We start from the raw sequence: 144,179 nt of genomic DNA, 5'->3' as shown, positions 1-144,179 counted from the left end.
AACATAACCACTCTGTTGGATTTAGTTTCAAGTGAGGAATAAAATAAAAGCACACAGGTCGATAAAAGTTATCGATCTACATGTGTCAGGAACATGTTTTGTCTCACTCAACAAGCTTTTCACGACACCTTTTCAAATGCATAACTCATGACTAGTTGAATCACTCATTATCTGTGGACTTGGTTTTGTAAATGAAGTTGAGATGTCTGTTTTCTTTCTGCAATATTCTGTGACAGCATCTCATCTGATATTTAACAAAAAGCACACATCTTCATGGCACTAACAATCATTTTACGTTTATAGACCTAGTGGTCATACAACCATCAAAGACTGGCAGCCGTAGCACGTGCGCATATAATCTGGTGACGATATCACGTGCAAAACAGTAGTAACCATATCACGTGCTAAATGGTAGTAACTATATCACGTGCAAAATAGTAGTAACTATATCACGTGCAAAACAGTAGTAACCATATCACGTGCTAAATAGTAGTAACTATATCACGTGCTAAAGTAGTAATATTCATAGAAAAGTGTAACATAGAATGACTTCAATACTTCGGTAGATAGTCTAACTTCTCTTCTGATGAACATATTATTGTTAATTCATCTTTGAAATCTCCAATGAAATATAACACAATCTGAATACGTCTGAGATTAATAGCCCACCACGGTCGATTTCACGCTATGAAACGTTATATTTCACACCTATTTTAATGAGAGCTAACATGGTTTCGTGACACGCAGTGAAATCAACAGTAGTATTCATGTTTCAGTTGACAGAAATATAACTACTTATACATTTAGGAAATCAGATTTCGTGTAATCGCGATGCTGATCAAACCTGATATACGTTTGTGTGACAATGTGATTGCAGGGCACGCCACTGTTTATAAGATTAACACACTTATTTATCGTCAGATATAGTTACAGCACGAACATCCACCACGAGCACAGTTCATTGTAGAACTATAAGACATCGCTCAGCGATTACGACAAACTGTATGCATAGAAAACAAACATTATAAAGAGCCAAATATACAAACAAATTTTATCTTTTATTTGTAAAACAAAGAGTGAACTATATATACCTGTGATTACACCTGAGCGTACAAAGCCTTTTACATGATATAGATTTTCCTTCCAATTGTCCCTCACCTGGGATCGTTACCTGACCAATGCGGCCCGTCGTGATTAGACGGTAATGTAACGGCACCCCGTGTTTAACGGTAAAGCTAAATGGGTATGAATTACGGGTACATACCAATTTTATGTGTATGTGTGTACCTACGGTGTATATAGAGGGCCAAGCTTTTGTATTTAAGTCTTTTATGGCTGATCTGTTTTGAATAGCGCGTTAACAAAAAGACACGGGAAATAATACCGACTTATCGATACATGCGCAAATTAATGACAAGTGTGTGTGCCGGGGTAACCGGGCAGCGTTGCTAAGGACTACTCGGTGTTTGAGCCTTACGGACTATCCCGTGGTTCCTATACAAGTCCTATGGTGGCCTATGAGGTCTTGTTAGCAAACATTGGAGGAAACCCTATTTCATACACAGGATATTTACAGAAATTTAATTAATTATACGGGTGGTGTTAAAGACGGCAACATGTCACAAGTGATACCTCGCCCGTCCTTTTCGGGTCCGGGGCAAAAAGTCGGTGTTAGCTTACCACAGATTGAACACCCACTTTCCAGGATGGAGAACCCGGAAAATTTAGGAGTACGGGGAGTTTCTAGGGCCGGGGACAGACCCGGGTCCCATCCAAATTTTGGAATGTCTAGTCGCCCTCTAGCCAACGAAAATACGTATCCCACGAGGAAGAGTGTTAGTGCCTTAGGGAGGGAGAGCAGAAGAGGGTCAAGGATGGCCATGTCATATCCCAACTACAACGCCACTGCCATCCCCGAGGGAGTGGAGGTCACCTACGGGGACCCAAACAAGACCAGACTCCCGGTTTTTGGTAAGAACACGATTTCTTAAAAACAGAGTTTTTAAAAATGTTTTTTGTCACAGTGTCAGTGGTATCTACAGGACAGAATATCTATAACAATAAAGAAACTGTGATAATAATTATCTTATATAACGATATTGACAGCTGGGTTTACAGGAATATCTCTATCGCTCAATTAAAACTAGGTAATGTCAATTATAACAACTCAACCCGTCTGTATGTTCAACAAAATCTATGTGCGATTATACAGACAATCCATTCTATATGTACAATCCATGTTATACAGACAATCCATTCTATATGTACAATCCATTTTATACAGAAAATCCATTCTATATGTACAATCCATTTGATACAGACAATCTATTCTATATGTACAATTAATTTTATACAGACAATCTATTCTATATGTACAATCCATTTTATACAGACAATCTATTCTATATGTACAATCCATTTTATACAGACAATCCGTTCTATATGTACAATTCATGTTATACAGACAATCCATTCTATATGTACAATCCATGTTATACAGACAATCTATTCTATATGTACAATCCATTTTATACAGACAATCTATTCTATATGTACAATCCATTTTATACAGACAATCCGTTCTATATGTACAATTCATGTTATACAGACAATCCATTCTATATGTACAATCCATGTTATACAGACAATCCGTTCTATATGTACAATCCATGTTATACAGACAATCTATTCTATATGTACAATTAATTTTATACAGACAATCTATTCTATATGTACAATTCATGTTATACAGACAATCTATTCTATATGTACAATCCATTTTATACAGACAATCCGTTCTATATGTACAATCCATGTTATACAGACAATCCGTTCTATATATACAATCCATTTTATACAGACAATCTATTCTATATGTACAATTCATGTTATACAGACAATCTATTCTATATGTACAATCCATTTTATACAGACAATCCGTTCTATATGTACAATCCATGTTATACAGACAATCCGTTCTATATATACAATCCATTTTATACAGACAATCTATTCTATATGTACAATCCATGTTATACAGACAATCCGTTCTATATGTACAATTCATGTTATACAGACAATATATTCTATATGTACAATTAATTTTATACAGACAATCTATTCTATATGTACAATCCATTTTATACAGACAATCCGTTCTATATGTACAATCCATGTTATACAGACAATCTATTCTATATGTACAATTAATTTTATACAGACAATCTATTCTATATGTACAATTCATGTTATACAGACAATCTATTCTATATGTACAATCCATTTTATACAGACAATCCGTTCTATATGTACAATCCATGTTATACAGACAATCCGTTCTATATATACAATCCATTTTATACAGACAATCTATTCTATATGTACAATTCATGTTATACAGACAATCCGTTCTATATGTACAATTCATGTTATACAGACAATATATTCTATATGTACAATTAATTTTATACAGACAATCTATTCTATATGTACAATCCATTTTATACAGACAATCCGTTCTATATGTACAATTCATGTTATACAGACAATCTATTCTATATGTACAATTAATTTACTTTACAGTTTTCCACATGTACTTACATTTATATCTATGAAATTCTCGCTATGAGTACCAAGTGTTTGGGTGTAACATCCATTTTATACCATTGCCCAAAATAACAACTCAGGCTCAAGCATCGGACTTCACAACCTCAGATGAAGATCCTATGTGTGTAGATCGAACGGGGGAGAGGGGGCGGGGCGTGGGTATTTTGTTCGATCCCCTCCGGGAGAGGGACATTAGGGAGCTGTGACAAGGCCGTCCAGCGCTGTTGTGATTGTGTTTATTCATGGATAGTATGCGATGGACCTCCCCCATGGTGTTCTCTAGGGTAGCCACCAAATACTACAGTCCCTGCCTCAAAATGACTTTGCTGTTCACAATCACGTGTAATAAACCCAATAAAGAGATATCTATATTATCGTCTATGTGTAGACAGACCATCCTCTCAGGCGCATTGTGATGAAATAAACAATCATGTATGACGTTACCGCCGAAAATGGAATCATCATGCAGAAGTTAGTTATTAAACTTGATCGCACTTGTCACAGAAGTAAGTGTATTAATCTCGAACCACTGTCATAGAAGTAAGTTGATGTACAAATGTAGGACCCCTTGTGTCATAGAAGTCAGTTATTAAACTTGCACACTTGTCATAGAAGTTAGTGTATTAATCTCGAACCACTGTCATAGAAGTAAGTTAATGTACAAATGTAGGACCCCTTGTGTCATAGAAGTCAGTTATTAAACTTGCACACTTGTCATAGAAGTTAGTGTATTAATCTCGGACCCCTTGTGTCATAGAAGTAAGTCGTGTATTAATCTCGGACCCTTGTCATAAAAGTACGTCTGTGTAATAATTTCGAACCCACTGTAAACCAACGTCTCTTTTCCAGATATGATTTGTGGTCTAAGAGATTTTATTATGTACTTTTCACACCGCGAAATAAATTGCACCACAATCAAATCTGACCTGCAGCTATTGAAACCAATAAAACGGAGTTTTATTTACCCATGGATTTCACTAGTCTATCAAATGATTCATAGTCCTTCAGTGGTGATACCGTTACCAAGTGCTGGCCGAGGTAATCCCAGAGAGAGTAAGATAGGGCTAGCCTACCAGTGGGGTGGTCTTATAGAAACACTTGTAATAAATCCTTCCGGTTAGAGAGACTTGTATTTGTGTCGTTTAATGTCAAGCTTGGCATATTGTAGGCTTTTCTTACCGGTGTCAAATACAAACATTTCCGATAAGTACACACAAGACCAGTCCAATATTTAGTCATGAGAAAAATATCAATGCTACAGTCAAATATTTGTCCTGATTACCAGTTTACTTTCGCTGAACGGTCAATACCGAGTGCTTTAACTATCCCTAGTAAGCTTGCAGTATATACATATTAAACAGAACTGTCGTAGGAAACAGTAGAATTCTTTGGTGGACAATGATATACATAATTATGTAGTTGTACTAAGTAATGTTTATTTTTAATAATAAATGAAACGGACGAAACACTCCCACAGATTTTCCAATAAATAGTGTTATCATAGTTAAACTGTTTATACCGTCAATTTAATTAAAGAATTCTACAATAAGATTTCATTTGAGATAATCGAACAAGGATACGCTACATAGATTAACACAGGAAGATCATCTGATTTACCACCTGACGTTACTAGACTGGAAACCGTATGTACAGTGACGAGGTAAAACGTTTATATCACAATAAATAAACCGTTGTAAGACGTGGGATTTCTAGTCCAACATCTAGGTCTGGTTATCTGGTGTGCTGATTACCCATATAGACCCTCCTTGTTGGAACATGTATGTATTTGCAATAGAATTAAGATATGCCAATTCAAAATTATTTTCCTTTGTGGGAGTATATGTCGTGAGTATTTACATATTGCTGATACTCAGTTGTACAGAATTATATATATATTCAGTGTACCTAGGGAATTACCTGTCAATTTTATCAGTTTTTTTCCTAAATGGTATTTAATTCGGTCGCATGTCTTCTATGTGTAGACGATCTCGCCTGTATAATTAAATCCTAGCGAAACGTTCACGCCCACTAATTCATATACATTATATATACCTACACAACATTCAAAGACATATAAACCTACAGTCGTTAACTGGGGCCCTTGAGAAGAAATCTTACATTAGAATTAGCAAAAAAATATATTGGCCCTGAAATAAAGAATGGAGACTATATATGTTTGGCCCTAGGTCGAACCGAAGGTCAAGACAATGTCTTAAAATATAAAACGACCTATTTGTTCACCCCATTCCAGTAGACCAGGTCTGGAAATAAACATTATCTCCCCGAACTGTCCACCCCATTTCAGTAAACAAGGTTTGAAAATATACATCATCTCCCCTGACTTTTCACCCCTTTTCAGTAAACAAGGTCTGGAAACATACATCATCTCCCCTGACTATTCACCCCAATCCAGTAGACCAGGTCCGGCAATAAACATTATCTCCCCTAACTGTTCACTCCATTCCAGTAAACAAAGTCTGGCAATAAACATTAACTCCCCTGACTGTCCACTCCATTCCAGTAGACAAGGTCTGGCAATATACATCATCTCCCCTGACTTTTCACCCCATTTCAATAAACAAGGTCTGGAAATATACATTATCTCCCCTGACCATTCACCCCATTTCAATAAACAAGGTCTGGAAAAATACATCATCTCCCCTGACTTTTCACCCCATTTCAATAAACAATGTCTGGAAATATACATTATCTCCCCTGACTATTCACCCCATTTCAATAAACAAGGTCTGGAAATATACATCATCTCCCCTGACTTTTCACCCCATTTCAATAAACAAGGTCTGGAAATATGCATTATCTCCCATGACTATTCACCCCACTCCAGTAGACAAGGTCCGGCACTATCATACGACCTCTTTGACAGTTAACCTCACTGGAGTAAACAAGATCTATTACCGAAAGTTCATTCTTTCCACCGTCTAAATGGATAGGATGTATGACGGTCAAACGTACTGAGAGGTCTGTAATCCTATACAGAGAGGTAAATACTTTTTGTAAGAAAACACTTGTTTCTTTGGAATACTTGTCCCAATATATTGACATAAAAAATGTAGTAAGTACGAAGTTTAAATTCTTTAAAAGTAAAATAAATATATTGGTACGCAGATCGGTTTCGTGTAGAGCCTCATGTTTAATACATACATTAAAATTCATTCAAAAACCACTTTAAAATCGTGCGATAGAAATGAGTTACACAGCGTCAGTCAATATATAATTAGCTGGAGCGTTCACACTGGGAAGTCAATAGTGAGAGAGCTAGGTACCCACAGATCGTGTCAGGACCGGCTTCTATACACAGTGTGTCACAATGGAACATTAATTGAATTTGGACTGAAATTGAAATTGAAATGTTTCAAATTGATAATTTTATTGTGTTACATGTTATAGGTATGTCCCACTAATGACAGCATAAAAGCAGATTTTGCACTATTCTTGAAACGAATTAAAGTCGTATGTAAGACAGATATCTTACTGTGGTTTAAAAAAGATTATAACGATTGTGATGATGTAAACTTTCTCACTCGGTGATTAGGTACGTTTCCCTATCCAGTGTCGATGAAAATTTCTTTGTCCTGTGATTTTGCGGATCTACACTTCCCTCTCCTATAATGATATACACTTCCCTCTCCTGTGACGATCTACACTTCCCTCTCCTGTGACGATGTACACTTCCCTCTCCTGTGACGATGTACATTTCCTTCTGTGACGATCTACACTTCCCTCTCCTATAATGATATACACTTCCCTCTCCTGTGACGATGTACATTTCCTTCTGTGACGATGTACACTTCCCTCTCCTGTGACGATGTACATTTCCTTCTGTGACGATCTACACTTCCTTCTGTTACGATGTACACTTCCCTCTCCTGTGAGGATGTACACTTCCCTCTCCTGTGACGATGTACACTTCCCTCTCCTGTGACGATGTACATTTCCTTCTGTGACGATCTACACTTTCCTCTCCTGTGACGATGTACACTTTCCTCTCCTGTGACGATGTACATTTCCTTCTGTGACGATCTACACTTCCCTCTCCTGTGACGATGTACACTTCCCTCTCCTGTGACGATGTACATTTCCTTCTGTGACGATGTACACTTCCCTCTCCTATAATGATATAAACTTCCCTCTCTTGTGACGATGTACATTTCCTTCTGTGACGATCTACACTTCCCTCTCCTGTGACGATGTACACTTCCCTCTCCTGTGACGATGTACACTTCCCTCTCCTGTGACGATGTACATTTCCTTCTGTGACGATCTACACTTTCCTCTCCTGTGACGATCTACACTTCCCTCTCCTGTGACGATGTACACTTCCCTCTCCTGTGACGATGTACATTTCCTTCTGTGACGATCTACACTTTCCTCTCCTGTGACGATCTACACTTCCCTCTCCTGTGACGATGTACACTTCCCTCTTCTGTGACGATGTACATTTCCTTCTGTGACGATCTACACTTCCTTCTGTGACGATGTACATTTCCTTCTGTGACGATGTACACTTCCCTCCCCTGTGACGATCTACACTTCCTTCTGTGACGATGTACATTTCACTCTCCTGTGACGATCTACACTTCCTTCTTCTGTGACGATGTACATTTCCTGTTCCCGTGATGATGTACATTTCCCCATTTCCTGTTCCCGTGATGATGTACATTTCCTGTTCCCGTGATGATGTACATTTCCTGTTCCCGTGATGATGTACATTTCCCCATTTCCTGTTCCCGTGATGATGTACATTTCCCCATTTCATGCCCCGTGCTGATTTGAATTACTCCGATTCCTTCTCCTGTGACGATGTATAACCTGTGATGGTATGATATCCTACCCAGTGGTGACGTTGTTCCTACGCTGTGACGGTATGATATCCTACCCAGTGGTGACGTTGTTCCTACCCTGTGGTGGTATGATATCCTAGCCAGTGGTGACGTTGTTCCTACCCTGTGATGGTATGATATCCTACCCAGTGGTGACGTTGTTCCTACACTGTGATATTATCGACTTAAACTGTACTTACATAAACAGTTCCCCTATGGAACCCTTCTTCGCACACTCTTTTGTTGACACCCATCTGGTTATGGTGGAGACATAATGCTCACAATCAATATTTTGCCATTCGGACATAACATTAAATGTCATTCTGGTTTTCCATTAATGTCATACAGGATCAAAAACCCTGTCTGTTTGCTGTGACTGATCTGTTTGTAATGTAGCCTGGATACATTATTACACAATTTCTGGTTGGGATGTCTTAAATGTTCAAATACAAGCTTTTCAGATGCATGCACAAACATAAACGTTAAAATTGTGGTGTTTAGACTGCTGAATTCCACATGTCTGTATAGCATTTACTATAATATCAGTGTACAACTTCACACCAATACGTCCAGATTAAATAAAGGTGTTCTTAAAGGATTGATTTAAAATACACTCTTTACGTAAGCATAAGTGAGTGCTGTCCTGATGTCAACATTATAGTGCTATCTCACTGTATTATATACTGATGGAAGCACCAAGCAGGACACCACACCAGGTCACAGTATACTAACGTCGGACAAAGCGTTCGGTACACTACCATACCCCGAGATTCTAGTATATTTCAATTTCGATCTGAAACGACATATCAGTTATCAAAAATGGCCCTACGGAGTGATGTGTATTATAACAACGTTAACCTAATGAACTTATGAAATCACCTAACCAGGATTACCCCCAATATATTGTAGTAAACACATGTGTAAAGCCGGATTAGCCCAGTACACTGGATAATGAACACATAGACTTTGTGAGAAGTTAGCCAGATCGTAGAATAACCCACCCCTGGTGGTACCTGAGCCCAATCACTCGTGTGAAGTTGGATTACTGGAATTACGAACGATAATCACCATAAACACACGACCTTACCGATATTGTTTTCTAATCGACTTTTTATTAATGTTATTCATGTCAGAACGTTGAGATTTAATTAGATTCTTCTTGGGCATTCAATATACAATAGAACTGGTCTGTGGGCTGCGTATGTTTAGTCTTTAAGTAATGGAACCAGAAAATTCAGAACAAATGTAATAAACTGTCTGTGTGCACCAATAATTTGAATAAGTTTTTATACAGTTTACTTAATGGACGTTCTATATAAGAAATTACTCCATGCCTAACTAACCAATCAAAATCGTTATAACAAGCATCTGTCATTGGATGACAATTAACCAATAGAAACTTTTGATACAATTATAATAATATTTTCATATAAAATGATAGACACAGAAGTAAACTTAACGTTGATAGGATCTCTAATAGACAATCGTGTTGTTTGATTACAGGAAGCCGAGCCGACGTAGTGATGAGCAGAATGGGCGCGGAAAGCCGCGTGTCCTCCCGACTTTCGAACGCATCCACACGTGCCAGACTGGAAGTAGACGAGGTCAGTACATGCTTTGTCATTCGTAGAAGGCAAATAAAGAGGCACCGTATGTAACGAAAACTTTCTGAGCGATATATCGTCGTATGTCGCCAGGAGGCGATGACAATGTTGAATTCTGAAGAGTAATGAACCACAGATTAGATGAACGAATTATATACATGTACAATGATCGTCAACTACAAGGTTTCCTGCTAAAATAGAAACATACATCGTATGTATACCAGTGTTGCACGATACATTTATCACGTGGTACACAGCTCATCTATTGTCTAATATTACATGTTTTGATTTCGCAGATAGAGGCAAAACTTAGACAGAAGATGAAAGGAAGTTTCTATGAAGTAAAGAAACGATTCAAAGACATGGATCCGGAACAAAAAGGAAATGTATCAAGGTAAGATATCACAGTAGATCCAATCTCATTGTAACGCGGGACAACCGACAAGCTTGTGTGCATACAAACAGGACAGGTCTCTTCCAGCGGACTGGTCCAGTATCAGCTTGTGTGTGTACAAATAGGACAGGTCTCTTCCAGCAGACTGGTCCAGTATATACTCGTGTGCGTACAAATAGGACAGGTCTCTTCCAGCAGACTGGTCCAGTATATACTCATGTGCTTACAAATAGGACAGGTCTCTTCCTGCAGACTGCTCCAGTATCAACTTGTGTGCGTACAAACAGGACAGGTCTCTTCCTGCAGACTAGTCCAGTATCAACTTGTGCGTGTACAAATAGGACAGGTCTCTTCCAGCAGACTGGTCCAGAATATACTCATGTGCTTACAAATAGGACAGGTCTCTTCCAGCTGACTGGTCCAGTATATACTCGTGTGCGTACAAATAGGACAGGTCTCTTCCTGCAGACTGGCCCAGTATCAACTTGTGTGCGTACAAATAGGACAGGTCTCTTCCTGCAGACTGGTCCAGTATCAGCTTGTGTGCGTACAAATAGGTCAGGCCTCTTCCAGCAGACTGGTCCAGTATATACTCGTGTGCGTACAAATAGGACAGGTCTCTTCCTGCAGACTGGCCCAGTATCAACTTGTGTGCGTACAAATAGGTCAGGCCTCTTCCAGCAGACTGGTCCAGTATATACTCATGTGCTTACAAATAGGACAGGTCTCTTCCAGCTGACTGGTCCAGTATATACTCGTGTGCTTACAAATAGGACAGGTCTCTTCCTGCAGACTGGTCCAGTATCAGTTTGTGTGCTTACAAATAGGACAGGTCTCTTCAAGCAGACTGGTCCAGTATATACTCGTGTGCGTACAAATAGGTCAGGCCTCTTCCAGCAGACTGGTCCAGTATATACTCGTGTGCGTACAAATAGGACAGGTCTCTTCCTGCAGACTGGCCCAGTATCAACTTGTGTGCGTACAAATAGGACAGGTCTCTTCCTGCAGACTGGTCCAGTATCAGCTTGTGTGTGTACAAATAGGACAGGTCTCTTCCAGCAGACTGGTCCAGTATCAACTTGTGTGGGTACAAATAGGACAGGTCTCTTCCAGCAATGCCATTGACATTATCTTTTGTGTCATTCCTGATTTCTCACAAGTTAACATCTTCTCTAACCATTCAGTACTATCCTTGTTATCCATCACTCCCATCATCATCATCATCATCATCATCATCATCATCATCATCATCATCATCATCATCACTACCATCATTATCACACTCTCGTCATCACAACCTTTAACCCCCTTCTCACTGTTATTGTCCTATGTACTAGTCCTAATTGATAATTTTACTTATCTACTTATAGGGAGGCCCTTCACCGAATTCTGGTGACCATCCTAGCCACGGAGATGGGACAATCTGTTTTTAACCGACTGATGGATCGGTTCGGATTCTCTGATCGACAGGTGGTGAATTATACAGAGTTGTTCGCCCATTTCCGTGAGATGCCTGATGATTATCCTCAGTGGATGGACCCGGTCCAGAGGAACTACGCCTCAGACAAAGCCTCCATGACCTCTAACGAGGTGCACGCGCAGCTCAGGGAAAAGGCCAAACAAAGGTGAGTCCAAATGTTACCATAGCCAGACTCATCCTCTCGTGTTACTAATGTAATCACACCCAGACAGGGAAGACTGAGTATCCTCCTGTGTTACTAATGTAATCACACCCAGACAGGGAAGACTGAGTATCCTCCTGTGTTACTAATGTAATCACAGTCAGACAGGGAAGCCCGGGTATCCTCCCGTGTGACGGGATACACCAACTGAAGTAATATTGTGTTTGATGTATCATATTCTGTTACAGGTTCCTTGACATCGCTGACCTTATCCCACAGATCAACCCTGGTGGTTCCGGCCGTATCCTTAAATCAGAATTCAAACAAATGTGTAACAAACTGATGTTCTATATGGAGGATTCCGAATTCGAAAAATTATGGAAAAAGTAAGTACTTTTGGACTTTTAGATATCTTTAGTATGTGGTTTTATTTCTACGTATTGTTATATTTGTCAAAGCATTAAATATATCATAATGAGGATAAGACTTGCTAATACGTGTGATGATGAGTGTCAGTACTGTACAGTTCTACTGACAGTATTGAATAACAAGATAGAAACCCCTTTCACTAGTTACAGAAATTCATTACTATTTCCATGCCAGTATCTGTAATATAAAATTGTATCTGTGTCAGGTATGACCCTAAAAACATGGGAACCATTGGAGCAGAACGGCTTCTGAACAGCCTAGGTATCACCTTCCGAAGCGGAACTCCCAACAAAGCTCGGCCCGTGCTGTCCCCAATACCCGAACCTGCAGGTACGAGTTTCACAGTTATTTTTAACATGCACGTGAAAAATGTTTCAAATTCAAACATCGTTCTTCCGTCTTCGACTTCCAAACGCATCTATGGTATCAATGAAAGGATAATTGGTATTGTTTGTTTTGTTAAATGCGGAAATAAAGTAAAGCTGTGACACCTAATACTTGTGTGAATGTTTACAGGACTTGTTACACAGACATGTTGTAAAGCCTGACCTATATTGTACAGGTTTTTACTTCGTGTTCAATGTTGATGTTTTTTTTGTGAAATAGCCATTAACAGTACTAAGCTTTGACGCTTTGTGTGGAATGAAATATTAAGTTTGTATTCATCATTTCTCAAAAACATCCAGAACGCAAAAAAAGTAAAAAGAAAAAAAACAAAAAGGATAAAATCGAGGACATTCCGGAGCTAGAGGAGTATGGTGGTGAGTTATATAGAACCTGTCCAATCCGACACCTCTACCTACTGACACTGCAGACTTAACCACTCACACACCCGTTTTCTCCAGTTAACAAGTTATGATGTGATTATCACGAATAAAATGAGATACATTCTGTTAGAAGTTTTGTCAAAAATCCTTCCCTGGATGTTACATCTAAATATTATTCTGATCGCTACAAAATGTTGTAAACTACTTTCTTTAGAGATTGGACGTATATTCGGCGTGCTAGAAGGGTAACGTTGTGACGGCTTTTGAAATGAGGAATTATATAAGACAAAAAGTCCAGCTCAGAATGGATAGTTCCCCTGTCTAGGATACCCTTCTCCCTTTCCTGAATTGTCCTACCTAACCAAGAAAGCGGATTCAGTCCCTGCCATATCCAAAATACTTCCCTCCTTACCCTTTAGTCTTCTACCTAGCCCCTAATACAGAATTAGTCACCCCAATACTCCAACCCTACCCAATATTTCTATCCCACATTGTATATCTCCCAAATCCACCATTCTTCCTATATTGTTTCCTTTCTATTCTCTCATCCCAGTCCCTATGCCCAGATAGCCCCAGCCTCCCCCCTCCCCCATTTCCCATCTTCCTATTTGATTTCCCCTCCTTAGCCAGCGAATCAGCCCTCACCGCCGTACCCCAAGTCAACGAAAACTCCTTTCCCTACCACATTTCGCCTACTTGAAAGCAAATCAATTCTTCCCTCCCTATGTCCTGGAACAATCCTCTATCCGTCCTATATTCATCTTCCCACCAAGTGAATCAGTCCCCCCCATGTGAGGAACAGGTCAATTTCCCTCCCTTATCCAGTATACATATCACACTCTTTGTGGTCCATTCAAACCATTCTTTATGCCCATAATGATATTAAATTGTGTTCTTACACAACACCTAATATTTGACACGTTTTCCAAATTCAAAGTCACAGCCAATGAAAAACCATAGAAATAGCAGGCATTACCTGCATCTTGTTACTACGTTGACTTGATAACACATCCAGTTGTTTCATGTTGACTCTCCGTCACTGTCAGATCTATTTGATGGACGTCACTGGTTGTGTTATATAAAGATGTAGACGTGGAGTTTTTCCTTGGCTGTAATCAGTGTGTGTTTGTCCCAGTGTGACTGTAGGCTGAGACTCGGGGTGGACAGGTGTCGATACGTGTGCCCAGTAGACATTTGACGGAAACTGTTTACTGGTGTGCCTTTCTTATATATTCAGGTGTGATGGGTTTTGTTTTTTTTTTTATTTTGTTATATAATCAGTCTTCTCTAACTGAATTCTCTATCTTATCTGCGTCATTTTTATCTTAAGGACATCCTCTCTTCCGAGAAGTCATCCCAAATCTTTCATATTCCCACTCGGAAATTTAACATAAAATGACTACTTTATAACATCCTTTTTATGTGAACTATAGGAGATATTTATAGAATGGAACATAGTGTAATTACATGACCTTCCTTACCGTATGGTTAACACTGCTCTGTCCAGGTCTACCTGTACAGGATCATATCTAGTGTTGTACATGGAAATTTGTAGGCGTTAATTTTTACCTTTTAATGTTAAAATCCAAATTATCCACTGTCAAAATAAATCTTTATTTCATTTAAATGTGTTTCACTTCTCTTTCATAGTGACGTATTTGTTGTGTAACATTTTTCTTCTGTGAATCAAAGAGTAAATTACATTTCTTTACATTTCTTATTTTCTGCTTTTCATACCTCATCAGATCTTTTATCTTTCTGATCAATTTGGTTTCAGTTATGTGGTATTATTTGTGCTATATTTGTTTTATTCAAATGATAGTTTTTAGAAGAATTTATAAGCATGCATGATGACTGAACAAGTAATCCATGGAAGAATTATTTTTTCAATTTATCATTTTTCTTTTCCACTTATCATTTTTCAGACACGTTTGAATCAAAATATTATACGCATAATCAATATTTCACGAATCTAATGAACCCTACCAATGTACTAACACCTCGGTACCTTATGAAAAATAATGCTAATCTTTGTTTATAAATATTCTGTGATTTATTTAAGAAATGAATTGAAAGTGATGTGAACTTTGACAAAAAGGCCATTCCTGTTTACTTCTAACACACTATTAACGTCAACATGGCGTGTAAATTCTGTGCACTATTCTCGATTTCATGAAATATTTCGAAAGCACCACAATCAAAAGAGAGAAAAAAATCTCACTACACGTTGATAAATGATAGAAAGTGAAATGTTGCTGATGCTGCTCCCGCTTAATCACCAAGTTTATGTTGCTAGGCTCCAACTCGAACCGCTCACCACGACGGAAGGAGATAGAGAGGAAACAGTCCTTGGATGTGGAGAGATGGATGAAGAATAAGTTCAGGGAGGGTTGCCACAACATGGTAGAAGCGTTTGAAGCTAAGGACGAGAAAAACTCTGGAGTTGTAAGTAACGTAGTGTAAACATTGTCAAGTTAAACGTCAAAAAGATAGTTATATATAAATCTTTATGTGAACAGATTTCTGGTAAATCTGAATTCTTTACAATCACTTTTTTATGACCATTTTTCTCTCCTTGCCAACCGTCTCTCCCGACAGCCCCATCTCCATGCGAATTTCTTTCGCAGACAATCCCATATCCTTCATAATCACCTTTCGTAACAATCATCTCTCGTTGACAACCTAACTCAATGCCAATGCCTATCTCCTTCAAAGTCATATCTCGTTGCATGACTACACTATTTCTATGACAGTTATCTACCATTAAAACGACCATAACCTTGACAATGAAATTCCTCTTCTATATCCTACGGTCCTTAATGCATCTGCTCTGTTGACACTTGTTTTCAGTAAATGGTTTTATAAAAATGAAATTTCTTTTTCCCCGACAGGTCCTTAATGCATCTGCTCTGTTGACACTTGTTTTCAGTAAATGGTTTTATAAAAATGAAATTTCTTTTTCCCCGACAGGTTGCCTTTGACGATTTCCTGGCTGTACTATCGACCTATGGTTTGACTTTAGAGAAGAAGCTCCTGGCAGCCTTCCTGTCTCGCTGTAGCGTCCGGGCTCGTCCAGAGGGGGTACCCTACAGGGAATTTCTCCATCGTTTCCAGGACCGTTCAGAGACGGGCATGACCCACAACATCCTTACGAACAACAAACACAGGCTAGTCAGACTGTTAGTTTTCATTGTTCCATTACAGAGTCATACACTTGTCTGCCTGATTTGGTGTGACCTATCTCCTTCTGAGTGTACACACCATTTCCTGTAGCACTCGGTGTGTAGCAACTCTGTCATCACCATGACGCCTTCCGTTCATCGCCATGGAGACGCTGTTCTTGTGGATGTGTGGTGCTGCTCATGTAGTGATCTTATAGATACATTAGTTTTATCATTGTTGTTTGATAATGATAGATACAAAATCTTCAGATCGTTTCTAAAGATATATATAAAAAGTAAAAATGCCAAGGAATATAGTAGTCTGGACGAAACAGCAATCGACGTTGCTTGGACTTTGGCAATCAGTCAGTAAATGAGGTTCTGTCTACATCTAGACGTAAACGCTCCTCTTATGTGAAATATACCATTGTATACTTATATATACAAATTCAGTAATGTCCACCAGATATATCAGATAAGATATTGTAACTGTCCCCCTTGACGCCCGAGCAAACAGGTACCTCTGTGAGTAGTACTATCTCCCCTCTACCGTCTTGGTGATGGTGATCTGTGGCCGTGTAGATCTTTCATCCTCTTTGTATGACTAGTAGTTTAGAGACTGCTGATATAAACAGGTGGTTAAATGTTCGCCTGTGTACCTGTAAATATCAAATCGGTCTCCTGTTAATTTCGTATCACCCGTTCATGGAACAGAGGGTTAGTGCTGTTGGATCCAGTGACCATACTCGGGACTAATTGGAATTGAGTGACAGGGGTACTTTGTGTAACGTTTCGTAGCGTAACGTAACGTAGTGTGAAATACTTCTGATATATTTACACTTCACTTTCATTTCTGTATTCATATACCCGGATGTTAATTTCTTCTCTATTACCAAACCTATGTGTTATAACACTAGAATTCTAATGTTTTAACTTGTCTCATGTGTCTCGTACTTACACATATACTGATGACCAGAAAATCTTATATTGACTTCAGTAGTGTGCTGTGATTTTATTAGGTTGTAGAAAACAGGTCAGCTTTTATTTTATTCATAATAAGAAACAAACAGCTGTAAAGAATACTGAAATTATGTAGAATAAAACACCGTTATTATACTCACATAGCTGTAATGTATTGACGTGTTAAAATAATATAATTATGTGCATAGGGATCATATAAAACATGCTGCTGTAGTGTAGAAATACAAAAGTCACAAAGTTATGGCATTGTAACACGTGTTTGTTGTAGGTGTACCTGTTAGAGTTATCACACTATGTTGTATAGCTGGGTTCATCATAATAATACATATAATGACATATAAACAAAACACTGTTAGGGTCTGAAAGTAAAATCAGATGAGTCTGGTTTCATACTGTGACTGAGTTGTTTGGTAATTAAACATTACAAGCTGTACTGTTGAGTTTGATCAAATATCGACAAGTGAGAAGTTTTTGTTAATGAACAATGATACCTGGTTACAGAGTGAACAAGCGACCTGACAGTCCTGGAGCTGGCTCTACCATGAGCAGCATTGAGGTGCAGTTGATGAACATGTTCCAGAGAGACTTCCTCGCATTACTTGGCTCATTCAAGTATGTATAGCCAAGCTACCAACTCGGGAGTTCCTCTTCACAACAAAATACACTAACTTATCATTTATCATGAAAAGACACTGGTTATAGGTTAAAGAAAGAAAGAACCGCCTTGGTAGATGGAAAATATAAATAAAATATTTTTTCTGATGCAATTTTTAACTCATTATTTCTACACAAGCATGTGTAAACTTTACTGTAAAATCATTGAATTTCGTGAAGCTTTTATTTTCGTTGATTTTGCAGATATTTTTAATCTACGAAAATATTTGTTCACGAAATAATAATCGGACAGCAGTTGATACGGAGTTTAGTACATTGGGATTTCGAGCAAGAGTAATTCACGAAATCAAGTGCCAAGGAAAATTCAAATTTCCATACAACCACGAAATTCTAGTCCAACGAAAATATACTGTTATACAGAAGATATTTTCCAATAAATTGTTTACGTGAAAAGACCTCTAACTGGTATTGGTATTGTAGGAGTATAGACAAACTGGGAATGAACGTGATTAGCCAGGAAGAATTCCGTGCAGCCATGGAAAGCAAATTCCAGTTCCACCTCACCGATCCCCAGTTTGAACATTTCGTAGATAAGCTCCCACTGGATGAAGATGGAAATGTCAAATATGCAGATTTCATGCAGCATTTTGACACCAAGTAAGTACCGCTTTGCTTCATTATCGATTTTAGAAATACTTCTATACCTGCACTACTGTTCTATAAGATCATATGCTTTACAAATCTGCTAAAGGTAGAACGAAATTCATTATTTCTGTTTAATAAGAAATATGTCACAAGGTCTCCTTACCGACAAAAGCAGTAATGTTAACTTGTATCTTCCCGTACCCAGGGGTCTTGCACCAAGTTTGTTTGAGAAGACTAACGCCCCAGCAGTAACGACCACGAATGGAGCCACAGCGATGGCACCCCTCGAGGAGGAAATGGAAGTGGACCCTGATCTTGAAATTGACGAGGCCTTGGATAATTTTGGCGTCAATAGACGCACTCCTCAAGAACTCTTTAATAAGATCAAAGATCTACTCAACAGAAGATTCCAAGACGTGGAAAGGGCATTCTATGCACAAGACGAAATAAATTCAAGGCGTTTATCACAAGAAACTTTCTATCAGCTTATGAGAAAGTAAGTTGGTTTGATGAATTTGCGAACATCATGTCGTTTCGAGAAACATGCCACTAAATTGTATACGCCGTCAGGGTTATTAAGAAAAAATGGAATTATTTGAAATATTGGCATAATGACATGGTAAATAGGATTGATGATGTGACACTCGATTCTGCATAATGTGTGTATATAGAGGTTATATTACGAGGGTACAGTAACAAATAATATATCATACACCGGAATTAGAGATATCATCCTCGGCAGTATACCAATTACATAGTCATACATATCAAAATTTGAATTTCAGGTTCGATATTCAACCGGAAATTTCTCGGGGAGAAATCAGAGATCTCTGGAAGACTTTCATAACTAACACGGATAAGACACTAGATTACCACCAGTTTGTCCGCCATTTCGGATTTTCCATGCGTTCAGCTGCTTTCCCCAATGCTAAAGTCAATCCTCCGCGAAAAGGTGATGCGGATTTCATGCTTAGGTCAAGAAAACTTAACTGTGCTGCTGACATGCTCCAAGACAACCTCAGGGCTAAGGTAAATTTTTAGTTAAGGGTAGCATTTCATACGTAATCCGACAGTAAGATCCCTTCCGCTCTTTGATGCGGACCAACAGTCATGATTAATATATGCAGGTAACTGTTATAATTGTTTTGCAATTATAAACTAAAGATAAAAAAGTTTGAAAGCTCAGCTATTAATGAGTCAAAGTCTTTCAATTGCTGATATATAAAGTATTGTCAGATTTAGTTTTATCATTCTACTTTTTATATCGTTAGTGAAAAAATAGATGATGCAATCGAACTAAAAAAAAACTTCCTTATCCTCGTAACGGATAAAGGCGAACCTAAGATTAGTTCACGACAGGGTAACAAACTAACTCTGAAACACGTTGAATGGAAGGAGATACACCGATAAGTAGATACATTAATCCCGTTGTTATGTTACAGGTCGACTACATGTGGGAAGACCTACGAAAGGAGTTTGTGGCGATGGACCCATACGGTACTGGTTTCGTACAAAGGGATGAATTCCGCGAGCTTCTCACAGAGCTCTGTGTCCACCTGAGTGACTACGAGGTCAACATGATATGTAACAAATTTGAGCTCAGGAAAGATGGAAGGTAAGAGATGGTTCTTGTTTGTTGTAGGGTTAGGAACGATGTCACATTTAACTCGTCCGTTTTTCTAGATACAGCTGTGTTTATGTTATTATTTGTGGAGTTATTCTAAGAACGGTATTTAACTATTCCAGGGTGAACTACATAGAGTTCTTGAAGCCGTTCGCTCTGAGAAAGCAAGTGTGGCGCCATGGCAACAACATGTTGTCACTGTTACAACACCCTCAGCCAGAACTGCCCATTACAGATATTGTGGAACCCCCACAGAAGGGACTCCATGGCATTACAGCCAAACTCAGACAAAAGGTGGGTAAATCATTTTCAAACCTGTTTCAACCGGCAATACGTTGGTATACACTGGTAAAGAGTTATTTGCCTGTTCTTATCAATACTTATTGATTGGTACGTCATTCGTTTGCGTGAAAAATTACGTCATTTTCTCGATTTTTTATGACGTAACTCTCACAAGCAAATGACGCAACAATATATACCTGTTCACAAGCGCAGATAACTCTGTATTACAGAAAGACAAATTAACCGAAATCGTAAAAGGTTGACATTTCATCTGATTTCATACTTAAATCAGAATAGTGTACATAACACTTGCAAAATAATAACTTTAGAAGAGTTTAATAATACGGAATATGCTAGAAATAAATAAACCTACATTATACAGGTGTGTTGGTCCATCAAGGTTTGTCTTTACACTGTAGTATAAAAAATACTTAATATATATATAATAGTCGATGAACACTTTATTGTAATCAATGACTGATTTTTTTCTAGTTGGCTGGAGACTGGAAGAACTTGCGTCGTGCCTTCCGAAAACTGGATAAAAGGAATGTTGGTTATCTGTCCCTACCTGAATTCCGTTCCGTACTTAAACTGGCTAATGTGATTCTGGACGAAGATGAAGTATATCATGTCATGACACAATTCGATAACAGCATGTCCGGCAAAATCCCATACGAAAAATTTATAGAGGAAACCTTCAAACCTCAGACAAGCCATAGTGTAAAAAGGTTGTGAACTGACAGCATTACTTCAACTACTATCTGACAATCTTATAAAATTCTGATGTTTCATCTCGAGTTTGCTCAAAATACCTCGTATAGAAATACATCTCTCCTGATACTAGAGGATTCTGTTTGTGTTGATTACTACTGATGAACCAGTTTTTACGTAACTACTTAGAATGAAGATTGACGAAATCTGATATCTGAGACTTTTTTTCTGAGCAATCCTGTACATCAGGAACAGAAAAACGTATGACAATTTTAATTTTGTTTTCCATCAACACGTTTGTCAAGGGAAATAAATCTGGCAGAAAAAAAATGACATCTTTGAAAAAAGTCACAGTAGAACTGTTTTCTTGGTTTCTCTGAACATGTTTCCTGTTATAAGAAAAGCTGCTGCTTGTGAACATATAGACGATGATGTTAAATATTTGTCATGTTAAGGTTTGTTATGTTTGGGTGATATCATTACGCCTTGAAGACTACTATCTCCACTTGACCTGTGAGACTGCCGGGTATAAGTGCGTCTCTATGACGATGACCTATATATATCTATTGTTTTACAATGTGATTTCACCCTTACCTATATTACATGCTATTGTTATATATTTTATTAATATTTAATGACATCATTATTTTACACCTTTATCTGTGATTCTGAATAATTCAACTTTATTGAAAAAATACAGATATATAATTAGTTTTGCACAAATTTATTATGATATTTTTTTTATTTTTACGTGGATCACTGGATCAGTAAATGGATTGTTGTAGTGAGGACGAGGAAACCAGTATTGACGACTGTGATATCTTATTTATGCTGCTGTTGTTGTCAGCATGATTACAGTGTATGTTTTCATTGTGTGTACCTTTTATTATCAGTATTACTCTCGCATAATATATCAGTAAATATTTATGTTTCATTTACCTGTGTAAAACCGTTTGGTAGAAACTACAGTGTAAAAAGGTCAAGATAAAAATAGATTTCTGATGAATTATTCGTGTAATGATAAACATTGTATATAGAACTGCCCATACTGAAGAATGGCTGTGACGCGCTTGTAATTTATTCTGTGTTATTTTACTTTCTGATTTTCATTGTCTTTCTACGCCTGCCTCTGACTGATACAGATAAAATTAACCTGAAAGAAAATGGTGATCTAGTCAAATTCTACATGTTGGAGATGTCAGCCTGTACTTCTACTAAACGGTAGTGTCTAAGCTAGGACTGTATTGGTTTGATATTAAAAAGATTCAAACAAATTCTGCATTTTAGAGATATCAGCCTATACTTCTACTAAACGGTAGTGTCTAAGCTAGGACTGTATTGGTTTGATATTAAACAGATTTAAGTTAATATAAGTAAAATGTTACTCAATACTCGACATGCACACTTCCCTAGAGAACAAGCAATAGCAAGTGCAGTTTCCCTAAGTCGAAACCATCCAACAAACGAGGTTGCTTACCCTACCACGTCACTTCTGGGACATGATAGTGCCTCACCCCTCTCTCCTTATCCATACAATAACCAATCTCGTCTGACGTTTGTGATATTTTCTATTTTGACTAACAAACTTCTGCTCTTATGTATCATGTCATTGTTCTTGAACGAAAAAAATAAAGCTACGTGTGATATTTGTTCGTTTTTTTTTTCATTTAACGTCAAATTCGGGGTTATTCGCAGTCTACGTGAAGATGGTACACATTTACTCGTAGCAATACACTTCACACACGTAAAACAATGTAAATAGACGGACACATATTTACATGAAGGATATCGTCGACAACATACAAGATATTAGCCGTTCCTGGACACCAGGTAATATTCTCGTGGTATACTTTTAATGATAATTAATTACTTGCTTATTCTACGATGCCGTTCGATCTAAAACGTTCTGCAGAGTTCATTAGTATACATCTAATAACTCATTTTTACTTTTTTTTGTGAGAGGGATACGAGATATTATTGTATATCTACATCATTTGGTATTATGAAATGTGTTTTGAGTCCATGAAGAATTTCATCACAATCATTTGTCTTTAGAGAAAATTCCATGTAGTAACGGAAGAAAAGCAGATTGGGTTCAGAAAATGTAAACGCATTTCCTTCCATCCAAATTAAAACGTTCAGCTTCGCACCATTTTAAATGGGGACTAACATGACGCGAAGTATTAAGGAACAAGGTTAAGTAGATCAATAGAAAATAAGGATTGACAAGACAGACATTCAAGCCTTCAAGTCCTTATCTACAACTAAGATTACATATCTAATTCACAATTCCTCACCTGCAGTTTATAGAAACTGTCCATATATTTCGTCTAAATATAGGTCAACCTATATAAGGTCGGGCGGGGTGTTGTGATCGGATTTTGATTCTACAGTATATCTATACAAGTTAAATTCAATCGAACTACCAGATTTAGTCTGTTTTATTTATCGATGAATTTGACCAGATTAACATTGATGTGGACGTATCAATACATCCTTTACAAATTAAGTAAGGGGAGACAACCCTTACAAATGTTTCATGCTAAAAGGAGGAGTGCCAGTTTGGGCCTTCTGGTGGCCATAACGAATACTTTTTATTTTTTTTCTATTCAAAACTTGAGGTCAGGCGGTTAATGACATGACATTAATCTAAGAACAGCTCAAGGCTGTTCAGCTGTTAAAAGGGGGGGGGGGGGGGGGGGGGGGGGGAACGAGGACGAGTGGGGATCAAAATCATAATTATTGCAATAATTATCAAACTGAAATATTTTGTTAAAGTTTTTTTTTTCATGTCATTTGATGATATATTTCAATACCTTCATTAGAAAAAATGACCAAAAATATGCCATTGTTGAAAAGTAGGTCACAGTAATTAAGTGTGAAGTAAGGCTGGACAGATATTGTTTGTCCAACTTTGCGTTACCTTTCACAGATTTCAACTGTTATTTTATTATTTTTGGATGAGAGAGCAACGGTCCGATCAACTCAGAGGCGAATTATAAGAGTTACGTCCCTTCACACAGTGAGTTTCCCAGAGTTAGATTGGGTAGTCTCAATCTTGAGTACTGAGTTGAGATATGTTTTGCCATATCTGTATATATTTGTACTCGAAGCAAATCCAGTAGACCTCGACGTGAAAGAGAAGACGATCTTACTGTAAAAATGTTGAGGATGTCAGTGCATTACCCTAGTCTCTGAACAGCAATGTCAATAGGTTAATTACAGGTAAAAAAAGAATGAGCCGAGTATATAATCTCTGACATCTCAGTGTCAGGCTGTTTCGGGTAGTACTGGTCAGTGTCAGGCTGTTTCGTTCAGTACTGGACAGTACCGGACTGTTTCGGGTAGTACTGAACACTACCAGGCTGTTCCGGGTAGTACTGGTCAGTGTCAGGCTGTTTCGTTCAGTACTGAACACTACCAGGCTGTTTCGGGTAGTACTGGTCAGTGTCAGGCTGTTTCGTTCAGTACTGAACACTACCAAGCTGTTTCGGGTAGTACTGGTCAGTGTCAGGCTGTTTCGTTCAGTACTGAACACTACCAGGCTGTTTCGGGTAGTACTGGTCAGTGTCAGGCTGTTTCGTTCAGTACTGAACACTACCAGGCTGTTCCGGGTAGTACTGGTCAGTGTCAGGCTGTTTCGTTCAGTACTGAACACTACCAGGCTGTTTCGGGTAGTACTGGTCTGTGTCAGGCTGTTTCGTTCAGTACTGAACACTACCAGGCTGTTTCGGGTAGTACTGGTCAGTGTCAGGCTGTTTCGTTCAGTACTGAACACTACCAGGCTGTTTCGGGTAGTACTGGTCAGTGTCAGGCTGTTTCGTTCAGTACTGAACACTACCAGGCTGTTTCGGGTAGTACTGGTCAGTGTCAGGCTGTTTCGTTCAGAACTGAACACTACCAGGCTGTTTCGGGTAGTACTGGTCAGTGTCAGGCTGTTTCGTTCAGTACTGAACACTACCAGGCTGTTCCGGGTAGTACTGGTCAGTGTCAGGCTGTTTCGTTCAGTACTGAACACTACCAGGCTGTTTCGGGTAGTACTGGTCAGTGTCAGGCTGTTTCGTTCAGTACTGAACACTACCAAGCTGTTTCGGGTAGTACTGGTCAGTGTCAGGCTGTTTCGTTCAGTACTGAACACTACCAGGCTGTTTCGGGTAGTACTGGTCAGTGTCAGGCTGTTTCGTTCAGTACTGAACACTACCAGGCTGTTCCGGGTAGTACTGGTCAGTGTCAGGCTGTTTCGTTCAGTACTGAACACTACCAGGCTGTTTCGGGTAGTACTGGTCTGTGTCAGGCTGTTTCGTTCAGTACTGAACACTACCAGGCTGTTTCGGGTAGTACTGGTCAGTGTCAGGCTGTTTCGTTCAGTACTGAACACTACCAGGCTGTTTCGGGTAGTACTGGTCAGTGTCAGGCTGTTTCGTTCAGTACTGAACACTACCAGGCTGTTTCGGGTAGTACTGGTCAGTGTCAGGCTGTTTCGTTCAGTACTGAACACTACCAGGCTGTTTCGGGTAGTACTGGTCAGTGTCAGGCTGTTTCGTTCAGTACTGAACACTACCAGGCTGTTCCGGGTAGTACTGGTCAGTGTCAGGCTGTTTCGTTCAGTACTGAACACTACCAGGCTGTTTCGGGTAGTACTGGTCTGTGTCAGGCTGTTTCGTTCAGTACTGAACACTACCAGGCTGTTTCGGGTAGTACTGGTCAGTGTCAGGCTGTTACGTTCAGTACTGAACAGTACCAGGCTGTTTCGGGTAGTACTGGTCAGTGTCAGGCTGTTACGTTCACTACTGAACAGTACCAGGCTGTTTCGGGCAGTACTGGACAGTACCGGACTGTTTCGTTCAGTACTGGACAGTACCTGGCTGTTTCGGGTAGTACTGGACAGTACCGGACTGTTTCGTTCAGTACTGGACAGTACCGGACTGTTTCGTTCAGTACTGGACAGTACCGGACTGTTTCGGGTAGTACTGGACAGTACGGGGCTGTTTCGGGTAGCACTGGACGGTATCGGGCTGTTTCGGGTAGTACTGGACAGTACCGGGCTGTTTCAGGTAGTACTGAACAGTACCAGATTGTTTCAAGTAGTACTGGACAATACCGGGTTGTTTTGGCTAGTACTGGACAGTACCGGACTGTTTCGGGTAGTACTGGACAGTACCGGGCTGTTTCGGGTAGTACTGGACATTACCTGGCTGTTTCGGGTAGTACTGAACAGTATCGGGCTGTTTCGGGTAGTATTGAACAGTACCGGGCTGTTTCGGGTAGTACTGGACAGTACCGGGCTGTTTCGGGTAGTACTGGACATTACCTGTCTGTTTTTGGTAGTACTGAACAGTACCGGGCTGTTTCGGGTAGTACTGTACAGTACCGGGCTGTTTCGGGTAGTACTGAACAGTACCGGGGCGTTTCGGGTAGTACTGGACAGTACCGGGATGTTTCGGGTAGTACTGAACAGTACCGGGCTGTTTCGGGTAGTACTGGACAGTACCGGGCTGTTTCGGGTAGTACTGGACATTACCTGTCTGTTTCGGGTAGTACTGAACAGTACCGGGCTGTTTCGGGTAGTACTGTACAGTACCGGGCTGTTTCGGGTAGTACTGAACAGTACCGGGGCGTTTCGGGTAGTACTGGACAGTACCGGGATGTTTCGGGTAGTACTGAACAGTACCGGGGCGTTTCGGGTAGTACTGGACAGTACCGAGGTGTTTCGGGTAGTACTGGACATTACCTGGCTGTTTCGGGTAGTACTGAACAGTATCGGACTGTTTCGGGTAGTACTGGACATTAGCGGGCTGTTTCGGGTAGTACTGAACAGTACCGGGGCTGTTTCGGGTAGTACCGGACAGTACCGGGGTGTTTCGGGCAGTACTGGACATTACCTGGCTGTTTCGGGTAGTACTGAACAGTATCGGGCTGTTTCGGGTAGTACTGGACAGCACCGGGGTGTTTCGGGTAGTACTGAACAGTACCGGGGTGTTTCGGGTAGTACTGGACAGTACCGGGGTGTTTCGGGTAGTACTGGACAGTACCGGGGTGTTCCGGGTAGTACCCATTAGTCTGTAAAATGAGTAAATAAAAATGTTAATATCGATAACAGTGTAATAAATGTGAATATTGACATTATTTATCATTAAAGAGACAGAAATTTTCGGCCTTCCATTACTATAGTGAGGCTGTCCATCTACTAAGGTTACGTTTAAACATTGAAATGTGTGATAATTTAAGTCATTTATGACGTAGCTTTACAAGCAACTGTCATACTGCACGAATACCTGCAAAATTCTGTCATTCATGACGACAACAGATGACGCAAGAAGACAATTTAAACTAAAATTAATTATTCATTATCGACAATTCAATCCTCGAAGGAAAAGTATTTGGGCTACTAATAACTATCGTATTTCTAAATGAAGTAGATGTGTGAATGATGTCTGGTTGCTCGGGTACGACAAAAGGAAATTCTTGGTTAACTTAAGTGGGTCTTCTAGTTTATTTACACATGCGCTTGGCATTGTACCAACAGTAAATTCGATCATTCTATGGTTATACTGAGGCCATCATAGTTGACTACAATTGGCAAGGAAAATCCTAATCGACAGAAGTTACTGAAATCGAACTATGTCTGCATCACAAAGATGTTTTATAGAAGTATGTTTAAACACATCAGTGTCCTGCAGCAGATAGATAATGATTTCTCAGTAGATCTCCCAACCTGGCATTTGTTGAGTTTTAACCCTGGAATTGTGTAGAGAAATGTTCACTCAAATGTATTAAACATCATCATCTAAGATAAATGGATGTGTGTTGTAGGGGAGGTAACCCTTACAGAATACGCTGAGCACCTTTGCCTGGACATTGGTCCATTTATTAAAGCACTTCATTAAAGTGCTGCAGATGGTAAAATGGTTTACACTGGAACTACTGTATGTTCCCCCTCCCCTTGTGAGTAACTGTGCAATGATAGAAATCGAACAATTAATTCGGCCTGTAGTGGCATATAGGTTATATCTATTTAACGCAGATCCCTTCAAGAAGAATTGTACAGTTGTGTGTAAAGACGGCAATTAACATTTATCCTATAAACTGTATTACAGAGGGTAAAGCCCTGTTAAGCAAAGTCAATTCATTTTTTCAGGTCAAAATCTTGTTCCTTATTTGTAAATACCTCCATCATTGGTTCTCTGTCTTGTTACGACCACAGTTATTGGTTCTCTGACTTGCTACGTCCACAGTCATTGGTTCTCTGTCTTGTTACGACCACAGTTATTGGTTCTCTGTCTTGCTACGTAAAGAGTCATTGGTTCTCTGTCTTGTTACGACCACAGTCACTGGTTCTCCGTCTTGTTACGTCAACAGCCATTGGTACTCTGTCTTGTTACGTCCACAGTCATTGGTACTCTGTCTTGTTACGACCACATCCACTTGTATTTTGTCTTGTTACATCCACAGTATTGGTTCTCTGTCTTGTTACGTCCACTGCCATTGGTACTTAATATTTGGTCCTACCATCAGAAAGGCAAGGTAATGTTTAAATGTAGCAATATATTAACTGTCGTTTCGTGTTACTATAGGAAGGTACAAGATCTAAGCAGGGGCACGTGAGAAAGGACTTTTTGAATCAAGGCTATCCATTTCTGTTTGATGTGTTATAACCTGGTGTAATCGGTTTATATATTGTAACACTTCCTTGATGTAGTTACTTGTTTCTGAAATGTAAAGCCACATATAAACAGTGTTAAATACATAAACATTTGACAAGAACACAGAACTCGTCATTCAGTCGGAATGCTAAAAACCGTGTATTTTCTTGTCATATTAGTTTTGTTTTAAAACCAGCAACGGGGGAAATAGGTAGCGCATTTACCGGTCACCGGCCCACGAGTGTTATTATACCAGTATAGTTACGATTGGTTCCGCTGTATCGTGACGTCACAATGCCTTGTAGGTCGCTCCATGTGTCAGTTGGCACAGTTACTGGATAGATTGGATTTTCACCTGAATATAACTAGACACCAAATTAATATTGTCCAAAAAGTTGCTTATAAGATAGAACTTTTTATATATAATTATGATTTAAAGATATCAGTCTGGTAAATCTTCGATTAAATCTTCGTTTGTCACTTTCCATAATAAAGGAAACAATTCATTGTTTAAAAGCAACATACTGAAACTGCTGATGTTAGTTACAGACAGTACCAGTACTTACAATGTCGTCCCAGTCCCACCATCGTATCAACATGGAATCATTCAGTTACAGTAAAACAAATTTTATTGGACAATAAATGGCCTGTAGCTTACACTGAAAATAGTATAATTATACAAAGTTCTATATTAGCTACAAGCTGCCACTCTCACCAGGTATGACATGCCTACTGTATCATGTCTGTTTTACCTACTGTATCATGGCTGTTTTACCTACTGTATCATGTCTGTGTTACTTACTGTATCATGTCTGTTTTACCTACTGTATCATGTCTGTGTTACCTACTGTATCATGGCTGTTTTACCTGCTGTATCATGTCTGTGTTACCTACTGCATCATGTCTGTGTTACCTGCTGTATCACGGATGCTTACCTATTGTATCATGGCTGTTTTACCTACTGTATCATGTCTGTGTTACCTACTGCATCATGTCTGTGTTACCTGCTGTAGCATGTCTGTGTTACCTACTTTATCATGTCTGTTTTACCTACAGTATCATGTCTGTGTTACCTGCTGTATCATGTCTGTGTTACCTACAGTATAATGTCTGTGTTACCTGCTGTATCATGTCTGTGTTACCTATTGCATCATATCTGTGTTACCTGCTGTATCATGTCTGTGTTACCTACTGTATCACGGCTGTGTTACCTACTGTATCATGGCTGTTTTACCTGCTGTATCATGTCTGTGTTACCTACAGTATAATGTCTGTGTTACCAGCTGTATCATGTCTGTGTTACCTATTGCATCATATCTGTGTTACCTGCTGTATCATGTCTGTGTTACCTACTGTATCACGGCTGTGTTACCTACTGTATCATGGCTGTTTTACCTACTGTATCATGTCTGTGTTACCTACTGTATCATGGCTGTTTTACCTACTGTATCATGTCTGTGTTACCTAATGTATCATAACTGTTTTACCTACTTTATCATGTCTGTGTTACCTGCTGTATCATGTCTGTGTTACCTACTGCATCATGTCTGTGTTACCTGCTGTATCATGTCTGTGTTACCTGCTGTATCATGTCTGTGTTACCTACTGTATCATGGCTGTTTTACCTACTGTATCATGTCTGTTTTACCTACTGCGTCATGTCTGTGTTACCTACTGTATCATGGCTGTTTTATCTACGGTATAGACTGTTTTACCTACTGTATCATGTCTGTGTTACCTACTGTATCATGTCTGTTGTACATACTGTACCATGTCTGTGTTACCTACTTTATCATGTCTGTGTTACCTGCTGTATCACGGATGCTTACCTATTGTATCATGGCTGTTTTACCTACTGTATCATGTCTGTGTTACCTACTGCATCATGGTTGTTTTACCTACTGTATCATGTCTGTGTTACCTACTGTATTATGACTGTTTACCCTACTGTATCATGTCTGTGTTACCTATGTATCATGTCTGTATCATGGCTGTGTCTGTATCATGTCTGTGTTACCTACTTATCACCTGTCTGTGTTACCTACTGCTGGTCTGTGTTACCTACTGTATCATGTCTGTTGTACATACTGTACCATGTCTGTGTTACCTACTTTATCATGTCTGTGTTACCTACTGTATTATGGCTGTTTACCCTACTGTATCATGTCTGTGTTACCTATTGTATCATGGCTGTTTTACCTACTGTATCATGTCTGTGTTACCTACTGTATTATGGCTGTTTACCCTACTGTATCATGTCTGTGTTACCTACTGTATCATGGCTGTTTTACCTACTGTATCATGTCTGTGTTACCTACTGCATCATGGTTGTTTTACCTACTGTATCATGTCTGTGTTACCTACTGTATCATGTCTGTGTTACCTACTGTATCATGTCTGTGTTACCTACTGCATCATGTCTGTGTTACCTGCTGTATCATTGCTGTTTACCTACCATATCATGTCTGTTTTACCTACTGTATCATGTCTGTGTTACCTGCTGTATCATGACTGTTTTACCTACTGTATCATGACTGTTTTACCTACTGTATCATGTCTGTGTTACCTACTGTATCATGGCTGTTTTACCTGCTGTATCACGGATGTTTACCTACTGTATCATGACTGTGTTACCTACTGTATCATGTCTGTGTTACCTACTGTATCATGTCTGTGTTACCTACAGTATCATGTCTGTGTTACCTGCTGTATCATGTCTGTGTTACCTACTGTATCATGGCTGTTTTACCTACTGTATCATGTCTGTTTTACCTACTATATCATGTCTGTTTTACCCATTGTATCATGACTGTTTTACTACGGTATAGACTGTTTACCTATCATATTTGTTTTACCTACTATATCATGTCTGTTTTACCCATTGTATCATGACTGTTTTACTAACTGTATCATGTCTGTGTTACCTACCGTATCATGACTGTTTTACCTACCGTATCATGGCTGTGTTACCTACTGTATCATGTCTGTGTTACCTACAGTATCATGTCTGTGTTACCTGCTGTATCATGTCTATGTTACCTACTGCATCATGTCTGTGTTACCTACTGCATCATGTCTGTGTTACCTACTGTATCATGGCTGTTTTATCTACGGTATAGACTGTGTTACCTACTGTATCATGGCTGTTTTACATATTGTATCATGGCTGTGTTACCTACTGTATCGTGTCTGTGTTACCTACTGTATCATGTCTGTTTTATCTACGGTATAGACTGTTTTACCTATTGTATCATGTCTGTGTTACCTACTTTATCATGTCTGTGTTACCTACTGTATCATGGCTGTTTTACCTACTGTATCATGGCTGTTTACCTACTGTATCATGTCTGTGTTACCTACTTACCTATCTGTGTTACCTACTGTCTGTTTTTACCTACTGTTCATGTCTGTGTTTACCTACTGTATCATGGCTGTTTTACCTATTGTATCATGGCTGTTTACCTACTGTATCATGTCTGTACTCATGTCTGTGTTACCTACTGTATCATGGCTGTTTTACCTACTGTATCACTGTATCATGTCTGTTTTACCTACTGTATCATGTCTGTGTTACCTACTGTATTATGGCTACTGTATCATGTCTGTTTTACCTACTGTATCATGTCTGTTTTACCTATTGTATCATGGCTGTGTTACCTACTGTATCGTGGTTGTTTTACCTACGGTATAGACTGTTTTACCTACTGTATCATGACTGTTTTACCTACTGAATCATGGCTGTGTTACCTACTGTATCATGACTGTTTTACCTACTGTATCATGTCTGTGTTACCTACTGTATCATGTCTGTTTTACCTGCCGTATCATGTCTGTATTACCTGCTGTATCATGTCTGTGTTATCTACTGTATCATTGCTGTACCTACTGTATCATGTCTGTGTTATCTACTGTATCATGTCTGTCTTTCCTACTTTATAATGACTGTGTTACCTACGGTCTCATGGTTGTTTTTACGGCTGTTTTTGATATTGTTCGTTTGTTGGATGTTTTTATTTTGTCCGAGTGGCTGTTACCGTGTTGATAGGCCCATTAAGATTTAAGAATCGTTTCACCAGGATAAAATATCCTACCATCATGTAATTTGTAGGGACACAGCCCATGCTGCTACAGAGGTTAAAATCATTCACTTCCTTTTTCTTTTGACAATAGTGGAGGAGGTGTGTAGTAGACGACACATGCGGTGTTTGGCCTCGGCGGCAGGGCGGCGTCAGTCTCACTTACAGGGGTCATCAGCTATACCCCGAGCCCCAGTTCTACTTACACCCATCAAAAGTATGTAGGCATTATACAGCTATCATCCCCCAATTAACATTCTGTTTCTTGTCCTTATCGAACGTATCCTCAAAGTAAATACAGGCGTGTATAATTTCACAGCGGCATAGTTCAGGCCAGGCGTGACCGGCTCTGTACACAGTATACATTACCATCTTCAGGAACGATAACGTATCGCAAGGCATGACCAATCTGATCTCGGGGATTCACCGAAACATTTTGATCTCCCAACAGCTTGGCAATTCGCCCCATCATCTACTAGAATGCTTGTTAGAGCACTTCTGCACGAGAATTTAATGACAGCAAGTTACCCTGCCAAACCACAACCGTTCAAAGATTTAGGGACATGTTATGTAAGTTGTGGTCAGTTTAGTGATCAACACCAACACCTTAAACATCTTAGGAACAGTATGTCGTGCACTACCATTGCTGTACATACAGAGTGGTCAGTACCTATTTATGAATAGCAAATGTCCGATGCAATTATTACAAGTGTAACGTCTTAGGAAATCGTAGTAGCAGTACTGTCTTAAAAGGTTAGTTACCTGTCATAGTATTGGTACTGTCCTAATGGGTTAGTTACCTGTCAGTAATGGTACTGTCCTAATGGGTTAGTTACCTGTCAGTACTGGTACTGTTCTAATGAGTTAGTTACCTGTCAGTAATGGTACTGTCCTAATGGGTTAGTTACCTGTCAGTACTGGTACTGTTCTAATGAGTTAGTTAACTGTCATAGTACTGATACTGTCCAAATGGGTTAGTTACCTGTCGTAGTACTGGTACTGTCCTAATGGGTTAGTTACCTGTCAGTACTGGTACTGTTCTAATGAGTTAGTTAACTGTCATAGTACTGATACTGTCCAAATGGGTTAGTTACCTGTCAGTACTGGTACTGTCCTAATGGGTTAGTTACCTATCGTAGTACTGGTACTGTCCAAATGGGTTAGTTACCTGTCATAGTACTGGTACTGTCTTGATGGGTTAGTTACCTGTCAGTACTGGTACTGTCTTGATGGGTTAGTTACCTATCAGTACTGGTACTGTCCTAATGGGTCAGTTACCTGTCATAGTACTGGTACAGTCCTAATGGGTTAGTTAACTGTCATAGTACTGGTACTGTCCTAATGGGTTAGTTACCTGTCAGTAATGGTACTGTCCTAATGGGTTAGTTACCTGTCAGTACTGATACTGTCCTAATGGGTTAGTTACCTGTCAGTAATGGTACTGTCCTAATGGGTTAGTTAACTGTCGTAGTACTGGTACTGTCCTAATGGGTTAGTTAACTGTCGTAGTACTGGTACTGTCCTAATGGGTTAGTTACATGTCAGTACTGGTACTGTCCTAATGGGTTAGTTAACTGTCGTAGTACTGGTACTGTCCAAATGGGTCAGTTACCTGTCGTAGTACTGATACAGTCCTAATGAGTTAGTTACCTGTCAGTAATGGTACTGTCCTAATGAGTTAGTTACCTGTCGTAGTACTGGTACTGTCCAAATGGGTTAGTTACCTGTCGTAGTACTGGTACTGTCCTAATGGGTTAGTTACCTGTCAGTACTGGTACTGTCCTAATGGGTTAGTTACCTATCGTAGTACTGGTACTGTCCTAATGGGTTAGTTACCTGTCAGTAATGGTACTGTCCTAATGGGTTAGTTACCTATCGTAGTACTGGTACTGTCCTAATGGGTTAGTTACCTATCGTAGTACTGGTACTGTCCTAATGGGTTAGTTACCTGTCAGTACTGGTACTGTCCTAATGGGTTAGTTACCTGTCGTAGTACTGGTACTGTCCAAATGGGTTAGTTACCTATCGTAGTACTGGTACTGTCCTAATGGGTTATTTACCTGTCATAGTACTGGTACTGTCTTGATGGGTTAGTTACTGGTACTGTCCTAATGGGTTAGTTACCTATCGTAGTACTGGTACTGTCCTAATGGGTTAGTTACCTGGTACTGGTACTGTCCTAATGTGTTAGTTACCTGTCAGTAATGGTACTGTCCTAATGGGTTAGTTACCTATCGTAGTACTGGTACTGTCCTAATGGGTTAGTTAACTGTCATAGTACTGGTACTGTCCTAATGGGTTAGTTACCTATCGTAGTACTGGTACTGTCCTAATGGGTTAGTTACCTATCGTAGTACTGGTACTGTCCTAATGGGTTAGTTACCTATCGTAGTACTGGTACTGTCCTAATGGGTTAGTTACCTGTCAGTAATGGTACTGTCCTAATGGGTTAGTTACCTATCGTAGTACTGGTACTGTCCAAATGGGTTAGTTACCTGTCATAGTACTGGTACTGTCCTAATGGGTTAGTTACCTGTCATAGTACTGGTACTGTCGTGATGGGTTAGTTACCTATCAGTACTGGTACTGTCCTAATGGGTTAGTTTCCTGTCATAGTACTGGTACTGTCTTGATGGGTTAGTTACCTGTCATAGTACTGGTACTGTCTTGATGGGTTAGTTACCTATCAGTACTGGTACTGTCCTAATGGGTTAGTTTCCTGTCATAGTACTGGTACTGTCTTGATGGGTTAGTTACCTGTCATAGTACTGGTACTGTCTTGATGGGTTAGTTACCTATCAGTACTGGTACTGTCCTAATGGGTTAGTTTCCTGTCATAGTACTGGTACTGTCCTAATGGGTTAGTTACCTGTCATAGTACTGGTACTGTCCTAATGAGTTAGTTACCTATCGTAGTACTGGTACTGTCTTGATGGGTTAGTTACCTATCAGTACTGGTACTGTCTTGATGGGTTAGTTACCTATCAGTACTGGTACTGTCCTAATGGGTTAGTTTCCTGTCATAGTACTGGTACAGTCCTAATGAGTTAGTTACCTATCGTAGTACTGGTACTGTCTTGATGGGTTAGTTACCTATCGTAGTACTGTACTGGTACTGTCATTAATGGCTGTACTAGTTTCCTGTCATAGTACTGGTACAGTCCTAATGAGTTAGTTACCTATCGTAGTACTGGTACTGTCATTAAGGCTGTACTAATTACGACAGGTAACTAGCTCGTTCAGGCTGTACTAATTACGACAGGTAACTAACTCGTTTAGGTTGTACTAATTACGACAGGTAGCTAACTCGTTTAGGTTGTACTAATTACGACAGGTAGCTAACTCGTTTAGGTTGTACTAATTACGACAGGTAACTAACTCGTTTAGGTTGTACTTATTACGACAGGTAACTAACTCGTTTAGGTTGTACTAATTACGACAGGTAGCTAACTCGTTTAGGTTGTACTAATTACGACAGGTAGCTAACTCGTTTAGGTTGTACTAATTACGACAGGTAGCTAACTCGTTTAGGTTGTACTAATTACGACAGGTAGCTAACTCGTTTAAGTTGTACTAATTACGACAGGTAGCTAACTCGTTTAGGTTGTACTAATTACGACAGGTAGCTAACTCGTTTAGGTTGTACTAATTACGACAGGTAGCTAACTCGTTTAGGTTGTACTAATTACGACAGGTAGCTAACTCGTTTAGGTTGTACTAATTACGACAGGTAGCTAACTCGTTTAGGTTGTACTAATTACGACAGGTAGCTAACTCGTTTAGGTTGTACTAATTACGACAGGTAACTAACTCGTTTAGGTTGTACTAATTACGACAGGTAACTAACATATTAAGGCTGTACTGCTTGTTATTTTCCTGACTCTAACTACGATGGGTAAATAACTCCACAAGGCTGTCATAATTTTACCAATGGAAACGCTATACTATCAACGACAGATTACTAAACTTTCTTGGTACTGAGATAAATGTCGTGGGGGCTCTAGATTTGGCACGCCCATTGAGATGGTGTCAGTGACAGCCTGATGTGTACTCGCGTGTCAGAGCTAGACTCTGATTTGTCGGCGGCACGTGGGGGCGGGCCCTCGCGGTACAACCACTTGTGGATCGTAAGATCTACAACAAGCGACCACGGACTAACGAGAGTGATACACGTCAAAACACTGTTCAGCTTAATCGTGGCAATGTAAGGTGAAGATCTCACAGGTGTGAGCAGATATGGACTGTGTTGTTATTGTCCTGACAACCCGAGGGTAACTGTTTGATGGCCGTCCCGTCCCCCGGGTCGCCCCTACATTTTACTTTCCGTCATGGCTGTACTAAAGGGACTGATCTTCGTGTTTCTGTTTGCCCTATGTGAGGGTTTCGAACAAGTCTGTCAACAATGCGACTGTTACGTGAGGTGAGTGTTATATCGTATGTAAGGAATATTTTTTGTTTAAGTAGAAGAAATGTACTTCCTTGCATGTGTTGTCATTGTGCTTCCTCTTGTACATTTTCGTGTCTCCGTGTAAAGTTTTTTGTATGATGAAGTGTACGTATGTGTTTTATTTTTAACTACTTCCCTGGGTGTACCGTTCCTTTGTAAAACTTACTTATAGCTGGGCATTGCTACTATATTGCACAGGTGACACCGCTCCAGGGCTGGTAATCAGACAGATTAGGTAGGTAATTTATTCAAGGAATTTAAATGTAGGTAACACATGGCGGAGATGATTTGAATGTAGGTAATGTGTGTAGACTAGAAAAGGAATGATTATCTGGGGTCTCCTTCGTCACACTTGTTAGTTGTCGATCTGTGTTTAGCGCAAATAATCGGTTTCTTTACTCCCAGCAGAAGCAATGCAGGTCGTGTTAATGTACTTTGACTAGAAAAGATTAAATCGGGGAAATGTCGAGAGGGCTTCAGTGGGATCAGGGTTGGGGCTTTATCGGGCTGACATCGCCAACTCCCAGGGAAGCTATTGTAGATCCTAGTTCTGGCTTCCAAATTAGTTTTAACAAGTGTAAAGGACCGTGTTAATCTCGGAAACCTGTTTGATCCGATAGAAGCGCGTGTTGAGTACGTATTAAGCTCCTTTTCATCAACTTCCAATGTATCAATATGAGTCCACACATTCGTTAGAATTCGCGCGATTTAAGAATATGAGATGATGTTAATGTGTAGTTATTTCTCCGATCATGAGTTGATTTCTTTTGTATCATTCTTCCTTCTACTAGTGTCTCCGGAAATGGCGATCTTTTCAACATTGGCCCATCACGTTTAGTTGTTTCAATCAATACATCAAGTGTCGTTATTTTAGTGACGTCCTTATAACGTGTATTATTTCTGTGACGTCCTTATATCGTGTGTTGTTTCAGTGACGTCCTTATATCGTGTGTTGTTTCAGTGACGTCCTTATATCTTGTGTTATTTCTGTGACGTCCTTATATCGTGTGTTATTTCAGTGACGTCCTTATATCGTGTGTTATTTCAGTGACGTCCTTATATCGTGTGTTGTTTCAGTGACGTCCTTATATCGTGTGTTATTTCAGTGACGCCCTTATATCGTGTGTTATTTCTGTGACGTCCTTATATCGTGTGTTATTTCAGTGACGTCCTTATATCGTGTGTTATTTCAGTGACGTCCTTATATCGTGTGTTGTTTCAGTGACATCCTTATATCTTGTGTTAATTCTGTGACGTCCTTATATCGTGTGTTATTTCTGTGACGTCCTTAAATCGTGTGTTATTTCAGTGACGTCCTTATATCGTGTGTTATTTCAGTGACGTCCTTAAATCGTGTGTTATTTCAGTGACGTCCTTATATCGTGTGTTATTTCAGTGACGTCCTTATATCGTGTGTTATTTCTGTGACGCCCTTATATCGTGTGTTATTTCTGTGACGTCCTTATATCGTGTGTTATTTCTGTGACGTCGTTATATCGTGTGTTATTTCAGTGACGTCCTTATATCGTGTGTTATTTCAGGAACGCCATTTTATCGTGTGTCGCTATGTCAGTATCGTTCTTATGTCCCTTTTTCAGTGACATCTTTATTTTCATAAGTGTCCTGATTTTGTGTCCACGTATTTATGCAAACTCAAAGTATTGGAATAATTGTGTGTAATGATCAAACGAGAGTTATGGCAGATTGTAAAATAGAGGATATTTTATGTTTCTATTTCATATCAGATTTACGAACGTGATTCAATCATTTTAAATTTTACGGGGCGTCTCGCGAGGTAAAATGAAACATTCATGACGAGTTTCATAAATTACTTGTAAAGAACGTGTGATTCTGTGAATCACATACTTGAATACTTTTGGAAACGATCTGCAAAAAAAAAGCGATTTAAGTTCTTGTATGACGTCACATTAAATTCATCATCTGGTTCAATGTCCGTGATGACGCCACAATAAAAAAAACCGGAACCTTCAGCCAATCCCGACTCCGTTTGGTCTTATAACATATAAACATGTGATCTTAACGAAATTTTTTAAAAAAATCACATGTTTCGTAACACTCCTTAATCATAAACTCCTAAATTCATGTCAGTTTCCTGACATCTGATCGAATTTCAGGTCAATAATTCTGGGTCCATGTCCTTAAGTTTGGTCAAATATTCAGGACAGTGTCCGTATGTCTGGTAGAATATTTAGGACAGTGTCCGTATGTCTGGTAGAATATTTAGAACAGTATCCGTATGTGTCGAATGTTCAGAGTAACGCATGTTTTATCATTGTTTCCATTCTCTCGTGTGGTTAACAAGTATGCACCCTGACCTGTTACTTTCTTTGCTAATCGTCGTCTCCAGAGAAAGCTTGTAATGTACATGTTACATTTTTAAACTAGAAGGCGGAGTGACACTATCTGTGTAGTGCATATCTCTGGATCACACGGCTGGGAATCTACGACACAGTCGCCTAGGGGATTAGAATTTGTAATGTTTACAGTTTAATTTGCTTACTGTTTACTGTAAGTCGTTATTCTGTACAAATAAAATAGAAGTTTGTTACTACGAGTGTTGCTGGCCTGCTCTGGAGGCTGTGAAGTGTTGCTCCCCGTGTCTTGGGCTGATATTCCACAGCTGGTTAGGGCCGTACACGCACTGATATTTATCTGGGGTCTACATTTTCTCACAGTGCCTTTTGGGGTGTTTATGTGTATATGAAGCACCGTACATTGATGACAGCTGTACCTGTTCCCAGCCCGTCAGTAATACCATACTGGTAAACCCTCTCCCCAAGGGACTTCGCCTCGGGACAAGGGATGGTAATTTATTTACTACTTCAATGAATCGTCAGACTGATCAGTATTGCAGTGAGTGGCTATGGTCGAGGAGATTGGTTCTGACATTGGTGGACATCTCCATATCTGTGGCGGGATCTCGGTTCCTGTGGCTGTGGGAAAGCCAGGGTTATCTGGTACTGGTTTCTTGTCCCTCAAAGAGTCACAAGGCTATTTGTGAGACAAAATAAGGGGGCGCGTCAGAAATATAATTAGACACGAAGATATACACGCATTTTACAGTATTTCAAACCAACTTTTAATATTCCTCTCATTAAATGTCGTTATGTGGATTAAATTTTACTCTAATCTGCTTATGCCAAGAAACGTATTGTTTGTAAGATAATCCCGATACCGCCGTGACAACTAGCACACCCGATCTAAACATTACTCAGACAAACCTATCACTTATTCTCGGTGACTTTGCAACTCGTCATACTTGATTACTGAAAGAGACATTTACTTTTTTCTTCGCCTCATTGCCAAAATTACAACGTTGTAGTGGTTAAGTACAAACCACGGATTAGCTCGTGTGTAGCCAGTAATTACAAAAGTTGAACAGAGGATATAATCTGTAAGCGGAATCGTTTTGGGTTCCATTACTCTTCCTCTGTCCCGCGTTTTTCTGTGTGCCGGTTAATACCGCTTTCTACGAACCTCGTCACTGACCCGCGTGGCATCGTTATACACGCTGGTGTTAAGTGTCAACTCTTTCTTTTTATGGACGATAATAAATATTTTTGGGCCAACGATCACCAGCCTCATTTAACCAGAAGGTCAGAAAATCGCGGGGTCACGCCCTAGAATGAATTAGGAGAGAGGCAACAGTCTGTATGGGTGGTCAGTGTAAATATCGGGACCAGAGAAAACAATATTCGTCAGTGCCATTATGAAGGATCAACATGAGTTTTCTTAATTTATTACATACGACTGGATTCGTGAACTTGTACAATGTCTAATCCCTTAATTTATGAGATGAAGGAACACTATTGCAATTGACAAATGTACTCGTAGTATAAGACTATTGGATAGAATAGGCTGCAGTTAATGTCATGAAATACTAGTGTTGTCCGGTTTAAGAGAGACTGATTTACGCTTAAAAACATTAATTATATAACTCTTTCTCTCTCTCTCTCTCTCTCTCTCTCTCTCTCTCTCTCTCTCTCTCTCTCTCTCTCTCTCTCTCTCTCTCTCTCTCTCTCTCTCTCTCTCACTCTCCCCTTCTCTCCCCCTCCTCTCTCTCTGTCTGTCTCTCTCTCTCCGTGTAATTTTGTGTGTAATTTTGTATTTAAACATGTCGTTATGTCTTGCCATTGTGTATTTTGTCAAACTTATTGGGAAAATGGCTTGATATAAGTCGGAAACCCAATGAAATTGTTCAATAAAATAAGTTTAAATCAAATGAAATAATGTAAACAGAAATAAGGCAGGCCTCGTCTTTCCTTTGTGAGCCATCTTGTCTCTCGGACCTCACTCCCTTCTCTTTATTGTTAGAGGTAGGGAGCGTAATTAAGCATGTTAATTGCCTAGAGCAAGTTAAGTAGGACTTTTCTAAAAAACAATGATTATTTCGGTGTCAGTCAAAGTTCCTAACCATACGATTTTTTGTTAGTAAAAATGAGAGCAATGTCGATTACCTATTGAGGGAGACTAATGTGTTGTTCTGACGACTAACCCAGCCCCATTACGTCCCATTAGTACCCGTGTTAACATTCCCGGGTAGATGACTTGCCGATATATGAATCACTGCCGAAACTGTGTGTCAATACTAGGCCGCAATTTAAAAAAACTCCAACCTTTTGATGATTTTAATTGGGTAACTTTGTGACTTTCAGTATTTACATGTATAGCTGTGTTATATATCCACTGGTACAGCCAAGTTTACCTGTGGACCAATGTACTTAACCTGCTGGGTGACAACCACTTGTAAATAACGCCCGAGTTTGCTATAAACATGACTTGTTTCTTCAAACTACATGTCCTTGTATAATGTTCAGGAGACATTCCTGACAAACATACAGACAAGTGGTCACACTTCGTGTAGACAAATCAGATACGACAGTAGAGGGATTAAAGAACATTTGTTTTCTGCATAGAGAATTTAAAACTAAGTTTGAAAAAGATAATTTTGTGCACCAACAACCATTGTACTTGTACCGAGTGATGGAGCAGAATGTCGGGAGTGTTTAAGTGTATCCTGTGTCCTCAGGTCGAATTCCAAAGCTGAATAGAAGAATCAAAGACAAGACAATGTGTAACAGTAGCATAGCAAAAATATTATGTTGCTTTGTATAAAATCAAAATCTAGGACCATTCGTGTAATCATGATTAATTTGTCACATGCATAGAGTTTCCGTGAGGCGACCAGTCCCCTCATTAACATCTTATTTTACATATATTGAGTTTCTGTGAGGCGACCAGTCCCCTCATTAATATCCTACATATATTGAGTTTCCGTTAGGTGGCCAGTCCCATCATTAATATCCTACATATATTGAGTTTCCGTTAGGTGGCCAGTCCCATCATTAATATCCTACATATATTGAGTTTCCGTTAGGTGGCCAGTCCCATCATTAATATCCTACATATATTGAGTTTCCGTTAGGTGGCCAGTCCCATCATTAACATTCTGTAAGTATTAGGTTTCCATGAGGCAACCAGCCTCGTTATTTATATCCTATTAGTGTCGGGTTTCCATAAGGCGACCAGATCCGTCTATATATATCCTTTATAAATCGGGTTTCTTTCTGCGACCAACTTCATGGTTAATTTACTTCATGTATCGGGTATTCGTAAGACAACCAGCCCCATAACTAATATCTGATATATATAAGCAGGTTTCCGTATGGCGACCACATCTATCATTAATATACCATAAGTATCCGGTTTTAAAATGCGGAAATGACATGTACGTGGTTCCCCTTAGGCGACGAGTCTCGTGATAAATATTGGGTTTCGTACAGCGACCAGCCCCGAGCTACGTGACGATACTGTCGTTATCCTATAGGACGTAACAAATTCTCAGAAAACTTTCTAAGAAACATTGATGGCATTTAGGTATAACACTTACATGTCTGAAACTCCAATTTGTTAATTTTACAACATGATTACTAGTAAACTGCCTCTGTTACTAGTAAACAACACTGGGTGGTTATAAAGCAATCATTCGTTATCATTGTCGCGTTAATTTGGTTAACCTATATATAGTTTTAGCTGTCTTGTAACAGGTACTTGAAACAGATATATAGTTTTAGCGTGACTAAGGATGAGCGTGACCTGGCTGTAACAGGTACTTGAAACAGATATATAGTTTTAGCGGAAGTGATTGGCTGTAACAGGTACTTGAAACAGATATATAGTTTTAGCGGAAGTGACTTCACTATATAGTTTTAGCGGAAGTGACCGAACAGGTACAATATATAGTTTTAGCAAGTGACTATGGCTGTAACAGGTACTTGAAACAGATATATAGTTTTAGGATGGTGAAACAGTAAATGTGTTGGCTGTAACAGCTTGAAACATATATACATGGACTTGGCTGTAACAGGTATATAGTTTTAGCGGAAGTGACTAAGGATGAGCGTGACCTGGCTGTAACAGGTACTTGAAACAGATATATAGTTTTAGCGGAAGTGACTAAGGATGAGCGTGACCTGGCTGTAACAGGTACTTGAAACAGATATATAGTTTTAGCGGAAGTGACTAAGGATGAGCGTGACCTGGCTGTAACAGGTACTTGAAACAGATATATAGTTTTAGCGGAAGTGACTAAGGATGAGCGTGACCTGGCTGTAACAGGTACTTGAAACAGATATATAGTTTTAGCGGAAGTGACTAAGGATGAGCGTGACCTGGCTGTAACAGGTACTTGAAACAGATATATAGTTTTAGCGGAAGTGACTAAGGATGAGCGTGACCTGGCTGTAACAGGTACTTGAAACAGATATATAGTATCAGCGGAAGTGCACTAAGGATTAGTGTGATCTGACTGTAACAGGTACTAGAAACAGATATATAGTTGTAGCGGAAGTGCACTATGGATTATCGTGACCTGTCTGTAACAGGTACTAGAAACAGATTAATAGTTTCAGTGGAAGTGACTAAGGATCAGCGAGGGTTTGGTGTATTTTTCCGGTATCGTTTGCATGTCCATGGGTTAGATTGTTCACGGTCGGTATTTATAAATGTATTCTCTCTCGTTTTGTTACACATTCATTTTCAATGTTATTTAAATCTTTGAACTTGAGAAGCAGTCAAATTTAGCAATACCATTAATTACAACACGTTTTTGGATTGACCTTATTTGCCAATCAATGTCCCTCGTTGACGTTTTCCATGCTAAAGACGGGAAAGAATTGTAGCAGTGGTCGTTTGACCACTTCTCATTGTTGACATATATTTCTTTGTGTCTATCATTGGTACAGGCAATGTTTTTGGCTTTTTGTGTCTGATAATAATACCCAGGTTTGACGTGTATATTTGTCCGGAAATATGGAAGTGTACCTGTCACGGACATGGGGTGGTTGGACCAGTGGACTTTAGAACCGCAAATATCCGTGCTGTCGACAAACCGGAACTTGTAACAATATCTAGTAATAAAGACACTGTGCCATGGTTTACGGGCTTTGAAATAGAGTGTAATAAATTCTTAAATGAGTTTTTAAATATTCCTTAGAAATATCTATGACAGGTAAATCCGACAGACGTCTGGTGGGCACGGACTGGTTATTACAATGACCGCTTAAGGATAGGAAGAAACGACGAAAACGCTTCTGTAACCCTGCTGTGCACGGACACTCTGGAATGGGCGATAGGCAGGATTTACCTGCTATCTAAACATTGTTCTCTTTAGCTGATTACATGTCATTTATCTAACTTTGCTGTTATTATACTTGAGTATCCTTCACGTTATCTGTTCAGGGTCGGTAGTACTCTTTCGATCTTTGCCCAGCATCTCGAGGTAATCAAGCGTGTTATTGACATAGTAACTTGTTATCTCCAGATGGACGACACGATAACGAGGCGCTCACGGAATGAATACGTATCCACGCGTAATTCATTGAATTTATTTGTAAACTAAAATGAAACACTAGTAAAATCTTGACGCTGATAATATTGCTGCTATAGAGCGCATTACATTATAAAGGGTTAGGTCGCGCTAGCTTGTGCTAGAATTAAATCGCCCTTTTCCTCCCTACACGTGTCCGTACCTCCTTATCTCCCGGACCAGACTTGGTGCCACTGTAGATACTTATCTCTACAAAAAAAAATAAGAAACACAACCCTCGTCAACAGTTCCGCGAAGAAAGATTCACTTTTAGTATCATTTTTCAACCTTAAATCAAGTATGTAAATCTAGGCCGATAACAAGCCTGACGTGGTAGGATTGATGGCCAAGTTAGAGACCTGGGGATCACATCACCAGCGAGAACCGTCTATCGGTTACTTTGTCTGACTCGCACTGCCCTGTGCGTGTAGTGATATCGAAAGTCATATAGCAAAAATATTTCATTTCAATTTTTTGTTCATTTGACAGAATGTCGATCTTGGTTCTTTTATCTTAGACATGATAATGAATTTCACTAGGTCTGTGTCGGGTTGTGTGTGTGTACTGTTCTCAAAATATGTCTGTAGGCCAGTATGACTTCTATAATCTATAAAAAAACATAATAAAATGATTTATTTCCTTATCATTGTAGTGAGGGCTACAAGGAGAGAGGTGTGCGGAACATCAAGCCTCGTTGTAACGAAGGCTCTATTCGATGGAGAAATCCAAACGGGGGTCTGCGTGTGCAGCTGGAGTCTGGCTATACTTCGGATTTCCGGGCATGCTTTGCCGTGGACGCTACAAATATCGCAGTAAAAGTGTCCCAGGAATTTATGGTAACTTCCGGTAAACAGATATCCGGTCGTCGATCGTCATACCTGCATAGTGTTGCTATAACTGTCAACAGGACTAAAGAAATCTGCATTCCCTCATCACCGTCATACCCATCTGTGTTACTATACTTAGAGACAGAACGACTGCCATATCATTTGGGTGTGCAGAAAGTGACATTCCATTACGTCATAGAGCCTATTCGATCAAACAAATTGTTCTTCAACCCTATGGAGGAAGGTAAGATTTTGTCACCTGGGGTACACATTTGATTGTCAACTTGCTGACATTCTAGCTGCCAATAACATTGGCGAACTGAACTTTGCTAAATCAGTATCACATCTAATGATAATGCTAGTTTAAAGAGCCTGTTTACATTTCCCGAAGGAAACTCGTACTAATGTTTTTATACAGAGGTAGCCGCTTTCCTTTTTCTTGGTTCGGATTACGTGAGACCTTGGCCTCGGTAGGTCTCTAGTCACCCAGCTAACCTGTAATTATCGTCAGTGATTGTCTACCGAGAGTGGCACCTGATGTGTTCACGAGAGGACAAGCGGATTCCTGTCCGAACCCGTCCACCGTAAGGTGTGAGGTCCATAAACAAGCATACAAATCGTCAATAGGGGCATTGTTACGCCATATCGCTGTTACGACATGTCCCCGTCATCTCATGCTTGAGTGGGACGTCAGTGTAGGGTATTGCGGCTTTAGTAGGCCCAATCATATCTCAGACGGTGCGCCCTTTCATCGCCAACTCTATACACCTTTCTTCAAGCGCCGATCAATAGAAGGTGATACAAGTTTCATTCTATCCGTCACAATCACGACGATTTGATTGAATAGAAAAAAGAAAAGCCACACGGGTATTCAAACGCGTGCTCGTGTGAATAGTTTCACAGTGGGACCACATTCCTACGGGTTTAAACGTGCGTAGCTACTAAGTCAGCCGAAAGTACTTCGGTCTTAGAACGATTGTTACTACCGTACAATATCAGAAAATTACGATATCTCGGCTGTAGGAGAAAACAACTTCAAAATGTTAGGTAGGTGAGGAAAGGCGTTTGTATGGCGAGGATAGATTTATTGAATGCTGAATAAAAATGATTATTAACACATGTTTGGAGTCGTGTTGCGCGCTATCTGACCCGTGAATATTAATGACATGGAAATGCTCTCACTCGGGAGTTCTGGTGGCTGTCGGAGCTGGTGTTAGTTAGGTGGTTTGACTTGACTAAGACGTCAACTATTATAGACACTGAGTTCGCATTGCACGTGTTTCCGTGCGGGACACCAGATCAATTTCAAACTTCTATATGTTGTACACTTCGCTTGTGTTAAACATATCTCGATGGAATCCCCTTTTTATTTTGATATAATCAGTAAAATATGAATATACAAATAGTAATCTGTGTTTATTATCCGCCATTTTATATATGGAAAGTCTCAAGTAAAAAAATTGTCAATGACAGATCACATACGACACTCCATTATATAACTGCTATATATTTAAGTCGCAGTCACTCGTGGCCACTAACCACCGGCTGTAGGCTTGGTTCGTTATTTTTGGTCCAGGGTCGAATACTTGTCTACTGGATTTGAGTCTTTATACATGTCAAAATATCACTAAAACTTTATCTCTTTGACCGTCTGCTCGATTGTCGTCATCGTTAATTAGATGGCCTACAATTCCGCGATGTTGGTTGTCTTGGCATTGCATTGGATGATATTATAAAAGTCTGTTAAAACGGTGTAAGTCTATTTTTCGGGTCTGATTCCAGCATAGCGGAGACACATGGTGAGCAACAGCATCTGTGATTTAGATCTTGTGCGAGACACAGAGTAGTAAAACACACCAGAAGATGATACCCTGTACACTTTAGTGTTAGCTGTGATGACTATGTCACGGATCAAGACATGTACGTTTTACCACACCTCTCCTCACGCACCGCCGACACGCTCACGTGCTAACAAACAAGTACTCGGTAAACTTGAGGAACATGTATGTGATACAGGATTTAGTGTGGTTCGACGCCTTTGTCTGAAGGTTTTAGACTCACTTTTTAAATGAAAAATCTCCATTTAAATGTTTCCTATGGATGAGTAGTCAGAATAAATGACGGAGTTGTCATGATGTACTGGGATCTAAGGACAGGCGGATAGTGTTTCATAAAGCAAGGCCATCGGTCGGCTTACCCGTACAGATACCACATTGTCGCGGCATTATGTACAACGTAAAATTCTACAATATACTCAGTATGGCGTGTGGTAGCCCCCCTGTTTACCCCCAAAAATAAGTACAAATCACCCTGTCTACCCCAAAAAAATAAGCACAATGTAAAATTCTACAATATATTCAGTATGGCGTGTGGTATCCCCCCTGTCTACCCCAGATGTGGAGAGGACTTCCACTGACCATAAGGCTTAATATTTCCTGTACAACAAATTCTGATTTTAAGGTGTTTTCTTGGCTACATTGGTAACTCGATCACGTCCCCGTTGTTCTGCACGCTTGATGCTACACATTAGACACCCATATAGTTTGTTATCCCGTCGTTTTATACTAATAAATAATTAAAAAAAAACACAAGTCACAATATGCTTATGACAAATATTTTATCTAGCTGACAATGCTTGTTAATTCACCTCGTTCGTGTTTCGCGAGAGCGCTTGCAGATGGTAAAAAACTTTTTTTTTCTTTTCAGAATGTCGTCCGTGCGATCCCCAGGAGCTCGTCCGAGCCTACTGTTCGAGTGATTTCGGTAAGTAACGTATAATGTTATTATCGATAAATTTGGAAGTAAATTGATATTGGAAAGTGACATTTTAGAAAATGTGTATTATTGGGAAGGGTAGTTTTCAGGGGATATCCCTGTTGTAAAATTTACAATCTTATGAATTAGAATATATGTTATTGGAAAGTGACGTGTTATTTGGAAATGACGCGTAATAAATGGTATTTTTTGAAAATCGAAATTATGAATTCCAGGTCTGAACAAGCTAAAGTAAAAAAATGCGCATCTACAAAAAAAATGTATGTTAACTATAGACAATCGCTATATTTAATTTGTTTCAGTTGTAAATCGTGAAATACAGTTGAATTCTTATTGTCAACCAAATGGTGGTAGTTTGTTTTGATTTTGCTAAGCATAAACAATACGATTAGAAGCGAGGATTTCCAAACGGGTTTAAACATAATTTCTCGTTCTTCATGGGTGAAAAGAGAAAGAGGTGGGGGTTTTGGTTCATGACGGGGAGTTTTTCAGTCACGAGAAAATAGCTATTTGATTTGAGATGATGAAAGGGCAGAATATCTTGTATTGTAAGAAATAAATTACATTTAGCGCGTGAGACAAGCTAATAGAATAATTTAAACAGCACCCAGAGGGCGCTATTGTGCATGTTTAAATTAAAAATTCCGTGAGTACAATGTCGTTGTATGATTTGTGGATCATGGACAGGTTGATCGGATCGGTTGTATTGGGTGGCGGATAATGTATGTCTCATATTTGTTTACATCTCAGCTTGTCACAAACAAACAATACGCATGCTCCGTCGGGCGCTCTCGTATTACCACAGTCTTGAAATAAGCCAAATGAATTATTGGAAACGTTTTTCATATTGAACATTTATAAGCGTATTTTTATTGAACGGATTTGTTAAGGTCATTTGAAAGAAGTTCAATCTCTAACGGTACTCTAATCATGGTCATTGCCTACGGAATCTTAAGCTTTAACAAATTACAATTTACATTTTTTTGTTCTATCAGCAAAGTCATGGGGTTAGTTCTCTAGTTATTTATCAAGGAAGCGTTATAGTCATCACATTGTGATCGTAATTTCTAAACAAACACATTTGTTAATTTTTACAGTGGTAACTGGTAAGATGTCTGCCGTCCAACATTTGGATGATATTGACCGTTCACAGATGGATGTAGAAGTTACTCGCGTTATACGTCAGAAAGGTCAGCTATTTACCTACTTCCGGGAGGACCAATCTCTTCGTGGTTCTATGATGGCTCCCCGCCAGTGCGGAATACAATATGGCAATGGTGACTTCCTCTTTACAGGATATCTGCGTCTTGGTCACATGACCATTTCCTGTTCGCCATACTTGTCGGAATGGAGACAGGTTCTGAAGACCGCGTTAGCTGACGGTACCATGGAATGTGAAGTGGACTAAATTTCTCGAAAGAAGAACAAATATAATGTAAACATAAATTATTTGGCTGTGACTGATGACTGTTAGTGATGAATTAGTGATCATGTGACTGTCTAACTGGTACACAAGGACAAAATAAAGTGTGTTATCGGTTTTGAAGGGGGTTGGGTGGTTGATGAGGACGACAACTCATGACAGTTGTCGTGCTTGACTGTGATTGACAGGTTGGTGGGCGTGACCTGCCTGAACCTGTGCCGTATCTGTGATATACGTAACCTAATTATGGTGCAATTCGTAAATAACCGTCATTCTTATCCCGCTGTCTTAATGACCCAGTATAAAACTGGAACTTGTAGATACGGTTACGTTGACTAACAGAAATGGTACCAAAATTTCGTTAGTCAAGGAGGAGAGAGAGCCGGGAAAGACTGCCGGTTGTTTACTTTCGTTGTCCAAGTTTTTTTTTGTGTGCTATTATTGACCGTGGACGGGGAGCCATGCTGTAGAGACTGTGAGAGGACTCCTGGTGTGGCAACCCTTTTGGGTACCCGTGTTGTGATGGATGAACCCGTGTTACGGGACCTGTGGTGTGGGAACCAGTGTTGTATGGAACCCTGTTGGTGTGTTAACACGGTGTTATTGGGGACCCGTGTTGTTGAGACTTGCTGTGGAGGTAGCGAGACATATATTTTGGGACCAAATCACTTGACCGTCATGTTTTAATAGGCATCATTCAGCTTTAAAAGCCGGTTGGTTAACCATCTCATGAAACGATATTCATCTCATTTCGAAATTCATTTGTAAATATTGGACTCCTTTACACTGCATCACAGTGGATATTTTGATAGCTAAAATACATGTAATGTGAACATTCCTGATTGACAACCAGTTTTCTGTGGTATGAACATCAGTAAGCTCGGACTAAGTAGTTGTACGATGTCGGCGCGAGACTTACTGGGGATCACATCACATGATTTTTTCTACTCAGAAACAAAGAAAATAATTTCCATTTGTAAAAATCACCTTTCACATTGTCATTCATGGTTTGTGTAAAATAGATATCATTTGTAAAATCAGTAAGATTAGTTATCAATTTTCGCCTGAAAGGCAAAAGGCAGCAGCAATCAAGAACCCTATTTAAACAAGAACAAAGGGACGTAACTTTGTATTGTTTCATCAGATATCACAAAAGGCTTGGTAAAAGAAGCCTCTCCGTGTCATTACATAAGTAGTATTCAGAGTTAAAAACTCGTTTTTAAATTTCGTTTGCCAGTGACAGTTTGTTGTCAGATTTTTATGACGAAGGTAGAATTTACAGTGTCGCCATATCACCTGATTTCCTTAGGTCCTGATATTGGACATATCGTGGCCTGCTAAGGTCGTGAAAATGGCTAGAATCACATGGCATGTTTGTATTAGTATTTCAAAGTTTCAAGTTCAATTTTTGGATCTCAGTAAGTACCATTAATTCTATGGAACACCATCTAAATACATACAGATGTGATAACTATATATCTGAAATTATTACAAAATATTCTTTAAAACTCCCAGTCGGCATTGATTTTGAAAGCGTTTGTTGACACTGTTTTTAGGCTGTAGTTTAGAACACAATGTGTTCCACCTATTGTTAGCATTGCCGTTATTGTTTATTGTCTCACTAGGGTTGTATTTCTATTTTTTATTAAGCAGAAAACAGTTCTCATTAGAATACAGGATTTGAACTATCTAGAGAGTACTGACAGCTATCTAGGAGAGTATTGACAGTTGTTGGGAGTACTGGATGTGTCTACGAACATATGTTGTCAAATATTGTTGATAGTAAATTGTTTTTTCATGTTACCCAGAATTGCTCCAGAATAGCGTCTATTTTGTTGTGTACATAAGAGACTTTATCTCAAACTTCAAAGTTGAACAAATAAAAAGTTATAAATGATAAGCAATGACGTTTGTTAGTTATTGAATCAGCAGAGTTGATGTATTACATGTAATACGTGAGTCACCTGTTCACACCTGAAATTAATCAAGATAGGAAGTTCAGAAATATAACACGTGTTATCAGGTTTCATCTTTTTCCGAGTAACTTACCCACGAAGTCATCATAAACCCAGATTAACATTATTACATAACAAATATCACACTCAGAGAAAGTATCGACAAAACAGTTGACGCCCTCTGGACCTCCAATAAATAATGTAACACGGGCGAACATTCGACAAAAATCTTATTGGTATTGTAGTACGAGTCTCTAAAATATTCGACACAAATTTTATTGCTATAACGTACAATATTAGATATATAGATTTAACTTGTATTACTGTACATATTAATAGTACCATAACATTCGACATTTATTTACTATTACGATACAAACATCGCTACAACATTCGACATTTTATAGTATTACGGTACAAACATCGCTACAACATTCGACATTTTATAGTATTACGGTACAAACATCGCTACAACATTCGACATTTATTTACTATTACGGTACAAACATCGCTACAGCATTCGACATTTATTTACTATTACGGTACAAACATCGCTACAACATTCGACATTTTATAGTATTACGGTACAAACATCGCTACAACATTCGACATTTTATAGTATTACGGTACAAACATCGCTACAACATTCGACATTTTATAGTATTATAGTACAAACATCGCTACAACATTCGACATTTTATAGTATTACGGTACAAACATCGCTACAACATTCGACATTTTATAGTATTACGGTACAAACATCGCTACAACATTCTACATTTTTTTAATATTACAGTACAAACATCGCTACAACATTGGACATTTTATAGTATTACGGTACAAACATCGCTACAACATTCGACATTTATTTACTATTACGGTACAAACATCGCTACAACATTCGACATTTATTTACTATTACGGTACAAACATCGCTACAACATTCGACATTTTATAGTATTACGGTACAAACATCGCTACAACAGTCGACATTTATTTACTATTACGGTACAAACATCGCTACAACATTCGACATTTTATAGTATTACGGTACAAACATCGCTACAACATTCGACATTTTATAGTACAAACATTACAGTACAAACATCGCTACAACATTCGACATTTTATAGTATTACGGTACAAACATCGCTACAACATTCGACATTTTATAGTACAAACATCGCTACAACATTCGACATTTTATAGTATTACGGTACAAACATCGCTACAACATTCGACATTTTATAGTATTACGGTACAAACATCGCTACAACATTCGACATTTTATAGTATTACGGTACAAACATCGCTACAACATTCGACATTTTATAGTATTACGGTACAACATTCGACATTTTATAGTATTACGCTACAACATTCGACATTTTATAGTAATACGGTACAAACATCGCTACAACATTCGACATTTATTTACTATTACGGTACAAACATCGCTACAACATTCGACATTTATTTACTATTACGGTACAAACATCGCTACAACATTCGACATTTATTTACTATTACAGTATAAACATCGCTACAACATTCGACATTTTATAGTATTACAGTACAAACATCGCTACAACATTCGACATTTATTTACTATTACGGTACAAACATCGCTACAACATTCGACATTGTATAATATTACGGTATAAACATCGATACAACATTCGACATTTTATAGTATTACGGTACAAACATCGCTACAACATTCGACATTTATTTACTATTACGGTACAAACATCGCTACAACATTCGACATTTTATAGTATTACAGTACAAACATCGCTACAGCATTCGACATTTTATAGTATTATAGTATAAACATCGCTACAACATTTGACATTTTGTAGTATTATAGTACAAACATCGCTACAACATTCGACATTTATTTACTATTACGGTACAAACATCGCTACAACATTCGACATTTTATAGTATTACGGTACAAACATCGCTACAACATTCGACATTTTATAGTATTACGGTACAAACATCGCTACAACATACAACATTCGACATTTTATAGTATTACGGTACAAACATCGCTACAACATTCGACATTTTATAGTATTACGGTACAAACATCGCTACAACATTCGACATTTTATAGTATTACGGTACAAACATCGCTACAACATTCGACATTTTATAGTATTACGGTACAAACATCGCTACAACATTCGACATTTTATAGTATTACGGTACAAACATCGCTACAACATTCGACATTTTATAGTATTACGGTACAAACATCGCTACAACATTCGACATTTATTTACTATTACGATACAAACATCGCTACAACATTCGACATTTTATAGTATTACGGTACAAACATCGCTACAACATTCGACATTTTATAGTATTATGGTACAAACATCGCTTCAACATTCGACATTTATTTACTATTACGGTAGAAACATCGCTACAACATTCGACATTTATTTACTATTACGGTACAAACATCGCTACAACATTCGACATTTTATAGTATTACAGTACAAACATCGCTGCAACATTCGACATTTATTAAGTATTACGGTACAAACATCGCTACAGCATTCGACATTTATATATTACGTATTACATTCGACATACAAACATCGCTACAACATTCGACATTTTATAGTATTACAGTACAAACATCGCTGCAACATTCGACATTTATTAAGTATTACGGTACAAACATCGCTACAGCATTCGACATTTTATAGTATTACGGTACAAACATCGCTACAACAGTCGACATTTTATAATATTACAGTACAAACATCGCTACAACATTCGACATTTTATAGTATTACGGTACAAACATCGCTACAACATTCGACATTTTATAGTATTACAGTACAAACATCGCTACAACATTCGACATTTATTTACTATACAAACATCGCTACAACATTCGACGGTACAAACATCGCTACAACATTCGACATTTTATAGTATTACAGTACAAACATCGCTACAACATTCGACATTTTATAGTATTACGGTACAAACATCGCTACAACATTCGACATTTATTTACTATTACGGTACAAACATCGCTACAACATTCGACATTTTATAGTATTACGGTACAAACATCGCTACAACATTCGACATTTTATAGTATTACAGTACAAACATCGCTACAACATTCGACATTTTATAGTATTACGGTACAAACATCGCTACAACATTCGACATTTTATAGTATTACGGTACAAACATCGCTACAACATTCGACATTTTATAGTATTACGGTACAAACATCGCTACAACATTCGATATTTTATAGTATTACAGTACAAACATCGTTACAACAGTCGACATTTTATAATATTACGGTACAAACATCGCTACAACATTCGACATTTTATAGTATTACGGTACAAACATCGCTACAACATTCGACATTTTATAGTATTACAGTACAAACATCGCTACAACATTCGACATTTATTTACTATTACGGTACAAACATCGCTACAACATTCGACATTTTATAGTATTACAGTACAAACATCGCTACAACATTCGACATTTTATAGTATTACGGTACAAACATCGCTACAACATTCGACATTTATATACTATTACGGTACAAACATCGCTACAACATACAACATTACAACATTCGACATTTATTTACTATTACGGTACAAACATCGCTACAACATTCGACATTGTATAATATTACGGTACAAACATCGCTACAACATTCGACATTTTATAGTATTACGGTACAAACATCGCTACAACATTTGACATTTTATAGTATTACAGTACAAACATCGTTACAACAGTCGACATTTATTTACTATTACGGTACAAACATCGCTACAACATTCGACATTTATTTACTATTACGGTACAAACATCGCTACAACATTCGACATTTTATAGTATTACGGTACAAACATCGCTACAACATTCGACATTTTATAGTATTACGGTACAAACATCGCTACAACATTCGACATTTATTTACTATTACGGTACAAACATCGTTACAACATTCGACATTTTATACACAAACATCGCTACAACATTCGACATTTATTTAATATTACGGTACAAATATCGCTACAACATTCGACATTTTATAGTATTACGGTACAAACATCGCTACAACATTCGACATTTATTTACTACAACATTCGACATTTTATAGCATTACGGTACAAACATCGTTACAACATTCGACATTTTATAGTATTACGGTACAAACATCGCTACAACATTCGACATTTTATATTTTACGGTACAAACATCGCTACAACATTCGACATTTATTTACTATTACGGTACAAACATCGCTACAACATTCGACATTTTATAGTATTACAGTACAAACATCGCTACAACATTCGACATTTATTTACTATCACTGTACAAACATCGCTACAACAGTCGACATTTATTTACTATTACGGTACAAACATCGCTACAACATTCGACATTTATTTACTATTACGGTACAAACATCGCTACAACATTCGACATTTTATAGTATTACAGTACAAACATCGCTACAACATTCGACATTTTATAGTATTACAGTACAAACATCGTTACAACATTCGACATTTATTTACTATTACGATACAAACATCGCTACAACATTCGACATAGTGTGTTGTCAGTTTCAGAAGAGGTGATTGCGACCGCTGAAATGTGTCATCGGTACAGAATAAAAATAGAATGATTAAACTCAATAAATTCAGCATAATTTCCACGGGTATGAAACCTTTTGAACAGTTTTAGCGATACTTCCAATACATTTTCCACCAACATACCTACACAACCTTGTAAAACGGACAAGGCTGATATGAAGTGTTTTAGCGATACTTCCATTACATTTTCCACCAACATACCTACACAACCTTGTAAAACGGACAAGGCTGATATGAAGTGTTTTAGCGATACTCATTACATTTTCCACCAACATACCTACACAACCTTGTAAAACGGACAAGGCTGATATGAAGTGTTTTAGCGATACTTCCATTACATTTTCCACCAACATACCTACACAACCTTGTAAAACGGACAAGGCTGATATGAAGTGTTTTAGCGATACTTCCATTACATTTTCCACCAACATACCTAGACAACCTTGTAAAACGGACAAGGCTGATATGAAGTGTTTTAGCGATACTTCCATTACATTTTCCACCAACATACCTACACAACCTTGTAAAACGGACAAGGCTGATATGAAGTGTTTTAGCGATACTTCCATTACATTTTCCACCAACATACCTAGACAACCTTGGGACAAGGCTGATATGAAGTGTTTTAGCGATACTTCCATTACATTTTCCACCAACATACCTACACAACCTTGTAAAACGGACAAGGCTGATATGAAGTGTTTTAGCGATACTTCCATTACATTTTCCACCAACATACCTACACAACCTTGTAAAACGGACAAGGCTGATATGAAGTGTTTTAGCGATACTTCCATTACATTTTCCACCAACATACCTACACAACCTTGTAAAACGGACAAGGCTGATATGAAGTGTTTTAGCGATACTTCCATTACATTTTCCACCAACATACCTACACAACCTTGTAAAACGGACAAGGCTGATATGAAGTGTTTTAGCGATACTTCCATTACATTTTCCACCAACATACCTACACAACCTTGTAAAACGGACAAGGCTGATATGAAGTGTTTTAGCGATACTTCCATTACATTTTCCACCAACATACCTACAAAACCTTGTAAAACAGACAAGGCTGAAAGGAATGGAGATTTTTTTGGTTTAAAATATTATAGATCATTTAAACAACAATCCCTTACCCGGCCAGTATGAGGAATAAAAACAAGACTTTACCCTTGCTCGAATGTTAATAGTGAAGAAAAGGAGAATGGTTTATGTTTATGGTGTTTACTTTTCCTTGAAATATCAGGATAACAAGACTTTAGCTACAAGATCATGACAAATCGTTCTGTCTTGACATGAACATACTCGCCCTCCTACCAAATTAAGACTTCATAGTCCCCAGTAAGCATTTTTTTCTCTCGATATCTTCTAATATAAGCCTTTTATGAGTTCAGGGACATTCCATGGTACAATTCTGAAATTACCCTGAACATTTTTATCTGTCCGTTTATTGATGCCTACAGAGATGTTGTTCTGGTACCGTCATGTGTAAATATAATGTGAGCGAAATAGACTTGATCTAAAACCGTTTTGGAGATGTCACCTACAACTAATATAGAAAATTAACATTGTCTCAGACACACTGATGTCTGCAAACTGTCGTTGATGTCACATCTTCATTCTGTTATCAATGTTTATCACTAGGTATGCTGTGTATTTCTGGGTTTGAGAGACTCGGCCTACAGAAGCAGCTACAATGATATGTTGCTTTTACAATGAGTTTACCAATGATAAGCCAGAAATCACACTGACACTGATAGTTACCGGTTGTTTACGTGATGCTTGAACAATGAGGCGTTTGGCTTTGCGATCTCTAAGAAAATATTCCAACAAACATAATATGAACAGCGACTCATTGTAATAGTTTTATTATTCCGATCCGCCTTTTACCATTCTGATTTACTTGAGGAAACAGTTGTCACTGGTGTTTGGAAATTTATCTGTCTGATAGGTCCCCCCCTTTCCCCCCGTATAACACAGTCAACATCATATCCAATATATTTTTTATCGTGTATGATTCACAGTGACAGTTATCTCTCGAACAGGTTAGGTGATTGAATCTCAATCTATTCATGTCTCTGATTCCATTGCATGGTATACTACATCGCGGCATTCTGGCGTCACCCATCAAAAATAAAATGAAATTAAAATTGCATTATCGTGAATAATAATTTATACAGGTAATAATTCACTTTCATCTCCGTCACAATAATCGTGCATCACGATAAATTTGATGTTCTGATAGAGTCACGACAGCAACAATACGTCAGCCCAGTCTCGCTCTAATCATCATAGGTGTACGTCACGGATGACGAAGAAATTCTGTCGCGAATACCTAGATATGCCCACGTGTGAAGTCATGTGAGACTACATAAAGCTTCGCAGGTCAGTAAATTATGGCTGCTTTCATACACAAATTAATTCTAAGATATGATATGAAAGCAATAAAACATCTTGATATTTCAATATTGGATGCTTGATAAATTCCTCTCAGGTATAAGACACAATTTGCACTAAAAGGAACAGATTTTTTCCCCTTTTTATCTACCAACCATCTACGACTATGATGAATTCGTTTTAACTTAAATATCATTTATTAACAATTTGGTTAGTTCAAGGGATATACAGTGGTAGGTTGTAACCTTTAGGCTCCACTCGTGTATCCTGATACCACAGACGCTAAATACATCTAGCTTCTTAGTGTAGTTCAGTTGCACTGTTCAACAAATGATGGTTGATTATTGAAAACTCAAAACAAGCTAATTCCACTCTCTCAGTGTAGATTGCTTTCCGGTGCCTTTAGAATGTCCCCCAAAAAATGATAACACTCTTTTGACTCCTTAAACCTTGCAAGCTGGTCCGTTTATTGATATCGAACTCCATCATAAGAACGGCAAATGATTGAGCTGTAAATCTTTTTTATTATATCAACATCCGATCGGACGACGGGACGAAAGACCAATATCATTGTCAGCAATGATGAAGGAAGTATACAGCTTCTTACCATCCGGACAGTGTATAGAATATTACTTTTATAAAAATGCAGAAAACCTTCATTATGTGTTTACATGTGTCTATAGCCATCTGATTACAACAGAACTGGACGGCCAATGTAATTTTGTGACTATAATTTCAAATAGTCCCGCTGTGACGTCATATTTTTCCGTTCAAATTTTCGACTGTTTGAAGAAAAAAAAAATAAATTGACAGATCAGATTGACTAACAAATTCAGGTAATAGGTGACCATGTTTAATCTTGGAACCACAAAAGAGTGCTCTACCATAGTCTGGTATACTTTGCAAACGTCGCCTCACACTCTATTGTGCCATACCACAAGGTTTTCGTGACCAGACAGGTCAGACAGGCAGGCCTACAGTATTAATATATAGTGTAACACATACCGGGGATTATGCCGTGTACCTGTACACAATTACAAAATTGTCACTCCGCTAACTTTGGATGGTAATTGATCTCTGACTATGGGGGTGATGGACCTATATATATATAGAAACACACTCTCAGATGGGCGGAGCAGTCTAGGATGATATATAAAGTGCTTTTGCTGTGATCTCCGATATTTCACATCTAGACGGTGAAGTCCGTACAATCCATTAAACTCTACAATATCATAAGGAGACAGTGGTAAGATGAAACTCAAACTTGTGGGTCAGACAGAGAAATCCGAGAAGGGTATTACTGACTGTCTCACCCGACAAGGTTAAACAACAAATAATTCAGTTTTTCTCGGCGGAGGTTTCTCGTCTTTCATCCATGGCTTTTGTCTGTATCTATTTCCCGCATAACCAGAAAAATAAAGACAACGATGGCTATATTCGGGAGTTTCAGCTATAGGACAAAGGATTACACAGCTCTCCTGAGACTTAAGGCATTGCTAGTTGGAGTGCATGGCTTTTTGGGGTTATAGTCCTTGCAAGAGTCAAGGTTATATGAGGGCGGCACCAATAGATATTTGGCCCACTGATGGACATTTTATAGTGCCATCACGCTTAATTGTCATAACCTGAACACGGGACTTCTATACTCATTCGGTACCTTATAGAGATAATGGGCAAAAAAGTCATTGGGGAACCTATTTATTTCCGAAAGACAAGCAGAGAGAAAGAAGTAACAATTTAAAGAGTTTGGCATGACATGGCTAAGGAACAGAAGCTACAGACATCCCCTGGCGGAAGGGGAAGTGACACCCAATTTAAAGACCAGAATCGAGGTAGTGTCTAGAGAGACATAAGGAAGTAAAACGAACGTTTTAGGTTTAGGGGAAAAGATAAATTTAGCGTGCTTTTGAGATCATGAATTGGACAACAGGTACGATTCATTCGCAGGTCAGAGATGTGAAAGGACGGTGAAAGTGTTAAGATATATTTCAGAAGGCACTCCTACCTATACAACAAAAGATATGACTCATCTGCTATAGGTGAGACACGTTGACAACAGTTGCAGTTACGTTGATCAATCATGGTCGCTTGAGGTGGTATATCGTGTCCCACGAGGTGGTAAATCAGGTCCCACGAGGCGGTATATCGTGTCCCACGAGGTGGTATATCAGGTCCCACGAGGTGGTATATCAGGTCCCACGAGGCGGTATATCGTGTCCCACGAGGTGGTATATCGTGTCCCACGAGGTAGTATATCAGGTCCCACGAGGTGGTATATCGTGTCCCACGAGGTAGTATATCGTGTCCCACGAGGCGGTATATCGTGTCCCACGAGGTAGTATATCAGGTCCCACGAGGTGGTATATCGTGTCCCACGAGGTAGTATATCAGGTCCGACGAGGCGGTATATCGTGTCCCACGAGGTAGTATATCAGGTCCGACGAGGTGGTATATCAGGTCCCACGAGTATATCAGGTCCCACGAGGTGGTATATCGTGTCCCACGAGGTAGTATATCAGGTCCCACGAGGTGGTATATCAGGTCCCAAGAGGTAGTATATCGGGACCCACGTGGTGGTATATCGGGACCTCACGCGGTGGTATATCAGGTCCCAGGAGGTAGTATATCAGGTCCCAGGAGATGGTATTCAAGTAATTGGAAACTCCAACAAATATAGCCGATAGGAAAATAGTACAGATAATGACTCTCTATTAAATCTTTCCTATTGTATTGAAATTGAAAGAAAAGAAAAATACACCCATAGGAAAACACTGTTGAACGAAGAGTTTATGTCACCAAAGACTTTTATGATCGTGTCCCACGAAATTATTCTAATATATCGTCTGAGTTTTCAATTATTCTAATTCTTTTCCGAACTGGACGGGATATCAGGTCCCAAATATATCTGTCCCAAGTGATATCGATAGTATATCGTGTCAAGCATGACTCTTTGTCACGTGATTTGACTTACATTTTCAAGATAATGTGAACGGTGTCTCAATTAACCTTTTGGGTATATTGCAAAAGCCATGAAAACAAAACTAAACAAATGGTGATAGGAAAAATAGTCATGCAGTTTGTATGTCATGCTCCTCTGTCAACAAAGTATTACTGGCAGGAATACGATGCTGATTTACTTTTTACAAAAATAAATTATAAGTGTTGAGAGACACGTCCATGTGAAGACCAAAACAATATCATTGTTCTTGTATGGCTATGCCAGGTAATGTCCGCCACAAGTGTCTATTTTATGGATCAGAGGAATAAGGTCTACACAAATGTAGCTTGTTTTTTTTTTATTTGGCAGTTCAGTTTTCAAAAAAAGTGCAATTCTATCTTTGTACCAAGTCTATATTGTCTATATGTTTATACAGCAAGACCCATATTAAAGTCAACAATAGACACATTTGATAATGCATATGAAGTAATATCCTTAATTGGTAACTTCTTTATAGGTAACATCCAACCGTCTCGTCCTGCTAAGACTCATCAGAGATGATAAGCTGCTATACGCCATCACGGCTGTGTTTTATTATTAGTTAAACAATACAGAATTAAGGATTGTGACTGGCGACATTGGAGCTCTCACGTTTCTCGAAAACACCTTTTTGCTATTGATAAAGTCTGTTTGTAATAACTTGGATGAGTTCTACATAATGCTGTAGAAGTTGGTGTTTTTTTCAGCAGGTGTTGTTTGACTGACAGCACGACCAGAGTCTGATGCTCATTAAGTTCCTGACAGCGCATCAGTGCCCGGATTAGATTCCATATACCAGACAATTTACAATGTTTGTTTACGTCTGTTCTGAACCACTCGTAGAATGTATTCTGCAATCTACAACGCTAATCCCGGATGGTCTTTGTCTAAACGGGAAAATAGACATCACTCAATGAGTTATTTCTGATGCTTTTCTCATATGTAAGCACTTGTATTGTAAAAACACAGAATGTCGAATATTTCAAATGAACAAATAAGTTATCCTGAGTTGAAATTTAATTATTAATTGTTAACTTGTAACATTATTGATATAGGCAAGTTCAACACATCCAGTGACGATGTAACACTCTTTTAACTGATAGGTGTAAGTGGATGGTGACCGTGGTAAGATACATTTATAATTAAACCCATAAAGGATCAGATGAAACACTGAAAGTTTCCGGAAACTTCAAGCCAAACAAAATCATGTTTACGGAGCAAGTCCTTAGAACCACAAATGTTTTGAGGAATGTATATGATTGCAAAAGAAAAAAGGGAAAAAGTAAGAACACACTTTATATGAATTTCTAAAGCTCTGAGAGAAGGAGGTTTGATACATTGGAAATGTAATGGATTAATAGAGAGTAATAAAAGGGGGAGTCTGATGTGGGTTCCCTGTTCCTGTTTCCTCACACCTTTAAAGAAAAAACGGAAATGGTATCAAGACCATAGTTCCGTTAACAAAAAAGAACTGGAAATTTTGACCAAGATGACGGCCTTGACCTGTCTTTGCGTCAGTGTCGCGAGTGTGGTAAAAATTTGACCAAAATAACACTGATGGCTAAATTCAGACAACGAAATGTTTATTGGATTTGAGCCTACGAATTTGTCAGACGCAGCACCGGAAATTGTGTCGAAAATAATCTGATAATGATTCAAATATTCAAGAGTTATTTACTAAAAGAAAATACAGTTTCAAATAACTGGCTTAAGCTTGCGTTTAAAATGTGATGCCGAAAATAACAGACACACCGAGCGTCTGTTAAAACAATTTCATTCGATCAGTTTACCAACAGCTATGAAATGTTATTCCCCAAAAAATTAATCTTAGAAAGATATACCTCCAGTTTAATATAAATAGCAACCAATCAAAATGACAGGATTGATGCCTTGACCTGTCGTTGTATTTTCGAGTCTAGCGGAGAGTAGAAAACTCCGGGAGACAATCCTGTCTATATGTGGTATGGCCAACATTCTATGCTGAATCGCTTATATAAGAAAGAGAAGTTTCGATTCGGCTTTGGCAATTGTATTTTTAACGAAAAGTTTCTTTATAGATTAGGTAGAATGAAAGTACCGAAGTTGGAAGACAGTTATGACAAGATCAGAAAACTTCTTAATTGCGTTACAAACCAGCCACGATATGTCCAAATAGAACAATCGTCCGAAATATCTGAAAGTGAACAAGAACCATTGAGCTGAAGTTTAGTCAACTGTTCTTGTGTCTTTTTGTGCTTTTGCCAAAAATGTCGCACACATGTCCTTCATTCAGAATGTAGCTAACTACTATCATGCATGTTGTAGGGAATGTCTATGTAATATTTTTTATTAAACGTAAAAACAAATTTCACCCTTAATACTATAGTAATCGAATAAAAGGGGGGTTCAGACAGATGAATGTATGATGGTATTTGACAATGTAGACAAAGTCGCCAAACAATGGAACGTTTATGAGTTCACTGAAACCTATCCTTTTTTAGAAACATCTACAGGGAACTGGCGCGATCATAACAAGGCGTTAGTAACATATTACTAATTTCTTTTGTTCCAATTTTGTCTAAGTTTTATTAAATTTGAATTGGTATTATGATTATGTGTTGATATTTTGTTTTTTTTTTTCTCCATTGCATCTGAAAAGAGACGATAACTCTAAAACGTTTCATACTGCTTGCTTATTGACGGGAGCTTTCAGACATCTAGTTGACGTTAACTGGTTTATCTTGTTTCACTGACTTTATGTCGGTATCCATCCAGGCTATTTAGAATGTTAATAACACGCACAAGCTGAAAATAAAAAAATGAAAGTACTTGAACAAAACAAGTGTAATGGAAGTGAAGTAAAGGATGAAAAGACACTCGTTCAGGTTGTGTAGAAATGAATGTTTTTAGGTAAACATTTCAGTGAATGAAAGGTATCAGTCAAGTGAAAAGATATATCCTGACGTCAGCAGTCAATTCAAGCGTAAATTTTGTAAGCAAGTAGTTAGACAACCACTAAGTAAAAATCAAGATACAGTTTGATTCTTCATAAGAAAGGATAACTGACAATTTCTTTATTATATACTTCTGCTTCTTAATATCCTTGATAAATCAACAGCCGAATTTGTAAAAACCAGGAGAAATCAACAGCTGAATCAATAAAAACCAGGAGAAATCAACAGCCGAATTTGTAAACACCAGGAGAAATCAACAGCCGAATTTGTAAACACCAGGAGAAATCAACAGCCGAATTTGTAAACACCAGGAGAAATCAACAGCTTTATTCTTCACGTCCTTGAGAAGACGACAGTCAATAACTTACCAACTAGGAAGAATCAACAGCCGAATTATTCATAGCTAAGTGAAATCAACAGGAGAGTATTGTACGTATCCAGAGTAAGGTAACTGAATCGTTTCTATCATACTCCAGGTTCCTGTCTGCGACAAAAATGCAGACTTGTTAAACGCCAAGTTGAAAGTGAAAATACCTTCGTCACCATTCCATTTTATAATTCTATGATTTGAAAATATCACCAAACATGTGACCATAGTCCTATTGCACACACGCGTCCGCCATCTTGTTTTAGGTCATTATATATGCATGTCAAAGGTCAACTGGATATAAACATCCCGTCGCGATAAACATGGCGGCCTGCGGATTTGACGTTTACATCTGTATGTTTATCCATTGTTTTTTTTTTACTTTTCACTGAAACTTTTGTGACACATATATTTATATTGTTCATCATGTTTTATATTTATATATTTACACATATTTTACACCATGGACATCACTGCATCGAGTCTAGATGACTTTTTACACTGGAAAAAAGACGCTCTTCGTAAGTACCTATGTGATCGAGAATTATCTCGTAATGGCAATAGATCAGAACTGGCTGCGTTATGCTTTGCTGCACTATCTGTGAATTTGCCACTGAAAAATTCATCTATTGAACTTTCAAAGGAAAATGAAAAGGTTTATCATAAGTTGTTATGTATTGACGGTACTGTACATATTACATCTTTCCTGGTGACAAGTGAACGCGAAGAGCAGGCTAACATTCAGTTGAGTTCAGAGCCCCATACTGTATGGGTTTGCTGTGACAAGAAGACAGGGGGCATCAAGTCAGCTTACTGCTCTTGCACAGCTGGGTAAGAACAATAACACACACATTTTTGCTTGACTATAATATGTATTTGTTGAAATGGAGACCAATTGATCAACTTGATATCATATATACAGTACACTTGTCAAAGGAAACAATATACATTAATGCAATTAAAAGTGTGTTCAGAAGCAAGTTATATCTTTTATATCTATCCCTTGCTGATGAGGAAACATTAACCACATAATACACAATACATTTTACTTTTTTGTACACAATTAGGTGACAATACCTACTCTACTAGAAAGGACAATTGTGTTAATTAAAAATGTGACAGTTTTACCACAACTGTGATTTATTTTACCACCTTGTCACGTATATAAGTGTATGTTGATATTTTTTACAGACATATATTTTTGGACAGACATGTAATCATGTGGCAGGATTACTGTTCCGTAGAGAACATGCAAATACGACCGGACTTACATCATGCACCTCTAGTAGATGTGCTTGGGTAGCCCCTGGTAACACTGGAACCCTTCCAACTAGCAAACTCAAGGACATGGCTTTCAAGAAATCCCAATATGGCAAAAAAAGTAAATATATATTCTGCAACAGGTAGTTTATAATTGTCATGTGAAAAATACACAGCTGCCTTCATTGGGATTTAAACTTGTGATCCTTTGGCCTCTTAAAGCCCAACATATCACTCTATCACTATAGGAAAATTCCTGTTAGCCATAGCAAGTAAAGAGACTTGTGCCCTTTACTTTTACATAAATATATATGAATTGTTGCACAGCAAGCTTAAATAAAAAGAAAATTATTCTGTTGACTGAGTAAACAAACTCAGTGTAGTTCATTATAACATTTCAATTTAAAACCACAGGTGAGAAATAGTCTCCACATATTTATGATCTTTTAACAAATCAAGTTTGATATAAATACAAATGTACATGTCATGTTTTACTTAATAATTATACATAATTTATTTAATATACAAGCCAAACCAATTTTTGCAATAACATCATTGTAAATTGATTTTATTTCACTCTAATATAGCATCTCGACCATTAGTAGGAAATTTGAAGGCCGGTTTGAATGTCCTTCCTTGCGATGCCAATACTTCAACAATCAGAAACAGCTTGCTGGCAAAACTCAGAGAGGTCCAACCAACTGCACGTGTATTGAAAACTTCTATGCTTTTGATGTCGTAAAGGCCTAGCACTTGGCAGTTAAATGTGGGGATCAAATGTTATTGTACAATACGTCCATGTACAAATCTTTTTTTTTTCCATAAAAAGTCAATAAAACTCCATGAGCGAAAATAAGAAACATTTCCTTTAGTATCAGATCAATATGTTTACAGTACTGGACGTAATTCTTTGTCCGTCACTTACACTAAGCATAACACAAACGGTCGCCATTGCTGAAGAAGAACCCGGATGTGGTGTTTTATATCCAGTTGACCTATGACCTAAGAGTTACCGGAAACGTGCAATACGACTATGATCATGTCTATATCTACGTGTGTGTACTATGCTGCCTATATACGATAATTTTGGGTACATCTTAAAAAATGTAAGTTTAAGTATTCATGTGATTACCAAACGAGGCTGTTTTGAAAAGTCTTTTTTTTTTGGGGGGGGGGGGGGGGGGGGGGGGGGTGTTTACCATACATTTTTGTACAAATTTATACAAATGTAATATATGTACATTTGTTTGACTATATTTACCGGATATCAAGCCTACCTCTTCTCATATTACTTATGGCTACCAAGCTTATATCTATAACGCTGTTTATTTTTTAAGCTCTAAACTGTAAGCTTATGTATCGACACCTATCATGATAATATCGCTTTTTTCAACCACAATTGTTTTTATAATAACGCCAGTATTGAATAAAAATACATACTTGTATTTTCTGAAGTAATACCGCTAGTATCCAAGGTGATGTGCGTATCTTGAGATCTGATTAATTTACTTTGGTCAATAAAGATTTTCCACTGACAACGCGCGGTATGTTAGCCTACGTGCATATATTCGCCGGCTTGTAATGATCGGCGCGCCTACTTTAACAATCCATTATCGTATTTTGTATTCGGTTTTAAATACATACACGGTATATACTTGTCAAAGGGTTGTACATGAAATAACTGATATACTTATAATGTCCTTTATGTAACCTACGAATTTCTCATCTTAATATTAGATCTCTAATAAGATTGGCATTGTTGAAGCGGAGTTAAATGGTAATGATATCGTTTGCTTAACTGAAACTCATCTCACATCTGATATACCTGATACTAAGCTTATAATACCTAATTACTTTGAAAATCTTCATAGGTTAGATAGGAAAACAGGTCCTGGTGGTGGGATACTTATACATTACAAAAACTATATAAGACGATGTGATCTCGAACGGGATGAGGTTGAAATGATATGGGTGGAAATATATGTTGAGTCACACAAGTTCCTGTTAGCTTGTCTCTGTAGACCTGAATCACCAGTCAGCTATTGGGAAAACTTAGACTCAGTAATTGATAAAGCTGTAAACACCAACTTAGATATAGTAATTACTGGTGATATAAACATGAACATGCTAAATCTCCAACCCCATTCTCATCTTGCTAGACTGATGATGACAAAATTTAATCTTTCAAGTTTTATCACTGAGCCCACTTGTATCACTTCAACCTCATCCACATCAATTGATATTGTCTTTTCTAATAACATTAATCTAGTTAGATATGCATATGTTTTTCCTCCTATACGTAGTGACCATTCTCTGATACAGTTCAATATTTCGTAAACAGTCTACAAGCAACAAAGCTATCAGAAAATATTTATGTATCAAGATGCAGATTATAATGAGTAGATGTATTTTTGGGAAGTGATTGGATAAACCTTAACAATATTCTATGTTACACTATAAAACAGTTATTTGATGAATGTATGCCCTTTAAATATGTGACTATTAGGCCAAATGATAAGAAATGGATGACAAATGATATTAGACTACTTATAAGACAAAGAAATAGGACTCATAGGTAACCTAAAACTACTAACTCTGCTCTTCATCGACTATAGAAACAAAAGAAATGAAACTATTAGTAAAATACGTGATGCAAAGAAATCTTACATGGAACATCTTCAAAAATCAGTAGCCGACAGATCTATTCCTCCTGATAAATGGTGGAAAATTGCAAGAAATGTTCTTAATATAACCAATAAATCTTCTATCCCCCACTTAATCACAATCACTCATTTATCTAACATCCATTTGACAAAGCTGAATGCTTAAATAAATACTTTCTATCAATTTCGACTACTTCTGAAAATACTGAACCCTTACCTGAAATTGTCAATGATTATCCTCACTCTATAAATAATGTTGTGATTACTCAACAAGATGTTAAGGATCAATTATTTCTTTAAATGGTAATAAACCTGCTGGACCAGATGGCATGATTCCTAAAATAATCAAACGACTTCATCCATCTATTCTCCTCCCTCTCACTCTCCTATTTAATAAATCTTTAGAAACAGGTATTATTATTTACACCCGAAGACTCTACTGTAAATCAGTTATTATCTATTTACCATGCCATTGTTAATTGCCTAGATCAAAATAAAGAAATCCGATTTATATTCTGTGACATAAGTAAAGCTTTCGATAGGGTTTGGCATAATGGACTGCTTTAAAAATTGAAATCTTATGGTGTTACAGGTAATCTATTAAATTGGCTTGAACTTTTTTCTATCTAATAGGAAACAGAGAGTACTGACAGAAGGTTATGCATCAACCTTTGACCCTGTCCAAGCTGGGGTACCACAAGGCTCGGTTCCCGTGCCATTACTATTTTTATTATATATTAATGATATAGTTGAATGCGTCTCTAGTAAAATAAAATCATTTGCAGATGATACATCTCTCTGTGGTACATGTGATAGTAATCCCATTGAATTGGCACAGAATCTTTCAGATGACTTGACAAACATAATGCTGTGGGCCAATAAATTGGATATTAAATCCAGTCCTTCCAAAACTGAATCTGTAGTATTTTCAAGAAAAACTGACAAAAACCACCCAATGATTACATTTTATGATCAACCAATTACTGAAAACAAACTTCATACACATCTAGGTCTTACTCTTAGTGATGATGCAAAGTGGAATCAACACATATCTGATATCTATGAAAAAGCGTTTAAAAGGGTAAATATCTTAAGGTTACTGGAAAAACAAAATTGATAGAAAATCTCTTACTACCTTGTATACTTCGTACATTAGGTCAATTATTGAATACGCAAATGTTGTTTGGGATAACTGTACACTGGCTCAAAAAAAATATTGGAATCCATACAACTAGAGACTGCTAGATTACTTACAGGTTTACGTAGAGGGACATCACATGATAAATTATATAGGGAACTAGGATGGGAAACCCTGAGTAGTAGAAGATATAAACATCAACTTATCTTAATGTATAAAATAATAAATAATGGAACTCCAGATTACTTAAGTGAAATAATTCAACCTTATATACATGATGAAACCCAAGACAGATATCCCTTGCGTACTAATATAATTTTTGATCACCCATTGTGTCGCACAGTAAATTATAAGTTTCTTTCCATGTATATTTCATGAGATTAATAGACTTGCCTCAGATATCAGTAATATAAATTCCACATCTCAGTTGAAAACGTTATTGAACAAGAATCAATATATATCATCTGCTTTTAAATTTCTAGGTTATCGTGATGCAAACATTATACTGTGCCAGTAAAGAAATAACGCTAGTAATCTTAACTATGATCATTTCAAAGATCACCTAATAAAATCTCCAATGTGTGAGTGCACTCAATCTTCTGAAACTACCCTACACTTCTTCATTGAGTACAATAGATATAGCGATATTCGACAGACCCTACGACAGAACTTGAATCATGATACTCATAATCATTTATGTGTAAATGTCTTATTACACGGTTGTGGTCTTTGTAATGATTTACAAAACAGAGTCATCCTATCACAGATTTTATTTCACGTTCTAAAAGATTCCCATTTTTCAATGCCTAATTTACACATCATTCTAATGATGCATGATTTTATTTCCACAACGAAGAATTATCTCATTGAATGTAGTATTGTAGTATTGTAAACATCCTATATGTACCTTTAGTAATTCCTATTTATCCATTAAACCCCCAGATTGACTACTACTATAACAGTACTACACATACCTGATGTATTATTATGAATTATCATCTCTTACATTTTCTCTCATATACTAGAATTAATCACAATGTAAGTCTAGTTTGGGCAGCTAAGATGACTATTTTCACTTATGTAACTATATGAAGTAACTCCTTCTTATTTAAATAAGCAATCTTCATATTATATAGATAGGACTTGTTGTAACCTTACTTACAAACTATGTACATCTATTTGTTGAAATTGGTGTTATCTGCAGGGAGAAAAATCAAATATGAATAATATGAAACTATCCCAGATGTGATCATCTTGATTAATGCTCAAACTCAATAGACATGACAATGGATTACTTCCTAACATAATCCTGAATAAGTTTGTTTACAATAAGGAGTTACTTCCCCTTATATCTTTCTTTAACAAAATTGAATATATAAATATATATAATATATATATGTCTGTTTGTTTGTTTACCACAGGTCCAATTCCTTTTGACATTTGTCAATAAAATTTGATGATATTGAAAATACCAAAAATCTGCTGTCGTTTTCATAAGTAGATACTGATGTCACACCACGTTATATATCATATATCATACGTTACAATTCCCTAAGATGCTCTATTTCACATTTTAGGTCCCTGTGATTATATCCATGACTACGAAAATCAATCCATCGGACTGGACGGTGTTTGAGTCCAAAGATGAAATACAGAAGGTGGAATATTATAATGATATAGCAACAATGTATGACCGGGTAGGTACATCAGGTATTGCAGTATATCGAATCTACGGCACTATATTTGGAATGTATGTGATGGTAGGTACAACAGGTATAGGGATATCTACAATGTATGTGATGGTAGATACAACAGGTGTAGGGATATCTACAATGTATGTGATGGTAGATACAACAGGTGTAGGCATATCTACCATGTATGTGATGATAGATACAACAGGTGTAGGGATATCTACAATGTATGTCGGGGTAGATACAACAGGTGTAGGGATATCTACAATGTATGTCGGGGTAGGTACAACAGGTGTAGGGATATCTACAATGTATGTGATGGTAGATACAACAGGTGTAGGGATATCTACAATGTCTGTCGGGGTAGGTACAACAGGTGTAGGGATATCTACAATGTATGTCGGGGTAGGTACAACAGGTGTAGGGATATCTGCAATGTATGTCGGGGTAGGTACAACAGGTGTAGGGATATCTACAATGTATGTCGGGGTAGGTACAACAGGTGTAGGGATATCTGCAATGTATGTCGGGGTAGGTACAACAGGTGTAGGGATATCTGCAATGTATGTCGGGGTAGATACAACAGGTGTAGGGATATCTACAATGTATGTCGGGGTAGGTACAACAGGCGTAGGGATATCTACAATGTATGTCGGGGTAGATACAACAGGTGTAGGGATATCTACAATGTATGTCGGGGTAGGTACAACAGGTGTAGGGATATCTGCAATGTATGTGATGGTAGATACAACAGGTGTAGGGATATCTACAATGTATGTGATGGTAGATACAACAGGTGTAGGGATATCTACCATGTATGTCGGGGTAGATACAACAGGTGTAGGGATATCTACAATGTATGTCGGGGTAGGTACAACAGGTGTAGGGATATCTGCAATGTATGTCGGGGTAGGTACAACAGGTGTAGGGATATCTGCAATGTATGTCGGGGTAGATACAACAGGTGTAGGGATATCTACAATGTATGTGATGGTAGATACAACAGGTGTAGGGATATCTACAATGTCTGTCGGGGTAGGTACAACAGGTGTAGGGATATCTACAATGTATGTCGGGGTAGGTACAACAGGTGTAGGGATATCTGCAATGTATGTCGGGGTAGGTACAACAGGTGTAGGGATATCTACAATGTATGTCGGGGTAGGTACAACAGGTGTAGGGATATCTGCAATGTATGTCGGGGTAGGTACAACAGGTGTAGGGATATCTGCAATGTATGTCGGGGTAGATACAACAGGTGTAGGGATATCTACAATGTATGTCGGGGTAGGTACAACAGGCGTAGGGATATCTACAATGTATGTCGGGGTAGATACAACAGGTGTAGGGATATCTACAATGTATGTCGGGGTAGGTACAACAGGTGTAGGGATATCTGCAATGTATGTGATGGTAGATACAACAGGTGTAGGGATATCTACAATGTATGTGATGGTAGATACAACAGGTGTAGGGATATCTACCATGTATGTCGGGGTAGATACAACAGGTGTAGGGATATCTACAATGTATGTCGGGGTAGGTACAACAGGTGTAGGGATATCTGCAATGTATGTCGGGGTAGGTACAACAGGTGTAGGGATATCTGCAATGTATGTCGGGGTAGATACAACAGGTGTAGGGATATCTACAATGTATGTCGGGGTAGGTACAACAGGCGTAGGGATATCTACAATGTATGTGATGGTAGATACAACAGGTGTAGGGATATCTACAATGTATGTCGGGGTAGGTACAACAGGTGTAGGGATATCTGCAATGTATGTGATGGTAGATACAACAGGTGTAGGGATATCTACAATGTATGTGATGGTAGATACAACAGGTGTAGGGATATCTACAATGTATGTGATGGTAGATACAACAGGTGTAGGGATATCTGCAATGTATGTCGGGGTAGGTACAACAGGTGTAGGGATATCTACAATGTCTGTCGGGGTAGGTACAACAGGTGTAGGGATATCTACAATGTATGTCGGGGTAGGTACAACAGGTGTAGGGATATCTGCAATGTATGTCGGGGTAGGTACAACAGGTGTAGGGATATCTACAATGTATGTCGGGGTAGGTACAACAGGTGTAGGGATATCTGCAATGTATGTCGGGGTAGGTACAACAGGTGTAGGGATATCTGCAATGTATGTCGGGGTAGATACAACAGGTGTAGGGATATCTACAATGTATGTCGGGGTAGGTACAACAGGCGTAGGGATATCTACAATGTATGTCGGGGTAGATACAACAGGTGTAGGGATATCTACAATGTATGTCGGGGTAGGTACAACAGGTGTAGGGATATCTGCAATGTATGTGATGGTAGATACAACAGGTGTAGGGATATCTACAATGTATGTGATGGTAGATACAACAGGTGTAGGGATATCTACCATGTATGTCGGGGTAGATACAACAGGTGTAGGGATATCTACAATGTATGTCGGGGTAGGTACAACAGGTGTAGGGATATCTGCAATGTATGTCGGGGTAGGTACAACAGGTGTAGGGATATCTGCAATGTATGTCGGGGTAGATACAACAGGTGTAGGGATATCTACAATGTATGTCGGGGTAGGTACAACAGGCGTAGGGATATCTACAATGTATGTGATGGTAGATACAACAGGTGTAGGGATATCTACAATGTATGTCGGGGTAGGTACAACAGGTGTAGGGATATCTGCAATGTATGTGATGGTAGATACAACAGGTGTAGGGATATCTACAATGTATGTGATGGTAGATACAACAGGTGTAGGGATATCTACAATGTATGTCGGGGTAGGTACAACAGGTGTAGGGATATCTACAATGTATGACACGGTAGGTACAACAGGTGTAGGGATATCTACAATGTATGTGATGGTAGATACAACAGGTGTAGGGATATCTACAATGTATGTCGGGGTAGGTACAACAGGTGTAGGGATATCTGCAATGTATGTCGGGGTAGGTACAACAGGTGTAGGGATATCTACAATGTATGTGATGGTAGATACAACAGGTGTAGGGATATCTACAATGTATGTCGGGGTAGGTACAACAGGTGTAGGGATATCTGCAATGTATGTGATGGTAGATACAACAGGTGTAGGGATATCTACAATGTATGTGATGGTAGATACAACAGGTGTAGGGATATCTACAATGTATGTGATGGTAGATACAACAGGTGTAGGGATATCTGCAATGTATGTCGGGGTAGGTACAACAGGTGTAGGGATATCTGCAATGTATGTCGGGATAGGTACAACAGGTGTAGGGATATCTACAATGTATGTGATGGTAGAAACAACAGGTGTAGGGATATCTACAATGTATGTCGGGGTAGATACAACAGGTGTAGGGATATCTACAATGTATGTCGGGGTAGGTACAACAGGTGTAGGGATATCTGCAATGTACGTCATGGTAAGAGTGTATTATTTACAAATGAACCACATGATTAGTCAACGAAACTGTGTATTTCATACTATGCCATGTAATTATACGTCAAATCTTGTAACATCAGGTTTTCTAAACAATGACAAAAATAACAATGAAACCATCAGGTATACTGAAATGCATAGGATATATCCAAACCTCATATAACCCAATAACAGTTTCCCATACATCAATATGAAGCATACAAAAGTGGGAAGCGGAATGTTGCTATGTAGAAATGGAAAATTTGTCGTCGATTATCTTAATGATCAAGCTATCATACGTCTTAATGAAGAGCTGTTTCTTGATTGCAAAGTAAATATCGAGATGAGAGGTTTATGAAGAAGAGTTTAGATGATATATCGGATGGAAATGGTTGTTGAATCCCTTGTTATCATAACCAGTGCAGGGTATCGTGGTTAACTTTCCATACGAGGCTGAATTTATTCAAATCAGATCACAAAGACAAGTCCTTCAATTTCACTTCTAGATGTATTAGTAATACATTAATAACACAAAGATCAGGTCCATCGTGTATACCCAACAGAATATGATAACGCACACGACAGACTCTTTTACATCAGCAGCTTACCTCGATCTTTCCCTATAATGAAACCAACATTGATAGTGTTCCACAGAGTTGAATATTAATTCATGATTTACATAGCAACAAGTTTGTTTCCCAAACCCACGGTGTTACCATTTCGCAGCTGATTTAAGGGCTTGTTCCCATTACCAACCTTGTGTGTCAGTCCGTACTTGCGCATTATTATCATTGCGTGCAGGATGTTTACAAACAGACACACACGAAACAGGATTTCAAGTTAATGGAGATTACATGATTATCACTTTGGGGTTCTTCGTTATATGCGTGAATGTTTGGGCGTGTTTCTTGATCGTTTTTTTTTCATTTGGGAACTTGACATTACTTACGTGGATAGACCAATATCTACATTTCGAGAGTCGTCGATGAAGATAGAAAAGCACAACGAACACTTGTATTCAAATATAAGGACGACAATCTTGCGTAATAACTGTGACAATAATCACACTTTTGTGTACACGGTTTCGTATTATCTAAGTGGGCGAGGTATTATTTACCGGGCGCTAGACCACGCTTGGATCACGTTACTGTTTAAACAATCAGCAGACCTGGATGTTCGCAGTGACCAGCCCATTTCTCTAACACTTGTACCTGAGTATCGGTAAATATGGCGACATCGAACATAAATTAGACTGTTTGCATACTTTTTCTGACTACGCTTTACTTTTTAGAATATAAATCTTGTAATCTTGACATTCCTTTCTGCCAACACAATTGTCATAGCTCACCATATGAAATAGCATGTATAGAATGTAGTGTTTAGTTTCAAGTGTTAGTGATGATACCATGTGTAGTATGTAGTGTATAGGTTTAAGCATTAGTGGTGATAATATGTGTAGTATGTAGTGTTTAGTTTGAAGTGTTAATGGTGATAACATGTGTAGTATGTAGTGTTTAGTTTGAAGTGTTAATGGTGATAACATGTGTAGTATGTAGTGTTTAGTTTGAAGTGTTAGTGGTGATAACATGTGTAGTATGTAGTGTTTAGTTTGAAGTGTTAGTGGTGATACCATGTGTAGTATGTAGTGTTTAGTTTGAAGTGTTAGTGGTGATACCATGTGTAGTATGTAGTGTTTAGGTTTAAGCGTTAGTGGTGATACCATGTGTAGTATGTAGTGTTTAGTTTGAAGTGTTAGTGGTGATACCATGTGTAGTATGTAGTGTTTAGGTTTCAGCGTTAATGGTGATAATATGTGTAGTATGTAGTGTTTAGTTTGAAGTGTTAATGGTGATAACATGTGTAGTATGTAGTGTTTAGTTTGAAGTGTTAATGGTGATAACATGTGTAGTATGTAGTGTTTAGTTTGAAGTGTTAATGGTGATACCATGTGTAGTATGTAGTGTTTAGTTTGAAGTGTTAGTGGTGATACCAGGTATAGTATGTAGTGTTTAGTTTGAAGTGTTAATGGTGATACCATGTGTAGTATGTAGTGTTTAGGTTTCAGCGTTAATGGTGATAACATGTGTATTATGTAGTGTTTAGTTTGAAGTGTTAGTGGTGATACCATGTATAGTATGTAGTGTTTAGTTTGAAGTGTTAATGGTGATAACATGTGTAGTATGTAGTGTTTAGTTTGAAGTATTAGTGGTGATACCATGTATAGTATGTAGTGTTTAGTTTGAAGTGTTAATGGTGATAACATGTGTAGTATGTAGTGTTTAGTTTGAAGTGTTAATGGTGATACCATGTGTAGTATGTAGTGTTTAGGTTTCAGCGTTAATGGTGATAACATGTGTAGTATGTAGTGTTTAGTTTGAAGTGTTAGTGGTGATACCATGTATAGTATGTAGTGTTTAGTTTGAAGTGTTAATGGTGATACCATGTGTAGTATATAGTGTTTAGTTTGAAGTGTTAATGGTGATAACATGTGTAGTATATAGTGTTTAGTTTGAAGTGTTAATGGTGATACCATGTGTAGTATGTAATGTATAGGTTTAAGCGTTAGTGGTGATACCATGTGTAGTATGTAGTGTTTAGTTTGAAGTGTTAGTGGTGATAACATGTGTAGTATGTAGTGTTTAGTTTGAAGTGTTAATGGTGATACCATGTGTAGTATGTAGTGTTTAGGTTTCAGCGTTAGTGGTGATAACATGTGTAGTATGTAGTGTTTAGTTTGAAGTGTTAGTGGTGATACCATGTGTAGTATGTAGTGTTTAGGTTTCAGCGTTAATGGTGATAACATGTGTAGTATGTAGTGTTTAGGTTTCAGCGTTAATGGTGATAATATGTGTAGTATGTAGTGTTTAGTTTGAAGTGTTAATGGTGATAACATGTGTAGTATGTAGTGTTTAGTTTGAAGTGTTAATGGTGATAACATGTGTAGTATGTAGTGTTTAGTTTGAAGTGTTAATGGTGATAGCATGTGTAGTATGTAGTGTTTAGTTTGAAGTGTTAATGGTGATAACATGTGTAGTATATAGTGTTTAGTTTGAAGTGTTAATGGTGATACCATGTGTTGTATGTAATATATAGGTTTAAGCGTTAGTGGTGATACCATGTATAGTATGTAGTGTATAGGTTTAAGCGTTAGTGGTGATACCATGTATAGTATGTAGTGTTTAGGTTTCAGCGTTAGTGGTGATAACATGTGTAGTATGTAGTGTTTAGTTTGAAGTGTTAGTGGTGATACCATGTATAGTATGTAGTGTTTAGGTTTAAGCGTTAGTGGTAATACCATGTGTAGTATGTAGTGTATAGTTTGAAGTGTTAATGGTGATACCATGTATAGTATGTAGTGTTTAAGCGTTAGTGGTGATACACCGTAATGGTAAGGGTACACAAGTCAGATTATACCAAATTATTGTGATTAGGTATCGACATTTTTTACTGATGTTGAGTAAATAAACTTCAGAGCTTCGACCCTAAACATTCAAACGCTGATTGTGGAAAAAATAAGTAATTTCCAGAGGTATGCCCCATGCTAACAGAAGGGTCTACTATTTGTCTACCATCGCCATTTTTTAAAGCTCAAAGTATAAATCCTTCAATACATTTACTATATCTGTATACATTTTGATAGAAATTAGAACTTGGACTTAACCACGTGACCTACCGAGGTCTTGGGATGTTCGACGTGTTTTTCTAAACTTACAAGCTATATTGTATCATTGCATAAATAATTAGGACAGATATTAACACACGCCCTGAGCATAAGTTGACTTACAGAAAAGAACTACCTTTGGTAACCTTCGACTTTAACAAAGGCGTCTGACTAGAAATAGTGTGGCTATATAGTGATGTACATTCATTAAGGGTATTGGTATCATGAGACTTCTCCTGTTTGGAAATCATATGGATAAAGAAATGACCTTTCGATTAGAGTGCGACATGCATATGAAAATGACGATTTTTTTATTTCCACGGTTATCGTTTGAATGCCGACAAGTGCTTTTTGCTTATTTCCGTTACTTCATAAAGGATCGGTGTTCTGAATTTTATCGACTCCATACAGAAATAAAAATGTCGATAGAACGTTAGAATAATTCGGACTAATTATGTGACATCACCTGCAGTTGATTCGTTTATGTTATGAGAACAACGGTTTCAAACGATGCACGCTAGCGGCCATTATTCAAAGGAACGGTACACGAATAGTGACACGGAAGAGAAAGTCGCTATTTACAACAAATGGGCATTAACTTATGATGATGTGAGTAACATTCAACATTCATTTATACAGAAGAAAGTCAGGTATAGATATTTTGACATACTAAGTCTATCCAATCTCAAAAGAAAAACAGGTTAATATCAACAAGACCACCAGGCATACTAACGATCATCGGTCACATAGCACGATAGTGTATATCCTTATTTTCCCGTAGCCATCGACAACATTTATTTGGATATAATCAAATGCAACCTGTTGCCCAGTTCGTGGATCAATAAAATATCCTTGGAAAAACAATGAGAAACATTTATTTGAAATATGTTTATAAAACAAGTTCTATGTCACTTGACCACAATTAAGTATATGTATAACATTTCTACGAAAGAAATGGATTTTCGTCTAGGATTATGGGACCGATCGCCGAACTGGTCCTTTCTTCGCAGCAGCCGGTCTTGGAGCATGCGTGGTTGATGAAGAACGTCGGAAGTCTGTGCGTATACTTGATGTTGCAGCAGGAACAGGCACTGTTGCGTTAGAGGTAAATGTTCATTAGATCATGCATTGATCGAATCATCCCTGTAATCTAATACTACGGAATTTGTATAATTTTCACTGTAATTACTGTAATTCACTAATGTGGACGTTGTTACCATGCTGTTAAGTTACAGAAGTTGGGTTTCGCCGAGATTGACGCTCTGGACCCTTCCCCCGGAATGCTCGACAAAGCTCGAGCAAAAGGAATCTACAAGAACATATTTTGTCAGTTTCTAACTGAACAACCCTGCGACATACCGACTGGTCAGTATCAGAACACACTAATACACAAACCTATGGTCTGTTAGTATGTATAGTATCAAGGGTTGTAACGACACCAAAAGGAGAGTCTGACTTTTTGTATCTAAATGATGTTTTAATCCCTTATGAACTGTAAAATTTAGTTAAATAATAAATGATATTTAATCGTAAGGAGATATTCCTCTGGACTGTGTCATCAGCCAAGTTGGTCAGGCATTCTGCAAGTTATCTAGTAATGAATTCCAAAATGTCGATTATGCTCGCTAGACATTTGCCTGTACACTGCAATATTTACAAGACAGTATATTTATCATTAAAACTGTTGTGTGAAAAGATAGTGAGAACAAAGGGTATATCAGGGTACGACAGACTCTTTTGCCATCAACTGATAGTGCAGACCATATTTGGTCAAAAACGCAGTCTTGAGAACTTCTGGCAACAAACTAAAAATGATATCAAATACGAAAAAATGAAACAGATTTCTTATACTTACGAGAGGACAGTACATGTAACATTCTTAACGTAGATAATATTTCATTTTCACTAATTTGACATGTGTATTAAAATCCTGCTGGTATGTATGTAAAGTCCCAGTCAGATTCTCGTTAATGGCATTGATAGCTCACGGAATAGAGTTTATGACTAGGAGATAATTCCTTCCTATGTTATTACAATATCTAAACAACTAAGCAACAATAGCTGTAATGAGAGTTTGTAGAGTATAACGGGACCTGAAACGCTCTTACAGGCATTCAATACTTCGTTCAGGACGAATATGTTCATGCAGCGATGTCGATAATATATCGGTACCACAAGCCATTACTAGTCCTCATCGGAAACCGGGATGGGGCTTTAGATTTGTGTGTCAGTCCGTACTTGCGCATTATTATCCATGCGCTAAATGTTGCTTGAACTTCAAATTTGGAATATGGGTTCATCTTGTTTCGGTTACCTGTAGTGTATCAAAGGTCACTTGGAACTACATTGTAAATTTTGACCTATGACCTATATTAAAGAATAATCTTAACGGCTCTATAGCTTACACTGCTAGTCACTTGAACTTCATACCTGGACCGTGGGCAAACTAGCAGTGCATTCTTGGCATGTAATTTCACATTGGATGGGGACTGTAATTCGCTGAATGGTCTTGTTATTTGAATCGATGCCTGTTTGTTTGATTTAAATATTTCTTTACTGTTTCTTTGCTGTCGACAGGAAGTTATGATTGCGTGGTCATGTGCAGCGCCATAGGATCTGGTCACGTGCCAGCAGGTGCCTTTGTAGAGATTCTGCGGATCACGCGCCCAGGTACACATATCCGTAATGTGGTTGTATTTCATATCATAATAGAAGTATATATAATTATAACTTTTAAAGTACAATATCTTGTGATTATATTTCTTTGTTTGATATAAAGATAATAAAGCTTTTTAAATTTGTCAGATTTCTAGTGTAAGATCTATAATGATTAAAAGTATAAATACATGTAATACACAAGGTAGAATGTAGTGTCACATTATCAAGAAACAACAAATTAAATACCAGCAGAAGTTATAATTCATTTCCAATTCGATGAAACTAGGGTAAATGTGAACAAAAGAAACTCGCATAAAAATGTAGGGAGAATAAGACCAGGTGTTCCGGAAGGGTAAGCGTCTCCTTCTCCATCGACGAAGCCCGTGATGACAGAACTTGGAATAGTAGCCAGATGTTTGAATATCGTATTTTTACAATTAATTAGACAAGACAGCAAGGGTTCCTACATAAACGAGGGCGGTCCGTATCCTTATCATGAATAGGCAGTCTAAATTATTTTGATACTGAAGCATAATTAGTCAGTGTGTCTTCTTTTGAAATATTGGTTCATGTTTACATAGAAATTACTCGGTCAGGTATAGGAGAAAATTACTTCTTCGTGGGTATGAAAGGTAGCTTAAAAATCCACCATCAGAGTCCAGATATGTTCAAATTGATTATCGTTGGTGTGGGGTCAAATATCATATAAACCCTTGGGAGGGTTATCATAGATTGTCGTTGCACTTTTCAACTTTAACATGCGGCCTTTAAATGTTCTCCCACATCTGTCATATTTAGATATTAATTACTTTGTAACTCTACATATAATCTGTGTTGCCTCTTTCACTATGACCTGGTGTTAGTTACAACATTTCTTCTATCAGGTGGATTCATCGTCCTCGCTGCCAACAGTTTAAATTTACATAAGGAAACTGGGAACTGTCGGCAAGAATTCTGTCAGGTGTTCGATTCACTGGAGGCTCAGGGCAAATGGATCAAAGTCACAGAGAAGACATTTCCTAATTATAGCGGGGATGCCGACGGGATTCTTATGACATTCAGAGTGTGCTAGCGATGTCATATTAATGATAGGATCCTCATCACATCCATTTTATTCCAGATTGTTTTCAATTAAGTTTATTTTTTGGCATTTGTGTGCTGTATTGGTGTGAGGCCGAAAGCCTAATACGGCCAACCGAGGGGAAATAACCTTGGCAAATATTGAAAATACTAATTCATAATCAGATCATTAACCAACTTCTCCATTTATTTGTAAAGTTTTCTGGTTGTTTTAATGCTTATGCACAATGTACATTATAATTATCGGTACAAAGTTCTCTTTGTCATGGTAAAATATAAACAAATTGATTGTAACTTGAGCTGTACTGTCTTAATTTGAAAAGGATGAAACAATAAACATGTTTATATAGAACAACCAATTATTAATTTATTTGTATTCATAACGAATAGCTTAAACTAGATTGGACATGAAATATATCTATTTGTACAAGCTTAAACACTTCTATTTACGTTTGCTTCAATAAGGATGTCTGTGTATTGATCACTATCTAGATTCAGGTGTGTTGGATATATGATCAGAAATACACCAGTAACCACCTTAATCGCTTACGGTTTCATCGAACACAAGCATGCCAAAACTAGATGAGATCGTGAAAACTAACCCGTCTCTCAAAATAAAAACCCTCCAAGAATGGAAAAGCTCGATGACGTCATGACAACTATCCCGTCGGTCCAAATACCTTTAGCGCTGGGATGACGCCATATTTAATTGGCCGCTATACGTGATATGGACCTGATTACCTGTCTCAGTACACCTTATCTCTGCTATACTGTGCTCGTTGTATTGTTGAAGCCAAGTCTAGAGGAGTGTAGAAAAAACTGCGGAAGGCAATCCTGTCTATAAGCGGTATGACCAATATTCTATGCTGTTTAGAATCGCTTATATAACAAAGAGAGATCCAGATTCGACTTTAGCAATTGTATTTTCGACGAAAATTTTCATTAGATATCATGTTGGAACACAATTATGATAAAATCAGAGAACCCCCAAAATAGCTTTACAAACCAAACACTTTAATGTCGAAGTAGAATAAATCGTTCTAAATATCTGAAAGTGGACAAGAACCATTAAGCTAAAGTTTAGTCAACTGTTGGGTGTTCTTTGATAAAAAGTTAAAATGTCACATACATGGCCTTTATTCAGAATGTGGCTGGAGGAAATGTATCGTAAGAATTATAATTAAACGTCAAAGGAATAAAAACAATGAAGTCAAAATAAACTTTTCTACTATATCAATCGAACAAATTGATTTCAGCCTGATGGGTGTGTGATGGTATTTAAATATGAGTTAAAAGATAGCAGGCAAGGAATGAAATACTGCATTAATTTTACCTCAACTTATTCTTTAACAAAACAACAGTCGTGACTATCTACAAGATGAATTTATCAAGGAAATAGAAGCGAAGTATCGTAATTTTTTCTAGAGTTCCGGCCGTTTTACTGAATGAATGATTTTTTCACGAAACGGTTTGACCAATATTTGATAGAACTCACTATCTCCACTTGAAATAAAATTCTGCGGACGGAACTTCACTATGATTTCTTATTCTTTACCATAAATTCTAGCAGACTTTATTTTGTTTCATAAGTCAAGTATACCTGTGAAAAGATATGATAAAACGTTCCATACTACTGGCGCGCTAGCAGGAGTGTTAGTGACGCTTTCACACACCTAGCTAGCTGGATGACCCTATGATGTTTATCGCTAAATTAATGTCGGTCATTCTTTTCATTTGGACTATTTGGGAAGATAATAACATGCACAAGAAGTTGATAACGAAACAATAAGTCACTTGTAATAGAAATGGAGTGAATGTAAAGGATCAAGTGATTCACGTTTAGATCTAGAGATGAATGGTATTTTTAGCTTCGGTTAAACATTTCAGCCTTGTGACGTCAGCATAGCTTATTCAACCATGACAGTAAGATTTGATATAAAAGTATGTAGTATTACGTGAGACAACTGATGAAATCTACTACCAAACAGAAATCAGGAGACGGCTTTAACTCGCCATAAGAACGTGAACAGACCATTTGTTCATTATCTGCCTAATTCTTCAAATCCTTGAGAAATCAGTGACAGAATTCTTCATTACGAGGAGAAATCAACAGCCGAATTCTTACTCGCCAGGAAGAATCAACAGCCGTATTGTAAGTATCCAGACACAGGCTGTCATGTAAAATAGGCTGTTTTGCTTGATAAATGTTACAAAAAAATCCTTTTCATAAATAAGTACTGTTGTCATGCGATATGTATTAAATGTTTTTTGAAATGTTTCCTTTTACTGGAGCTCAGAGTTCTATTTTAAACTCGTTACAGATCCCTTTGATTACACCATGGCTATAAAAATCAACCCGTCGGACTGGTCAGTGTACAAGACCAAAGACAATGTACAGAAGGTGCAATATTATAATGACATCGCAACAATGTACGACAAGGTAGGTACATCAGGTATAGAAGTATCTCCAAAGTCACTTTATATACAATAGATGTACGAGTATGGAAATGTATGGTACGGTAGGAGTATCAGAGTGGTTAATATAAGCAAAGAGGAAAAAACAAGGATAAAATATCGCGTATTCCGAAACGGTAACTGTCTTTGCCTTCATCGACGATTTATGCCATATACGTCAATCCATGTATCATCAGGTCTTCAAAATAAACGAACCCACTATACATATCAAGCATATCGAAAAGCATCGGATACATCCAAACCCCATATCGTATTTACTAAAAACAAGTTCCAATAGTCTTTAACAATATAAACAGTTATACACAATAAATTGGGAGATGAGGAAAGAATGATATTGCTATCTAGCAATGGAAAATTGATAAAACATTAAAATCATCGGTTTAGCCGTACATAGATGGAAAACTATTAATGTTGGTTGAAATGTAAGTACATAACGAGGTTTGTGAAGAAGACTTTAGAAGGATACATTACATAGACATGGCTGTTTAACTTAAATACGGATTAATCACAAATACCTTGTCACGTCCTTCAATTACACCTCTAGATATATGAATGATATCTTTGAAAAACAAAACAAGAAAAAAAGTTGATCTCGTCCATCCTATATACACATTAGCATCGCAAATCTTCTAAATCAACAGCTTACCTTGGTCTTTTTTTTTTACAACGAACAAACAAGAACAGTGTTCCACTGACTTGTATACTAACCGTAGTGATTTCAATTCCTCTATTGTGAAATTTCCATTTCTACATAGCAACAAACCTGGTTCTCCAACCAATTTTGATAAACTGTTGCAGTTGATTCGATTTCCAAGGGTTTGTTCCCGTGTTCCCAATATAAAATTGCAGGGTGTCGATTACAAACTGACATACTGAAAACACCGCTTTTCAAATGACGCTGCATATTCAAGATGTAGAGGAAGTTTTATAAACGGCATAACCAACAGATTGGGAAAGATGGACGTTTTTGAGATTTGTTACTTGGCTTGATGGTTCCGTTTTTGTTTTTGTATTCATTTGGGAACGTGACATTACTTACCTGTACAGGCAACAATCTACATGGCTTTTGTCGTCGATGACCTTCCTGAACACCTGCTTTTATTATTTATGTTGGAATTTGCATTGCTATTTTATAGAGGATGCATCAAATTTCTGCACATATGTCGGATGTAGTGGCTTTTATTTGAATAATTTAGCATTTATGTTAAGAGTATGACATAATCAGTTCACCAAACGTGTAACCTGAATATATCAATGTCATTTTGCAAGAGAGTAAAATGATACATTTGAATGCACAGTCTATCTATGTAGGCGTATTATCATTTATCGGTCACTAGATCAACCACCACACGTACTTCAAACTCTTATCACCAGGTAATCATTTTAAACACTCTAAAGACGTAGATGTTCTCTGTAAACAGCTCATTTCTCTTGATCATGTTCCAGTGACACTTGATTTCATTATGTGGTTGACATGCCTTCTTTTATTCGTACCGAAAGCATTACTTCCGGTGAATATAGCGGGATCGAGTTTAAAGTAGAATTGTAAAGGGCAGCACTTTTTCTACCTCGGAATATAAATCTTGTAAACATGACATCGCCTTCAGTCAATAGAATCACCAAAGGTCAACACATGTATATGAAAAAAACCATTGTTTTTTAAAGCAATATACATCTACAAACAATAGTGTTGATTATATAATTGGTTTTCTATGTTGAATGACGAAGCTAGATTTTCAACGAAGAAATAATACTATCAAACTGAAGTGAGATATGGACAAGGGGTCATATGTCATGTATCGTTCATCAGACTTAGTTCGCTGAAATTGCTTTATTTAAACTAAATGAGAAAAAAAAACCCACTAAAAGTGTTATATTTATTTCCCCCATAGGCACCGTTCAAAATCTAATTTATTATTGTAATATTAATACAAGCAAACTGGTAACATGTTTTGTAAAAGATTCAGAGATTTAGAAAATTGTCATCTTTTCGTTTGATTTAGCATGGTTGTTTGTGCAAAATAGGAACATTTTCTATTGCAATTAATCACTTATTGATGGGTTCACATTCATCATGATATCTCTCCTACCACACTGCTTTCAAGGTCTATGTAAATTTAGTCCCGAAGACAGGCTTTTCAGAACTGAAGGTGCAGTATATTTTTATACTGACACCATTTATTCAACAATCAAGCATTTTGCAACATACATAAATGAAATGTGTTAATATCTATTTTAAGTCATTAATACTACATATTTCGACAATATTGATTTTGATCAAACTCAACGCATCATCATTCATTAATACCGTTCAACATAAACAAAAAGTTTACGCTCATTAAACGAAAGTAACTCGAACAGAAAAACAATATCTTTCGGCAAGTAAAACTTGTTGTATAGTCGCTTCGATCATTAACATAAAAACAGTATCATTATATGAGTTAGAAATTCGATTTCGCCTAGGATTATGGGACCGATCGACGAACTGGCCCTTTCTTCGCAGCAGCCGGTCTTGGAGCATGCGTGGTTGATGAAGAACGCCGGAAGTCTGTGCGTATACTTGATGTTGCAGCAGGAACAGGCACTGTTGCGTTAGAGGTAAATGTTCATTAGATCATGCATTGATCGAATCATACTTGTAATCTAATACTACTTTTGGAATTTGTATAATTTTCACTGTAATTCACTAATGTGAACGTTGTTACCATGCTGTTTAGTTACAGAAGTTGGGTTTCGCCGAGATTGACGCTCTGGACCCTTCCCCCGGAATGCTCGACCAAGCTCGAACAAAAGGTGTCTACAAGAACATGATTTGTCAGTTTCTAACTGAACAACCCTGCGACATACCGACTGGTCAGTATCAGAACACACTAATACACAAACCTACGGTCTGTTTGTATGTATTGTAACAAGGGTTGTAACAACACCAAAAGTAGAGTCTGACTTTTTGTATCTAAATGATGTTTTAATCCCTTATGAACTGTAGATTTTAGTTAAATAATAAATAATATTTAATCGTAAGGAGAAAGTTCAATATTCTGTAGATTTTAGTTAAATAATAAATAATATTTAATCGTAAGGAGAAAGTTAAATATTTTTCTGGACTGTGTCATCAGCCAAGTTGGTCAGGCATTCTGCAAGTTATCGAGTAATGAATTCCAAAATGTCGACATCACTAACATAACATTGTATTCATCATTAAAACTAGTAATAAGAAGAAAACGCCTTGCTGTATTTACATTTAAACGGCTGATGTCTTTAGGGCAGTTCCAGTACCTGGAGTTCTTTAATATTGCATGCTGTGTTCTGTTGTTGTTAAACATATAAATCAATGAAAGCAAAAACCTCGATAGAAAGTGTACAAATTGGAGGTTTCAAATAGGATAAGGTAGGGGTAAATTACTTGCACAGATGCCGTGTTGTGTCTTCAAATAATATCAACAATAAACAATACGAAATTTCAAGGTAACTTTGCCTTCTAATCTATGATTTGGGAAAACTCAACCCAACAATAGTACAGACCATGTTTGGCCCAATTCCCAATATTCGGTCTAGGTGGTGAACTCCTACTGGCAACCAGCTAAAGATATGTCAAATATGAAAATGACTTTAAGACTCAAGTTTCATATAAGTAAGAGGAACACGAGAGGGGTCATTCTAAATGCAGATAACATTACATTTTAATTAATTTGACACGTTTTGTAAAATTTCACAAGTTAGTATGTAAAGTACTACCCCATCAATTTCTCGTTAATGGCATTGATAGCTCACGGAATAGAGTTTAGGACTCAGATATAATTCCTTCCTATATTATTACAATATCTAACAACTAAGCAACAATAGTTGAGATGAGAGGTTTGTAGAGTATAACGGGACCTGAAACGCTCTTAAAGGCATACAATACTTTGTTCATGGACGAATACATTCATGCATGCAATGTTAGATTGCCAAATTACAAAATAAATATTGTATGTACAAATCATCATTAGTCACCCAACGGGATGAGACTTTAGGTGTGTATCTCCTGCGCTAATTGTCATTTGAACTTTGAACTTGGGGTATGGGTTCAGTTTCTGTCGGTAGGTCACTCTGAACTACGTTGTAAATTTTGACCTTTGACCTACTCCAAGGAATAATTGTAACGGCTCTATATTTTACACTGCTAGTCACTAAAACTTCATACTTTGGCCGGGGGTTCACTAGCCTAGCAGTGTATTTATGGCATAACATTTCACATTAGCCGGGACTGTAATTCGTCAAATGATCTTGTTATTTGAATCGATGCCTTAGTGTTTCCTTTAGATAGTGTTGTAATTCTTCTTTGATGTCGTCAGGAAGTTATGATTGCGTTGTCATGTGCAGCGCCATAGGATGCGGTCACGTGCCTGCAGGTGCCTTCGCCGAAATCCACCGGATCACGCGCCCAGGTACACTTATCCTTTATATGGTTGTATTCAATATCATAATGGAAGTTATTGTTATGTTTCTTCGTTCGATTTAAAAACAATAACATTTGTCGGATTTTCCGGGATAAGATCCATTTAGTTGTCTTCCCTGGACTTGACAATGCAGCATATATGCATGTATCAAGCTATCAACGAAACCTGAACGTTAGGTCTGTAGTTCTGAATAGCTGTTCGCATAGAGACACCACAGAATATACCGATATGTCAGCAGAATGTGTAATTCAAACTCAAATTCTACTTCAACTACGTTCCTCCTGTAAATCTTGGTAAATCTTGATTGGTTATGTCACGTTTCCGCATGAGAACAAGGTAAACAACGGGCTATCAAGTATGTTAATGAGCACAAGTAAAAGAATATCTTTTAACAAAATCATGATGACGACATTACACTTTCTCCTGATCTTCATCAACCTACATCTCACGAAACCCTGTGTTCTGAGTTTGTCTATCAGTTATCGACGTCTTGCACGAAAATCGTGATATTTAGATCCGTCACTTCAATACCGAATCAACTACGACATGTTTACACCAAAGTGTGGCATTTAGGGAATGTTGTTAATCGAAAAAGTACGACGATGAAACTGAAATCAGTATGCTGGGTGAAAAACTGCCACTGTTGGTTTCATTAAAGAAAAAGATCGAGGTAAGCGGCTAATGAAGACGAGTTTGACGATATCTTATTCCGGTTGGTATGTACGATGAACGTGGTCGATAGTCAATAAATTTCTTGGTATTTACAGACAAAACGTTGTCAATATATCTCAATGTGGAATTTGTTATGTTTTGATGATAAGTTCTTCGATAATGAAAACCTTAAAAGGCTATAGAGGTGCAGAGTTAGTTATGCAAATAGTATGTTGGAAAACATTACTACAGAACTCGACGAAGTTATTGTCAACCAGAAATTCGATCGTAAAATATTTCTTGATTTGAACGTGCTTTTTTCACGAAACACTCATCACAACCGTGTTCTCGTTTGAGAACGTGACATTACTTACTTTGATGGATCAAGGTTTACATGGCGGGTGTCGTCGATTTAGCAGAAAACGCTTACTCTTCTAGAACAGCTGGTCTTGTTCTCCTTTTACTTTTTCATGAGTCTGTGTAAAATTTTGTTCATATTTTGCCCTAACTCTATTGAATTTTTGTTTGGATTATGATTGTGTTGACATGTTAGTATTTTCTTGTTTTCTGCCGTTCAACTCTGTCTTTGGAAGCGGGTAGGGAGTGGGAGAGGGGGCTGGGGGAGAAAGCTCTAATGACAAGAGAACGAGGACGTTCCTGTATTTTAGAATGTCGTTTGGAAGTTTACACAATGAAAATGCTCTTATAGAAAATTTTTTAGAGGGAACAGCTTCTTTAGGAAGATTTGGTTACTTGTCAAAATGAGTCAAAATAATGGATTACCCTTCATGTGGGTTAATATTATGTTAACCCTAAGGCGGATTATATTAGCTTATCGTTGCACCTCTTAGCTTCAACAACCAGCCTTTAAACGTCATTTTCACACATCTGTCATATCTAGATATTAATTATTTTGTGATTCTACATATAATCTGTGTTGCCTCTTTCACTATGACCTGGTGTTAGTTACAATATTTCTTCCCTCAGGGGGATTCATCGTCCTCGCTGCCAACAGTAAGATGTTAAACAAGGAAACTGGAGAGTGTCGGCAGGAATTCTGTCAGGTGTTCGATTCACTGGAGGCTCAGGGCAAATGGATCAAAGTCACAGAGAAGACATTTCCTAATTATAGCGGGGATTTCGACGGGGTTCTTATGACATTCAGAGCGTCTTAGTGGTATCGTATTAACGACGGGATCCTCATGGTATTCATGTCATTTTAGCGATGTCATGTGTCATCAGACGTGGACGCTCACAGCGGGATCCTCACATAGTATTCATATTATTCCAGAGAAATTGTCAAGTTTATCATGGTAAACAGTTTCCTGTCGATATGTGCGCAGAAACCGGTTGTACATTTTATACAGATGGTTATCGAGAAAAAATAAACATAGTTACACACCTGTTGTCGGCAATTTCGCGAGCAACCATTAACGTTCCCACAATGACTTTGATAATTAATTTCCCAAGCATAACTTTCTCACATTGCTGTTTATAATTAATCTTCCAAGGATAACGTTTCCCACATTGCTGTTTATAATTAATGTCCCAAAACATAACTTTCTCACATTGCTGTTAATAATTAATTATACCAAGCATAACTTTCTCACATTGCTGTTAACATTTAATTTCCCAAGGATAACTTTTCTCGCATTGCTGTTAATAATAAATTTCCCAAGAATAACGTTTCCCACATTGTGTTTAATTATTAACTTCCCAAGCATAACTTTTCCCGCATTGCTGTTAATAATTAATGTCCCAAAGCATAACTTTCTCACATTGCTGTTAATAATTTCCCAAACATAACGTTTTCCACATTTTTGTTAATAATTAATTTTACCAAGCACAACTTTTTCCCACATTGCTGTTAACAATTTATTTCCAAAGCAAAACTTTCTCCCATTGCTGTTAACAATTAACTTCCCAAGCATAACGTTTCCCACATTGCTGTTAACAATTAATTTCCAAAGCATAACTTTCCCCAAATTGTTTTTAAACACGGATTTGAATTTCATACACTACTGTCAAGTATCAACACGTGAAAAAAAATGTTTAGAAGAGAAAAAAATTCCTTTGTTGATGCATTAGAGACACAGACACTGCAAATCATAAATACTTTTATTTCATCATTGTTAAAAATGATTAAGATCTAAGTAATAATATAAATTTGATAGATCGTTAAAACTTAAATATTGCGAAATTAAGCACGTATCAAATAAAACTCACGTGTACACGTTCTGTTTGACATTTACATCGCTCGCTGCATACGCTTCAAGAAGTAAAACGTATAGAACACAAGGACAGAATAAGAGAAACATTCAACATCAAGAAGTACAAAAGAAATTTCATTCTTCATAGAATTAAAATTATTTTGATTTGATTTCCTTAGTAACATAATATATTTTATTTGTATTTGTTTGGATATTTCTAATTATAGAATACCCAATAATGGTTGAAACAACATTGGTCTATTTTCCTGGTCATATAATAAACTAGTGCTGTTTTCATTTCACGGTTTGTGTCACAACTTTCAAACGCGTAACATCAAAAACGTTTGCTTACAACAACAAATCACAAAACAAAAACAACATAACCTCCCTGAATAATCATAAAAATACAATAGCAAAAGTAATCAAATATCCAATGTTTATAAATAATACAATAACAACACAGACAAGCTTTAACAAAGGAATGGCACGAGATTTGGTTCTATAGGAAATGTGACAAAAACATTTCCTTATCCCTTCTATCACATTTTTTTATACTACAGTCCGTCTATGATCCACGTGTACACGTGTGGATATCCCGTGGTATAGATATCTATACACATACGGGTACCACGTGCCACAGACGCAAGTACAGAGTAGAATATCGAGTATGCAGATCAAATGACATTTTTTATGGTTATCTTACAGATGGATTTCATCTAGAATAATACAGTTTGATAAAAATTACTTAAGTACATTAATTTTTTCGGTAATAAATATATATCTTACATAATTCTTGTAAACAAGGTTGTAACATTTGACAGAATTGAACATTCTGAATGTTGGAAGTCAAGCCCCATTCATGCATGATTTGAAACTCGTTTATAAAGCTATGCGACATTCATGCCAATCTCGAATCACGTGATATTCACGCGAATTTCAAAAATCGTATTTATAAAATATAATAAATACAGATAAAATATTTTAAAGGTCAACAAGGATTTCATCCCGAATATTACAGGTTGCTATAACTGATGTACATGTATTTTTAACAATAATACTAATATTAATATTATTGATATTAATAAATATATATCTACTATACATGCATTTTTTTGTAAACAAGGTTGTAACATTTTCCAGATTTCAATGTCGTATGTCGAGTTAAGCGACATTCACACTAATTTAAAAAATCGTATTTATAAAATAGAGTAAAGACAGATAAAATATTTTAATGGTTAACAAGGATTTCATCCAGAATATTACAGGTTGCTATAAATAACAGATGCACATGTATCATTTCGGTAATAAATATATATCTAACATACATGTATTTTTTGTAAACAAGGTGGTAACATTTTCCAGTTTTCAATGTCGTATGTCGAATGTCGAGTCAAGCGACATTCATGCCAATTTCGAATGTCGTATGTATGTATGAAGCTAGATAATAAGACAACTTCACGCGGGGTACGATTCGACCTTCAGTAAGTGGTAGGTTACATATGCGAGAAAGGTCTATATATTGTAAAATTGTCAGACGTAATGTTCTTTTCAAGTACGAAATAATGAGTTGTGTCCTAGAATACAGAGTACAATCTACTGACTTCTACTGAGGATAAAATCAGCTAACGCTCATCAAATCGTGTAATGTTAATCTATTTTTTCATAAGACGTCCAACAAAGATAAAACGGAAAAGGCAGAGGCAGATAATCCAAACTATTTACGTCCAAGCTGAAACACTGCCAGTACTTTTTGGTTTTACGATCCGTAAACTTAGACATTTAAGACGTTTTTTTATCATACCAATTAGATTACAATCCCTAGTTACATTGTAATGCAAAAACGTGCATTGTGTTAAGAAAAGTATTGCACGCGATTCATAAAAAGTCGTTTGTAAGATATAAAAACATAATAATACAAACTCATCACTGTGGTGTTATATGTAGCGATAACACTGAACTTTACTTTGAAGCACGTCACAATGAACCTTATATATTGACGACCTAGATGGCAACAGATCTTGTATTGTACCTCGACCTAAATGTCCGCGGACATGACTCTTGGTTGTCCGTGGTGCGATATGACTCCTGTATCTCGACCTAAATGTCCGCGGACATGACTCTTGGTTTTCCGTGGTGCTCTATGACTCCTGTATCTCGACCTAAATGTCCGCGGACATGACTCTTGATTTCCGTGGTGCTATATGACTCCTGTATATCGACCTAAATGTCCGCGGACATGACTCTTGCTTGTCCGTGGTGCGATATGAAGATCTCGGCAGGGTAGCGTTGCTCCCAGGGTTCTCCATCAACCTGCATCGGTACTTTACCTCCGTGTAACGTTATCTTAAAAAAAGGAATGTTCGTATAATAATTTCAGGCTGGCCAGTATATAAGAAATGAGGTGTTGACTGATTTGATAGTCAATGTTCTGTCATTAAATTAACGTACATTTCTCATCCTTACATCAAACAGTTCTATGCTCGTTAGTTTGCTTGCTGGTTCCTTGTTGTTTATCTTGTTCTCACATTGAGAACGTGACATTACCTACTTGAACTGACCAATGTTTACATGGCAGGTATCTCGCTGAAGCAGAAGACGCTTACTCTTCCGGAACACTTTCTACTTCTTCCGTAGTCCCCGTGTAAATCTTTCTTTTGTTGGGATTTTGCTCTAGTTTTATCTACTTTGAGTTTGGATTATGACTATGTTGACATGTTGGTATCTTCTTGTAGTTTTCAAAAGATTATTAATTACAAAGACACGTGTAAATAAACAGAACCGATCATAATCCTCATCTTGTTATCGAATGTCCTAATGTAATAGTGCTGTGGGATACTAAATAAGAGCCTTAACGGTCATCTGACAACAAAGAATAAGTAGCAGAACAAAACCTAATTATGTGAGAATTACATATGAATAAATAACAAGTCATTATCACATTGCAGCGATGACGTCACTTGAAGACTGTACAGGAGGCGCACAAGTGGATAGCACCATTTGATAATTTAGAGTTACATACAATAGAGCCAAACAATGAATTAAACTGCATCATACAGGTGTTCCGTCCTTCTAGGACTTGTCAGTGATGATAAGGGCATATATTATGAAGCCTTAGAGCCGACTGAGGAAAGTGATCGAAAGAAATGTCAAAATCGAAACGGGGAGATGCAGCAGTCACATGATTAAATAAACTTCGTAATTTTCTTGTATCAGATCATTTAAGAACAGCGTCAAGTACATGTGTATAAGTTAAAGGTAAGTATAAATCGTGATACTGGTAGCTTGTAAATATTTTACAAGGGATTAAGTGAATTTGTTGTAGAAAATAACTTTTTCATTTCAAGATAATTGATAGTGTATAACGATAACTAGGCAATATATATACAAACATGTAATCGTCACGATTTCCCTATATTAACGTTATCTATTACGTAACTTTCTACGGTAGTCAATGATTGGCTGTTCTGTATTGTACAAAAAGTTAATAAACAGCAATTTGAGAATTAGAAATACTGCTAAAATGAAGCAAGATTTGCTGGCAAACATTTAACATCCCCCAAAAGTCCTACATTATCATTACCTTCACTGTTCTGGCTTGACCTATCCTGAGCGGTGCCGCCATGCCGACCTGTAACTGGGCAATATGGAATGACGAGTAAAGAGCCATCACCTCCAGCAGGCCATCGTCATACCTACAGTACAAGGATAATAGTAGCAGGCCTCGAATTTAAGGCTTTTTACTGGCTATTTGCAAGTAGAAATCCAAGAATTGCAAGTAGAAAAAATAATGACTTGCTTTTTTCAGCAAGTGGATGATGCAAACTGTGAGTGCCTGTCTATTCCTAACATTTCACAGAATTAAATTGTTTTGAGTTTTGATTTTCAAAGTGTAAATATTGGGACAAAGCCGTTCTTCTATAATGTTGATATATATTGGATGAAGCAAGGTAATACATTATAAATAAAAAAACAAAACACATTATTTGAACATGGAGATTTGCGATAATAGCAAGTAAAAAGTCATTTTAGCAAGTACAAATTTAAGGCACTTGCTGTTTTTAGCAAGTGACAAAAAATGTTAAATTCGAGGCCTGAGTAGTGGTAGTTACAATACAAGATTCATTATACACGTCATGTCTATCGGTCACACTATTTAAGTATATTAATTTATTTATCGTAGTCATCCACTTATTAAGAGTCGTCTCCCTTTGTGGGAATAGAGAACGATACTTAAGACATAACAAAGGTCCTGACTTGTCACGGGGGCATGTTTCTATAAAATGCTATCTAATCGTGGCAGGTCCCGTAACACCAGATTGGTGTTTATATTGATACAGACGTAGAGCTGTGTGACTGTTAGTAAGAGATAAGGATCTGTGCCTGTTGATAGAGCCCAGACACTCTCACACGCTTGGAAGACATCGACACCCCGAGAATGATGACGGGAGGTCGTAATGTCACTTAAACTCGAACATATCACCTCGTACCCACATCTGATCGACATACACAGGACATAATCCGTGTCGACACCTATTGGTGGAAACTAGGCCATTTCAAAACACTGGACATAATTGCATCGACACGTCTACACATCAACATGATGTTGTGTTTCAACCTTCATGGTAAGTACGGATAGTTCCTGTTGAATTCCTGAACATAAAATCCAACCGACCTCTTGTCTACATATCTTCAAAACCAAATATATGTCATCCTTCCAGGCAGGATTACCAAATCTACAATACAGTTAAACGTACCTAGCAGGTCGGAAATTTTGATGGCCGTCGTCCAATGTCCATGGAAGACAGCCTCCTCCCCAGCTAGCGATGTTGAGGATTACCAAGCCTTCTATCTCTGGTAGCTTTACGTTCTGACCATCCAGTTCTACCTATAAAAATGGAAATTAACAATCACGGTTACCACATCCGTGTCTTCAACACGTTGTTATACCATGCCATTCTATTACCAAAATAACAGCATAATGACACGACCTCTGGTAATACTCACCGAAATCTTCTTGTTTAAGTCTTTACATTCTCGCTCCATCACATCCTTGGTGCCATAAGTAAAATAACATAACTACAACAAGACAATAATACAATGTTTAAGTCTTTACATTCTCGCTCCATCACATCCTTGGTGCCATAAGTAAAATAACATAACTACAACAAGACAATAATACAATGTTTAAGTCTTTACAATCTCGCTCCATCACATCCTTGGTGCCATAAGTAAAATAGCATAACTACAACAAGACAATAATACAATGTTTAAGTCTTTACATTCTCGCTCCATCACATCCTTGGTGCCATAAGTAAAATAGCATAACTACAACAAGACAATAATACAATGTTTAAGTCTTTACATTCTCGCTCCATCACATCCTTGGTGCCATAAGTAAAATAGCATAACTACAACAAGACAATAATACAATGTTTAAGTCTTTACATAAGTAAAATAGCATAACTACAACAAGACAATAATACAATGTTTAAGTCATCACATCCTTGGTGCCATAAGTAAAATAGCATAACTACAACAAGACAATAATACAATGTTTAAGTCTTTACATTCTCGCTCCATCACATCCTTGGTGCCATAAGTAAAATAGCATAACTACAACAAGACAATAATACAATGTTTAAGTCTTTACATTCTCGCTCCATCACATCCTTGGTGCCATAAGTAAAATAGCATAACTACAACAAGACAATAATACAATGTTAGTACTGAAAGGAAACGAACCAATCTAAAACAACAGAGTAGTATTTGGTGAGAAAATTCGGATAATATCACCATATCATATATCATATTCTGTGACAAGTACTGAATGATACCTATCTCTGAAGTACATGTACTAGATGATACATGTCTCTGAGGTAGACAACTCCAGCAATAACACCATATCATGTCTTGTGACTAAGTACTAGATGATACCTCTCTCTGATGTAGAGAACTCGGACAATAACACCATATCATGTCTTGTGACTAAGTACTAGATGATACCTCTCTCTGACGTAGAGAACTCGGACAATAACACCATATCATGTCTTATGACTAAGTACTAGATGATACCTCTCTCTGCTGTAGAGAACTCGGACAATAACACCATATCATGTCCTGTGACTAACTGTTGGATGATACCTATATACTATGTGTTGTAGAGAACTCGGACAATAACACCATATCATGTTCATTAACTAACGAGGACCTTACGACTAATACCTGTATATGTTTGGGTTCCGTTCCAGACCCCCTCGTTCACCACTTTAAATCAATGATTGTTTCATATGCCAAAATGTGGCCAGAAATCCGTCCAAGTGCACAGTTACCGGACAGACGGACGGTCTTGTTATTGATCTCGTCCGTTTAGACGGTTAACACAGAGAGAATGTACATCTGCTACAGTAGTAAAATCCGTATTAATCAACAGAACAGTTCCTAATACGTAACAAAGGTACTTTATCGGCTGAATACATTTAATAGGCGAAACTAATTAAGAAAAAAATGTGTTTTACAGGGACACTTCTGACAAACATTTATTGGAGTATCACCCGATTGTTAAAAGGACGGCAAATGTCTGTGGCAAATGACCATTTTTATGTATGTAACAAATATTTAGACCGAGGTCGCCATAATCTGCCGTTCACGTCCTCCAGTAGGGTATCAGTACAACGTGACCCCAGTGCTGTTGGAGCCTGGGACATTGCCCTAATTTCTCCATGTGTCTGTGGGAAGACGCTGAGGTAGTCGGTACCGGGTTATTCTACACGCTAATTACAGTGGTACTGTGCCTTTATCGGCGACACTAGTCTCCTGTTCACAAAATTATTCCTCTGCATGTTGTACTTAATATCTTTTCCAAACCCTCCCGCATACACCTACGTGGATTATCTAGTTGACCAATTAGCACTCAGCCCTTGATAGGGGAGATTATGGGAAATAACAAAGTGACATCAGTCTTGTGAAGTCACAAAGTCACACATGTTCATTTTAGTGAAGGTACGAATAGTTTCACAAGTGTATGTTTGAAAAATATATATAGTTGAACACGTGCACGTGAGGAAAGGTACTGAAAGTAGCACAGTCACACACATGGATGTCAGGGGAATTACGGAGAGACTCTTGAGTGTAAAAAACGCGCGAATAGTTGTATAGTCACAGACGTAATTGTCAGAAAGTCAGAAAAAGTTAGGATAATGAAATACTTGAACACTACCTACACAGGAGATATATTATCACCAGTACACACCGCCACGTGTACCCGGAACTGTTTCACTGCTTCAACCACATGTTGTTACCATCAATTTGTACATCAGTGTAACGACAACATTTTGACTCGACGGACATAAATCGATCTTGCACATAAGGATGGATACTCTAGCTTATTAATCTATGTGATAATAAAGACATCTAATGGTAATGGTGTGAACGATTGCGGCGCGATGATAGAAACCAGTCGGCGATAATTAGCACCATACGTCACACTCCGACACTGATCCACAGTGTACAGACAAGCGCGTGTAAATGTTTCTATTGCAATGCCACAGTTGCTACTGTCGTCACAATTTTTTAAAAGTAAAAGAACATATCACAACAAACACATATCTTTACATCATCAAGTTATTTGTCTATATTTCTTCATATAATCACGACAATCGTTTCCATTTTTACACAGTCAAGATACAATTTAACATTTCTCATACAACCACGACACACGTTTATATTACTTCGCGTAATGAATATACACATTTATATCTGATTTATTCTCAGAATCAGGACGCACACGTACATTTTAACAACCACGGAACACACGTGATAATTACACAGGCATACATCACTACACGTTACCAAGGTACATGCAAATAAAATCAAGACCCACATGGTTATTTCTTCAAGTGATCGAAATATACGTACAATATTACACGTGATCGAAACACACATGTACTTTACTACACATGATCGAAACACGTACCTTACTACACGTGATTGAAACACGTACCTTGCTACACGTGATCGAAACACACATACTTTACTACACATGATCGAAACACGTACCTTACTACACGTGATCGAAACACGTACTTTACTACACGTGATTGAAATACACATACTTTACTACATGTGACCAAAACACACGTACTTTACTATATGTTATCGAAACACACGCATACATAACACAACGTAATCACGCGATCCTGTTTAATCTGATCAAACAAAAGAATAAATAATGTAATCATGTACGTGTTTATAAAGTATGGACTGAGTAATCTCTTTGGCGCATCATCATAAATACCAATAAATACATATCAATATGTGTTATGTACTGAGGACAGATTGCGCCAATGAAGATGCGGAGCATTAGGTATGGAAACCCCAATAACGTAAGGCTGTGTGTTAGAAAGTAGAAGCAGACATAATACGGGGAAGGATTTTTACCAAGCATATGTTAACATTCAAAAATAAATCAAAGAAGCACCCAGCAAGCCCACTATACTCTAACAGAGATATAAGCATGACCCAGCAGCTACACTGTAGCATTCTTCACAGTTTTAAACAGCAATAGAATGCTGAACATTTTAATATACTGTGTTTTGATTTCTTCATCTGTTCTACACGAGAATTCGGTAGCATATACCGCCAACATCAAAGGCTTGCCCTATAAACATAGCAGGCTCCCCCGCTCGGCTTTGTGACGTACCAGGGCGACACTGCTGCACCCCTAGTTACTACCCATTAGAAAACGTGTTAATTTAATTATAAATAAAACATCGTGCACTTGTTCCTCGTTAACAATCGACGAAAAACTTTAGGACATTTTCATTGGTAGGTTTATGAAGGAAATTTTAGACAGTTCATTGACATAAAGACTGCGTTTTGAAAGGACTTTTGGGACGTATATGAACTACTTCGAACAAAAGGAAACAAGGCCTATTTTTACAGATTCATGCTCAGCGTATATGTCGATTATCAACAGCATGACCAGTAAATAGTTGAAAATAAATTACTGGAACAAAATTATACATACAAGGTAGATTTATTACATCACCGCCATGGATAACTTACAATTTATCACCTTTATAAAACGAACATCATTTACACTTGATGTCCAGGGTGTCCAAGGCATTCTGTCTCTGCCTGATGACGCTTGTAACATTAAACGAGAACCTTAAACACTAAAGTCTACATGTTAGGAACACAATCACTGTACCATTTCCATGATTATCTGTTACCAACTTCGGCCCGGCAACAAATCTGTGCATCAGTTCTCGGCATTGTCTCAAATGTGAACGATACTATATATATCTCCCGGAAACAAATCTGTGCATCAGTTCTCGGCATTGTCTCAAATATGAACGATACTATATATATCGCCCGGTAACAAATCTGTGCATCAGTTCTCGGCATTGTCTCAAATATGAACGATACTATATATATCTCCCGGAAACAAATCTGTGCATCAGTTCTCGGCATTGTCTCAAAGTGAACGATACAGTATATATCTCCCGGAAACAAATCTGTGCATCAGTTCTCGGCATTGTCTCAAATGTGAACGATACTATATATATATCCCGGAAACAAATCTGTGCATCAGTTCTCGGCATTGTCTCAAATATGAACGATACTATATATATCTCCCGGAAACAAATCTGTGCATCAGTTCTCGGCATTGTCTCAAATGTGAACGATACAGTATATATCTCCCGGAAACACATATGTGCATCACTTCTCGGCATTGTCTCAAATGAGGTTTGTTACAGAATGCCAGTCCTCAACTTTAATCGATTTCATATACATATTAAAGATTCTGTTTCTCGTACATTATCACGTGAAAACTGCGTTCTCTAATACCAATCGAAATTCGTGGTGAAAACTGCATCGATTCTAAGTGACGTCATTTGGCGCCAAATGTCACGTATGGGAACTAAACAACAATGCAATTATTTTCAACCTTGACCCTTGCAGCTCATCAGTTCAGAATGACATATACAGGTATAACAACAACAATACTCTCTCATCCAACACACACCATCAATATAGTGTAGAGGGAATTCAACACATTACCCATGTACAACTAAATCATTTCTTTTCTTGTTACTCATTATGGTCAATTTTGATAAATTCGATAATACTTTCCTGTTCTCAGAATTCAAAAGTTGGATAAATTTAAACACTCCATATCTATTACAATAATAAAAAACAATTCCTTAAATCCGTATATCTTTCACATTTAACTACAAAATGTAATTGATCTTCTATGTCACCACTGTTACATAAGGTGCAAATTTCATCATTCTATAATATAATACCTCCTAATTTCAATATTCAGTTTGTGAGAGGACATTATAATTTTTGCTAATTACTTCAAATTAGAATTTCCGATAGATTTTGTAAGATAATTCTGAAAACTAAAATCTTCCCCGATATATTTATACAGGGAACATTTGGTAAATGGAACGCGAACGAGCTTCACAAAAGGGCTGACGTTCACATGTAGACGTAAACCCACGTGCAGACGTAACATCTAGTATTACATTGCGCGTAATGTTTCCCTGTCTCTTGTATGAGAAAACACTATCTCTTGTTGGTTACCACGGATTCTGGCAGTTTAAGAGTCAAGTGACATGCTATATTTAAAATAATCATAAAACGCCATAAACACCAATATCCTCGACATCTATACCTGCCGTGGAATCAATATCAGAACTTCTCAACACATACTGTAAATTGGTTATCATAACAAGGTATTATCTTGTTACAAATACTGGGCCTTAATGAATAAGGATAACAATATTCCCATTGGTAACTTTAGAGCAATAGATTTAACGATGGAAATCAGTCATATGAACGCAAGCCGGTAAAGGGTAGAGATGACCTCCGCACAATGGCAGCCGACAGAGTCAATGGAGCGTGTCATTGGCCTATCTGTCGGCCATCTACCCAGCCATTCAGGTACTAATTGTACAACATATGTATCTCTCTTATAGTACAATTGGACTCGCAACAAATTTCTATGTTAGGCAACTCATTACACATTCTACGGAGCCCGCTTATAACATGTACTTAAACAAAGGCAACAGTGATCTGATAAGACAACGAAGTTTAAAGTGAACTTTAAAACTAAATTTACTTAAATTAAATTTCATAATAATACGCATTACCCCTCACCATCACCAAAAATATGACTATCTGAAATCTTAATCAAGTGAGACATAATATTAATTAATTAATTAGCGTACCATGTAGAGGCCCACTGATATGTTATACGTTATTGGCAATCTTGAGTTTGGCGAGGTGACAATATTTGTAAAACAAAGTGCTGAACAAGATACGTGTCATTGTCACAGGGGTTAAGTTACCATATACGTACTGACAATTCTGTGGGATCAGCATTACAGAAAAAGGTGTGTACATATTTCGCAGGAACTGTTTGCTATTTGAGACTCGTTATTTTTCCAGAAGATCTTCTCTTGTTAAAACTTCTGATGACTGTTTGTGTTAGCCATGCTCTCTCGCACGAAAGGTCTTCACAAGTGTGATCTGCACAGTTGGCAGAACGTGATTTTCGTGTGCGATGACTGCACGGGTCGGCTAATATGCGTTGATTGCGTGAGTGATCATCCTCGACACCGCATCATTAAACTGGATGACGTCATTCCTGAGAAAGAGGGAAGCATTCAGAGCTACATCCGAACTATTGACCAGCAGAGACTTCCCAAGATTCAGGACGAGATCGATATTGTAAATTACATGCTTGAGGAGAACAAAAAGCACTATGACGACATGGTGGAGCGCGTGGAGGTCCAAGGTGACAACATCAAGGCAGAAGTGGACGGACAGACATCGGAGTTCTCTAAGACGTTTCGTCGAATGGAGAAACAGAACTCGGATCGCTTACTCAAATACAAGTACTCCTTATTAGCGGCATTTCGGGATATGGACGATCAATTACAGGACAGCAAGCGCACTCTCCAAAAAGGAAACAAAGTGCAGATCTACGATTTCGAGCGTGATAAGGCATGGTCAGGGTTCAGGTTACCCGAACGTCCGGACGCAAACCTGGCTGACTTCAAGATCAACACATCCCTTCTGTTTCTGCTGAGGAACGAGAAACTAACCACAGGGACTGTGACTAACGACTCGGGTGTCCAGCAAGAGGAAAAAGAGATGGAAGAAAACGAAGACATCCTTCCTACGTGGAAAGTCCCCAAAAAATCGGCTTTAAAATCTATTAAGCCCAAGGATGCTCCTTCTCATCCACGGCCAGAGATATCTGCCCAACTGTCAAGCTTCCAATATTTGTATCCTTTGAAATCTATCTGTCCTACCTCAGAAGGTGCCTGGATATTGGCAGGAAATAATACACGTGTAACACTTGTCACTCATGAAGGTACTAAAATTGAAGGTATTACACTGGACGAGGACCAGGCGATCAATGATATCTCGGTATCACCATCTACTGGCCACCTTTGGCTTTGTTGTAAAGATATGACTGTCAAAATAGTTCGACTCAAACGACGCCGGGCTCTGGACGCGGTCCCGGAGGACATGATACAAACCACTGATGTACCCATTACTATCTGTGTCACAGATAACGGCATGGTCATCGTAGGTTTCCAGTTCAAAACAATATTTTACTCTGAGGCAGATCTAGAAGCCGCCCCGAAAGTATCTCTGAATTTTCCACATCCGTTCCGAATTTCAGCCAATCCAGTATCTGGCCAGATCGCTGTGCTGCACGCAAAGAGCTGTTTGGGACCGGAGGAGGAAGAGTTGCGGGTAACCATCCTCGCATCAGGACTCCCTACACAGTCCTTACACAATTTCCATGAACATCCGGTCATAAAGTCGTCCACGCGAGGCCTTAGCACATCCCAGAAGCGAAAGGATATGTTGACAGGACAACACTGCGTCAGCATCGCACGCTGGATCGATATGGCGCAATCCGTGTCTCCGCTGGAGCTAAACCCGCCATCACCTCAGGTATTCCTACCCGCTGACATGGCATACGATAGCCAGGGTTACATAGTAGTGGCCGATTATCTCCGTAGTTCCATCGACCTGCTGAGTGGGGAGGGTCGCTTCCTGAGGACGCTCCTCAAAACTATCGAAGCCTGTCCTATGTCCATCGGCATTCAAAACAACAATGTCCTCTGGGTAGGCTTCGCTGACGGCAAAGTGAAGAGGTATCGGTATGCTTAAAGTTGTGAACGGAGGGTGAGAAGATATTACTGTTTAAACAACCCCACGGGGAGTATCGGCAGTGTCATTCACGTCAAAGGCACTGAGGCTGATTTCAAGAAAAACGGTATTTGAGTGCGTCTATGTTGAATTCTTAGTTGTATATATGTAAAAGTGTGATGGTAGATGATTTTCCGATGGAATATGTCATTTTGGAAGTCTGTGCTGTTGAAATGCCAATTCCAATATTAACATCGACTGACTGGATTACTTCCGTAGGTCTGCAAACTTGACCTTTGTGTTTTACTGTAACTTCCGTGATGACTGTTAAGAAGGTGGACGCAGTTGGCAATGTGATAACCTTAATCCATCTGGAGACTTTACTATATAAATTCTCTATAATGCGATTCCTCAGTTCTCTGAGTATGTTCTTTTGGGTCAGATTCCTCTAAAATTGTATCAAATTGTTTTATTTAAGGTGGCAGTACTTAAGCCGTTTTTTACAATTGCTTTTAAATAAGCAATAGTTACACAATAGATGAATAAACAATCAACCTCGACCTGGGATTTCTCAGATAAGATATGAATATATTTCTCAAGGCTTTTCATTTTACATTACACAATTCAATGATCGTTTTAAAACATTGAGGTTGATGAGGAAAATTAGGTCGCCAGCAGAAATGTAAGCCTCAGAGGACTTCGGTGTAATACACTGCCTATATTTCATAGAAACAATTACAAAATATACAATGCCGCTGTAGAAATATCTATTAAAAAACTTGTCCGCTCTCCTTATCGATACTATTCATACACTGTAACTTAACACGTCAACATGCCGAAAACGATAATAAGGAGATGAAGCCGGATCTGTTGTGGGAGGCCCACGTACACAACATCACAGGTAAATCAAACTCCAGAAAAAGAAATTTTAAAAAGTAACAAGAGAATCAGAGAACAAGCCTTTGAATCATAGACCTATCCATCTCTTTAGCATTTTGTCTCTCTAAAATGATATCATGAATTTTTAAACAATGATGTTCTGTGTACACCACCGACAGACTTCATCATAAGTCTGGTGACATTCTATCAGATCTTGGCATTTGTGACAGACTACATTTCCATGCCTCAAGTTTCAGTTCAAAACTCCAGGCCTGGTAACATTATTCATGCTTATTTCCATCATACATTCCATTCCAAAGCTACCTGTAGACAACTCTTTACTTCCACCAAAAACCCAATTCCAATGCTACTTGTACACAACTCTGTATAACCAACAAACGCCCCATTCCAAAGCTACCTGCTGACAACTCTTTACTTCCACCAAAAACCCAATTCCAATGCTACTTGTACACAACTCTGTATAACCAACAAACGCCCCATTCCAAAGCTAACTTTTTATTTCAAAGATACATTGGTGACTGAAATACACGTGTCATCTCCTTACTTCAAATGCAAAGTAATCAGCTCCTTCTAAGCTGTCCACCCACTATTGTCTAACTGTCCATCTCTCATTCCTTTACATTCATGGTTTAAACATCATGTTAAAGATGATTGAGGTCAGTACATTGCAGTAGTAACAGAAATCTTATCTCTTTATCTACGTTGTATAACATTTTAGCTAGTGGTCTATCCAAACCTCAGTCACCTATTAATGTTACATTAATAATGTCTACTCTTAATACTTACAATTTGGTAAGTATATACTCAACACATTTTGGCTACTGCAATCATTACATGTCTATGTGTGACACAAGCATAATCATAGGCTGAAATTATTTGTCTTTTATACTGTAAATTGCACTATGTTTTGGATTTTTTGTATCAAATTTTGGTTCACATTTTGGTTTTTATGTTAATTAAAAAGATTTCCTTAGAAAATGCTTAAATATTCAATTAAAATACTGAAATACTGATGTAAAACTAAACATATGAATTGTAACACTTCCAAATTTATCATTATGACAAAATATTTGGCTAAAAGAAATTGTAATTGAACAAATTCTCATTTGAATGAAACCACATGATCTTAAAACAGATTTATCTATGTATGTTTGATTGTTCATGGATATGGGTATTTCGGCTGCATAATCTGATAACTAGCTTTTGTAGCCGTGTGGTTGAGTGCCACGTCCATGTAACAAAGTTAAATCAATTTGAATATGGTTGGAGCTTGAATGGGTTCCACTTTGTTATATCCACTGTGTAACAAACATAGTACTTTACACGTGCTGATGGTAAACTTTGCATTCATAGAATACAAATGCTGTGTATGTTTATCTGTTAACTCTTGAATTGGTATATTTGGAGATAACAATCTGAAGAAATAGGGGTGACTGTTCAGATGTTACTTTTGTGAACTTAAGTGTGAACATCAAACCAATAAAATAACTCTCAGATTCCAGAGTTAATTATTTCTCTGCATTAAGAAAGAAAACTTTTTTATACTGTTTACTTTGTGTAATTGTTGACGTTGGTCATTCATCTTGATTCTAAAACAAAAACCTTTCATTCTAACATTTAAAGTTTTAAAGGAAGAACAAAGGGTCAATGTTACCCCTTTGACCTAATTAGACTCAATTAAGTATGTGATACTCCCCTTTACCCAGATGCATATGTACAGTTAGGCTGGAATACCTGCATTAGTTACAACTTTTCTCTACTAGACTGCACTTGTTCAAACTAAAACTGGTCAGGGATGCCATCTTGGTAAAAATTTTGGCCAAAATGATACTGACTGGTTAATTCAGTCAAGAAATTGTTGATTGGGTTTGAGCCTTGGAATTCCCTTATGTTTACAATGACGTGTGTCAGATGAAGTGTCCACAAGAATTAGTGAGAAATCCCCATGGTAAATGTAAAAGTCATAATTATAAAAACAGTTTAGTTCAAATTCAACAGATACTTATATAAACACTCTTTCAAATACCTGGTCCTGAAGTTATCATAGTTGATGAGATGTTGAAATAACGGACATGCCAAGCATCTGGTTGAAACAATCACATTTGATTTGAGCAGTAGATATACAAGCAACTGTAAGTGGAGATGTTCCTATGAACATACCAGTAATGTTGTATAATACAGTGCCAATACAAATTTGACTATATTCCCTTAATTGTTGTAATCACACTTTCAGAAAGGGATACCCCATTCTAAATATAAATATCAGCCAATCCAAATAACAGGAATAATAGCCCTGAACTGTCGTTGTATTTTCGAAACAAAGTCTAGCGACGAGCAGAAAAACTATGGCAGGCAATCTAATCTAACATTGGTTTGATGCACTAGAATAAATGAACCAGACAAAGAAGTGTTGACCTTTGGCCAGCCAGCCAGCCAGCCAGCAAATCAGCCAGCAAATCAGTCAGCCAGCTGCCCAGACAGATTACACTATTCCAGTCCAGTTACAGATTGCCATGTAAATAATAGAATCAAAATTTCTGGAAAGTTATCTCCCATTAATAAATACTGATAGGTTTTGTTTATAAAGATGTATCTTTAATCTGAACATATGGTAATTATATTTTATGTATCATATCACATGACAAATTACTTATATCCATAGCAATAGGAGGAACACAGATGTACCTTATTGATAAGGCGATGTGCAAACAGCCATGGCCTACTCTCCCTCTGTCTGTGGAAATTCAGGGTAACTAGGGCATCCACCCCTATAGAGGCATAATTGTTCATTACAACCTGTAACAACAAATGATGATTATTTCATTCACATGGAAATGAGTTAACTATGAAACTTACAATAACTGTATTCAAAATCATCAACACAAAATAATCAAACTAGAGGATTATTTCAACACAATGTTGTATTCAATCTTGATGTCAATTATCACAGGATAAGACACCAGGATGTCTAATTATAAAACATTTTATAAATCTGATCATATAATAACAACACCTAGCTGTAAAACACAGAGAAGTGATAACAACAAAAGTTTATAAAACTCATTTATATAAATAAAACAATGTTATGTTTCATAACATTTACTCAAAACCAGTGACTATCACACCAGGGGAGGCAACTCTAAAAACATCACAAAGCAGCAGTACCTTTTTCTTCTTTATCACAATACTTCTCATTCTTATCTCCACTTTCCATCTGAAATAAGACAGGTTAAAAACTTAACAGTAAAACCTCATCCCCTTGTTAAATAACCTGTAGGTTTTGTATCATTAGTAGTGGAAGTGTTTTTTTGGTGGATAATGTTGGATGTTAATTTTCATTCTGCAATTAATGATTGTAATAAATTTAAATTTTCATTACATAATATCCAAAAAGATCCATTCTTTAACAAAACAAACAATAAGCATTGTTCCCCCTCTAAGGGATATACAATCATGTCACATGATTCTCAGAAGTTGGAAGTCACACATGATTCTCATGAGTAAGAGAGTAAAATCAACACACACACCTCACATCTCATCATATTTATGTTTTATTTAACTAATTCAAATAATATACTTGGTTAAAAAACAAAAAATTCAAAGAAAGGAAATTTAAATTAAAGTTAACACTAAAATGAGAGCAAGGAAAATTGGATAATCTGTTATCATAAATGTAGATATATTTGTCAGTTTCGATTTATCTTTGTTATTTTATCACTGGTTTACATTTAATGGATAAAGATTCCCAAGGGAAATGAAATCTTAAAATGAAATTTTAGCAAGGTACATTGTAGGAAATGATTGTCAGGAATTTCATATTTCTAGACAATGCTACGTACAGTAACATAATTTACCTGTCTAGACTAACAGGCTGAGATTCACTAATTTTCTCCAGGATATCTGGTATATTAACATCACCATGAGTGTAGCCTTCACCCCATCCTAAGACACGTGACATATCATTGCCTGTCCCCAATGGCAGAATACACACATCAGGTGGATTCTGGAATCAAAAGTTACAGGATAGCTGACAAGTGCAATCAATGTTTGCCAAGCTCACCAGCAGAAGTCATTACAAAATGCTTTTTCCATAATGTACTTTCCAAATTTATATAAAAAGTACTGTGAAGTACAACAGGACTCTATAAATAAAGATTCTGTGACATCTCAATCACTCCTGGAACATAAATGATATTGTAGGTGTGGGAGATCTACTTAAGGACTTTCCAACCCAATAGGAAAGGTAAAGTTCAAAAAGTTGAAAATCTAGACCAAATAAGAGAAGTTTGGGGAAAAAACTTACGTACTAAGAAGCCTTTCAAAAACTTTTCCAAAAATCTTTGAATGGGCTGATGTTCAGCATGTAATAACTGTCACATCTATCTCAAACATAATGGATATATATGTCTAATAGGAGAGTTGTTGGATGCATATTAAAGTTTAGGGTTTTAGAGTGGGCAGACAGAAACACTGTGGCAATGACATCAGCTTGTGGTTGATGAAGAGAAAATAAATATTATTCCAATTATGTTTGTAATCTTGTCAGTAATTACAGGTAGAGTGTCCTACTGTATTCAAATGATCTCAAAATTATTTTTCTAGCATCTATCAATTAAAGGGTGTATGAGAATCAGGTGTTTTGTTGGTTCTAATAATTTCCTTTGATTCCAAAAAATACTAACAAGTTTTTAAATTTCTCTTTCTGATTTTTGAATCAAAAAGTTAAAAAGACATGGTTTGACCCACATTAATATAACCTACATGCAAATAACAGGCCATACATCTTGTAGCAAACCAGCTATATGCAACAATTCCCTATAGGACATTGTACCTTCAACATTTCCTTTTGACAATTCCCACACAAGACACTGTACCTTCAACATAACTTCTAACAATTCCTGGTAGGACACTGTACCTGTTTTTAACACATATTTTTTTTTCTTGAACTTATTCTTAGATAAACTGATGTAAATACCTTCAATATCAGTTTCTACATAGCATCTCTATGCTTTCTACAGCATTTCATAAAACAGTTCACATATCCTAATCAGATGTACAAATAAGTGTTAAATAACAAGAAATGTAACTAAGAAATATTCACAATTACTTGATGGCCCTTTTTGGTTCAGAGTTCTTACATAAGTTATATCTAAAAAAGATGACATTCTGATGCATGGTGTCTTCACTTACTTTGAGGCCAAGCTTATCTATAGCATTCAGCACCCATCCAATGGTACCATCACCCCCACAAACTAAAACACGGAAGGTGACATCAGGGAGAAGGTGGCACCATTCAAGGCCATTCTCCGGTGGCACATCATTCAGGTCAATCACCTACAGCACATAGCACCACATCAGTTTACAAGAGACAACTGGTGGAACATGGACTCCATACGAGCTAATTACAGCATAAATGCATAACCATACTGACAGAAGGATCTCTTTATGATTATCACAAATTATGAATAAATAATGGGTTAGATTCTGGATTCATTCCTAATGAAAGGATATATAACACCTTAATGTCTCATACCTGTGAGGGATGTAAGAAGCCCCGGAAGGCCCGTAAAATAAATTCTCCTTCATTATTTCCACTTTTCCTGGTAGCGACTACTATGAGGGGACTCCAATTGGCAATGTTTGGATGACTAGCAGAGTCCACCACCAGACGTCGTCTTCCTTTCAAACCCACTTGTTTTAGTTTGACACAGTTAGGGGGTACAATGGAAGTCTTAAAGCGACCCAGATCACATAGATCACTGATTCGCTTACAGTGTTCATGTGCAGTCCTTCTACACCATGCACACCAAACATCACAGATCTGAGGTAGTACACCACAATCTTCACCACAAATGAAGCACTTGCTGTATAGTGGTAGATTGCCCTGAACCCAATGATGAAGTGTCCCATGGCCAATCTCAGAAACAGGCTTACAGTGGATTTGTTTGTCTGCTGCTTTCATGTTATGATCATCCACACACACACCACAAGAGTCACATGTTGCCCCATGTTTTATCCGGTAGTGACCAATGGTACAGTATGTTTGCTCTGGAAATATATCTACCATATACCAGCGATGGCCACGATCAATGTCTGGTGCGCGCACCTCATACAGCTGAAGACGATATAATCTATATAATTTCATCAACACAAAGGCCAGCACCATCAACATAACCACAATTAGAAACCATGATACAACGTCCATCTGCAAATAAATGATCTTTTCAAAATTCAAAATATCTTTGTTTCGATACATACATAAACCTTGTTACAATACTGATCTAAATGTACATCAATTCCATTTACTCTTTTAATAAACACACCAGTAATAAAATATCTTTGGTCAAGGAAATCTTAATAAAATCATATCTTGCCTCAGCAAATCTAAAATGGTTGTAGTAAGAAACTTCAAATATTTTGACTGAAACTGGTTGAATTAAAACAATGCATTCTCTATTTAATAGACTGCAGTTCATATGTAATTCTATGGAACTTGTAGGATTACCTGTGTGAAACCCATCTGTTCGACGATTCAGTTAAAGCAATAAGTATTTTTGTAAACGCCGATTCTGGAAAAGAAAGCAAACAAATATATATATACGTGTACATCGTCGTCATCGATATAAATAAACAAATTCGCTGTTTATAACAGACGACAGAATTGGAGGACAACATGGATTTATCCATAATTCAATGGTTCTAAACGTAAAAGTAATTGATTTACTTATTGCTTGACTTCATAATTTCTTCATTTGCTTATGTCAATACATTACAAAGTGTTGCAATCGGGTGGGGTCTGTCACCGGATCAAACCATAGAAACAGACCGGCCATAACACGTCCGTTATCAAAATAAGATACACAGGCTGCATTAAGTCATACCAGTATGTGTCTTACATTTTTATCCTTAGCTACATGTCAGGTTGTTATATTATATCAAGAACTCAAATCTGCCATCTGATAGGGAATCACTTCTACGATGTACATTTGTACAGCACATGCATATACCCAATGTTGATTCATGTTGTTTCCGGAAGCGTAATTTATATTCAAGGGACGTCACTCTGTTTGAGATATAAATATTTTTAAGTTTCACAAGAGTATTAGAATCAGGATATCGTGTTCGCACGGTTATAATTCAAGGTTATAGTCTAAAGCTGGGGTTGGGAACATCCTTGGATTTGAAAGGCGTAGACTCCCAACGAATTTCAGAAAAAAAAATAATCTGAAAGAAATAATCTGAAAGAAAAGAAAAACATCCCAACATACTTTAACAGACACTTTGGTGTACATATTCGTAATGATATCTTTCAACGACTGTACGATTCAGTAATTATCCCACGAACTATATATACTTATAATGTTTTGCCTATTACAAGCCGTAATACAACTTTGTGACGTCAGGTTTATATAATAAAATGACGTTACATTTTGATACGTGATTGAAACAACTTGTCACAAAGTTTTCATTTTACAGTGTAACCTGTCAAAGGCTCGTAAAGTTTTAAACACTTGTTCCATATAACTGTTTCACATACGATCATTAACATGTATGTACATTGTAGCCGTTAAACTGGAAGTTAATTTTTTCTTCTTTCGCTTTGTAATGTACATGATATGGACATAGAGGCTGTGAAGCCTGAGTCATTTATTTATGGTATTAAATGCTATTTAAAATGTCTCTCTATTGAAATACAGACTTGAAATCTATTCTGTGATCATATAGAACCACATGACCACGTCACATGTTGTATTCTTTAAGTGTTTATATATTGAGAGGGTTTACAAATTTAGGGTCAGCTAACTGTAACACAAAGTACCCGTATTTATATCATGATCCAAGCCACATATATCTGTAGAGCAAATTTTGTACCATAATATGATACGTTATATAAATAATTCTCTTACTTGAACGTGATCGCCCAGGATTGAACTGTAACATGATTAACCGCCATGGTTTGGGCTATTTGGCCCTTAATTAAAAAAAAATAAAAATCTGTACAAAAAAGTTTGAAAAACTGTTTCTATAATTTTTAATGCCTCCTTGACACTACCACGAAACATCTATCTGTCTCTCTGATCTGATTCAGACAATTTTGTCAACTTCGTCTGACGGTGTTTTCTTTAAGACATTAAGAGGGTACATTGTATCAACACCTTAGTTCTGACCTAGGACGGGGTGTTTAACTGACACCCACCACAGTAATCTTAAAAAGGAGTGGATAAAATCAGTACATTTAAAGAAAAATAAATGATGCAAATAACAAAAAACAATGACCACAAAACAATATAGGGTTGGATGTTTCCATAATTAAGTTAAGTGGAGACAATTTATATAGCAACTCGTAAGCTTTGATAGGCAAGGTGTCAATTTTACGATTTGTTCCACACTTTAACTGTGTTCATATTATGCATTTTATGAAAACTTGACATATGACACTTTAATAATGATAAGTATGAAAAAACACACTAATCCCCCCCACCACCACCCCCTCAAAAAAAACAAAAAAAAAAACAAAAAAAAAACCATAAACAAAAATCAACGAAACGTCAAAAATCCGTCAATAGAAATATCAACTGGACGTTATTCTCAACTAGGCCATGTATTTATAAAATAATCTTAATTCAAGTGTGTCCTGTTGGTCCAACGGAAATGAACTGATTACTCAGTCGGATTCGAGTTTGGGATCTTGGACAGTGGCATATGAACTGGTGAACGTAGGTAAGACAAACTGATTGAAGGCTTCCTGGAACTTTAAGTATAATACATGTTTTCATTTTGTATAGATGTGCATAACAATTCCATTGTAGGAAAAAATGGTGGTCATTTTGAAATCAGTGGCTGAAAGTTGTAACCTTAGTCGCGGTTAGGTAGCAACTGCGATGCTGAGCTTATCCATACAAGGCTGTTACTTTGTGTTGAATCAGATACAGATTGATAAAGACTACGTGACAGTTGTAAGGTCATCATCGTCACCCCATCAAAACGGCGAAAAGAAACATTCAAAATGTATACCTGGTGTTCTGAAAAGGGAAACATTTTTCTGCCTGTAGGTCAAGCAATGCAATATTTTAAAGATGTCAATAGCTTTATAACAACGAGCCTACCATACAGTTAATATTTCTCACTGATCTTAAAACTTCCCCACAGTCTTCACCTGTCTGTATCTCTTGAACCATCGTGTTGTAAATCAAATTTTCCCCTCAGCTATCGGTATCTTTCACATTTGTATGGAACAGGACATGGCCAAATCATCAGAAAAATGCATTCACAATTCAATTACAAGCCTCCGATCACATGTAATTAAGTACAAGAAACGACGTGAAATTAGAGACTTGATTGCATTGTCACGCTTATTGTTAATGAAGAAAATACCGACAGGTTAACATATTGTTCATTAAAAAACGGATTCGTTGAAACTATGGTGAAATAGGAACAAAAGAAAGATTTACACGGAGATTGATGTAAAAGTAGAAGGAGAATAAGACCAGGTGTTCTGGAAATGTGTGCGTCTTCTGCTTCGTCGATGAAACCATTAATATAAATCTTGGTTAAACCATGTAGGTAATGTCACGCTCATAATTGAGAACAAGGTAAACAACAATGGAACAATACACAAAACACGTCCAGCTCCATATCACACATACGTCATATACACGACAAAACAATACAATACGTAAGAATATGACATACCGTTGGCAAAAACAAGAACATACATGCAGAAGATTACGACATACGGTCGGTTAAACCGAAAACACGAATGTACTTTAATGTAAAGAAATATGGGACAGAAAAAACTTAAATGTGCGGAAGTATAGGTCGGCCATTTGGTAAAAAGAAAAAAACTTAAATGTGCAGAAGTATAGGTCAGACATTAGGTAAAAAGAAAAAAACTTAAATGAGCGGAAGTATAGGTCGGCCATTTGGTAAAAAGAAAAAAACTTAAATGAGCGGAAGTATAGGTCGGCCATTTGGTAAAAAGAAAAAAACTTAAATGTGCAGAAGTATAGGTCAGACATTAGGTAAAAAGAAAAAACTTAAATGAGCGGAAGTATTGGTCGGCCATTTGGTAAAAAGAAAAAAACTTAAATGAGCGGAAGTATAGGTCGGCCATTTGGTAAAAAGAAAAAAACTTAAATGAGAGGAAGTATAGGCCGGGCATTTGGTAAAAAGAAAAAAACTTAAATGTGCGGAAGTATAGGCCGGGCATTCGGTAAAAATAAAAAAAACTTAAATGAGCGGAAGTATAGGTCGGCCATTTGGTAAAAAGAAAAAAACTTAAATGAGCGGAAGTATAGGTCGGCCATTTGGTAAAAAGAAAAAAACTTAAATGAGCGGAAGTATAGGTCGGCCATTTGGTAAAAAGAAAAAAACTTAAATGAGCGGAAGTATAGGTCGGCCATTTGGTAAAAAGAAAAAAACTTAAATGAGAGGAAGTATAGGCCTGGCATTTGGTAAAAAGAAAAAAACTTATATGTGCGGAAGTATAGGCCGGGCATTTGGTAAAAAGAAAAAAAAACTTAAATGTGCAGAAGTATAGGCCGGGCATTTGGTAAAAAGAAAAAAAAACTTAAATGTGCAGAAGTATAGGCCGGGCATTTGGTAAAAAGAAAAAAAAACTTAAATGTGCAGAAGTATAGGCCGGGCATTTGGTAAAAAGAAAAAAACTTAAATGTGCGGAAGTATAGGCCGGGCATTTGGTAAAAAGAAAAAAAAACTTAAATGTGCAGAAGTATAGGCCGGGCATAAGGTAAAAAGAAAAAACTTAAATGTGCAAAAGTATAGGCCGGGCATAAGGTAAAAAGAAAAAAACTTAAATGTGCAGAAGTATAGGCCGGGCATAAGGTAAAAAGAAAAAAACTTAAATGTGCAGAAGTATAGGCCGGGCATAAGGTAAAAAGAAAAAAACTTAAATGTGCAGAAGTATAGGCCGGGCATAAGGTAAAAAGAAAAAATAACTTAAATGTACAGAAGTATAGGCCAGGCATTAGGTAAAAAGCAAAAAAAATGTAGAAATAGAATGCTGAGACATTTAATATGGTATGGTAAAATTACATATGAAAACCTTATGTATGGTGATAATTCCTTGGACGTAAAATTAAATTTAAGATATTTGTTGAACACGTGCAAAATTTTATTGCCGATAGTAAAAGATTTGTGTAAGTACAAATACAGGTCATTATATATCTACATGTCGACAGTGCCATTTGACGAGCCCTGAGCACCTCCTTTGTTTTCTTATTCATTATATCAGCATCCCTTTGTCTTTCTGTTGTTTGTACCTTTCTTCTTTACTGTCCCTTTTTCTTCTTTTTTCATAATTTGAAAATTTCATTTATGTACCGATTGATTTAGACCATTGCTGAGCTGTGCATGTGTATAATTGTACTATGGAGAGGACATTAATAAGTTGTGACAACTTGCATCCGATAATTTTTTGTAATATTTATGAAATAAAATTGATTAAAAGTGAAAGAAAAGAACTTAAATGTGCTGAAGTAGAGTGTCGGTATTCCCTCTCCTATATCTGTGATTAATGTCGGTATTTCCTCTCCTATATCCCTGATTAATGTCGGTATTCCCTCTCCTATATCCCTGATTAATGTCGGTATTCCCTCTCCTATATCTGTGATTAATGTCGGTATTCCCTCTCCTATATCTCTGATTAATGTCGGTATTCCCTCTCCTATATCTCTGATTAATGTCGGTATTCCCTCTCCTATATCCCTGATTAATGTCGGTATTCCCTCTCCTATATCTCTGATTAATGTCGGTATTCCCTCTCCTATATCCCTGATTAATGTCGGTATTCCCTCTCCTATATCTGTGATTAATGTCGGTATTCCCTCTCCTATATCTGTGATTAATGTCGGTATTCCCTCTCCTATATCTGTGATTAATGTCGGTATTTCCTCTCCTATATCTCTGATTAATGTCGGTATTCCCTCTCCTATATCCCTGATTAATGTCGGTATTCCCTCTCCTATATCTCTGATTAATGTCGGTATTCCCTCTCCTATATCTCTGATTAATGTCGGTATTCCCTCTCCTATATCCCTGATTAATGTCGGTATTCCCTCTCCTATATCCCTGATTAATGTCGGTATTCCCTCTCCTATATCTGTGATTAATGTCGGTATTTCCTCTCATATATCTCTGATTAATGTCGGTATTCCCTCTCCTATATCTGTGATTAATGTCGGTATTCCCTCTCCTATATCCCTGATTAATGTCGGTATTCCCTCTCCTATATCTCTGATTAATGTCGGTATTCCCTCTTCTATTTCCCTGATTGGATGTCAATATTCCCTCTACTATTTCCCTGATTGGATGTCAATATTCCCTCTACTATTTCCCTGATTGGATGTCAATATTCCCTCTACTATTTCCCTGATTGGATGTCAATATTCCCTCTTCTATTTCTCTGATTGGATGTCAATATTCCCTCTTCTATTTTTCTGATTGGATGTCAGTATTCCCTCTACTTTTGCCCTGACTGGATGTCAGTATTCCCTCTACTTTTGCCTTGACTGGATGTCAGTATTCCCACTGCTATTTAATGTAATACTTTTGCCGTGCCATTGCTTTGATATTTTCATGATTCCTTGACAGCGTTTTGATTCTAAGACGGAATACACAATCAGGTGTTTGCACCTAAGCGATACGTTTACCCAAACTCTATGTCCTAACTTGCACTGGAACCAAACTGCTATCTCCATGTCCTCCATCCCGCACCACCGCCACCCTCACCTATTCCTGACGATGTTATAATCCCCACCATGTCTGTGATTAGCTTTACGACATTGTTTTTGTGTTGTTTGCAGCAGACTTTGTCAGAGTTGATTGCAGTGGTTGGTGAATGTATGCGGTTAGTGTATGATCGTGTTCATCAATAATGACAGCACAATATGAACTTTCTCGTTAGTCGTCTCCGGTGTCGCCATGCACATGTATACCGGTCTATATCGATCTGCCATAATGGAGACAAAGTCTAATAAATAGCTATCAACTGTCATGGAGACCGTTTATATGCGCATGCGCGCTTATTAGTTTGCTAAGCGTTATATATTACCAGAGGTGAATAGTAGGTATTGGTCTCGCGACATTGTTGATGTGATTGATCCTGAGGCTGGGTGTAATCACACTACCCGACGTGTCGATAGTAACAGACCACACTGGCAAACGCTTTATTGTCTATCGATCGAAGTCTATTGGATGTTCCTTCAACACACGTTTCATTTGCTCGTAGTTAGATAGGCGGCAGACAGCGCCGTAAACATTGTACGTACCATTTACCGTTTCTGATATTCCGTGGAAATGGAAATACTAACAGGATATGACTAGCTTAAAATGACAGACACCTGTGAAGGGCGGGAAACATGACGTCGCCCCTCATTATTCTGGTGGCTAGCGCCGTCATTACTGGCGCCTTTGGTAGTTTGTTTATCCTACTGGCCATCGCCGTGGACACTTGGCAAGAAGTTTATTATGATACATCCGTCTTCTCTCCGTATACCTCCGGCAATAGTAGCTCCATCCAAATCACTCTGGCTTCATCTTCAACATCTTACATCAAATACAAAGAGGAACAATCAGATGGCAGCTTTGCTACCTACTATCTGTACAACACCTACAGCGGAGTTTGGAGGGTGTGTGACACTCTCTCAGGTGAGAATATATATACCATACTTATAGGAACAGCGGGTGGGTGTGACACTCTCTCAGGTGAGGGATTTATATCATACACAAGGGGATATGGGACATACTCTCAGATGAGAAATATACATCATACATATGGGAAGATAGGGATGGTGTGACACTCTATCATATGAGAGATCTATACCATGCGTAAGGGGACACGGAGTTAGATGTGACACTCTCGCAGATGAGAATTATATACAATCCGTATAGGGACATGTTTGGACACTCTCTAATTTGAGTTATATAGACAATACGTATGGGAAGATAAGGATGGTGTGACACTCTCTCATTTCAGTTATATATACCATACGTATGGGGACATCGGGTGAATTTGACACACCCTCAGATGAGAAATATATACCATACGTATGAGGACATGGGGAGAATTTGACACTCTCTCAGATGAGAAACATATATCATACGTATGGGGACATGGGGTGAATTTGACACACCCTCAGATGAGAAATATACATCATACGTATGGGGACATGGGGAGAATTTGACACTCTCTCAGATGAGAAACATATATCATACGTATGGGGACATGGGGAGAATTTGACACTCTCTCAGATGAGAAACATATATCATACGTATGGGGACATGGGGTGAATTTGACACACCTCAGATGAGAAATATACATTATACGTATGGGGACATGTGGTGAATTTGACACACCCTCATATGAGAAACATATATCATACGTATGGGGACATGGGGTGAATTTGACACACCTTCAGATGATAAATATATATCATACGTATGGGGACATGGGGTGAATTTGACACACCCTCAGATGAGAAATATATATCATACGTATGGGGACATGGGGTGAATTTGACACACCTTCAGATGATAAATATATATCATACGTATGGGGACATGGGGTGAATTTGACACACCCTCAGATGAGAAATATACATCATACGTATGGGGACATGGGGTGAATTTGACACACCTACAGATGAGATATATATATCAGGCATATCGGGACGTGAGTAGGGTGTGACACACCCTCAGATGAGAAATATACATCATACGTATAGGGACATGGGGAGAATTTGACACACCTTCAGATGAGAAATATACATCATACGTATAGGGACATGGGGGAATTTGACACACCTTCAGATGAGATATATATATCATAAGTATGGGGACATGGGGTGAATTTGACACACCTTCAGATGAGATATATATATCAGGCATATCGGGGACGTGAGTAGGGTGTGACACACCCTCAGATGAGAAATATACATCATAGTGTGGGGACATGGGGTGAATTTGACACACCTTCAGATGAGATATATATATCAGGCATATCGGGGACGTGAGTAGGGTGTGACACACCCTCAGATGAGAAATATACATCATAGTGTGGGGACATGGGGTGAATTTGACACACCTTCAGATGAGAAATATATATCATACGTATGGGGACATGGGGGGAATTTGACACACCCTCAGATGAGAAATATACATCATAGTGTGGGGACATGGGGTGAATTTGACACACCGTGAGATGAGATATATATACAAGGCATATCGGGACGTGAGTAGGGTGTGACACACCCTCAGATGAGAAATATACATCATAGTGTGGGGACATGTGGCATAGAATAAAAATAATTAATCCAGCATACAACATTCAAACAAGTGTACAAGGCCGTCTTTTTCAGGAGAGCATGGTTTGTTTTCAAATAGACTATGGGTAAGATCGGAACAGTTTTAACGTAACACCACAAACACAGGGAATAGAGATGTTGTTCCGGTTGTGTAAAGAAGTGCTCAGATTTTTAACAATAAACATTTACAATGAGAATGCCTATGGCTACCTGTGATTTTACTTTACAGCTGAATCCGCCTTACTCGAGATCTGTCAATATTCGACCAGTTTTTCATGTAGTCTTCAAACATTGTTGGTCTTTACCTGATAAAATCAATAAGATTAATGTAAATATTGGTGGCACTAGATCTAAGATAAAAAAAACACAAAGTAGTTTTTTAACTTTTAATAACATTTCCATCATATATTGATAGTTATTGTGAATAGAATGATACTCTCCTGTACTGAAACAGTCCCCTGTACTGAAACAGTCCCCTGTACTGAAACAGTCTCATGTACTGAAACAGTCCCCTGTACTGAAACAGTCCCCTGTACTGAAACAGTCTCATGTACTGAAACAGTCCCCTGTACTGAAACAGTCTCCTGTACTGAAACAGTCTCATGTACTGAAACAGTCCCCTGTACTGAAACAGTCTCATGTACTGAAACAGTCTCCTGTACTGAAACAGTCTCCTGTACTGAAACAGTCCCCTGTACTGAAACAGTCTCATGTACTGAAACAGTCTCCTGTACTGAAACAGTCTCCTGTACTGCAGTCTCATGTACTGAAACAATCTCATGTACTGAAACAGTCTCCTGTACTGAAACAGTCCCCTGTACTGAAACAGTACCCTGTACTGAAACAGTCTCATGTACTGAAACAGTCCCCTGTACTGAAACAGTCTCATGTACTGAAACAGTCTCATGTACTGAAACAGTCTCCTGTACTGAAACAGTCTCCTGTACTGAAACAGTCTCCTGAACTGAAACAGTCTCCTGTACTGAAACAGTCTCCTGTACTGAAACAGTCTCCTGTACTGAAACAGTCTCCTGAACCAAACTCCTGTACTGAAACAGTCTCCTGAACTGAAACAGTCTCCTGTACTGAAACAGTCTCCTGTACTGAAACAGTCTCCTGTACTGAAACAGTCTCCTGAACCAAACTCCTGTACTGAAACAGTCTCCTGTACTGAAACAGTCTCCTGTACTGAAACAGTCTCCTGAACTGAAACAGTCTCCTTTACTGAAACAGTCTCATGTACTGAAACAGTCTCCTGAACTGAAACAGTCTCCTGTACCGAAACAGTCTCCTGTACTGAAACAGTCCCCTGTACTGAAACAGTCCCCTGTACTGAAACAGTCTCATGTACTGAAACAGTCTCCTGTACTGAAACAGTCTCCTGTACTGAAACAGTCTCCTGAACCAAACTCCTGAACTGAAACAGTCTCCTGTACTGAAACAGTCCCCTGCGAAACAGTACTGAAACAGTCTCCTGTACTGAAACAGTCTCCTGTACCGAAACAGTCGCATGTACTGAAACAGTCTCCTGTACTGAAACAGTCTCATGTACTGAAACAGTCTCCTGTACTGAAACAGTCTCCTGTACTGAAACAGTCTGCGGTACTGAAACAGTCTCCTGAAACAGTCTCCTGTACTGAAACAGTCCCCTGTACTGAAACAGTCTCATGTACTGAAACAGTCTCCTGTACTGAAACAGTCTCCTGAACCAAACTCCTGTACTGAAACAGTCTCCTGTACTGAAACAGTTGCATGTACTGAAACAGTCCCCTGTACTGAAACAGTCTCCATGTACTGAAACAGTCTCCTGTACTGAAACAGTCCCCTGTACTGAAACAGTCTCATGTACTGAAACAGTCTCCTGTACCGAAACAGTCGCATGTACTGAAACAGTCTCCTGTACTGAAACAGTCTCCTGTAATGAAACAGTCCCCTGTACTGAAACAGTCCCCTGTACTGAAACAGTCTCGTGTACTGAAACAGTCCCCTGTAACAGTCTCCTGTACTGAAACAGTCCCCTGTACTGAAACAGTCTCCTGTACTGAAACAGTCTCCGGTACTGAAACAGTCTCCTGTACTGAAACAGTCTCATGTACTGAAACAGTCTCATGTACTGAAACAGTCCCCTGTACTGAAACAGTCCCCTGTACTGAAACAGTCTCCTGTACTGAAACAGTCTCATGTACTGAAACAGTCTCCTGTACTGAAACAGTCTCAAGTACTGAAACAGTCTCCTGTACTGAAACAGTCTCATGTACTGAAACAGTCTCCTGAACCAAACTCATGTACTGAAACAGTCCCCTGTACTGAAACAGTCTCCTGTACTGAAACAGTCTCCGGTACTGAAACAGTCCCCTGTACCGAAACAGTTGCATGTACTGAAACAGTCTCCTGTACTGAAACAGTCTCCTGCACTGAATCAGTCTCCTGTACTGAACCAGTCTCCTGAAACAGTCCCCTGTACTGCGGATAAAGCAGATTCGACAAGACACGCCTTTGTAACATAAACAAAGGATGATGATTTAGATATGATTTATGTTACCATGCTGCTAAGAAATCAGTCTATTGATCTTATTCAAACGTCGTTTGTATTTTTATTATGAAATACAGACAAAATAATAAGACGACTTTGTTTCTAGCGCTCGTTAGCAACGATAAATCTTTATTCCTTCTGGCGAGAAAGAGTCTCAAGATATGATAGTAATTGATTTTTGTGAATCTAGCTTACTGATGACGATGTACATTTCTGTACAAAAGGTTATTTTCGTCGTTCAAGGACCATTTAATCTTCAAGTGAAACAAAGACGCGAAGGGAGATAATTTAATCCTTTCACACCATTCGAGAGCTTCTCTCGCCTGCCCGAGAACTGTGCTCCTATAATTGCTATTAGGAGATGGTTGTGTTCCCTCATTAGATACACCATCATGTTTCACCTGGACACGTCACAAACATTCCATCGATCCAAGTTCCCTGTACCTCACTGCAAGCAGAGTTACCTGTTTCTCCAGGTAAAATACGTAGCGCGCGGTCTATCGATCGTGGCACCAAACTGTGCTTTTTGAACAAGCCAATCATATTTTATTCAAACGTTTAGCCATTTCGTTTTGACGTGGAATCCTTTATATGACACCGAAGACTGATAAGTACAGAAAATTCCCATGTGTACTGTTAGCTTTAGACTCAGTTGTTCCCATTATATGTTGCATAACGCATGAATAATATGATACACGACATACCTTTATGCTGTCGACAACAATTCCCTAATTAAGCGACAGTTCCCAGCTTAATATAGACAAGAGTCCCAAGCTGTAGTATAAACTATAGTCTCCAGCTGTACTATAAATGACAGTTCCCAGCTCTAAAATAGAGGAAAGTTACTAGTTACAACAGGTCATATCTGGTATATAGACAACAGACCTGCACGGTAATGTAGTCCCCAGCTGTACTGTAGACAACAGTTTTCCAGCTGTATTATAGACAAGTTTTCCAACAGCAGTCCCCATCAGGGCTGCAAACGAAATGTCCTAGCTGTCATCTGGACAACACTTCCTAGCTGTGCTGTAGTGGGCAGTTCCGGCCTGTGCTGTAGAGGACAGTTCCGGCCTGTGCTGTGGAGGACAGTTCCTTCCTGTGTTGTAGAGGGCAGTTTCCTCCTGTGTTGTAGAGGGCAGTTTCCTCCTGTGCTATAGATGATAATGCCCAGCTTTACTACAGATAACAATACCTTGTTGTAGTATAGGCGACATTTCACATCTATACTGTCGACAGTTCACAATGCCCAGGTGTTCTGTAGACGTTCTTCAACTGCTCTGTAGATAACGTTACTCATTTGTACGGTTGATTTCCCCAGCTGTACTGTAGATTGCAGTTCCCAGCTGTATTCATGACAACGGTTATCTTTCTGTACTATGGACAACATTTCCGAGCTGTTCTGTAGACGACAGTTGCACTTTAAACAACAGTCCTTAGTTGTACTCTTGACAACAGTTCTCAGTTGTATCTTGACAATAGTTCTCTAGCTGTGTTCTAGACAACAGCCATCAGCTGTTACTGTCGACTTCCCTCCCTCAGACCTACAATATACCACAGTTCCCATTTCCACTCTCGACAATAGTTCTCCATCTGAACTGTAGACGACAGTCCCTAGCTGTATCGTAAACGACAGTTCCCACCTGTACCGTAAACGACAGTTCCCATCTGTACCGTAGACGACAGTTCCCAGCTGTACCGTAGACGACAGTCCCCAGCTGTACTGTAGACGACAGTTCCCAGCTGTACCGAAGACGACAGTTCCCAGCTGTACCGTAGACGACAGTCCCCAGCTGTAATGTAGACGACAGTTCCCACCTGTGCCGTAGACGACAGTTCCCAGCTGTACCGTAGACGACAGTTCCCAGCTGTACCGTAGACGACAGTCCCCAGCTGTAATGTAGACGACAGTTCCCAGCTGTAATGTAGACGACAGTTCCCAGCTGTACTGTAGACGACAGTCCCTAGCTGACCGTAGACGACAGTTCCCACCTGTACCGTAGACGATAGTCCCCAGCTGTAATGTAGACGACAGTTCCCACCTGTGCCGTAGATGACAGTTCCCAGCTGTACCGTAGACGACAGTCCCCAGCTGTAATGTAGACGACAGTTCCCAGCTGTACTGTAGACGACAGTTCCCAGCTGTACTGTAGACGACAGTAAGCGACAGTTAAATTATTAACTTTGCTGTAGACATCAGATTCAGTACTAGTTTGTGTTATATACAGGTATAAGAGATGTGTTTGTATTGATATATTGGATGTTGTTACTACAGGCAGTAATGCGTAGAAATCTAGTGGCGAGTAAACAACACAGCCATGACGTCATTGTATTTAAACCTTGCGTGATATCACGGTCGTCGTTAAGAAGGTTTGTCGATAAAAGAATTGATGGATTCCCCAGAAAAATCTGTTAACACAGAGCGATGGCGTTTGTGATAACGTGTAGAGACGGGAACACAGTGATCAATGTGAGAGGACATGATATATAGCACAGTGACAAGCAGTGTAAGGCGTCGGTACCTCTGTCATCATATGTCGCAAATACAACAACTTAACGGCATACGTGTCTTCAGAAAGCAATAAATATTTTATCAAAATAGCACACATTTCCTCAACACCACCATCACCACCACCATCACCACCTCCAACACGACCTCCAACACAACCTCCAACACAACCACCACCACTTACTCTCAACACCACCATTACCACCTCCAACACAACCTCCAACACACCACCACCACTTACTCTCAACACCACTATTACTACCTCCAACACAACCTCCAACACAACCACCAACACAACCACCACCACTTACCCACAACACCACCATTACCACCTCCAACACAACCTCCAACACACCACCACCACTTACTCTCAACACCACCATTACCACCTCCAACACAACCACCACCACAACCACCACCACTTACCCACAACACCACCATTACCACCTCCAACACAACCACCATCACCACCACCACCACTTACCCACAACACCACCATTACCACCTCCAACACAACCACCAACACAACCACCACCACTTACCCACAACACCACCATTACCACCTCCAACACAACCACCACCACCACCACCACCACTTACTCTCAACACCGCTATTACCACCTCCAACAAAACCTCCAACACAACCACCATCACCACCACCACCACCACCACCAACACCCACCACCTAACACAACACCACCATTACCCCACACCTCCAACACAACCACCATCACCACCACCACCACCACTTACCCACAACACCACCATTACCACCTCCAACACAACCATCAACACAACCACCACCACTTACCCACAACACCACCACTATCACCTCCAACACAACCTCCAACACAACCACCACCACTTACTCTCAACACCACTATTACCACCTCCAACAAAACCTCCAACACAACCACCATCACCACCACCACCACCACTACTTACCCACAACACCACCATTACCACCTCCAACACAACCACCATCACCACCACCACCACCACCACCACCACTTACCCACAACACCACCATTACCACCTCCAACACAACCATCAACACAACCACCACCACTTACCCACAACACCACCATTACCACCTCCAACACAACCACCAACACAACCACCACCACTTACCCTCAACACCAACATTACCACCTCCAACACAACCACCAACACAACCACCACCACTTACCCACAACACCACCATTACCACCTCCAACACAACCACACACCACCACCACCACCACACACACACACACACACACACCACCACCACCACCACACACACAGACACACCACCACCACCACCAACACCACCACCACCACCACACCACCATTACCACCACCAACACATCACCACCACCACCACCACCACCACCACTTAGCCACAACACTACCATTACCACCTCCAACACAACCATCAACACAACCACCACCACTTACTCACAACACCACCATTACCACCTCCAACACAACCACCAACACACCACCACACTTACCACTATTACTACAACACCACCACCAACACAACCACCATCACAACACTACCAAACCACCACAACACCACCATCACCACACTACCAACACCACACCATACACTCACCAACATACTCAACCAACACATTAACACCTATCACCACACTACCAACATCACCATATTTATAACACTACCAACAACATCACTGACACTACCAACAACATCACTGTCACTACCAACAACATCACTGACACTACCAACAACATCACCATCACTGACACTACCAACAACATCACCATCACTGACACTACCAACAGACACCCACAACAACACCATCACTGACACTACCAACAGCACTACCAACAGCACCACCATCACTGACACTACCAACAACACCACCATCACTGACACTACCAACAACACCACCATCACTGACACTACCAACAACACCACCATCACTGACACTACCAACAACACCACCATCACTGACACTACCAACAACATCACTGACACTACCAACAACATCACCATAATAACACTACCAACAATATCATTGACACTACCAACAACATCACCATATTTATAACACTACCAACAACATCACTGACACTACCAACAACATCACCATCACTGACACTACCAACAACATCACCATCACTGACACTACCAACAACATCACTGACACTACCAACAACATCACCATCACTGACACTACCAACAACACCACCATCACTGACACTACCAACAACACCACCATCACTGACACTACCAACAACATCACCATCACTGACACTACCAACAACATCACTGACACTACCAACAACATCACTGACACTACCAACAACACCACCATCACTGACACTACCAACAACATCACTGACACTACCAACAACACCACCATCACTGACACTACCAACAACACCACCATCACTGACACTACCAACAACACCACCATCACTGACACTACCAACAACACCACCATCACTGACACTACCAACAACACCACCATCACTGACACTACCAACAACACCACCATCACTGACACTACCAACAACATCACCATCACTGACACTACCAACAACACCACCATCACTGACACTACCAACAACACCACCATTATTACCGCAGCAACTATACAACATAACAACTGAAGTACTATTTAATTTTAATTTTAATTTTAACGACTATTTCAACAACTGTTATTACAACGATACATTTTCTGTTGATCAAACTAAATTGATGGCATGTTTTTTTGGTTCAGATGCCGCAAGGAGCGAGCTGGCTACGCTTGGTTATACCAAGAGTGAATGTTACAACTTTGTGTCTGAGTATGACGAAGAATCGTCAAGTCTTCCCGAGAACGGAAAGTCCATTGCACGTACGTAAAGAACATGGTTGTGATGACATTGTAATGTGTTTTATAGGTGTTAATACGGGAAAGTGTTACCAGCCTATTAGTAATATACAATATGTTCAAATTCACTAAAGTACACGGTCAGTCTTAAAACTTATTTTCTTGTCAGATCTAGTAAAACTAACGCTCCGCAACGTAAAATCGTGTGGGCATATTTGTAAGTACATTTGTAATAGCACACATAGAAATTGCAGTGCACAGCAGAGTAACTTAAAAAGTACTCGGATTCCAGAATTCGTTGTATTTGGACCTAGATTGAAAATACGATTTGCCGTCAAAGGCCGACAATACAATTAAAATATGGTTAAGTTCTGTAAGAAAAGTATGAAAAACATTAGGCCTATATATAGTTGTGAAACGCCAGATTTCATCAAAACAATTTAAGGACAGAGAATCCCGAAACAACTGTTAATGTATGATACACAATGATAACATCAATAATTACAACTACCAACGGCTTTATTATCGATCATTAAATTTGTAAATGTCATCAGACTTAAATTCTGCTTCGTAAAATCATTATTGGTTCCTTCCCGACACAGGATTGCAGAACTCGGCAGCGTCCTGTTTCATCGTCAGTATTATAGACCTAGTGGCGGCCGCGGGGGTCGGAGTGATCGCACTCACCCAGAAACAAGTGGCCGCCTGTATGGTGACGGGAGTACTCTACTGTATGGCAGGTAGGTGTGGTATTAGGTACCATTGTATGGCAGGTAGGTGTGGTATTAGGTACCATTGTATGGCAGGTACGTGTGGTATTAGGTACCATTGTATGGCAGGTAGGTGTGGTATTATGTATCATTGTATGGCAGGTAGGTGTGGTATTAGGTACCATTGTATGGCAGGTAGGTGTGGTATTAGGTACCATTGTATGGCAGGTAGGTGTGGTATTAGGTACCATTGTATGGCAGGTAGGTGTGGTATTAGGTACCATTGTATGGCAGGTAGGTGTGGTATTAGGTACCATTGTATGGCAGGTAGGTGTGGTATTAGGTATCATTGTATGGCAGGTAGGTGTGGTATTAGGTACCATTGTATGGCAGGTAGGTGTGGTATTAGGTACCATTGTATGGCAGGTAGGTGTGGTATTAGGTACCATTGTATGGCAGGTAGGTGTGGTATTAGGTACCATTGTATGGCAGGTAGGTGTGGTATTAGGTACCATTGTATGGCAGGTAGGTGTGGTATTAGGTAGCATTGTATGGCAGGTAGGTGTGGTATTAGGTACCATTGTATGGCAGGTAGGTGTGGTATTAGGTACCATTGTATGGCAGGTAGGTGTGGTATTAGGTACCATTGTATGGCAGGTACGTGTGGTATTAGGTACCATTGTATGGCAGGTAGGTGTGGTATTAGGTACCATTGTATGGGTAGGTGTGGTATTAGGTACCATTGTATGGCAGGTAGGTGTGGTATTAGGTACCATTGTATGGCAGGTAGGTGTGGTATTAGGTACCATTGTATGGCAGGTAGGTGTGGTATTATGTATCATTGTATGGCAGGTAGGTGTGGTATTAGGTACCATTGTATGGCAGGTAGGTGTGGAATTATGTATCTTAAATGACAAGTAAGTGGGTGTGGCATTATGTCATCTTGATTGTGAAGAAGGTGTTGCAGGACATATTTTAACTTGGCATGTTGGTGTGACAGAATGTATCCACGGTCAATGAACGTGGTAAGGGGTTTTCTGTACTTCAATACTAGATATTCCTGATGGAACCAACAGAGAATGCTTTATAATCTATGTATATGGGATAGGTCGGTGTGACTTTATTTGGTTTGGTGTACAACACAACACACATTTAACTCATACTTTGTGTGGATGGACTGCTAGAGTTATCTTTCTTACACTGGTTAGTAAACAGCTTTAAACTGCCTGATGTCAAAATTTACATCAGTGATAGTTATTAATGTCGGGTGTTACATTAGCGAAAGTTCCTGATGTCAACAGGTACATAAGGAAACATCACTGATGTCAGTATGCTTTATCATATTCTACAGGTTTGTTTACGGTTTTTGGTCTGGCTATCTTCCACACCAAGCACTACTATGAGACGTACATGTGTCATGCTCTGGAGACCATCCCAAGTGTTGCGTGTGCTGCCAGGGTTGTACAGATCAACTGGGCGTCCCCGCTGGCGTGGGTGGGCGTCGTCATCTGTGTTATAGCTACGGTGCTCTGGCTTTTCCTTACCAGGGCCATTCGCGTCATCAAAGCCAAGACCATGCTGTAGCTCTGATCGGCAGGACGAATACTGCGGCCTCTCCTAGACGATCAAAATCTATATCTGTGATACATTGCTGTCTCAATAATGACGACTTACATCTGAAAATTAGTCCTTCAGAATATTTTTGTAGAAAATGTGGAAAAGACACCTTCTTTTTCCAAACACTCCCTCCGAAAATCGTTAGGCAGTTTGATTGCTGTGTGCGACGTCGACATAGGCCTAAATGACGTGCAAATGATCTTCGATATTGATAATGATGAACGACAAGTGTTAAATACATTGCGTGATAAGCGATTTCATCATGTGACATGATCAATTACCTTGGCCGTGGCATGCACAGACATTTCTCAGCAAAGGGATGGTTTTGTTTGACAATAGTTTTGAACATGTCCAAGCGATCGATTCTGATTGATGACCGGAACTTGGGCGACATTCTAGTGGCCTTCACCCATCCTGCCGACAACTGCTGACGATATACGGCTACCATACAGCCTGATAGTTACGTGATAAATGTGATAATACTGGGCGTGGCATGGTCAGCATGCCCATGCATTGTTTAGTTATCTGTCACCAAGTAACACATACTGACGGGTTTATAGCCAGTAAGGTTTACTTTACATATGTTACCACGAACTTGATTACTTTTTTTTCCCGGCGAAATCTTTCTGATTTACACTTGAATTAGACGTTCTTTATAGGGGCAACATTGATGAGGGAAAAGTTCCCTCTAGTAGTCACATTGATGAAAAAAAGGTTTCCTATAGTAGTCACATTGCTAAAGAAAAAGTTCCTATTAGGGGCAATATTGCTTAATTGAAGGCTTCTTTTAGTGACGACAATATTGTTTAATTGAAAGTTCATTTTACTGACAGTATTGTTTAATTGAAAGTTCATTTTACTGACAGTATTGTTTAATTGAAAGTTCCTTTTACTGACAATATTGTTTAATTGAAAGTTCCTTTTACTGACAATATTGTTTAATTGAAAGTTCCTTTTACTGACAGTATTGTTTAATTGAAAGTTCATTTTACTGACAGTATTGTTTAATTGAAAGTTCCTTTTACTGACAGCATTGTTTAATTGAAAGTTCCTCTTACTGACAATATTGTTTAGTTGAAAGTTCCTTTTACTGACAATATTGTTTAATTGAAAGTTCCTTTTACTGACAATATTGTTTAATTGAAAGTTCCTTTTAGTGACAATATTGTTTAGTTGAAAGTTCCTTTTAGTGACGGTATTGTTTAATTGAAAGTTCCTTTTAGTGACAGTATTGTTTAATTGAAAGTTCCTTTTACTGACAATATTGTTTAGTTGAAAGTTCCTTTTACTGACAATATTGTTTAATTGAAAGTTCCTTTTAGTGACAATATTGTTTAATTGAAAGTTCCTTTTACTGACAATATTGTTTAGTTGAAAGTTCCTTTTACTGACAATATTGTTTAATTGAAAGTTCCTTTTACTGACAATATTGTTTAATTGAAAGTTCCTTTTAGTGACAATATTGTTTAGTTGAAAGTTCCTTTTAGTGACGGTATTGTTTAATTGAAAGTTCCTTTTACTGACAATATTGTTTAATTGAAAGTTCCTTTTACTGACAATATTGTTTTAATTGAAAGTTCCTTTTACTGACAATATTGTTTAATTGAAAGTTCCTTTTAGTGACGGTATTGTTTAATTGAAAGTTCCTTTTAGTGACAGTATTGTTTAATTGAAAGTTTTTTAGTGACAATATTGTTTAATTGAAAGTTCCTTTTACTGACAATATTGTTTAATTAAAAGTTCCTTTTACTGACAATATTGTTTAATTGAAAGTTCCTTTTAGTGACAATATTGTTTAATTGAAAGTTCCTTTTACTGACAATATTGTTTAATTAAAAGTTCCTTTTACTGACAATATTGTTTAATTGAAAGTTCCTTTTACTGACAATATTGTTTAATTGAAAGTTCCTTTTACTGACAATATTGTTTAATTAAAAGTTTCTTTTACTGACAATATTGTTTAATTGAAAGTTCCTTTTAGTGACAATATTGTTTAATTGAAAGTTCCTTTTAGTGACAATATTGTTTAATTAAAAGTTCCTTTTACTGACAATATTGTTTAATTGAAAGTTCCTTTTACTGACAATATTGTTTAATTGAAAGTTCCTTTTAGTGACAATATTGTTTAATTGAAAGTTCCTTTTACTGACAATATTGTTTAATTGAAAGTTCCTTTTACTGACAATATTGTTTAATTGAAAGTTCCTTTTAGTGACAATATTGTTTAATTGAAAGTTCATTTTAGTGACAATATTGTTTAATTGAAAGTTCCTTTTACTGACAGTATTGTTTAATTGAAAGTTCCTTTTACTGACAATATTGTTTAATTAAAAGTTCCTTTTAGTGACAGTATTGTTTAATTGAAAGTTCCTTTTAGTGACAGTATTGTTTAATTGAAAGTTCCTTTTACTGACAATATTGTTTAATTGAAAGTTCCTTTTAGTATTAATACTTATCTGAAAGTTTCTTTTGGGGGAAACAAAGGACAACAAATGTGGTTTACACCTGATGTTAACTCAGATGGACATCTTTTTTCTCTCTAGTCATATTATATTTCGGAGATTTTTTTATGTTTGTAAATATTAGAACACGATTGTCTTCTTCATTCTTGTCGAGTGAACACAAAGCCGTCAGAAAGGCACGGCAACACCTGTTGCTGTCGCATTTTTATATTAACACCTGTCGGTCCTACTTGGAACTCATGTTTTGTCAAAACTTGCCCCGAAAAACCTTGTTGTTTGTCCCAAACATATAACATGGCTTGTTCTGAACATGTTGTTTGATCCAAACATATAGCATGGCTTGTACTAAATATATTGTTGTTTGTCCAGAACATATAACATGGCTTGTCCTGAACATGTTGTTGTTTTACCCGAACATATAACATGGCTTGTTCTGAACATGTTGTTTTACCCGAACATATAACATGGCTTGTTCTGAACATGTTGTTTTACCCGAACATATAACATGGCTTGTTCTGAACATGTTGTTGTTTGACCCGAACATATAACATGGCTTGTTCTGAACATGTTGTTGTTTGACCCGAACATATTACATGGCTTGTCCTGAACATGTTATTTTACTCGAACATATAACATGGCTTGTTCTGAACATGTTGTTTTACCCGAACATATAACATGGCTTGTTCTGAACATGTTGTTTTACCCGAACATATAACATGGCTTGTTCTGAACATGTTGTTTGACCCAAACATATAACATGGCTTGTTCTGAACATGTTGTTTTACCCGAACATATTACATGACTTGTCCTGAACATGTTGTTTGACCCGAACATATAACATGACTTGTCCTGAACATGTTGTTGTTTGACCCAAACATATAACATGGCTTGTTCTGAACATGTTGTTTTACCCGAACATATAACATGGCTTGTTCTGAACATGTTGTTTTACCCGAACATATAACATGGCTTGTCCTGAACATGTTGTTTGACCCAAACATATAACATGGCTTGTTCTGAACATGTTGTTTGACCCAAACATATAACATGGCTTGTTCTGAACATGTTGTTTTACTCGAACATATAACATGGCTTGTTCTGAACATGTTGTTTTACCCGAACATATAACATGGCTTGTCCTGAACATGTTGTTTGACCCAAACATATAGCATGGCTTGTCCTGAACATGTTGTTTGACCTGAACATATAATATGGCTTGTTCTGAACATGTTGTTTGACCCAAACATATAACATGGCTTGTTCTGAACATGTTGTTTTACCCGAACATATAACATGGCTTGTCCTGAACATGTTGTTTGACCCAAACATATAACATGGCTTGTCCTGAACATGTTGTTGTTTGACCCAAACATATAACATGGCTTGTTCTGAACATGTTATTTTACTCGAACATATAACATGGCTTGTTCTGAACATGTTGTTTTACCCGAACATATAACATGGCTTGTCCTGAACATGTTGTTTGACCCAAACATATAGCATGGCTTGTCCTGAACATGTTGTTTGACCTGAACATATAATATGTCTTGTTCTGAACATGTTGTTTGACCCGAACATATTACATGGCATGTCCTAAACGGACTAGTTCCGTTTCTTGATGAATATCAGTTTATCTTGACACTGCAGTGGCGTTGTTGCGCGTGCCTTTGCGGTAGATTATGACTGGTGCTCCGCGGGAAACAGGACGTGGTCGCCGTTTTGATGGAAAATTCCGTCCTTTTCATACCCACTAGTGCGAACAACGCAAGTGTTCTGTGTTTGCTCTCGGTATCAGACCAACGTCAACTTGCTTATAAATGTCAGTTTTACCGTACTCCAACGGTGGCTATAGTGTTGCAGTAGACAACATTGTATATGTTAAACGGTGGTTAAACCAAGCATATTGATAAGCTACAACCAATACAAAAAATCACATCTCACGTGACATATCAACTGCTATTCTGTAATATTCATAAACGGTATGTGTAGTTATTCAGAGGGACTGCAGTCTAGAGGTACTGTTACTCAAAGGTACTTCTAATCAAAGGGACCGCTGTCTAGAGGTACTGTTATTCAAAGGTATTTCAAATCAAAGGGACCGCTGTCTAGAGGTACTGTTATTCAAAGGTATTTCTAATCAAAGTGACCGCTGTCTAGAGGTACTGTTATTCAAAGGTACTTCTAATCAAAGGGACCGCTGTCTAGAGGTTATGTTATTCAAAGGTATTTCTAATCAAAGTGACCGCTGTCTAGAGGTACTGTTATTCAAAGGTACTTCTAATCAAAGGGACCGCTGTCTAGAGGTTATGTTATTCAAAGGTACTTCTAATCAAAGGGACCGCTGTCTAGAGGTTATGTTATTCAAAGGTACTTCTAATCAGAGGTACCGCTGTCTAGAGGTTATGTTATTCAAAGGTATTTCTAATCAGAGGTACCGCTGTCTAGAGGTACTGTTATTCAAAGGTATTTCTAATCAGAGGTACCGCTGTCTAGAGGTACTGTTATTCAAAGGTATTTCTAATCAGAGGTACCGCTGTCTAGAGGTACTGTTATTCAAAGGTATTTCTAATCAGAGGTACCGCTGTCTAGAGGTACTGTTATTCAAAGGTATTTCTAATCAGAGGTACCGCTGTCTAGAGGTACTGTTATTCAAAGGTATTTCTAATCAAAGGGACCGCTGTCTAGAGGTACTGTTATTCAAAGGTATTTCTAATCAGAGGTACCGCTGTCTAGAGGTACTGTTATTCAAAGGTATTTCTAATCAGAGGTACCGCTGTCTAGAGGTACTGTTATTCAAAGGTATTTCTAATCAGAGGTACCGCTGTCTAGAGGTACTGTTATTCAAAGGTATTTCTAATCAGAGGTACCGCTGTCTAGAGGTACTGTTATTCAAAGGTATTTCTAATCAGAGGTACCGCTGCTCGGATTCACTGGTATTCATAGGTTTTGTTTTTGCAAAGATGCAAGATTCCATCTTTTGATAAAGGACCCATAATTCATGTTGAAAGGTAACACAAAGTTTAAGTTAGCACATAGATATTGAAATATATTGCAAATGGATTCTGAATAACAAAGTATGTCAATTCACATTTTCATTACAAAAGTAATTTATTAAAATGAATGACTTATTGTAATGGTAAAGCCGTCCCAAACATTTATCAAAGTACTCATAGGTAAACCTACCATTGTTTTGTCAGGTCAAAGTCTGATACAAAACAATCATTATTATACCGATGAGTAAGTTTTGTTATTTTGTCTGAAATCTGTCATGTATCAATGAAGTTATGATTTCTTGCAGCAAATGTCATTAAATCACATTTCTCTTTTATGTGCTGTTATATTTTTCCTGTGAATACCATCAGATTTGCGTCCCTTATTTATCTTACTATTAACGAATCAATTCTACAAGAGTTATTCCCCCTTCAATATTGGTTTTCGTACCAGTCGTCTCTACCATCTATATCTGAAAGTTACTACAGACACTGTACCTGTCGTGATATCTCACTTTTACTACAGACACTGTACCTGTCGTGTTATCTCAATGCTACTACAGACACTTTACCTGTCGTGTTATCTCACTGTTACTACAAACACTGAACCTGTCGTGTTATCTCAGTGTTACTAAAGACACTGTACCTGTCGTGTTATCTCGCTGTTACTACAGACACTGTACCTGTCGTGTTATCTCGCTGTTACTACAGACACTGTACCTGTCGTGATATCTCACTTTTACTACAGACACTGTACCTGTCGTGATATCTCACTGTTACTACAGACATTGTACCTGTCGTGTTATCTCAGTGTTACTACATACACTGTACCTGTCGTGATATCTCACTGTTACTACAGACATTGTACCTGTCGTGTTATCTCAATGCTACTACAGACACTTTACCTGTCGTGTTATCTCACTGTTACTACATACACTGTACCTGTCGTGTTATCTCACTGTTACTACAGACACTGTACCTGTCGTGTTATCTCAGTGTTACTACAGACACTGTACCTGTCGTGTTATCTCGCTGTTACTACAGACACTGTACCTGTCGTGTTATCTCGCTGTTACTACAGACACTGTACCTGTCGTGATATCTCACTTTTACTACAGACACTGTACCTGTCGTGATATCTCACTGTTACTACAGACATTGTACCTGTCGTGTTATCTCAGTGTTACTACAGACACTTGTCGTGATATCTCACTGTTACTACAGACATTGTACCTGTCGTGTTATCTCAATGCTACTACAGACACTTTACCTGTCGTGTTATCTCACTGTTACTACATACACTGTACCTGTCGTGTTATCTCACTGTTACTACAGACACTGTACCTGTCTGTTATCTCAAAGTTACTACAGACACTGTACCTGTCGTGTTATCTCGCTGTTACTACAGACACTGTACCTGTCGTGATATCTCACTTTTACTACAGACACTGTACCTGTCGTGATATCTCACTGTTACTACAGACATTGTACCTGTCGTGTTATCTCAGTGTTACTACATACACTGTACCTGTCGTGATATCTCACTGTTACTACAGACATTGTACCTGTCGTGTTATCTCTGCTACTACAGACAGGTTTACCTGTTTATCTCACTGTTATACATACATTCCATCTTTTGTTATCTCACTGTTACTACAGACATTCCTGTCGTGTTATCTCAGTGTAACACAAACTGTTGTCGTGTTATCTCGCTGTTACACAGATATTGAAATATATTTTACTACAGACATGGATTCTGATATAACACAGACATTGTATGTCGTGTTATCTCACTTTTCACTACAGACAAGTACCTTTATTAAAACTGTTACTGACAGACATTGTAATGTCGTAAATCTCGCTGTTACTACATACACTGTACCTGTCGTGTTATCTCGCTGTTATAGGTAAACCTACCTGTGTTTATCTCAGCTGTTAAAGACTGATACAAAACAATCATTATATACCGAGAGTAAGTTTTGTACCTGTCGTGATATCTCACTGTTATCAGACATTGAACCTTATGTTATCTTGTTACAAATACATTAAATCACATTTCTCTTTATGTGCTGTTATATTTTTCCTGTGAATACCACTACAGACACTTTACCTGTCGTGTTATCTCACTGTTACTACATCACATTCTACCTGAGTTATCCCCCTGTTACTAATATGTTGTTCGTGTTATCTCAGTGTTACTACAGACACTGTATATCTGTTATCTCGCTGTTACTACAGACACTGTACCTGTCGTGATATCTCACTTTTACTACAGACACTGTACCTGTCGTGATATCTCACTGCTACTACAGACACTGTACCTGTCGTGTTATCTCACTGTTACTACAGACACTGTACCTGTCGTGTTATCTCAGTGTTACTACAGACATTGTACCTGTCGTGTTATCTCGCTGTTACTACATACTCTGTACCTGTCGTGTTATCTCGCTGTTACTACAGACACTGTACCTGTCGTGATATCTCACTTTTACTACAGACATCTGTACCTGTCGTGATATCTCATATCTCACTGTTACTACAGACATTGTACCTGTCGTGTTATCTCACTGTTACTACAGACACTGTACCTGTCGTGTTATCTCACTGTTACTACAGACACTGTACCTGTCGTGTTATCTCGCTGTTACTACAGACACTTTACCTGTCGTGTTATCTCACTGTTACTACATACACTGTACCTGTCGTGTTATCTCACTGTTACTACAGACACTGTACCTGTCGTGTTATCTCAGTGTTACTACAGACACTGTACCTGTCGTGTTATCTCGCTGTTACTACAGACACTGTACCTGTCGTGATATCTCACTTTTACTACAGACATCTTACCTCTCGTGATATCTCACTTTTACTACAGACATTGTACCTGTCGTGTTATCTCACTGTTACTACAGACATTGTACCTGTCGTGATATCTCACTGTTACTACAGACATTGTACCTGTCGTGTTATCTCGCTGTTACTACATACACTGTACCTGTCGTGTTATCTCGCTGTTACTACAGACACTGTACCTGTCGTGATATCTCACTTTTACTACAGACATCTTACCTGTCGTGATATCTCACTGTTACTACAGACATTGTACCTGTCGTGATATCTCACTGTTACTACAGACATCTTATCTGTCGTGTTATCTCACTGTTACTACAGACACTGTACCTGTCGTGTTATCTCACTGTTACTACAGACACTGTACCTGTCGTGTTATCTCGCTGTTACTACAGACACTGTACCTGTCGTGTTATCTCGCTGTTACTACAGACACTGTACCTGTTGTGATATCTCGCTTTTACTACAAACTCTTCGTGTTATCACATAAATTTTTCACTATCAGTCAGCAACTCCTTACTAAGTGATATTAATGTATTTTAGTTGATAATGCGTCACCAACTGTTGCTTTTGACAAGTGATCGATATGCGTTTCCTGGTCGACTAAACTAATTATTCAAAGTATTTGCCAGATTTCCGTCATATCTGTGTCCACAAACTATCCGTTAGCCTACATAAATTCCATCTGATTTCTCCCGGATCTGTCCTCACTCGTTTTGCTGACACTGCATTTGTTCGTTATGTTCGCTGCATATGTCGATAATCCACGAAATTTTAATGCTGTTAATAATATTTCACCTGTCCTGTGTGGACGATGACGTCTATTACCACTGACCTGTGTGGACGATGACGTCTGTTCCCCCTGACCTGTCTGGACAGTGACATCTATTACCCGTGTCCTGTCTGCACGATGACGTCTATTACCCCTGTCCTGTCTGCACGATGACGTCTATTACCAATGACCTGTCTGGACGATGACTTCTGTTCCCCCTAACCTGTCTGGACGATGACGTCTATTACCCCTGACGTGTCTAGACGATGACGTCTGTTCCCCCTGACCTGTCTGGACGATGAGATCTATTACCCCTGACCTGTCTGGACGATGACGTCTATTACCCCTGACCTGTCTGGACGATGACGTCTGTTCCACCTAACCTGTTTGGACGATGACGTCTGTTCCCCCTGACCTGTCTGGACGATACCCCCGTGACCTGATTATGACCCCCATGTGTGTATCTGTTATCCCCCACTATATACCGCCGTGTTAGATATTATAGGTGTGTGTATCCCCCACTATATACCGCCGTGTTAGGTGTGTGTATACCCCACTATATACCGCCGTGTTAGATATCATAGGTGTGTTTATCCCCCACTATATACCGCCGTGTTAGGTGTGTGTATCCCCCACTATATACCGCCGTGTTAGATATCATAGGTGTGTGTATTCCCCACTATATACCGCCGTGTTAGATATCATAGGTGTGTGTATCCCCCACTATATACCGCCGTGTTAGATACTATATACCGCCGTGTTAGATATTATAGGTGTGTGTATCCCCCACTATATACCGCCGTGTTAGGTGTGTGTATCCCCCACTATATACCGCCGTGTTAGGTGTGTGTATCCCCCACTATATACCGCCGTGTTAGATATTATAGGTGTGTGTATCCCCCACTATATACCGCCGTGTTAGGTGTGTGTATCCCCCACTATATACCGCCGTGTTAGGTGTGTGTATCCCCCACTATATACCGCCGTGTTAGATATTATAGTGTGTGTGTATGTGTGTATCCCCCACTATATACCGCCGTATATACTATATACCGCCGTTAGATATTATAGTGTGTATCCCCAGCCGTGTTAGTTATAGGTGTGTGTATCCCCCACTATATACCGCCGTGTTAGATATTATAGGTGTAGGTATCCCCCCACTATATACCGCTGTGTTAGATATTATAGGTGTGTTTATCCCCCACTATGTACCGCCGTGTTAGGTGTGTGTATCCCCCACTATATACCGCCGTGTTAGATATTATAGGTGTGTGTATCCCCCACTATATACCGCCGTGTTAGATATTATAGGTGTGTGTATCCCCCACTATATACCGCCGTGTTAGGTGTGTGTATCCCCCACTATATACCGCCGTGTTAGATATTATAGGTGTGTGTATCCCCCACTATATACCGCCGTGTTAGGTGTGTGTATCCCCCACTATATACCGCCGTGTTAGATATTATAGGTGTGTGTATTCCCCACTATATACCGCCGTGTTAGATATATATAGCCGTGTTAGATATTATAGGTGTGTGTATCCCCCACTATATACCGCCGTGTTAGATATTATAGGTGTGTGTATTCCCCACTATATACCGCCGTGTTAGATATTATAGGTGTGTGTATCCCCCACTATATACCGCCGTGTTAGATATTATAGGTGTTTGTATCCCCCACTATATACCGCCGTGTTAGGTGTGTGTATCCCCCACTATATACCGCCGTGTTAGATATAATATAGGTGTATATATCCCCCACTATATACCGCCGTGTTCGTTGTGTGTTTCCCCCACTATATACCGCCGTGTTTGATATTATAGGTGTGTGTATCCCCCCACTATATACCGCCGTGTTAGATATTATAGGTGTGTGTATCCCCCCACTATATACCGCCGTGTTAGGCGTGTATATATACCGCCGTGTTAGATATTATAGGTGTGTGTATCCCCCACTATATACCGCCGTGTTAGGTGTGTGTATCCCCCAATATATACCGCCGTGTTAGATATTATAGGTGTGTGTATCCCCTACTATATACCGCCTTGTTAGGTGTGTGTATCCCCCACTATATACCGCCGTGTTAGGTGTGTGTATCCCCCACCGCCGTATACTATATACCGCCGTGTTAGATATTATAGGTGTAGGTATCCCCCACTATATACCGCCGTGTTAGGTGTGTGTATCCCCCACTATATACCGCCGTGTTAGGTGTGTGTATCCCCCACTATATACCGCCGTGTTAGGTGTGTGTATCCCCCACTATATACCGCCCTGTTAGATATTTTAGGTGTGTGTACCCCCCACTATATACCGCCGTGTTAGATATTATAGGTGTATGTATCCCCCACTATATACCGCCGTGTTAGGTGTGTGTTTCCCGCACTATATACCGCCATGTTAGATATTATATGTGTGTGTATCCCCCCACTATATACCGCCGTGTTAGGTGTGTGTATCCCCCACTACATATCGCCGTGTTATATAT

At 38.2% G+C, this 144,179-nt stretch overlaps 7 protein-coding genes and 1 pseudogene across 7 annotated transcripts; 6 read left to right on the top strand and 2 right to left on the bottom strand.

Annotated features, from left to right (window-relative positions):
- Nucleotides 1-1,616: 1,616 nt before the first annotated feature.
- On the top strand, nucleotides 1,617-21,331 carry LOC132547445 (EF-hand calcium-binding domain-containing protein 6-like). Its single transcript, XM_060211200.1, has 16 exons — nucleotides 1,617-1,971; nucleotides 9,951-10,051; nucleotides 10,348-10,445; nucleotides 11,816-12,070; nucleotides 12,316-12,453; nucleotides 12,702-12,826; nucleotides 13,183-13,257; nucleotides 15,560-15,708; nucleotides 16,234-16,442; nucleotides 17,907-18,017; nucleotides 18,501-18,677; nucleotides 18,871-19,161; nucleotides 19,451-19,694; nucleotides 20,108-20,280; nucleotides 20,412-20,583; nucleotides 21,064-21,331. The coding sequence occupies exons 1-16, from the start codon at nucleotides 1,617-1,619 to the stop codon at nucleotides 21,304-21,306; spliced, it is 2,916 nt and encodes a 971-aa protein (XP_060067183.1). The 3' UTR covers nucleotides 21,307-21,331.
- Nucleotides 21,332-26,396: 5,065 nt separating this feature from the next.
- On the bottom strand, nucleotides 26,397-27,161 carry LOC132547429 (calcium-binding protein P-like). Its single transcript, XM_060211184.1, has one exon. It carries the CDS (start codon nucleotides 27,159-27,161, stop codon nucleotides 26,397-26,399), a length of 765 nt encoding a protein of 254 aa, XP_060067167.1.
- A 10,014-nt stretch (nucleotides 27,162-37,175) lies between these two features.
- On the top strand, nucleotides 37,176-52,261 carry LOC132547400 (meteorin-like protein). The gene is made up of 4 exons (XM_060211158.1): nucleotides 37,176-37,421; nucleotides 45,989-46,407; nucleotides 48,870-48,926; nucleotides 50,036-52,261. Exons 1-4 carry the CDS (start codon nucleotides 37,330-37,332, stop codon nucleotides 50,344-50,346), a joined length of 879 nt encoding a protein of 292 aa, XP_060067141.1. The 5' UTR covers nucleotides 37,176-37,329; the 3' UTR covers nucleotides 50,347-52,261.
- Nucleotides 52,262-66,132: 13,871 nt separating this feature from the next.
- On the top strand, nucleotides 66,133-83,540 carry LOC132547428 (uncharacterized). The gene is made up of 7 exons (XM_060211183.1): nucleotides 66,133-66,500; nucleotides 67,517-67,667; nucleotides 72,308-72,427; nucleotides 80,478-80,612; nucleotides 80,737-80,872; nucleotides 82,085-82,177; nucleotides 83,050-83,540. The coding sequence occupies exons 1-7, from the start codon at nucleotides 66,133-66,135 to the stop codon at nucleotides 83,235-83,237; spliced, it is 1,191 nt and encodes a 396-aa protein (XP_060067166.1). The 3' UTR covers nucleotides 83,238-83,540.
- Nucleotides 83,541-85,583: 2,043 nt separating this feature from the next.
- On the top strand, nucleotides 85,584-91,985 carry LOC132547426 (methyltransferase-like protein 27). Its single transcript, XM_060211182.1, has 5 exons — nucleotides 85,584-85,685; nucleotides 88,184-88,318; nucleotides 88,438-88,573; nucleotides 90,055-90,147; nucleotides 91,798-91,985. The coding sequence occupies exons 1-5, from the start codon at nucleotides 85,584-85,586 to the stop codon at nucleotides 91,983-91,985; spliced, it is 654 nt and encodes a 217-aa protein (XP_060067165.1).
- A 2,143-nt stretch (nucleotides 91,986-94,128) lies between these two features.
- On the bottom strand, nucleotides 94,129-114,082 carry LOC132547407 (diacylglycerol kinase epsilon-like). Its single transcript, XM_060211164.1, has 11 exons — nucleotides 113,996-114,082; nucleotides 113,605-113,668; nucleotides 112,633-113,304; nucleotides 112,290-112,433; nucleotides 110,954-111,102; nucleotides 110,265-110,313; nucleotides 109,785-109,895; nucleotides 98,025-98,096; nucleotides 97,775-97,905; nucleotides 96,601-96,712; nucleotides 94,129-95,363 (listed from the first exon to the last, which is right to left on the bottom strand). Exons 2-11 carry the CDS (start codon nucleotides 113,617-113,619, stop codon nucleotides 95,241-95,243), a joined length of 1,578 nt encoding a protein of 525 aa, XP_060067147.1. The 5' UTR covers nucleotides 113,620-113,668; nucleotides 113,996-114,082; the 3' UTR covers nucleotides 94,129-95,240.
- Nucleotides 114,083-120,478: 6,396 nt separating this feature from the next.
- Nucleotides 120,479-132,583, top strand: LOC132547454 (uncharacterized). Its single transcript, XM_060211210.1, has 4 exons — nucleotides 120,479-120,767; nucleotides 130,197-130,313; nucleotides 130,892-131,029; nucleotides 132,351-132,583. Exons 1-4 carry the CDS (start codon nucleotides 120,479-120,481, stop codon nucleotides 132,581-132,583), a joined length of 777 nt encoding a protein of 258 aa, XP_060067193.1.
- Nucleotides 122,984-128,150, top strand: LOC132547390 (mucin-2-like; annotated as a pseudogene).
- Nucleotides 132,584-144,179: the final 11,596 nt, after the last annotated feature.

This window comes from Ylistrum balloti, unplaced genomic scaffold (genome assembly GCF_031769215.1).
Source record: "Ylistrum balloti isolate Yb309-2 unplaced genomic scaffold, AGI_CSIRO_Ybal_v1 Utg369954, whole genome shotgun sequence".
NCBI classification, from domain to species: Eukaryota; Metazoa; Mollusca; class Bivalvia; order Pectinida; family Pectinidae; genus Ylistrum; species Ylistrum balloti.
The sequence above is the reverse complement of the archived record's forward strand: the minus strand, read 5'-3'. Positions and strand labels throughout refer to the sequence as shown.

What these genes read in the sequence shown, in the direction of transcription:
- LOC132547400 (XM_060211158.1), top strand. Translation starts at nt 37,330, where the DNA reads ATGGCTGTACTAAAGGGACTGATCTTCGTGTTTCTGTTTGCCCTATGT. An exon ending in CAATGCGACTGTTACGTGAG is followed by an intron (nt 37,422 to 45,988) that starts GTGAGTGTTATA and finishes TTATCATTGTAG; the next exon opens with TGAGGGCTACAAGGAGAGAG. An exon ending in CTACTGTTCGAGTGATTTCG is followed by an intron (nt 48,927 to 50,035) that starts GTAAGTAACGTA and finishes TAATTTTTACAG; the next exon opens with TGGTAACTGGTAAGATGTCT.
- LOC132547445 (XM_060211200.1), top strand. Translation starts at nt 1,617, where the DNA reads ATGTCACAAGTGATACCTCGCCCGTCCTTTTCGGGTCCGGGGCAAAAA. An exon ending in AAACACAGGCTAGTCAGACT is followed by an intron (nt 16,443 to 17,906) that starts GTTAGTTTTCAT and finishes ACCTGGTTACAG; the next exon opens with AGTGAACAAGCGACCTGACA. An exon ending in GAGCTCAGGAAAGATGGAAG is followed by an intron (nt 20,281 to 20,411) that starts GTAAGAGATGGT and finishes TAACTATTCCAG; the next exon opens with GGTGAACTACATAGAGTTCT.
- LOC132547428 (XM_060211183.1), top strand. Translation starts at nt 66,133, where the DNA reads ATGGACATCACTGCATCGAGTCTAGATGACTTTTTACACTGGAAAAAA. An exon ending in ACTTCTATGCTTTTGATGTC is followed by an intron (nt 67,668 to 72,307) that starts GTAAAGGCCTAG and finishes TTCACATTTTAG; the next exon opens with GTCCCTGTGATTATATCCAT. An exon ending in CAGGCACTGTTGCGTTAGAG is followed by an intron (nt 80,613 to 80,736) that starts GTAAATGTTCAT and finishes CATGCTGTTAAG; the next exon opens with TTACAGAAGTTGGGTTTCGC.
- LOC132547426 (XM_060211182.1), top strand. Translation starts at nt 85,584, where the DNA reads ATGGCTATAAAAATCAACCCGTCGGACTGGTCAGTGTACAAGACCAAA. An exon ending in ACCCTGCGACATACCGACTG is followed by an intron (nt 88,574 to 90,054) that starts GTCAGTATCAGA and finishes TGATGTCGTCAG; the next exon opens with GAAGTTATGATTGCGTTGTC. An exon ending in CCACCGGATCACGCGCCCAG is followed by an intron (nt 90,148 to 91,797) that starts GTACACTTATCC and finishes TTCTTCCCTCAG; the next exon opens with GGGGATTCATCGTCCTCGCT.
- LOC132547407 (XM_060211164.1), bottom strand. An exon ending in CAGCCTGTTAGTCTAGACAG is followed by an intron (nt 110,314 to 110,953) that starts GTAAATTATGTT and finishes GTCTTATTTCAG; the next exon opens with ATGGAAAGTGGAGATAAGAA. An exon ending in CAAAATTTCCGACCTGCTAG is followed by an intron (nt 96,713 to 97,774) that starts GTACGTTTAACT and finishes CTTGTACTGTAG; the next exon opens with GTATGACGATGGCCTGCTGG.
- LOC132547454 (XM_060211210.1), top strand. Translation starts at nt 120,479, where the DNA reads ATGACGTCGCCCCTCATTATTCTGGTGGCTAGCGCCGTCATTACTGGC. An exon ending in GGTGTGTGACACTCTCTCAG is followed by an intron (nt 120,768 to 130,196) that starts GTGAGAATATAT and finishes TTTTTGGTTCAG; the next exon opens with ATGCCGCAAGGAGCGAGCTG. An exon ending in AGTACTCTACTGTATGGCAG is followed by an intron (nt 131,030 to 132,350) that starts GTAGGTGTGGTA and finishes CATATTCTACAG; the next exon opens with GTTTGTTTACGGTTTTTGGT.
- LOC132547429 (XM_060211184.1), bottom strand. Translation starts at nt 27,161, where the DNA reads ATGTCCAGTACTGCCCGAAACACCCCGGTACTGTCCGGTACTACCCGA.